The sequence below is a fragment of the Mesocricetus auratus genome, unplaced genomic scaffold (genome assembly GCF_017639785.1).
Source record: "Mesocricetus auratus isolate SY011 unplaced genomic scaffold, BCM_Maur_2.0 Super-Scaffold_100676, whole genome shotgun sequence".
NCBI classification, from domain to species: domain Eukaryota; kingdom Metazoa; phylum Chordata; class Mammalia; order Rodentia; family Cricetidae; genus Mesocricetus; species Mesocricetus auratus.
Genome location: NW_024429266.1, coordinates 23,109,910 through 23,254,088, shown reverse-complemented (window position 1 = coordinate 23,254,088; position 144,179 = coordinate 23,109,910). Strand labels below are relative to the sequence as shown.

General features: G+C 39.3%; 1 long non-coding RNA gene across 2 annotated transcripts; it reads right to left on the bottom strand.

The window, feature by feature from the left end:
• Nucleotides 1-42,454: 42,454 nt before the first annotated feature.
• LOC121136859 lies at nt 42,455-127,137 on the bottom strand. 2 transcript variants are annotated; one of them, XR_005874022.1, is made up of 3 exons: nt 127,064-127,137; nt 125,669-125,797; nt 42,455-44,195 (listed from the first exon to the last, which is right to left on the bottom strand). It is a non-coding gene; the product is annotated as an uncharacterized LOC121136859 (long non-coding RNA). The 2 variants fall into 2 exon arrangements; XR_005874023.1 differs by lacking the exon at nt 42,455-44,195 and adding an exon at nt 108,972-109,071.
• Between the last annotated feature and the right edge of the window lie 17,042 nt (nt 127,138-144,179).

Sequence of the window (144,179 nt, the reverse complement as noted above, 5' to 3'; positions counted from 1 at the left end):
TGCAAAATTAAGGTTTGTGATTCATGATTAGTATAAGAAATTATATATGATGCATTATTTAAAGTAGTTTAGAGTTATAATGTTTGGATGGGTTCTAAAGAAATCTAGATATAAGCACAGAATGACAGGAACAGTTTGTTTGGGAGTTGACACCATTAAATTATTGTTATAGCTGAGCAAGGAAGAGGCTCACAATTTGTGAGCTTCTTTAAAACAAGTCAGTACACAGTAGAAAACAAAACGTGATCACTGCCATTTGGGCCTTGCTGCTCCTTTCTGGCAATACATTCCCAATGTCTAAGGAATAGTTAGTGTCTTCTTTGGCAAAGGCAGAAATTGATAGTCAAAATCTTACTCCCTCAGTTTTGTCACTATTAGTAGATGCAAGGTAAACATTGACATTTTAATAAAAATCAACCACAATAAAGCAAAGAAAGGATTGTAATAACAAACTAGATTTTAGCCTCCTTTAGCACTTTGAGTCTAAGTTCTCTAAAGAGACTGGAATTTGGGAGAGACCGGTGGATCAGAGTGTGTTTTGTGAGTGTGTGTGTGTGTGTGTGTGTGTGTGTGTGTGTGTGTGTATTTCTATGCCTGTGGGGAGAATGTGCCTGCATGTGTGTGTACACATGGATGTAGGAGGTTGACATTAAAATGTCTTCTTTGGTTGCTGTAACCTTAATTTTTCAAGACAAGGTCTTTCACTGAACAAAGAGCTCAAAGTTAGGCTAGATTGTTTGGTTAGGATACTCCTGTGTCTAATGATAATTCTTCCCTAAGGATACTCCTGTCTCTGCATCCATACCTATGGGACTACATTCAGGTACGACCATACTTGGCTATTTTATGTGGGTTCTGGGGACCAAACTTACGCCAGACAGAGATTCTGGTTCATGAACAGGTTCAGGATTCATGAGAAAGATTTACCAGGGTCTCTTTGGTACATGAATTTGAAACATCTGTACCTTATTCATAGAGGACTACAGATGCTACCTGGACCTTCATTTACACACGCAGTTCTGACAGCTTTTGGCCAGTTGATAAGAATAAGCATCAGTAAAATTCTAATTTAATCCCATCCTGAAGACCTGGCATTAGGGGTGGCTCAAAAAATGTTGAATGAATAAATCAAATCATGCAGTGAACTGGGAGTGGAAGTCAAGATTGAGGAGATCTGCAGCTCTGGTTTACCAGACACACCATTCCCAGCACAGCCAGAGTTGCTGAATGAGCAATGCCTAGTGTTCAGGGTTATAACTCATTATTGCATGTGGTTCTGCACTTGAGGTTGGATTGGCTTTGACCATGAACTTCCCATGAGGCACATCCTGTCCCGAGGGAATAATCATACTCCGAGATCAGAATGGAGTCATTTCTCTTGAGCTTGGTTCTTGTCTTGAACTGGAGAAGGTCAATTGACTGTTGAAAGTTTGATTTGGCACAAGCAGCACAGCCTTATGCACATATGAACATAATGAAGGGTAGTGACAGATTTCATAAATCCAGGAGGAAATTTCTCTGAAACTCACAACTGTCAAAGGGCTGTGTGGCTTGTCTCCTGACATCTTAGCAGTTAGAAAGCTAGTGGAGGAAATAATTCTACAGCAATTTATAATCTTTCCTGCCATGGTCATTCTTTACTGAATCACTATGCTTTGGAGGTACTCTTGTTTTATATGACCAATGACAAGAACTCCTGACTCCGTATGCCAGAAAAAAAAAAAAGGCAGAACTGAGAACGGGAAACTAAGAAGGAAGTCAGGTTCCCATGTGAAGGAATCATGTCAGCTGTGTACCTACTCTTTTCCCAAGAGCTTTTCAGGTGACCATTGTTGGTATGTCTTGCTTAATAATGAGACAAGCTATTTCAAAATTCTGTGGCTCACTAGGTACTCATTCCCATTAACTTACTTAACCATAAAGAAAGCGCATCTACCACATGGAAAGATTTTGAACATGGAAAATCTCCACTTCTAATAATCAAATTCCATAATTAGAAATTTATTCCTTTTGGCCTAAAGCATTCCAGTGTGTTTAAAAGGGGTTCCCCTGGGAGAAGTGACTCATTAAGCTTAGGAAGTCATGAGTGTGGACCAGTTTAATGACCTTTTCTTGGAGAATTTGGGAGGAAGAGAGAAAGATGAGATGGGGAGCAGCATTTCAAATGCATGTCACTCCTTTTAACATTGAAAAATGTTACTCCTGTGATCCTTGCTTTAATATTTTTGATGGGGAAATATAAAATCAAGAATATTAGATACTTCAGTTGCACTTGACTGTTGATGAGGGATTTTTGGAGGTTAAATTTGATGTGTCTGCCTCCCACATATTATCTCTTTTCTTTGGAAGAAACTTAGAGTTTGGGGTGGCAACTTCAAAGGTAGGAGCTAGGAGGAGTCTACAGTATGCAAGAGGGAAGGATGGAGAAGGGGTGGTCACTCAGCCTGTGTGGCAGGCTCTCTAAACCCTTTCCTAGTTTCCTAGGATTATTTTATTTGAACCTTCTATGCAGAGATAGATAGTATATAGTGTCTTAACTCACACACTGTGTATAGAGGAATATTTGCCTCTCCATACAGCCTTCTGTGATTGGTGGATTGCTTTCTTTCTTATTCCCATGTATGGAAGATAACTCAGAGTAACTGTACATCCACACTTACTGTGATTATTTCAGCAGAGAAAGACAAGAAAGTGGGGTCCTGCAGGAAGTGAATGTTCTAGCACCTGGAGAAGAGGATGGTCCTCAGATCTGGACTTTATCATAATGCCTGAATTTAGAATATTTGAACCCCTCCATTTTGGGTGAATTTTTCCCTTACAAGGGAGTTTTTACCATGTCTTTACAAAGGTTTATCACTCTCCTGTATCTGACTATGGGATATAAAAGCACTCTATAATTTCCTCACAGATATTGTGAGACCAGGAGAGAGGGAGTGTCCAGGTCATTCAACTCCAGTTCTTTCCCTAAAGGATGAGCAAGAGTTTCTGACTCCCTTTGCCCGAATGCAAGGATGTGTCCCTGGGTTAAGACAGAAAGGATCTAACATATGCTAACCAAGAAGAAATACACTAATTGGAAAACAGAGGTAATAGCTTTGAGTGAGGTCAGCCCATAGCAAGTGCAGCATCCAGTAAGAAGCATCCTTCTTGGAACTGTATTTCTATAGAATAAGAAATAAGAGAGGAAGGAAAGGACCGCTCCATCACTAGAGTATTGCCATAAAACCTGTATTGTGTTGGGGTAGTCAGGAAGAGAAAAGGAGGAGAAAGGTGGCTGAAGTACAATACAAAAGGAAACCCAGTGCTCAAGAGTGTCCCAGACCCTCCATCTCCACCTGTAATGAGTCAGCTTTTGTTAGGTTGGCTTTTGAGTACTAAGCAGTCAGTTCATCCCCATTGGTTTGTAATGAGGCTGAGAGGCTCACAAAGCCTCGAGCAAGCCAGGATCCCTTACAAATGAACTCTTCTGCTAAGAGAGCTGGCAGATAGCATCTGTGGAGGGGATGTGTTGGAAAGTACTCAATGTCCCCACTGTGAGACTTACACTGGGCAAGAGAGAATGGGGCCAGGGCTTCATTAGGCTGATAAAAACAGACAAGCCAACTTTTCATTAGAGGGATGCACAAATCCCCACTCCTTGGCTTTCCTCTTTTACATTATAAAAGCATCATTGGGTCCAAACTTTTGAGGACTCATTATTCCACACAAACACTAGGCTTAGAGGTAGGGAAGGAAGTGCAGTGTGAACCAGGAGAGTGGGAACTGAGACTCGTATGAGCTTCTCAAAGCACAAAGGCTTCTTACTCTCCCAAAAGTTAGATTCACACATTACCAACTTTCATCTTTTCCATTATTGTGAAAAGAGGAACTTGCACTTTTGGCTTTTCTCAGTAAGAGACCATTTGTTCAGAGGGTTATTATTCAGGACTATGGTACATCATATTTCATTATGAAATCAAATCTAATATTTATAAAATTCTACTACAGACTTAATTCTGAGGGTTAGGTTTTTCTTGTGGTGACACTCATGTGGATTGGATTAAACTCAACCAATTTCAGTTTTGCTTTACTTTTTATGTATCTGTCTCTCTCATTACAGGGTCCCAGGACCATGTGTAGCCTAGGCCAACCTGGAAATTACCAAGTAACCAATGGATAATCTTGAACTACTGGTCCTCCTGCCTCTTCCTCCCAAATGCTGAAATTGCAAGGGCAGGCCACTACAGCACACCCAGCTTTAATCTCAACTCATCACACCCAAAGTCATTCCCCATCACAACACCTGTAATGTGCTTCTGTCTGCAGACTAAGATTTCTTAGTGTTATCTCCCACATCCCTTCGTATATAATATAACAAAACATTTCATGCTAGAGTTTTTAAGGTGTCTCTACTTTACAATATACATAGTTATGACCTCCAATGTTGCCTTCAGACTAACAATAAAGAGAGTAATAATAATAATAATAATAATAACAACAACCAATAAGAATATTTTTCACTGTGCTGGTGTCAATTTCTGCAAGGTAAACCTCTTTTAAATGAGGCAAATTAAAACCAGCTGTGTTAGAGAGAAATTTAGGGCTGTGGATCTTATAATCTCTGCTTTGGCAAGTAAGTTTTAACTAAATTAAGTAATTTGTGCTTATGAAAGAATATTTTTATTTGCTGTTTTAAAATTGGATCTCAGGAAATGCCCGGTAGTCATGAAAATCTCAAATATTGGTTATTCTTTACTTATTCTCTCCCTGTTGCTTCATGGAGACAGTGTAGACTGGGCATGGGTAAACTGGCATTGCCCACAGCCTCCCACCTCATCGCAGACAGAAGCAATTCTGAACCTGGGTGTTCCGATGTCCTCATTCACTCCCCCATGTACTCTGAACTAGCTACTTAGTACTAATGCTATCTGCCCCAAGTGGGAAGCTCTTTGCCTGGATGCAGTGAGGGAAGAGGAGAGGCATTGGCTTTTCTCTCATGTGTTACAAATAACACTTAATTGAATTTTGAGTTTGAATTTTATTTTATCGTGTGTATATGTACGTGTCCTTGTTTGGCTGCATGTGTACATTCACATTCATGTGCACATATGCATTTTTGTGGAGGCCAGAGGGTAGCCATTTAACTTTATTTTTTTGAGTCACATTCTGTCTGTGACTTGAAGTGTCCCAGGTGGGTTGATATGACTGGCATTCCCAAAGACTAACACGTCTCCACTTTCCCAGTGCTGGGATTACAAGTATGTACCACCATGCCTGGCTTGCTTATGTGGATTTTGGGATAGGATTCAGGTTGTGCTTTTCCAACTGAGCTATCTTTGTAGTTCTATATTTTCTTCCCTTCATGTTTTGCTTTAAAAAAACACTTTTATTTATGCTGTATGTGTGCATGCATGCTCATGCTCATGCACACGCCATCTTCCTCATGCCACTGCACACATGTTGTGGTCCAAAGAAAATTTGTGAGTCAGTTCTGTCCTTTTAACACATGGGTCCTAGGAAATGAATTAAAGTCACCAATCTCAACAGTAAGTGTCTTCACCCACTGAACCATCATCTCCCTGGCACTGCTTTTGTTGGGAGACCAGGGAGTTATAGTTTCAGATAGGCCAGGCTAGCCTTGAACTCACTAGATAGCCAAGAATGATCTCACACTCCTGACCCTCTTGCCTCTACCGCCCAGGTTCTGAAATTACTGGAATAGACAACTTAACCCAACAACAATGAGTCTGAGCTGTGTGAACACTTAACTGGCTCTTGTTCTGGGCAGTCAAGATGATTATGATAGCTGTGATACTGCTGTTAAGGGGAGCCATCTGCCACATGCCTCTCTTCTCTCAGTAGTGGAAATGTTTGGCTTAAATTTGGCAGAGACTGGGGAGATAAGAGTGGCTCTGACTTTACAGGCAAAATGGTCAGGTCCAGGTCATGTGACCCATCGAAAAGAAGCTCTTAGTGCCATCTCAGGACATTTTTTCGAGGTGGGTACTGACATCAATGGAGTCCAGTATTGGAAAACATGAGTTATATAGTTCTCCAAACTGACATGACAAGACAGTTATGCTTTTCTTTAGGAATGTCTGAGTTTACTAGACAAAGGTCCGATTCTACTTCTGCGAGTGTGACATTTGGGACACTGCCAGGTATGTACAAAAATTGGCATGTCTGATGAAGGGAAGAACCTAGCTGTCTTTCTCAACCTATGTAAATATCTGTGCCAGGTGATTGGCTCTTTAGTTTTCTCATGGCTGTAACTGTCATAAAATCAGCACGTAAGATACAAAGTTGACTTCAGGGCTGAACACGGGACCAAGTCAGTGGGAAGCTACAGCTTTCCATCGTGCACCAGGAGGCACAACAGCAAGCTGCTTGATCTGAACCTTACTTTCCTTTTTCAATCAAGAGTTAACATATTTCTCATTCATGTAACTGGCACTAAGTGGCCTGGGTTATTTTGTTCCTTTTAGTGATAAATCTAATTGGGTCTCAGTCCTAAAAGCCACCTCTGGCTTGGCGCTTTTCCCAAGAGAGATGGAACATAGTATGGAGGTCAAGCATAGGGTGATGGGCGGAGGAACTGCAGATGATACCTTCAGCTCTGATACTTTAATCACTTGTGGCCTCACTGAGAAAGGAGACAAAACCAGCAGTAATCTAGTGCCCAGGAAAATCAATCAAGTACTGACGGTGTGATCAACAAGTGTCGGGAGAGATCTCACATTCCCGTAGCACTGACTGTGCCCGTTTGGACGCAGTCACACGTACGTGGGGGAAGGCAGATATGAAGAGCAAGGAAGGAGGGGTGACTTTCTCTCTTGGGGTTCAGGTCGATGTCGGAGACCAGCAGAGTGCTGACCTCAGTTCTTGGCTTCTCATGTAAGTGATTTCTCCCTAAAAAAATAACATACGAAATCCTTAGCCAGTGTATGGTATCTTTCTCATCATCTGGTGTCAGAACTCGGAGAAGCAAGTTCACCCAGACTCCCACACTGGAGCTCGGTGAGGCAAGTGCTCACTGCTGCAGCCACTGTGGCTCCAGCCCCACCACAGTCCCTGCCCACCACCACAAATCGCTGCTGTAACTGCCAGCCCCAGCCATGTCCCAGGAGTACCTACTGGTTTACCAGGGGGTTTCCAACTCAGCCCTCTTCTCCCAATCAGCAGGGCTCAGGTGCAGCCCCGCTCAGCTGCCTACTGGGGGAGCAGCTCCCTTGTTCTCGGGCAGCTTCCAGGTTTTATTGCTGCCAGCCACCTCAGAGCCACTGCAGAACTGCTTGAAAGGAGCCCATTCTTGCAGCTGCTGGAGAGCTGCTGTGGAACTGCCTCAAAAATCAACACACCACCGTCCTAGTCCAACAAGCCTCAGATTGGACCCCACGGAGATTGTGGAACGAGCGCCCCTCAACAGCCACCAAGCATTGTAGCTTCCCCTGGAGCAGGAAGCTGCAAGGGGCACCTCTCTCAGGGTTGCTGTCTGTGTGAGGAACCGGCCCTCTTACGTGGACTCTGGCTCCACTGCCCTAATGTGATTCCTGCTTCTGCCCTACTACTCTGATTCCTGCTTCTGCACTGCTGTGATTCCTGCTTCGACCCGCTGAAACTAACATCCTGAAAACTGTTTCACTTTCCTACCCGCCCATAAGGTTCTGCAGAACTCTCTTACCCGCAGGCTATTTTTCTCTTCCTCTAATATTTCAACTCGCTAACATTCTGTAAAAGCTGCTTAGAATTTTTCAGATTTTACCTGAAGATACAGAGCTTTCCCGATGGAGCAATGTTTGGCAGTACACCTGCATCACCTGCTGGCCAAACATATTTACTGCAAGTAAAAATCTTCATCGCAACCTAAGAATTACTGGCGTTTAAGCTGATGATAAGATTACCTGCTCTATAACACGACAGGTAATCTAATGATGCAGAACGTTAGGGATCTCGTTGATTATTTCATAAATGAAATCCTGTGAGAGAATTATGACATGTCCCAAATATATTTGTGTCTAATGCTAACAATTAGCTTCATAATACATATAATATCATGGAATAGAAGCCTTAATAACAGGGTGAAAATCAGGGAAATTGTGCAAATTATTGGGAAATTAGAGTCAAAAATTCAAAATCTTGAGGTCAATGGGGAAATGTCTAACAAAGTAGAAAACTTAGAACTTAAAAATAGCCAACTACAAGTTCTATGACTAATGCCCTAATGACCAAAATAATATCCATGCAGGAGGACATTATCAGGCTGAGAAACAACTGGTTCCATATCTGATGACTTGATTAACACAACTCAAAGACTGGAACATCAGGTTGGTAAACTTACTGAAACAATTCATTCCATGTGTGAGGATAGTGATGCATTTTCAGATAGAACACTGTTCCTAGAAGGCAACTTACATGCCATTCAGATAATATCTAAGGATGAGATTATTAAATGCTTGGAATCGCATTATAAAAGATGAATCCAAGAAACTGACAGACTCTATGAAGTCCTTAGGAACTTTTTTGACCCAGGAAGTTCAAGCACTCAGAGAAACAATGGAAAATAAGATGCGGGTTTTAGATGATCTCCAATCCGATTCATCAGAATCAAAAGTACTAGCAACAAGTCATAACATGTTTACCTACACTTCTCAGACACCAGGAAGAAATTCCTAATGTTGTTATGCAATGTCCTATGGTCTTCCAGTATCTATGACTGAAAATCCAGCAACAAAGAAGCATCTAAAAAGTTTTGTTACTTACTAGTGGGAACCAATGCAGATGAAGAACCAGAAGGGGATAAAACAAGCCTTTGTTTCTTATGGTATTCACTCCTTTTATGTCAGGGAGTTACTGAATTCTTGGACAAGCATAAATAGGGTGGCCCAAAAGGATTGGAGTCGATTGATCTCAGTGGTGCTAGAAAATTTGTCTCAAATACAATGGAGAGCTTTATGGAGGGAAGAAGAAAAGGCCCTCGAGCTTCAATGCCTAAAGAAAGAAAATGAAGCTCCCCAAGGTAAGATTCTTTGTGAGGATGCTTATGCTGACCCAAATGTTCAGGCCGCACATGATGAACACATCTTATCTTTATGCTGTATAGCAGTTCTAAATGCTTTGAATAAGGGTTCATGAACAAGGAGAGAAAATAGAACCCTATACCAAGGTGGTACACGGTCCAAGAATAAGGTTCAGTGAATTTTTAGAAAGAATGTCCAGAGCAGTAGAATTACAGGTAACTGACTTGGATTCTAGGCGAATACTTATGGAATCTCTAGCTTGTGAGAATGTAAATCCACAATGCAAAAAGGTAATTTGGCTATTAAAATCAGATCAGCACCTCTGGATGAATGGCTCTTGGATACACCTAATATTGAGTAAAAAGATCTAGATAAAGAAGCTTGGGTAGGAGAGGCAATTTCTAAAGGTTTAAAGAGGCACCAAGATGCCAAATGACATAATCATGAGGATATAGAAACTTGGGCTGGGGAAGCAATCTCTAGAGGTTTAAAAAGATATCAAAATACCAGATGTTTTTACTATGGTAAAATATGGTGTCTGAGAAGAAATTGTAGGTAAAGGATTCCTAGAGATAATGTTCCTCCTGGGAATGGTTAAAAAAAGAAGGCCTCAGTCTTCTGGATTATGTAGCAGATGTAGCAAAAGTTGACACTGGACTAAAGAATGTAGGTTGACCACAGACAATCAAGGTAACCCCTTAAAATCAGGAAACTTCTTAAGGGGGCCACTCGAAGGCCCCCATGTCAAAAGTGGTCCAGTCATTCCCAGTCACTGTGGAAGACAATCTCTCTCAGGACGATTAGAAAATCTACTCCCTATTGTAAAGAACAATAACACTCTGGATGATAGATTAGCTGATGAAGATGAACTTATCGTATACAGAATCACAGACCCAAATTACCAGTTAAAATAAATAATAAGATCATTATTGGCCTTGTGGACACAGACACTGATATCACCATCATAATGCAAAAATCTTCTAGATGGCCCCTACAAAAAGTAAACATTCATTCTTAGGGTTTGGAACCCTATCTCAAGTAAGCAAAGAACAAGATGGATTGACTGTGTAGGGTCAGAAGGACAAAGAGGAAGACTGAGGCCATTTGTCACAGATATTGCTATAAATCTCTGAGGTCATGATATATTGTAACAATGGAATACCCAGATAAACATTCCTCCTGTATCAGATATGAATCATAAACATCCTCTTAGTGGCAGAAAAATTATTGAAAGGCAGTACAGAAAACAGACTCCACACAATCAGGCTGTACAGAAACAGGATGCGAGTGCCAAATCTACAGAGGAACCAAAAGTCCTATCCTTAAAATGGCTGACAGATGAATCTGTATGTGTAGGGCAATGGCCTATGACCTCTGAGAAGCTAGAGACTTTAGAAAAACTGGTGGTTCAGAAATAGTTAAATGCTGGACATATCAAAGAATCTACCAGTACGTGGAATTCTTCTGTATTTGTTATCATAAACAAGACTATTAAATGGAGGATGCTTACTGATCTGAGAGCCATCAATAAAGTAATTCAGCCTATGGACTCCCTACAGCGTGGGTTGCCATTACCTTCTCTGATACCTAAAGGATGGCCAATTGTAGTAATTGGTCTAAAAGATTACTTCTTCACAATACCTTTTCAAGCAAAAACATTTGCCTTTACAGTGCCTAACTATAACAATTCTCAACCAGCTGGGAGATTTCATTGGAATGTTTTGCCACAGGGAATGTTAAATAGTCCTACTTTGTGCCAATATTCTGTGAAAAAAACTATAGAAATAATTCACAATTTCCACAATCCATAATTTACCATTATATGGATGACATACTGCTGGCTGATTCTAAAGAAGGAACATTGGAAAAGATGTTTGAGGCAGTAAAGGAAATTTTAACTTGCTGGGGATTACAGATTGCCCCTGAAAAATACAAAGGGGAGATTTTATTAATTATTTAGGTTACAAAATGAATCTACAAAAAATTAGACCGCAAAATGTACAGACCAGGAGAGGTCGTTACTAGACTCTTAATGATCTTCAAAAACTACTAGGAGAGATTTCTCAATTACAGACAATTATTGGAGTAGAAGGGCATGATTTAAAACACCTAAAAATGGCCCTAAAAGGAGACTAGAACTTACGTATTCCAGGAATATTGTCAGCTGAGGCTGAAAATGAATGAGACTGAGAAGAAAGGAGAATACTAGAACTACATGTGGACCATGTGGATCCAAAACTAGACTGTACTCTGGTTATTTTGCCATCTACAGAATACCCCTCAGGGATTTTCATGCAGAGGGTAGATATCATATTAGAATGGATACTTCTGTCACATAAACAGAATAAAAAAACTAAGAGATACATAGAAAAGATTTCTGATTTGATTTTAAGGGGTATATTAAGGTTTTATCAACTAACTGGAAGGGACCCAACAGAAATTATTATACCTTTAACTAATGAAGAAATTTCTTCCTTATGGAAGGATAATGAATATTGGCAAAGGGCTTGCAGTAACTTTTGGGAAATGATTAGTAACAATTATCCTAAAACAGAGAGAATCAAATTCATAAAGAAAACAATTTAGATCCTTCCACGTATTATAAAATAAATGCCAGTCTCTGGAGTTCCTACATTCTACATTGATGCAAACAAATCAGGAAAATCAGGTTAAAATCAGGAAATATAAGTAGTTCAAATCCCCCTACAACTCTGTACAAAAGGCAGAGTTGTATGAGTTGTATACCTCATGGTACTTATGGATTTTACAGAGCCTCGAAATGTAGTTACTGACTCTAAAATTGCAGAGAGGGTTGTTTTACACATTGAGACCGCTGAATTTATTCCTGATGATATGAAATTAACCTCATTGTTTATACAATTACAGGAAATCATCATAAATAGACTTCACCCTATATATATTACACACATCAGAACCCATACAGGTCTGCCAGGCCCTCTAGCACAAGGTAATGAGATTAATCGTTTATTAATAGGAAGTGTGTTAGAAGCTTCAGAATTTCATTAAAAAACTATATTAATAGCAAAGGCTTAAAGGATTTTTCTATCATTGGCAACAAGCCAAGGAAATAGTATGAAACTGTCCCACCTGTCTGTTCTATAATCAAACTCCATTACCAGGAGGCAGTAATCCCAAAGGTATTCACAGAAATGAAACTTGGCATGTGGATGTGTTTCACTTTCCAGAGATTGTAAGGTTAAAATATGTGTACCATACCATAAACACATTTTCAAGGTTCCAATGGATAACTGCTCTTAGCTCTGAAAAGGCTGATTCTGCTATCATGTGATAGCAGGGCCTCTTAGAGGTCATGACCATTATGGGTATACCTGCATAAATAAAAACTAATGGAGTATATGTCTCCATCAAATTGGAACTGTGTTTCAAATATTATAACACAAAACACATAACTGGTATACCATACAATCCCACAGGACAATCACCAGTTGAGAGATATAACCACACTTTTAAAAAATGCTCCATACCCAGCCAGGTGGAACAAAGACCTCCAAACATAGATTACATAATGCTTTATTAATATTAAAGCTTCTTAATGCTAATGAGAAAGGACAAACAGCAGCAAAATGACACTGGCCTACAGAAAAAAACTTCTGAACTAAATAAGCTGGTGTATTTCAAGGATGTAATGACCTCAGTTTGGAAACCAGGATATATGTTATGTTGGGGAAGGGGTTTCACCTTGGTTTCCACAGGAGGTGAAAAGTTTGAGTCCATCAAAATTGATCAAGATTCAATCCGAACAGGAGAAAACTTGGGAGGAGGAAAATAACATCTCATCCACAAAGTCATATTCCATGAGGTACATACAGACCTCACAAAGGAAAGGGAAGTGTTTTGTTCTTGTATTAGCAGGAAAACCCATCTCCAACAGTGAGAAGATACTGAATATGCAGATACCTAATGAAGAGAAGATGGCTAGCCAAAAGATCCATCAAACAGAAAAGAATCTGATATTTGATATCAATGTCTAATTCTCTTAACTTTTGTCCTTATGAAATATATTTCTCTTTACTTACTAATATGGTATTGATCTCTATCCACTTGAACTAACACTGGCTTTGGAGTTGGATTTAGCTCTCCTCTAAATCCAAGCACGTTGTTAAAATAAAATTCAGAGATTTTGTATTGTATCAAGGAGCCAATTGATGTAAGACAGAACAAAACAAAATCTAGGGACTGTCATCTGGTTATACTCGGTTCTTTCTCTGAAGTCTAATTTCCCTCATATTTACTATCTTCCTTACTTTTACTTTTACTGGTATGCATACATATAAGCTTGAAATTTCCTTGTTGATATTAACATTTGAGTTTTCCACAGAGAACAAAGAATTTCCTAACAGCAATCTTCAACACTTCTGAAAGAAAATGGGCCCCACTTCATTGATTCCACCTACTATGACTTGATGCGTCTGAACTGACAAGAACCACCCTGAAACCAGTTTTGGACTACATTGTTCTACACACCTCCAGACTAATTAACTGATGTGGTACATCTTCTACATTCTGGCCAGATCCTCAGACAAGAGCTTCAATCAATATTAGAACATCAGTCAAGAACTTCAATCAAGCATCTCCCACCAGAGACTGAGTACAAATGTTGTAGCTAGTCCACTTGAGACTTTCACTACACTAACATTTTCTTCCTACTGGATCCCAGGAGGTTATCATCGTCCCATTTCAACAGAAAGTAATTTTGAGAATACTATACCCCTTTCCCAATTGTTAATATTACAGGATGATTTTCACCTGTTAGGGTTAGTTTTCAGTTATTTAGGATTGGGATTGGAAAGAGGTGTTCAGATTTGAGCATCTCTTTCAGATAAGTTTAGGGTTTAGCTGGGATAGATATGCTTAAAATAGGATACAGGTAGATTATAATTTGTTTATCACCTTCTGTGTATATATGCACTATATATGTTTGAGACAATTTAGGTTTGTTTCAAGTCTAAATCTTTTCTTTAGACTAAAAGGGGAATTGTAGAAAGAGATCTCACATACCCCCAGCACTGACCATGCCCAAAAGGGTGTGGTCACAGGTACATGGAGGAAGGCAGAGACAAAGAGCAAGGAAGGAGGGGTCACGTTATCTCTTGGGGTTCCAGTCAAGGTTGGAGACCAGCAGAGTGCTGACCTCAGTTCTTGGCTTCTCATATAAGTGATTTCTCCCTAATAAAATAACGCACAACATCCCTATCCTGTGTATGTTAATCTTCCTCATCAAGCAAGCATCAGCAAAATCTAGGCAAACTCTAGTCTAGAGTTCCTGATTCAATTCCTGTATAACTCCAGGTTTCTCAGATATCAATATGATATACATAAAACTCTTATTCTCACCTAGAGAACCAAGCTTCCTGTATAATTCTGATGCTTGCACCATATGTGAATTGGCTAGTTTCAATACCTGGAGGAAGCCATTTGGGTGAATGGTTCATCTCACAGGCTGCTTTAAATTCTGACAATGGGTTGAAAAACCAGGAAAAGCATCCAAAGCAGTGAAGATTTAGCTGAGAAGAGTCTGATGGCTCTCCAATATCCAGGGAGCATGAACATTGGTCACGGCAGAGTTATACAGTCAGATGGCTCCTCAATGTCCAGCTAACAGGAACACTGCCCATGGTGGAGTTGTAAGTATTTCATCCAAGTATGTCATGAAGAGGCATCTCAGATGCTACAATACACTTTCCAACCAGATGTTCTGTCCTCTGGTACCATGATTATGCCTGTGAGATCTCTTCCTACAATTCCCCTTTTAGTCTAAAGAAAAGAGAGACACAACATGAAGGGTTGCTGAACCTGCAACTCATTATAAAGCCAAAGAAGAACATTTATATGAATTGCATGGGTTTGGTGTTCCCTTATCAACAGAAAGCCACTCCCTGATTCTCATGACCTAAAGACTTTCTATGAACATTGAGAGAGTGAAGATGTGAAAAGAAGAAAAGTAACTCAGTAAATAGAGATTAGAAGAGGGTTTCAGAAAGATGATTCTTTCTTCAGATGTCCTTGGAGATTTCCAATTTGGTAGTGGGGCCAGGAGAGTTTGAAAGGTGAATAAGTAGTAAGGCCCAGAGACAGTTATTTTAAGAAGGCAATGGATGAAAAAAAACTAAACAGTGGATGGAGGTGACAGGATTAAGGTGGTATATTATTTATGATTTATTAAAGCTTGCCTGAGGGTACAGAAATCAAAACTAGCTACAAGTCATAGAGGTCAGGCAATGGTGATGCACATTTTTAAATCCCAGCAGCCATACTAGTATATCAGAGCTAGGCAGTGGTGGCACACCTTTAATCCCAGGACTACACAAGAAGGAAGAGTAACATAGCTCTCACCTTTGATAGTAGCACTTGGGATCAAACACCTTTAATCCCAGCACTAGGGAAGTCAAGACAGGAGTGAATTGGCTGGGTTGGAAAGGAATACAAGACAGGAAGAAACAGGAACTCAGAGCTTTTGCCTCTGAGGATTCATGAAGACAGGACATCTCTTTTAGCCTATAGTAGAGGTAAGAGCTAGTGACTGGCTGCTTTGCTTCTAGGATCTTCAGCCTGAACCCCAATATCAGCCTCTGGATTTTTTTGTGTTACATAGGATTATGGTTTGAGTAGCTTACCTACATTCAGGGGACACCAAGCTGATGATGTTAAGAGGTGAGGACTTGAAAAGGCAATAGGCTAGGAGAGTTCCTCCCTTATGGTTGGGATTAAGAATTTTACAATAAAAGATTTCATGCTGTGTTAAAACAAAGCCATTGCTTTATTTATATATGAAGAATCAATGAGAATAATGGGAAAGCTTTTAGAATCACTTTTGCAAAAGATAAACAAGGTGATTTTTCACAGGGAAAAGAGTACTCTGCTGTGTGTGTATGCTCATGTATATTCAGGTACATGTGTAGGTATGTACATGTATATGCAGAAGCCAGACAGATCTTCAGTTGTTGTCCATCTCTTTTTTTCTTTGCTGTAAAGGAAAGAAAAAACAGGGATCTCCGTGGATCTGTGTGCCTCATTCTGCCTGTGGGATAGTTCCACCTAAAAGTGTATCCAATGCTCATCTCAACAACTCAGCTGTAAGAGAATGAAGAGCAAAAATGAGTACTGTCATCTAGTAGGTATTCTATCAACAGTGGCTAATTTTGTTTTAAAAATAAAACCAAAACATGAAACAAAACAAAACACTGAACTATTACTCAACTGTGTATAGTACATTTACCTCTTCCCATCCTCTCTGCAGAGGAGCTCAAACATATCAAATGCTCTGAAAAATCCCCATGCATAGTACCTGTGGCATTGAGAAGATTCTCCCTAGAATTCTTAACCTGAAAGAGAAGGATGCCTTCTTGATACATAGTCTCTCCTCAAAGAGAAATGTCATCATCATTAGTATGCATTAATTTGGTCATTGTCAATGAGAGGTAGGATCAATAGGTCCTCCTTGAATAAAGGCCCATCATGCCAGAGCATAAGTATAGCTGTGTACATAAAGGGGGATTGGAACTCCCACTCGACTTTTGGGTATGCTGTCACTGGTCTCTTAAACAGGAGAAATAAAGTATCTGAATATTGCTAGAAGACATTTAAAGAGGACTTTGAACTGAGTATCCTCCTGGATATACAAACAGAAAAAAACAAAAAAACAGAATAATTTTTGCCCCATATTGAAACTACCATGGACTTGTAGATCAATATTTTTCCTAAAAATAAAATTTAGTTAAGATTATAAAATAGGGATTTAGCCTGCAATACAATACATTAGGCAAAACACAACAATTAGTAGCAGAGGCAGATCCCAAGTGCCAGTCAATCAGAAAACCTCCCCAAATATGACATGGACCATGGAGTTGTATAGTACTCCTGGTTTTAAGGGAATCTTTTCCCCCTAGAAACTTCAGATGCTCCTTCTAGGATTGGATTCTGCAGTTCTGTGATTGATAGCATTCTTACCAAGTTCCATTTGCACTTTTCAAAACACACTAGAATACCCTCCTGTCACACTAGGGAAAAGAGCTTTGAACTCAGTGGCAGTGCCTCCTGTAAGCAAAAAGTATCAGTTACTGGCAGGACAATCCTACAGGCTTCATTGTTGCCACCAAGGGCACTGTTCCCGAGCTGTCTGGCTTCTTCCCAGCCTCAGCACAGATTAGCTTGAGGAACCCGAGATGACTGTCTAAAGGGACAGATTGAGAGGTCTGGGCTAGTGCAGACAGTAGCTTTGCCAGAAGGACTGGGTTGAGATGTAGGAGAAGGGCCAGTAGGGAGGTGCTGAGAGTCCTAGACTGTCAGTCAGGCATCTTATAATCAACCAAACTGTGAGCAGTACCAGAGAGCTTTTGAGTCCCTTCATTGAAGTAATAAATATGCCACTACACCATGAAATGGCCTCTGGGTGGCTATATAATGCTCAATTATTGATTAATCTTCAGTAATGAATGAATCTGAACACAAGTGCTGCTAAGCAGGATTGTGATAGCCAGTGCTCCATGAGGGAAGAGAGGAAGCAGACAGGCCTGCTCCCAAGGCAACAGACCCTGCTTTGGCTCCTGTTTCCCAAGGATGGGTTAGCCAAACCCCCTAATCAAAATGCTCCCATGGGGTTGACAGTGACCGTGGCTGACACTATAGTTCCAAGATTAGAAGACAAAATAAGGCAGGTGATAAAATAAGGCAAGAGACAGAAGGCAAGCAATCAGTAAAACCATGGAGAATGACAGGAGGGAGATATTTGGTTCACCATTTACTGACCCTCTATTTACCAGGAATTGAGTTTTCAATGGTGAGTAAGAAATTGTCATGTCTTTCAGTTGCTCAGTTAGTAGGATAATAGAAAATTTCAATTTGATGTCCAACACAATTATACTCAACCCTGCCTATAAAATTCTGGAAAAACACGATTAGGACCAGAGAGGACTCAACAACAATCTCCAAGTTCAAAAGGGCCCCAAGATGGAAAGTGACAATAAGAACAATAACAAAGGTTTTCCTTGAATTGGGAGGGGTGAGCACTAATATAATCTCATCTCTTCCTGGGACAGTGCAGTCACTGTGGGATTTCATCAAAGGCATACCTACAGGCACTGTCCCTTTATTACTGTCTGCTGGGGCGCCATGCAGCTCTTCAACCTTCATGGCTTTTAGTTTCCTCATCTGTTTAATGAATATTATGATGCCTTCTTGTATGCTGTTGACAATGGTAGAGATGTTTGTTTAGAAAGTTCTCTTAGAAGTCTCTTGGAAACAGTCAAAATATCATTTATTAATTTGGTAATTACAGTGATTCTTCTCTTTGGTGGTATCAGTTTTAATCCTTTTATTACATGACAACCACATTCAACAACCTTCCACATCTATTCATAGTCACAGGGAATTATGACAAAGGATAATAAAGGATTCCCCACCTGCAGAGAGATACAAATTAGTGTCTTGGGTAAGACAAGGAATTTTGCCTTAGCTGGTGTGGGATTAAAGTCAACCCCTGTCATTGATCAGCTATGTGAGCTTGGGAAGCTTCTTAACTTTTGTGGCCAGAATGCTACCTCCATTGGATGATCATGATGATCAGAAGAAGACAACCCTTTTCTCATGATTGTCATGAAAACTAAGCTGTATATTACCTATAAAGCACTTAGCATAGCACCTGTACTGTGAAATGTCAAGGGCTAAAATAAAATTTGCAATATTATTTTTCAGAGAAGTTACAGTAAATCCCATTGTGGCAAAATATTCAATTCCCTAATTGAAAGACAGTCATCATGGCTTCAATTGCTCCCACAGATTCTTTGCTTAGCTCCTGACCCAAGCCCCATCTTTCACTGAAGAGCTCATCATAGTGTAAAGGGGATTTTCCTTAACCTCCAACCTGTAAATAGCCTGAGAATCTTATAATATCAACAGCACCTGTCACCTTGTGCATTTTTTCCACTTCCAACGCAGAATTAAAATAAACATGGCAAAAACATGATATCAAGATTCTATGCTTTCCTTGGTAGAAGTCAAAGAAAAGACGACACTCCTGTGGCGTTTGTAATTTAGTAGGAGATATTGTCTCCATAAATAACTTGGATATAAAGATCATTACTAGCTACTCCAGTGTGCTCAAAGCGGAGCTGTGGGAAGGTAGAAGAGGGGGTGAGAATGCTCATCTAGGTAACAAGGTGGTTTTTCGAGAAGGATGTGACATTAGAGATGTGCTTTAAGGAATAAGTTGGAATTTGAATAGGTGAGAAACTGAGCAAGATTTCTTTACATAGGGTAAATAGCTTCTTTAAAAGCATGAAGTCATAAGGACATAAGAAGTATTTTAGAAACTATGTTTGCCATATATATACATACATACATACATACACACACACACACACACACACACTCGGATTCTATCACGGGCTGGTCTTGAACTTCTGACAATCCTTCTAGGTCTGCCTCCCACGCCCATTTGTATTTATACTTTTTCATATATGATGCTGACTTCATCAATTTTTAATTTGTGTCTGAATCCTAGTCTCAGTCCCAGGACATGTAAAACAGGTGTGTTACTAAAGCTCTGACTCACAGGAAGTGAGTCATAGAGACTTTTTTCTCTTTCTCCATTGGAAGCCATTTTGCAGATGATGTCAGCTAGGGTGCAAGGCTAGACCTTGAGAAAGACAGTTCCTAACCATGTCTGTGAAAGAATTAAGACAGGTTTTCATGCAATCTTGGGATAGATAGTATCCAAATTAAATTTGTAAAAGGAAAAATCAAAACAAAATCTAAAAAGAACAAAAGAGAAAGAAGCCAACAGCACACAATCCAGTAAAAGGAATCACTTCCCTTACTCAGTATGAAGTCTGAAAAAGCATCTGGGGATACTTTGTCATGGGAGGGAGAGGGCAGAATGAGCTGGGGATAGCACTATTTTCCAGGTCTTAGGTGGGCTCCCCCACAAAAGAGAAATCACCAAGAAATAGCCTTTTCCGTTTCCCGACCCTACCTCCCTCACCCACCATTGAATGCTTGAGGGGAAAGAAATAAACAGTCAGATGGAGTTCAAACAAAAAAAAAACCCTGGAAACCAGATTCTCTGAGGGAAAAACACAATCAGCAGCCCTGCAGGCTGTACGAGAAACCTAGACAGCAGAAATGCTAAAAGCCAGGGAGCGAGGCTCTTGCAAAAGGAAATTAGATATGAGCTGCCAGGTGACACAGCAGCCGAAAGGTCAGCGCTATTTTGGGCTGAACATGAAGAGGCTTCAGGCATCTCAGGACAAAAAAACAAGTACAAACTATAGAATGTTCTGAGAGAGGCAGCCACATTGATTAGAGAGTGGCTGTTGGCTTTGGGGAGAAAGATGAAAGGCCAGAGACAGGCAGGAGAAGCTAGGGATCCTGGTGCCCATTTTCCATCAACAGCACTTTGTGGTGACAAAGGAATCAGCGCTGTGTTTATTTCTCATCTCACCCATAATTGTTCTTTCTTTGTAAAATGTATTCATTTACCTTACACTCATTTATTGATCAACACACCTGTGCCTCTTACTGTGCTGCAGCCTCCATCCTTGCAAGACTTCCTGGCTAAGACTTAATAGGCAATGGTCAGGAAATTTCCAACCTGAGGGATAAATACTCAATAGGTCACAGGAATCCAAGAAAAGGAACCTCTGGGCTTTGGGGAAACAGGCAAGACTTAAGGAGAACATGTCTCATATTATGCACAAGAAATTAATAGCTTTTAACAAAGTTGAACAGTTCTGATAGGGGACAACATTCCTAGTTCAGAGAGCAGGGTGTTTAAATATTCAGATTAATGTGTCTGGCCCCATTAGGCTAAAGCATTGAGGCCCTAGACCATTCAAGGAAGGAAGTTGTGGAGAACAGGTCACAAAAGGGAGTCAACCATTTCCTCAGGTTAGACCATACATGTGGTCAGGATACTTAACAACAAACATCCTTGGAAGTCTGAAATGAACAGAGGCATTGTGGGAGAGAGCAGACATTGGCTGACTGGATATTGTAGTTTATGTTGGGGGAAGTTATGTAGTCTCTGAGCTCAGGTAGCTGAAAAATTGATAACTGAACATTTGTTGACATTCTGTCATGCCCCAGGTGCAAAACTCATCTTGAATGAGAAAAAGTCCTCCAAAGCTTTCCATTATGATATCAATGAGCCAGTTGTGTAAACTGTTAATTAAGGAAATAAATAGTATATCAGCTAATACAAAATCAGCCTGTGGAGAAAGAGGGTACGACAGAGGAAGTCTCTACTCTAGATACTCAAGGTAAAACAAGCCTTCCCACACCTCAGTTACCTGGAAACAACTACTTCAATATTTCTCTCCTGAGGTTCTGTGGTTAGACTCCTCCTGGTGTGATTCTTACCTGCTGGCTTTCATGCAGTTTCTAGGTGACAGCAGTTGCAGCTGGACAGGGTCATCTAGGACAACCAGACAGGTTTCTCTCCTTTTCCTGTGTATGCTGCCTCACAGGACTGGCACAGACTGAGGCAGTGTGGTCATCTGCCTCTCTCCACTTGCTCCACATGTCATCTTCATGATCTTCTTGTACTTTCTCAGAAAACCATAGTCTTGGGTTGTCAAATTCTGCATGGAATTTGACCTTGATCTAAAGACCCGTTCTAAGAAAGAATGATTGTAGAGGCTGAGGGAGAAGTCAGGTTTCTTATGATTGGACCTAGGAAGCCATGTAATGCCACTTCCATCACATTCTAAAGGACAGAATTGAAGTCCTGGGAACAAACTGCTGGGGCCTAAACACCGAGAGGCACAAATCAATGGGGCCAGGAGGAGGTTGAAAGACAAGCTACTGTGGTTCTGTGTTAAGAATAAGGATGGACAAGGATAAGAGTTCATTTTAGAGACTGTCAAGGAAGACACCTTACTGATAAAGTGGTGTTTAAATGGAACCTTACCTCCAAGGGTGAGCTCAAGTTAACATGTGCATCTTCAGTCCACAAGACTTGGGTTTGACCTGTGGCAGTCCCATTTTCCACCCATGTGCCTTGTGGGTAAGACTTCACAGATTACTGATAACAATAAAATCATACATTAAATGCTAATATCCCAGCGTGTAAAGAAAAGGGATTGTTATTAATAACCAAAATGAGGACAGTGGAACCATACAAAATTAAAAACAGAAGGTATGCTAATGATACAATGAGTGGACAAGATTGCCATGTTAGTGATGTGTAGAGAGACATAGAGTGGGAGTCTAGAGACTGGGTCTCATAGATTCTGCACCTATCACAAATTGTGCTTCTTAAACTATGTTTATAGACAAATATCTGGCCAGATACAAGTATGGCATGATTAGAGAGCACAAGAAGACTGCCTTATCCCCAAATGTCATCTTCTCTGATATGCCCAAGGGCCTCCTGCTCCATCATTAGTAGATCATTCCTCTCAGCGAAGGTATCTTTTCTCCTGAGATTACCTATCACAATGAAAATATTCTGGAAGAGGTAATACATTAAGATAGCATCAATTACTAACACTGTAGTGTGCCCTTGAGATTACTTTTCAACTGTAATAGTCAAGTTATTTCAGGTTACCCAGTGGTTAAAAACATTCCCACAATCTTAGTTTCCTTTTTAATACAACAAAATTTACTCACTCATACATAGCCCCCTATGTGTCTGGGCAACTCTCCAGGGCAGCTGTCTTCCATGTGTTGGCTCAGCACTCCAGGCTGCTTTGATCTTCTGACACCTCTGAATCAACACGTGTTCCCATGATCTTCACAGCAGGAGAAGAAAAGCCTAGTAAGTTCTACACCAGCAATTAAAGGTTCTGACAAGGAAGTGCTGTGCATCCCTTCAGGCCTCATTTCATTGGCTGAAACAAGTCATCAGGTCACCTCTAGCTTCAAAGAAAGCAGGAAATAGTAAGCCTTTCAAATGTCCAACAGAGAAACTAGATATTGACTAAACATAATAGCTAGTTTATAGACTTAAAAAGGAAATAAACTAGGTCTCACTTGAAAGACATTTGACAGTGTTAATAGAGAGGAGATCTTATTGCAGGCCAAAGGGTCAGGTAGACTTGACGGGTCTTCATGAAGGGTTGGTTGTAGAACATCCACTCGAACGTGCAGGACAGCAAAATCTGCAAATCTTCAGATTTTGATCTTTTGTGTTATTTTAATTTTTACTTAAATTTCTATGGCTGTTTTACCTGCGTGTATGTCTGTGCACCACACATATGCCTGGTGCCTGTACAGGTCAGAAGAAGATATCAAGTCCTCTAGAAGTGCAGTTACATTTGGTTGTGAGTGCTGGGAAGTGAACCTGGGTCCTCTGGAAAAACAGCCAGTGCTCTGAATTGTTGAGCCATCTTTCAAATCTCAGGTTTCTTATTTTGAAAAGGTAGTAGGATTGACAAATAACTTATGCATACTAACCCTCGGTTATTTATTCCTAATATAATGCAAAATTACATAAATAGTTGCTGTGCTCTATTGTTTGAGGAATAATAACAAGAAGTTTCTGTTTTGGGTTGGGATAGCCATCTGTCTTAGTCAGCTTCTTATTACAGTGATGAAATGCCTGGGAAACCAACTGAAAAGAGGAGAGATGTATTCTGGCTCATGGTTTCAGAGGTTTAAATTCATACTTGGTTTAAGCACAAGTTTTGGGGCTATGGTAAAGCACAACACTGTGGCTCTGGGAGCCTGAGGTAGAGGAGGCTGTTCACTTTATACAAGTCAGGAAGCAATGGTGGGGTGGGGCTGGTGACAAGATATTATTCTAAGGGAATGTCCCCAAAGTCCCACTTCCTCCAAATAGGGCTCACTTTCTGCAGGTTCACCACCTCTCAGATTCAGATATAGGTTACCAATTAATTAATCCATTGATAACATTAGCATTGGCTAATAACATTACCATTCACTTCTCAACACCGTGGGACTGGGGACTAAGGTTGCCTACACTTAAATCCTTGAAGGGCATTGTAAATCCAAACAATTTTATCACAAAGGACCAAGGTGCACACATGCGCAGGCACACGTGCGCACATACACACACACACACACACACACACACACACACACACCCTCACATATATATGTTTAGAGAGAGAGAGAGAGAGAGAGAGAGAGAGGGTGATACTACCTTCTACAATGACAGAAAATGTCCAAGTAGAATGGAGCCTTAGTGGAGAAATGGAAGAGCACATTCCCGGGTCAAGATTTCACCCTTCCAAATGACACTGAGTCATTTGTCTTTGCATAATACATTGGGGGAACATCCATAATCAGAAATCCAATGGTCTTACCGTAATATTTTTTCAGTGGTCCACACATGGAGACAGTGAGAGGATAGGAATTTCTGTACATGTCAAAAGAACAGGGGGATTGAAATGAAGAAGGAGAAGCAGGGATTCAAACAAAGAGGCAAGCTGGCTAAAAAGCAAACACAAATACCAATAACAACAACAAGAACAAAATCCAGAAAGTTAATCTGACCCCTAGGGTCCTGGATGAAGACGATGAGCTGGTGCTTTGCAGAGGGAAACACTCTGGGAAGGGAGCAGCAAGGCAAGCCTCATGATCTCAACAGGAACCACACTGGGAATACTAGACGATCCTAAATAAGGGAGGTGCTTTCCCCTCCCTGCAGTACTCATGTGAACCTGTCTCTGGACCCATCATCAGCTCTGAGGCTACCGTGCCTTTCTGTTCAGACTCCTGCCATCATTCAACTTTTTGCTTTAACTGATGGTGAGTCATATGAGAAAAAAAACAACCATGATCATTTATTTCAGCTTTTGAATCTTGAACAGTTTTAAATATACAAACAAGTTGAAGAGATAGCAAGAAGTTCTACTCTAGCTGTTTGCTTTATTATTTTTCATTTGTTACCATTAATGAACTATTATTATTGTTGTCTTTTAGGGTTATTGTCAATTTATTATTGTTTATTAGTAACGTATGGCAACATTTCAAGCATAGCTGTATATGGCCTAGAGGTAACTGACGGCCACAGCCTGTATTTAGAAGTATAATGAAAGGGGTTGTGAAACAGCTAGATTTTATATGCAAAGATGAGAGCTTTCAACCTTAGCTCAGGTGGCAAATGATTACCACACAATCAGATGCACAAAACCCTCCAGGGACAAAACATGAATTCAGTCACATACTGTGGTAGTTTGAAAAGAAATGGCCCCCATAGACCCATGGGGAATGACACTATTTTGAGGTGTGGCTTGTTGGAGGAAATATGTCTCAGTTTTTTCCTGCTGTCTGAGGATCAAGATATAAAACTCCCAGTTCCTTCTCCAGCACCATGTTTGCCTGCATTCTGCCTCCATGGTCTCTGCCATGATGACAATGAACTAAACCTCTGAAACTGTAAGCCACCCCAAGGTAAATGTTTTCCTTTATAAGAACTGCCATGGTCATGGTGAATCTTCATAGTAATAGAAACCTTAACTGTGCGTGTGTGTGTGTGTGTGTGTGTGTGTGTGTGTCTGTCTGTCTGTCTGTGTGTGTGTAAACAAAATCATCACAGTGTACTATCTACGTAATGCCAGCTCTCTCTCTCTCTCTCTCTCTCTCTCTCTCTCTCTCTCTCTTTCTCTTTCTCTCTCTCTCTCTCATTCTCTCTCTTTGTGTATGTTTGTGTGCTTGTGTGTCTCTGTAGCTGCTACTGGAGTTCCTAAAACAACTGGTGGAACATAGTATGTGGTTAGGGAAGTTCACTGGACTCTAGATTGTAGTTGGGCAGGACATGGATAAGGGAAAAGGAATGATTCCAAAAATATTGGGAGTCAGTATTTTTCCTTAGGACCACCATTTCAAGGAAAGGATGCTGGGAGATTAGCAGTTGATGGTCAGAAAGGCAACAGAGCATTTCTAGAATAAAAACAGTGGAGACAGGAGCTGGTCTACCTCGTGCTGAGGCTGAGTTCTCACCAGTGACTCAACCTATGTCTCAAAAGACAACATTTCTTTCTGATTTGAAGCCTTAAATTCACCTGCTCCTGATTTCTAACTCACCTGGCTTGTGGGTACAAGCTAGAAGATCCCTCTTTAAATGTCAATCTGTGATTTCTAGTTTTTAGTCATGTTCAAGGCTTCCATTTCATTAGTGGAAAAATATGAGAGCCCTCCAGTGGCCACAAAGAAAACCTATAAATTTATACAACACCTAATTTATCACTTCTAAGGAAAACCGTTACATCTGTACAGCATTGCTAAATAAATAAATAAATATGATATTAATAAAAGCTACTTCCATATTTCACAATGAGAATTCAGTGTCAAATAAGGTGTAACTTTTATTATCATTCCAATGACTCTCAAATAACCTAAATAATTCTTACCCTTGCTAGACAGAGACACAGTATTGAAAAAAAGTTGGAGCTAAAATGTTGCAGCATATATAGAAGAAAAAGCCCTTGGGTATGTCTTCTTCAACAGAAACTTGTTATGTAACAGTGCAATAACAACCAGGATATGTTAACATTCATTGTGGTCAAGTAGAGTCACAGAACTTACATGAAGAATATTGGCTCTTCTCTTTGAAGACATAAATCTGGAGCCATGAGAATGGCTTCTAAATCCTAATAGGGAATTCTTTAGATCTATGGCTATCCTGGTTCTTTTCCCTCCCACTAGCTTATCTATGCTGCACACTTTCTCTTATCCATGCTAATGGAGGGATCAGTAGTGCAGATAATTGAAAGGTTGTGTGCCAACAAACTGCTTTGTGGTTGCTGCCAAAAACTCCCCAGTGTGGCATAGTTAATGAAAAGTCAGGCAATGGTGGCTCCCTTTGCACAGCAGCCCAGCATAATCATAATAGCTATTATTTATTGAGCCCACACTATGTATCAGAGTAAGTATTTTAAATGCAATTATCTCATCACATCCTCACCTATGACCCACCAAAATTGGTATAATTTTCTCTCACTTATGGATGAGAAAACTGAGGCTCAGAAGGTCAAGTGCCTTCTAATAGGCACTCTATTCATTTAGGTGGAAAATTGTGTTTGGATAGAGTTAATTCACACATGCAGCTGTTTTGCTATGCCACCTTCAAACATCACAGCACATCCATTCCCTGATGAGGTATCTTTTCTTCAAATATGGGATTTGAGAGCACTAGTCTTACTTCTCATAAAGTATATTTCAGGTTATACATCACCTGTGATATTGCTGGATTTGTATTTACCCTAAAAATGTTCAGTTCATCACTGGGTAAGGGACTTGGCATTTTATGATCAATGGATATATGTAAATTTTTAATTTAATGAGAACTGTGGATTTAAAACAGCTGCTTTTTGTGAATCATTTCCTCCCCTTGGTTTTGGTGCTCCATTCTATCCTGATTCTTCTTACAGGCAACTCCAGGTTTCTTTGCTTGTAGTCTCCTCCTCCAGAATTCCTTTAACAGTGTTGCCCTTCATTTGACTTCAAACTTTAACAAGAGCCCAGCGATGTCAACAGCTTTTGTCTCTAGTCCCACACCATTGCCCTGCTTCCAATTTTCAAACCAAGAGCTGGTTATCTTTTTTATTTGAATATCACCTTCAATACAAACTAACCAATTTTGGGTGTCCTGAATAGGTTATTAAGAAAATTATGTTCTCTTGGATCCCAGACCAACAGCTAGGAGGCCAGCATGGGACTGATCCAGACCCCCTGAATGTGAGAATCAGTGAGGAGGCCTGGGCAACCTATGGGGCCCTGGGCAGTGGATCAGTGTTTATCCCTGGCATACAAACAGACGTCGTGCATCCATAACACAAAGAGGGATACTCTCTCAGCCTGGACTCTTATGGGATTGCCTGGACCTTACCCTGAGTGAAATGACAGACTCTAGATATCCCCTATGTGGAAGGAAATGGCAATAGGGTGGGAGGCTGGGGGGGGGGATCGTAAGAGGGTGCGGCAGGAGGGGAGGGAGAGGGAACTGGGATTGACATGTAAAACAAGCTATTTAAAATTAAAATAATAAAAATATAAAAAGCAAAAAAAAAGAAAATTATGTTACTTCTCAAAGTGTGTGTGGTATTCACATGGGACTTACCATCATTGTAATCATTAACAGGGTGAGTAAATATTTAATCCAAGTCCCCAAGGCAAAGCTATCAAAACCTTTGTCTGTAACTTTATAGTATGTCACAGTGTATAAGGTGTATTTTAGGGAAAAGTTGATCCCAGTGCCTGTCTCCACTTTGAGCCACCTGGAATGAAGGATAGTGAAATGCTGTTCTATGTTTATTGTTATCAAACACAGTCTCTTACCACATTGGGGATGGGGAATGATGAGAGAGTAAATCTTCTGGAGTTTGTGTCATTGGAATATCTTATCACAGATTATATTTTGGACAGTCAGGAATAACTTACTTGATCTTGAGCCCATCCAAATGACCAATGAGGAAGTAGGTAAAAGTGCCATTCCTGAAATCATGGAGCATTGAGAATAAAACATATGTAGTTGTGTAATTCACTAACCACTATAAGTGCTTTAAAATATGCTTTGTATCTTTCAAATTTGTCATAGGCAGATTTTTCTTTGAGCCACCAGCTCACAAACTAGCAAGTATACAGAGAATTATTAGTTATGAAAGATCATTCTTAGGTTAGCCTTGTCCCACTAGCTTCTTTAACTTAAATTAACCTGCTTATAGTAATCTAGGTTTTACCATGTGGCTTTTAACCTATGTTTCATTTTCTGTATCCAAACTCCCTCATCTGCATGGCATCTCCTGTACATCTCAATTATCTCTCCTATCTTGCTATTGGTCATTCAGCTATTTGTTTGACCAATCACAGCAATACTTCTTCACAGTGTACAAATATTCCACAGCGATTTTTCTATATATACTTTCATTGACCAAAACTAGAATCAGAGATTAGTAGATTCTAAGTGGGAAATCATCCATATTCCCAGAGAAAGGAGCTTATGTAACCAAAATAATATATTTTTATTTTAATTTTGTGTATATGTGCATGTCTATGTTGGTACATATAAATGTACATGCTCTTGTAGACCACATTGGAACCTCTAGTGCTGGAATTACAGGTGGTTGTTGAGTTTTCTGATGTGGTTAAGTTGCACCTTCTATAAGAGTGTTTGTACTCTTAACCCCTTAACCACCTTTCCATCCCCAACAACTAAAATAACTCCATGCCTGGCTAGTAAATACAGAATTTTAATTTTCAAGGACTTAAGTAGATTGAGAGGGGGCAAAACACAGGACTTTGTAATTCCTCTAGCTAACTCATTAGTGCATAATAAAGATGTATATACTTATAAGTGAATGTTCACAATTGTTTTCTGATCTATATGGACTTTATAATTCATAATGGTGAAGAAGAAAAATGCAATGGAATCCCTGAAACACATTATCACCTCACCAGTATAGTAAAAAAAATGGGCAATTCACTCTTTAGACAAAATTAAGATTATGCCATCCTTGAAATGTCAAAATTGTAGGAGTATGGTCCTTAGCATAGAACCATTTGACTCATTTGTTGAATCCTCTAAATCCAGAAAAATCATAAGCAGAAGTAAATCATTGCTAGTTACCATAACCTTAATTAATAGCATCATTACTCCAATAGCAATTACTATTCTGATGATTATATCTTTACTCAAATTGATAATTGGTATCTTTACAATCTGACCAATGTATTCTTTTCCATGCACTCCTTGCTGCTTATGTTTCCATAGAGATGACATCTAACCATGTAGAGCATGTCCATTGTCTTATCTAGAACTTTCCCTAGTAGCTAATGAACTTGCATTGGCTGCATTCACTATTTGCTAAGAAGCTAGAGAGTTAATACCCCAGAGATAATCCACAAATGATAGGGATAAGGTACTGTAACGTAGTGTTTCTACTTCTCATTCTTCAAAGGGACAATTCTGGAAGACATTCTATATATTCCTTAAGTTCCCATGAAAACATGTCTCTGCTACTCAGAGATGTGTCTTTAAATGACCTTTTCTTTATTGCTTCAATCTAAATAAGCTACCCCAAAATAAGTTGAGAACATAAATTGATGCAGATCCAGTTTTGGGTATAACATAAAAGATAAAAATGTTTATTTATGCTGTCATAATTTTGATCAAAATATTTCTGGCTGATATAGTCTCATTCCATTGATTCCTACAACACCTTCCCATCCTGACATATATTTTCAGTTTCAATTTCTATGTATAACTATCCTTACTGGGTATATGTTAGTTTAAGTTTGAGAGAGAAAGACTTTGATTGACTTATCTCATCATTGCACACCAAGGCAATCCATAACCTGGATATAGACTGACTGGCCTTCTGGGAAAAGTGTATTACTGGATGAATTAACTGTGTCCAGAAAAGTGGCGGGTGTATGGTGATAAACACAAGGCTGCTATTTCAGCAAGGGAGTGAGTGAGACTCTTTTCCATATGAGGAGTAGTGAGTCTAGCTATACTCCTGAGAGAGTGGAACTGCATTGCCCTTCCCAGCCCCCACACACTCATTTCCATCCTTTCACCTTCATGTGCATGAAAACAAAGCTATCACTATGCTTATTACATTTTGATGGGCATGCAAAGGCTCTTCTGTAACAAACCACTCCCATATTATGTTTGCTACTTGTCTTGTTATCACAACTTACTTGTCTTGTTATCACAACATAGCTTGATCCCACATAAAAAAAGAAAAGAAAGCCTAAAGGAGTAAAGGATTATAATTCCAGGAGATTCCATTCCATCATAGCATTGGAAGCTATGTTTGTTACTTGTCTTGTTGTCACAACATACCTTGATCCCACATAAAAAAAGAAAAGAAAGCCTAAAGGAGTAAAGGATTATAATTCCAGGAGATTCTATTTCATCATAGCATGGCAAGCATGATGGCTAGAGGAAGAAAGTGACTACATGCACTGTATATGCAGTAAGGAGGAGAGAGCAAAGAATGCTCCCATGTACTCCAGTACCCAAGTCCAAGGAGGTTGATCTTCCTACCTTGAGTAAGATTCAAGATAATCTCCACAATGATGGCCAGGGCAGAGCTAATCTGGATAATCCCTCCCTCCCCAGGTATGCTTAGAGACTGCTCTAGATTATTTAAGATCCTATCAAATTGACAGTCAAGATTAATGTGCTGGCTAGTCTTATGTTAATTGACACACAAACTAGAGTTATCTGAAAGGAGGGAATCTCAATTGAGAAAATGTTTTCATAAGATCTGGCTTTAACGTATTTTCTTAATTAGTGATTGATGGGGGAGGGCCCAGTCCCTTGTGGGTTAGTCCATCGCTAGAATGGTGGTCTTGCTATTCTCTAAGAAATCGGGTTGAAGCCAAGCGTTGGTTGAGCATGCCTTTAATCCCAGCACTTGGGAGGCAGAGGCAGACAGATCTCTGTGAGTTCGAGCCTGGTCTACCTAGTGAGTTCCAAGACAGCCTCCAAAGCTACAGAGAAACCCTGTCTTGAAAAACCAAAAATAATAATAATAATAATAATAATAATAATAATAATTATAAGGTTGAGCAAGCCAAGGGAAGCAGTCCAATAAGTAGCACCCCTTCTTGGCCTCTGCATCAGCTCCTGCCTCCAGGTTCCTTAGCCTTTGATAATGAATAATGGTATAGAGATGTAAGCTAAATAAACGTTTTTATCCAGAACTTGCATTTTGGTCACAGTATTTCATCACAGCAACAAAAACCCTAGTTAAGACAACTAACATTCTTTTCATTACATTTTTAGAAGTCGTTTGTGGTAAGTTTTCACTTTAATCATTGTTTTACTCAGTTCAAGAATGTACTATAGAATATTTTGGCTATGCAACAACTGTAAAGGGAAACCTTTTCTTTGAGAGAAGCCTTCCCTCCAGCCTGGTTCCAGAGCCGCATGAGTCCCAAATAAACACACAGGAGACTATATTAATTATGAAGCTGTTGGCCTTGCTTGTTTCTTACCTGCTAGCTCTGACTTAAGTAATTATCCCATAATTGATTATCTAAGTACGTCTCTTACCGGAGACCTTTCCGGGCTTCCTACCCCATGGCGTTACATCTTGACTCCCTGTGTTTCTCCTTCCCAGAGTTCTCCTGGACTCCTAGTCCCACCTATCTTGGTTCCCTATTGGCCTAACAGTGCTTTATTGACATATACATAGGACTTCCCCCATCAACCAACTCTAAATCACTAAATTTACTATTTAAGGACATAAATAAGCTATAATCTAGAATACATGATTTTTAGGGATACACCTATGTCTTCTGCTCATTTAAATACTTGCTAGATAATTGGCTCAGCTGGGTGGTTCACAGCTTTAATCCCAGCACTGAAGCAGAGGTAAGATTTTTTCATGAGAGGTAATTCCCATGAAAAGTTAGGAAAGGAGAAGCTGGGTTTCAAGTCATGCCATAAGCTACGGAAATAGATGTGGCCACTGTACTCCACTGCCATTTTACCAGGCTGTCTTAACTACTAGGCATAGTGCCATGGTTAGGTATTTCTTTTAATTCCAAGGGGCCAGAGAGTCATATTTCCATTTTAACCTCATTTTTTTCTCCCTTTTTGGGGGAAATGTCATGGAATTTGGACCTATTTTTATCTTAAAACAATTGTCTCTGTGTCTGAGTGTTGGTCATTCAATGTCCCTGCCCTTTAACTGGAGTAATTGGTTTAAATGAAGTTATTCTAATCCTCACGGAAAAAAAAATATTTGCTGGAGTCCCAGCAGGACCCTACACAGATAGTAGATATTGGACACATTTAATTTATGCAGTGATCCTTGGATCTTTCTTCTGTCATCCTTTTATACACTATGGAAATCTTCAATTTAAGTAAACAACAATTTCCTAATTGATAAAATAATTCAACAAAGTAAGGTTTGTGATATAAAAAATATCCTGTCGAGACGTATTAATAGAAACTTGGTGAGAAAAAAAGCAGATTGCATGGCAACATGCACTATGCTGAGGGAAAAATAATTATAGAGTTAATCTACTCAACTAAAAGACTAATGCACATTGTCCTTTAATCAATGATATTAATCCCTGTGTAAATAAGCTATTAATATAGACAAAATAAATCCAAAAATAAGTGCTGTTAGAAACAAAATCATTTAACTGAATAGCATTCACTGACTTTTACTTACTATAATTTTTTTCAAGTCTCAAATTTAAAAATAAAGAATATAAAATTGGCTTTATATGCAACTAAAGTTAAAGTCTAGTAAGTGAACATCATCAAAACTAAGCTGTTGAATTCCAGTAGTAAAGATGATCATAATTCTAATTTGAATTATATTCAGGTAGAGAAATTGGTTGCGAGGAGCCAATTTCTTGGAGAATTTCTGATGACCCTTATTCTATTGGGAAAACACAGATTCTTACACTTTTGTTGAAGGAATTTGTCATAAGTTGTTTTCTGATGCTGTGATAAAACACTCTGGCCCAAAATCAACTTAGCGAAGAAAGAGCTAAATTCAGAGTACACTTGCAGGTCACGAATGATCACTGAAGGAAGTCAAGGTGTGAACTCAAGGCAGTAGAAAAGCAGGGACCATGAAGGAGGTGCTTAGTGGCTTGCTTACAGGCTGAAACTCAGTTACCTTTCTTACATAGCCCAGGTCTACCAGTCCAGGAATCTAACAGTTCAAGTGAGCTGACCTTGTTGATCATCAGTCAACACAATGACTCAGACACCAATCTAATTGACTCAATTCTTTAATTGAGGTTCCTCTTTTCAGGCTGTGTCAAGTTGGCCATGACAATGGCCTAAAACAGACATGAATTCAAATCACAGAGGAAAAAGAAGTTTCTCTATAATATATGCAGTTCTTGGAAATGAGAGATTTGTGGGTACCACCCTAAACCATTCAGGAAGGGGGTTCAAGCTGTGCCTTTCCAAATACTATCCTGTATTTCAATCCCTAACATTTCTTTTATCCCTGCTCCTTTTTTAAACTGTGTCCTCATTCACTGTAGAACTGAACACTGTAAGATTTCAGTCTACAGAACTGTGATTGACTAGAGAAGGGAATCAATGAATGACTGTTAAATAAATAGCTCACGAGTAAAGAAATACAAGAAAGTGAATGCCTGAATAATCAAAAGATAAAAGGGTGATCTACCCTAAAAATACATTTATACTTCCTAAGCCTTCTCAAGACAGACCTTGGCTGCTGGTGATCAGAAACTGCCATCAGAGGCAAATGTAATGACCATCTCTCTTCCGGAACATTGTGTAGCAAGGTTCAGGAAAAGGCATTGCGATGAGAGTGAGATTAAGCAGTTTGATAACATCAGTCTCCGATCACCATTTCTCATAGTGGACTAAATGATGAATGTGGGCCTGTCAAGCATCTATCGAAATTCCGGGAGCACCTGTCTTCTGGCTTCCAGGGTAGCTCTCTTCTTGCTCTGAGCAGGAGAAAAGAAAGTGCATTTCAAAGTTTAACTTTATCTCAGCCGTGCCAGAGACAGATTGGTTTTCTTTGTTTCTTGGACTCTTTACTAGGTGGTTGCTTTAACATTATTTTTCTCTTTTCCTCTTGGATACCTGCAAATGGGTTGGAGTGTTGTTTGACTCATTCATTAACATGCACATGAATAGAATAAAGAGAAAAGCACTGGAGATTTTTCAGACAGTTTTGTGAGACCAAGCAACTACTTTTCACTCCAAGCAACATCAAACTGTGAGCCCAGGGATCCAGCAAGACTCGTGGGGCATCTGAACAAGGTATAGTTAGCTCCATTAAACATTCAAAAGTGATTAGTTACTCATCAGTGTTCAGTGTATGGCCAATAAAAGTGTGTACTTCTTAGAAATATCACAATCTGCTGCTGAGCTCTGTAATCAAATCTGCGTCTTACGAGCTGACATTTGATAACCAGCTCTAAAAACATTCCTTTCTAAGGGAAAAGAGGTATGAAAATTTGCTTCCCCATCCTGTATTTTATATTTCTTAGAACTGTCATCCCACATCCCTCCAAATCTGCCCAGCTTTCCTTATATGACTCCCAAATTAAATCTCTTGTGATTGTACCTCTATGGGGGAGAAGCCATCCTCAGTGATTGGCAAGTCTCCTGTAGATATTCAACAAGTATCTGAGTTACGGTGATAGATAAAGATTGGCTCAGTAATGGAAAATTGGTGACCACTAAGAAAAATATGATCATAGGTTATGTTTTGGTTGACATATATTATGTCATATAGTGTTTTAAATTTTAACCAGTTGTGAATATCTAACTCCTGAGAAACTGAAACTACTAATCAGTATTTCTAGGTATCTTTAAAAAATCTACCAATGATCTAACCTAGTTTGGGCTCTATATTCTGCAATGCTACACTAACAAATAAGATATGCTCACAGGTGCAACAGTAGCATGACTGTTCCAGTGACAACCAACCATGCCCTGTTTACACCTGACTCCTGCTCCATAGAAGGGAATTCATGTCTGGTACTGTAGACATGGGTAAAAACCAATTGCGAGGGAAGTCACAGGTTACAAGGGGAACCTAATAGCAATGTTTTGTTAGTGGGCATGCCATTAGAAAGACTTCAAAAGGCCTATGCTTACAGCCATATACCACTGCCATTCTCAGCCTTTATCAAGGGATGACAATCAGTGAGAGAAACCTATTGAAGTTATGAGAAAGAGGGATTCTTGAGTACTTAGCCTTAAATGGGACAACTATTTTACCCACTCTTTGTTGAAGGGGACATTGCTGAAGAGGTGATAGGAAGACAAGAGTCATAATATACAAATGATTACTATAAGATGGATTGACATGGCTACTTCAGTAAATAACACACAGTATCTGTGACCACTTACACAAGACAATAAATCATGATAACACAAGGAAGAAGGATATCATCAGGAGTAGGACAGGGATACAAAGAGGTAGTGGGAGTGTGCCCAAGTTCAGTTCCAGTGAGTTTCAAGTCCCAAAGAGAAGGTATGGAGTTGAGGGAAGGAGACGAACAAAATCTGAGGGTGAAACAGGATGGCTGTTGCTTTATTGAAAAGGGTATATATCTTTTATACTCTATAATTGCCCAAAGGGTTAAATGGGAATGAGAGAAAGGAGGCTTGTGATCAGGGACAGGGCTTCTGAGGAAGCTAGCATTGACCTTGACAATTTAATAGGCACCAAAGCCATATGTTAATGAAAGGCCAACAAGTTCCTCTTGACAGACATAAGGAGAATGGCTCCCTTTGTAGCAAGCAGAAACGTTCTTCAAGTCCGAGGAAGTAGGAGCTTTTGTTTAAATGCCTGGCCTTGGAAAAAGGACTTTCTCCAGGGGAATCAGACACTCCTTTATAGAATATTTCAGTTTTTTTGTGTAGCTTAGTTTATCCAAATAGTTAAAGCTTAAAGTGAGCAAAGATGAAGAAGCTACACAAATATTACTGTGAACCTGAATAGATATTAGGAATTTATAAGTCTTGCTTATCAAATATACCTTATTTATCAAACAAGTCTTATTTATCAAATATGCCTTATCTATCAAGCGTATGCTGCTTATATAAATTTTCTAGCAGCTTGGTGTTAACTTATGGGGAGTCGGCAAAGTTTTCATGTTTTATGATTCCAAGGAGGCTGGGATTTTTTTTCCAAAGAATTATCTTGTTTAAAGATGCTGCCGTTGTACACACACTCATCCTCCACTAAAGCCCACACAAAATTTCCCAAAGGAAAAGGCATAAGGGAACTCCCATAACGTGTAGTGAGAATCATTAAAAATGAAAGTAAAAGGGTGCTGGAGAATTGTGATTTGCAATGTCAAGATGCTGTAGCAGTGTCAAGTAGCAATGCTTGCCATGTGGTCCATGCCAGGGGTGACTATAATCACAACATACGGAATACAAATAAACTCTCAAAAGAAATAAAACACAACAACAAAAACAAAACAGCTAATTCTTTCCCACTAGGCCAGCCTTTCTGAATATCAGAGACCACCTGGCAATCAGTAGCCACTCCTTTACACAAAGCATGTACTTTGTGGTTCCCCGAATCCCTCAAATTTAATACTGATTTTGCAAAGTAAAGGTCAATGTCAAATTCCATTTCTTGAGTACCACCTACATGTGGCTTTGCCACCTGGAATTTGAGGTATTAGGCCCACAAAGTTTCCAGTAGATAATAGTCACCATCCTTGATGTTTAAGAATTATTTATACTTACCAAATTGGATCAGCATACAGTATTTACTAATTTCTTTCTTCTAAGTTACAGGTCTCTTAACTTCTTGAAAGGTGTGAAATCATTATAATTATGTCCATTCTTACCTGATAGCATATCATCTTGAGTAGGTAGAATAATTTTCTGAGAGTATACAAGACATCATCAAGTTGCCCAGGCCAAGGATATTTATATGAGATCTCAACTCTATAACCATGGTAATAGAAGTTGTACCTCCAAGAATGAGAACTGAATACACTTTTGTCTTACAGATTCCTTGTTACCATACTATGGCTGAAGCAAGCCTGCAGTAATATACAGCAGCTGCAATTTTAGCTCCATTAACATATCAATATTAGCCTTTGACCTTAATTCAGAATAAACTGAACTTTCTAATTGATCACACCTCTTACTGTAACTATTTAGATTTTAAATTGAATCCCATCGTTATGTGTTAGAATACTAAGGGCTTCCTGTGTCAGGTCGTCCACTTCCTTTCTTTTATAGATGCTAAGACTAAAACTTAAATAAATGAGATTTCGTACTGTCATAAAGACAATGTTAGAGTTGATATGAAATTATGAAAGTCTATGTTACAGAGTATCTGCATGTTTCTATGAGTTTTCTAAAATCACCTGTAGCATAATTCATAATGAATACTGTTTTGTGTTGTTCTTTTAATGAATGGGCTTTAGTCTGTAGTTCTATAGAGGTTCAAATTATTTAAATGCAGCTAATTTATTTTGCACCATCTATGTTCATTTACATAGTTTGAACTAAGTTCATGTCAAAGAACAGATAAAATACCATGAAAAGTAGAAAGAGTACCTTGAGGACAAGGAAGATTAAGGTCTCATATCAACTTCCCTTTGAAATATAGAGTAGACTACACAAATGATCATGCCATTATCATTTGGGGTAGAAGCAGCAGAATCCAGAGGCAGAAAATTTGAGATTGTGGACACTATCCCACTTACTGGAAGGGTAAGGTTAGGAGTTATACTTGAGGAATATTTTCCAAGATATCAGATGCAATGTGAATATGGAAATATAAGCAATGGGTCTACCTTAACATGAGGGATGTAAGATGAATCCATCCATATATATACTTGGAAGAAAAATGTCTCCACATTGATCAGCACAGCTTGCATAAAGCTTGGGTGATTCTTCAGCAGGAGGATGTGGGGAGCTAACTGAGTTAATAAATGAGTTAGGTACATTAAATACCTTTTCCCCATAATGGTAAAGAGGAGTCCCATTGGCAGTCTGAGGGGCCTGTGATAGTGGGATATGTTATACATCTCCAGTGCCATTATGCAGCATGCATTGGGCTTCGGATGGTTTGTGAGAAAAATGAAGAAACATTTTCTAAGATTCCCAGGAAAAGGTTAACTGAAGAATACATTATTTTCTTGGAGCTCTATCCAAGTAGTCAAGGCTTCATCTTCAAACTCTCATCTGGTGGGATGTGAAGTGCTAAGTGATGAAACCAAAGCAGCTGATAGGTGATAAGAAGTATGTTGACACAGACAGGGGTGTCACTTCTAAGAGGTAAGAGAGTTGAAAGCCAATAAATGAGAGGTTTTGGATTTATTAATCGCACTCCCAATTATCATTCTGGGGCCACAAGCCTAACATTGGGTCCTATCAGCTGAGGCACATTAATGGGTAACATACCTTCACTCTTCTCAGGATCATCTCAGGACCTAAGTTAATCCTAAAAGGCACTAATGAATGTCACTGGGAAAGTTTGGAGATGCTAGAGATGGTGCAAATTGATGCTATGATTTAATATTTGATTTTAAATTAAATAAAAAATTTTAAAAGATACTCATAAAATAGTATTGTTAATTATGTATGGTTGAAATAATTCGAAGAAAGTGAAAATCCAAATTAAACATCATCTCATATATTTCTTTCTTAACAGAAGCCCCACATTACAGTAATTTAATGTTTTTCACTTGTATGATGCATCTGCTACATATGTGACACCCCTATTTCTGAATGCATTAGTAAATTACATCAAACATTTCATCTAGTACTATTCATCTTTCATTTTAACATATATATGTTATATAGTTAATGTAGGAAAATAATATTTTTAAAAATCACTTTATCAGCATTGGGACTTTTCATTATAATTTGAAGGCATTAGAAATAAGAACAGAAAATGAAAGCACACTTAAATTCTGAATTAGAATTTTGCTCATTAGAAACAAGTAGAGTCTATTGATCTTCCATGGTTTCTTTGCACTCGGTTTCAGACTTAATATTGTTGTGGCCACTTCTTTCTTTGAACTTAAAATATATAAGAAGATGGTTTAATTTTAGTTTTGCTAAGAGATGCATTCTTCCCCTCAATGCAAAGAACCACATCTTAATCATCTGCAGAAGATTAGCTACTCTCAATTTGGACATGGGTAATACTCAGAGAGGAAGAAAGGGTGACTACTATGCTTCTGAAATATTAATAGAAAAATGTTTGTGGGGCTGAAGAGATGATGGGTCATTGGACAACAGTTCTCTGCTCTTGCAGAAGACCTGAGTTCAGTTCCTCACACCAACATCACTCATCTCACAGCAACCATCTAATTCCACCCCTGAGGAATTCAAGATTCTCTTCTGGCTTCTGTGGGAACCTGCACATACACACACATAAATAAAATCAATGAAAATAAAACTTTTAAAAGTTATTTTATTATCCACATAGTTTATAGCTTACACAGTGTTTCCACATTCACTTTCTCATGTCTTTGCCACCAAATTCAGGTGGACTAGATTAACAGATGGTTGGAGGGAAGATATGGAAAGGATGGGAGAAGGTATGGAGCCTAGGGCCAGCTGGAAGACACTGAGCAACTAAGTAACTCTTAAGGAAAGTTATGATGGAGATTAAGCTGGATTTTTCCCTCTATAGAGTTGACACATTTACAAAGTAGTTTTGCTGTCTTGTGGAAGTCCCTGAACATCAGTTCAATTCATTTCAACACGTACTCATTGAACACAACCACTTGTCCTGTCATGAATGGAGCACCATGGGTGGCATAAAAAGCATATTACACAGTTCACAAATACAAAGGAGTCTACATTCATGCAGAGGGAGAGGGATGTGGTGGCAATATACACAAAGCAATTGGAGATACATATAGACATGATATATAACTAAGGTTTAACATGAGCCACCATAATAAGTGAAAGGAATGACAAATGTGCTACGGATTGAGATAAAGGGAGAACTTGTATTCATGGAAGTTTTGAGTGAAGCTTTTGTGGAGATAGTAGGGTTGAAGATGAATAAGAAAGGGTTACATCATTGACACTTCTAACTATGTAGTACAGCCTTGTACCCACATCCATATCTTCAATGAATTTCAGGGAGCCAGGCATCCAGATTCAACTTGAATACTTCCATAGAGTGAAGGTATTGCCAGTAAGATAGACATCTAGCTATGCTACAGGGTTAGATCTGATCTTGCACCAAATTCAGCATCATTGCTTTCCCTTGCTTTGGCCCTTGCTATGTTCTGTATCTGGGGGGTCATTAAGAACTATCTTGTCTCATCTCTCATGAGTGTTTATTGAGATCTGGTTTCTTTCTCCAAGCCTTCTCCTTTCTTTCTGAACACTCCCATTTCTTCTTCCAGCTACCAGTTTCATAGTTTTGATGTGGTTCAGGTCAAGAAGGAAGAAGGTTTGAGGCCTTTCTCTGGTTGCTGTAACCTTACAATACAAGTCTGTGAGAGCACAGGAGTTAGTGACTTCCTCAGATCAAGTTAAATTTTTCTCATGTATACCCACTCCCTTTCTGTGGTTTCCTACTGTCTTAAGAAATGACCAACAGTCAGGAGTGACAGTATGTGCACTTGACTCAAATGTATTACCCCATGCCAGAATCTACAAGTCCTTCCACTTCCGAAAAGCAGGGCCCTTTGGTATAAATTGATTCCTTGTATACAACTACAGTCCTTATAGAAAGGCACAACTATTCTAGGGTCACTAGATGTAGAACATTAGAACATGTATCCATATATATAGGAATCTGAAGACTTAGACATGGCCTGCTCTTACTCTGTTTACAGACATTGAGAAATATAAATGGGACTTTATTCTAGAAATTGTAAAGAATCTGCCTCATGTGGGCTGGCCAATGTCTCTCAGTTTCTCCAATGTCTCCTAAAGTTATGATTAATTCTATTCTGATACAAAGATAAAAAAATGACCTCTAAAATCTCCAGAGATTGATCCCTCAGAGGCTAATGACATATCACTCTCTAAATTCTTTATAGAAGCCAGCTTAGATGATGGACTAGCTGCTGTTTTTCAGATTGCTTCTAAAAAACGAATTTAAAAGTTCTCTCTCTCTCTCTCTCTCTCCCTCTCTCTCTCTCTCTCTCTCTCTCTCTCTCTCTCTCTCTCTCTGTGTGTGTGTGTGTGTGTGTGTGTGTTATAAAGATCAAACCCAGGACTTTGTGCATGCTAGGTAAGACATCTATCACTGAGACACATCCCTAGACCTTTAGAGCGCACAGCTAAGTAACTACCAGCATTGAACCAGCAGGGTAGAGGGTGAATATCTGGGTAAGTTCTCTCACTACAAAAATGAGTCATTGAGTTAAAATGTCAGAATGACTGGATACCTGATCATCTTTATCCTCAGCAAACATTGTTACCCACCAGACGTGAGTTAGCATCAACACAACAATAAAATTACAAAAATAAAACTATTTGGAATCTGGTCAAAGTTTTAAATCAATGATATGAAAGTAATTGTGTAGATACATTAAAACATCCTAAGGACATATGTGTGACCAGTGATGAAGACTATGTTTGGTTTAAAAAGCATATTAAGAGCTTGTTCTGCATTGAAAATTCTGAAAAATTGAAAATTTATTTGTTAGAATTCATGTTTGGTTTTCCTGGGGGGGAGGGAGAATTCCCATCATGCATTAGTCTCATAATAAATTATAGAAGTTATATTTTCTTGTGATTCTTCCTTCTAGTTTGATATGCCACAATATCTCTTAAAATCAAAACAGTGATCCAAGTCAATCAATTTAAGGATGAGAATTTAAGAAATAATAATTAATAAATGAATTAATAATACGTGTTCCTTAAAAGTCTGGGAGTTAGTATACTGGTAATAAATGAAAGCAGCATCCTATTTACAATTTTTTTTGTTTTTTGTTTTTTTCGAAACAGGGTTTCTCTGTGGCTTTGGAGGCTGTCCTGGAACTAGCTCTTGTAGACCAGGCTGGTCTCGAACTTACAGAGATCTGCCTGCCTCTGCCTCACGAGTGCTGGGATTAAAGGCATGTACCACCACCGCCTGGCTCAAAATTATTTTATTAGGGAAATTTCTAAGGATGCAGACAATTAGAGCATAATCACCTAGATCAAAGGAAGTTCCTGTTTGTTTGCTTCACAAGAAACAGAGATGTTCTCTATATGCTGTTTGTCTTGTTTTGTTTTGGTTTTTGGTTTTGGTTTTTTTTTTGGTCCACAGAAATTGCTCCAGTCTCCTCTAAGAAAATTGATTAGGAAGTCTTTCATTTCTTTAGACAGAAAAGTGAAAAATGGTTAACTGGACAATAAACCCAACCAAGCACAATACTGGGATCACTTTGTGGTATCTTGATCATGATATAGCTTAGGCTGAAACCTAGACTTCTTGTGTAATTTGGACAGTAAAACAAAAGAAAGTATTCTCTATCCAGCCGGACATTATCTAATAATTCTTTGGGTATTCATCACAGGGGGAGATGCTGGAGACATAGTTACAAAATGACAGGCAAAGTCCTTACCACCACAATAACAATTTCGAAGAGAGGCATAAATCATAAAAGCAAACATAGAACTTGATGAGTGATCAAGAAGTAAATTCTAAAAGATGCTAGGTGAAGAAGCCATTTATTGACTTAAGAAAAATAGTATATGAAGCTTTTGGGCTTTTGGAAATTTCCAGAATGTTTGGCTTTGTGTGGAACAGATTTTTCTCTTCCTGGATTTCCTTGTGGGATTCTCAGAGTTATGGGAATTACTGTGATTTTGCCTCCATTGATTTCTCATAATGTTCATTGTCTGCTCCACTTCCTGGGAGCTTGCAGATTCTGTACACTTAACCAGCACGGATACCTGAATGATATTCCCCTAAATGGAGCCCATTATTCCTAATTACAAATGATAACCATGAATGTGAAAGCTGTAGTTGGTATACAGTAACTACAGCACTCCAACAGTTATGACGCAAATGAGACAGGAGCTTATGGTCTCCACTCTCTTAAAAGTTCTAAAGGCAAATGATTTGGAGTTAATACAAAAAATATCCAAATAATTAATGGTGGGATTCTTTCTATCAGTTGAGTGTTCAGCAGGATTTTGTCCTCATCATCATATGGTTTAGAATGTCTGTCTCAGCTCCACCAGTTGCAGGAGCAGCATGAAAGAAAGATCATCTTTGCCGAGTGAGCCAACTGAATTAATCCTCTTTAAAGACATTCTTCTCAAGCCTTTAAAATGGGTTCATTCTCTTCCTCCAGGTGCAAGGGAGAGCAGATGCTCAATAGGATGTTGTATCTCAGCATCGTATTTGAAGAGGACTAGACAAGTGGCAGATCCAGTCCCAGCAACCTTATCAATGCGGTTTCCATTTCATTCCACATTATCTTGTAAGACTCTGTAATTTTATAAGTTCATGGACAGACAGTACACAGAGAAGCAGAGGGAGGCTGCAGGCAGGTACTGTCACAGGAGTTTGCATACAAAAATACCCCCTTCTTTATGCATTTATATCCAAGGGCATACTACGACCTACAAAGTACAAGGTTCCTGAGAGAAAGAGATCTCCTACGCTCTTTTTTCCTTGCTCACTCCTGTCTTGCAAGTAGGAGCCATCTTGAAAAATCTACTGTTTGGTGTTTTTTTTCAGAGCCAGGAAGAACTGGACGCAGCATCCTCAGATGAGCCATGCTGTTCAACAGTCTTTCTTTAGCCTCCTTCCCTCTCAGTTGTCTTCCCCAGGTTTACTCCATCTGCACAGAAGGTTACAATCAGGACCAATAAATCCATGCTTATTCATTACCAACCCCAGGATTAGCTGCTTCCTGCTGCTACAATAATTCATCTATTGAGGCAAAACCAACTGAAGAAAAGAACAAAAGATAGTCGATCCTATCTGCTTCCACAATTCCAAAGTGTAATGGTGGGGTCTATGAGAAGGAGGAAATAGACAGAACTTGCTTTATAAGCAACATTATAAATCATAGTTATATCACAGTTGTCTTCTGAGACCAGTGATCTTGTGGTCTAAGAGAAAGGGGGGGGGCGATAAAGAGAGAGACACTGACAATCACGCTATTTAGAAACACTAAAATCAAACTCATTTGCAAGTGACTTTTCCCCAGCATTTTCTCACAGCAGATACTTTTAAATTCTGGCTATTGTTTACTCTGATTGGTCACACCAAGCAAAAATGCTCTAATAACTTTTCCCAGAAACAATCAGAGACTAGATTTACTCATGACAACATGAGTTCAGTTCATGCTCATTGTCCAGAGGAAAAGCAAAACTAAATAATGCAGATACATACATTCATACCCATGGCTTCTCTTATCAAGCACTTCTTCCAGTAACATATACAGACACACTGGATCCTGCACCAAAACATAGAAAGGTAAAACCTGAAACTCCACAGTGCAAAAGTTAGGATTCTCTTCAAGCTACTCTAACCTTCCCTGGGTCTCTGGCTTAACTCTTTAGTCTAAGCAGGAGATAGTTCACTGGCACAAAGTTAGCAATTCCTTCTCTCTTTTTATCTTCATGTTTCTGTCTTTTTCTTCCTCTCTTGTGGTATACTAACGCTAGTTCTATCCTGTGATACCATGCATTTGCCATGTCTTAGGATGGCTGTCGAGTCTTAAATGAGATACACCATATAAAGTGCTCAATACAGGCACAGCACTAGTTTGTATTAAAGTAAATAAAACATTATTTTGAAGGAAAGCTTATTTGTGACACTATTGCTACTGTTTTTTAAATCACACTGTTTAGGTATCAGTTTTTTCTGATAGAGTAGCACAGTAAGTGGCAGTGTGCAGGGAGGTGGATGACTATGGTCGAACACCTCATCTCCAGAGTGTTGTGCTATTTGGGAAAGCTGTAGAACCCTTAGAAAGTGAAGCCCAGTCGGAAGAAATGGATCACCAGGTTGTGGGGCTTAATGCTTTTCAGCTCAGCCTGTATCCTGTTCATTCTTTGCTTCCTGACAGCTGAAGCAAAGTGACCAGCTGTCATCACTCAGTGTTTGCTCCTGTCCTCCCCCTCATGGTGAACTATACCCCTCAAACTGTAAGTCAGAATAAAGCCTTTCTCCCATAAGTTGCTTTTGTCTTAGCATTTTAACAACTCAATAAATTTGTTCTTCTACTCAAGCTTTCTGAACACAACCCTTTGTGTGTTCTAGACTCCAGATTTTCTCCAAGAGTAGTGCTCACCCTGTACTAGAGCTGCCAGTTACACAAGTGAAATGGTGTGCTGTAGAAAGTCCAGGAGGAAATCTCTAACACATGGTACAGTATTCATAACATCCTCCAAGGAATAAAGTTTCATTGTGTTTTTAAAAATCCTCACTTGCTCAGTGTTCTCCATTTTCATATTTATAAGGACAAATGAATCATTCACTTTTCAATCATTGCAGAAATTTTTAATGGCATACAATCATTTTGCTGATATATACTCAGAGTTCAAAAATAACTCAATCCCTGCCCTCACCAATTCTCCTAGACAAAACGAAAGAAAATGAACAAACTCCTATCAATGCTATGAAGTCCATGCTATAATTTTTTTTGTTTTTGTTTTTTTCGAGACTGGGTTTCTCTGTGGCTTTGGAAGCTGTCCTGGAACTCACTTTGTAGACCAGGCTGGCCTCGAACTCACAGAGATCCACCTGCCTCTGCCTCCAGAGTGATGGGATTAAAGGCATGCGCCACCAACGCCCGGCTCATGCTATAATTTAAGAGTTGGCAATAGGATGAATGGGAAGATGCTTGCCAATGCTCACAAAATGAGACATTTTTAAATGTCACTTTTTAGTGTAAAATTTCATTTTTCCCCATTATCTATTTTTGTTAATTTCTTATATTAACATGCAAAATATTGTTTGACTATGACATTTTTCAAACATAATTTGTCTTTACTGACCTTCCTCCTTCCTCTTCTCCCTCATCTCCCTGTCCCCCTTTGTTCCCAAGCACTCCTAGTAGTCTTCTTCCCACTTTCATGTTACATGTGTCCTGCTATATCCCTCTGCTTCCTCAACATTCTTGTTCCTCTTTTTGTGGTCCCCTTTCTAGTTTCATAATCGATGTTTATGATCATACACACATATACACATGCATGTAATCATCAAAAAACTAGGACGTACATGTGAGGCAGAGGTATGATTTTGAGGTAGTTTGCTTATCATAATAATTCCCACACCCACTCCAAATTTAATAATCTCATAATTTTTTACAGGTGAGTAAGATCTCAGTGAGCATATGCATCACATTTTTGTTACCATTCTTAGTCTAGGTCCCAAACAATAGAGGACTTCACCATTGACTGTGTTCTCTAGGCCAGTGGTCTAGCCCTTTTTGAGAACAACTTTGTGGCCTAGTGAATCACTTTGTATGACTATCTTCTGTGTACATAAAGATAACAGGTGCCAGACCCAGACACAGCCAATCTCAAACTCCTGGAAATATGAGATTCCACATCCACTCACTAATAAGTTCATTCCTCACTCCTGGAGTACAGATGGTAGACTGCCAGAAAGCAGTAGACTAGTTGAATAATACCCATGATCCAGCTAGACATTATTATTATTTTAAAGCAATCAGTGCTGCCCGAAACCTGAAGAACCCCATGGAAGTTGGAAATGAACAATGATCCATGAAATGTTCCTGGTTGCTCTTCATGGAGGCCAAGTTCACATCAGATTGGGTTGTGGCATCTACCTTTGCTCTATCAGATCAACTCAGAGAGAACGAGAAAGAAGTGACTAAGACTATGGTTACCTGGTTTGCTAGAGCTTCACTCAGAGCAATGCCTGTAGCCCTGGTTTCAGTGGTACACTTTTTTTCCTCAATTTATTTTGGAAGAAAAAAGTATGCATAGATAGTAAAATAATGGTATATTCATTTAAATGTTCCTTTTCATAGCCTGTTAGCTTAGGTAACGGTGTGTCACCACAAATCCCTTTTCAGACTAATGAGTACAGAAATATTTGCAAATACTGCTTACTGTTTTACTGATTCTGAACCTCCCCGTACTTATTTTTTGTGAGGCTTTGCCTTATACAATTTCCAGTTCCTATGTTCACTGCTCAAAGATCACCTCACCTTCCTGAATCACCTACTCCATGCTTAAGAGAAAATGTGATTTTTTTTTTGTCCTAAGGGTTATGCTGTGGTTTAAAAAAGATTGACCGTCATAGGCTCATGTATTTGAATGCTTAGGGATTGGCATTAAGAGGTGTGGCCTTTTTGGTGTAGGCGTTGCCTTGTTGGAGGTAGTGTGTCACTGGTTGTGGGCTTTGGTGTTTCAGAAGCTCAAATCAAGCTCAGTGCCTCACACTGTTAATCCAAATGTAGAACTCTCAGCTACCTCTCCAGCACCATGTCTCCCTGTGTGCTGCCAAGCTTCCCACGTGACAATAATGGACTGAACGTCTGAACTGTAAGCCAGTCACAGTTAAATGTTTTTCTTTATAAGAGTTGCTGTAGTCATGGTGTCTTTCCAGGATGTTAATGAAGAATGATGTCTTCACCAAGTTCACTCAGTTTGTCATGTTCTTTTTAGGATAATACACACATTCACATACAACATGTACACATCATAACTGAACACCTAGCACATAACATGCATACACATATAGTACACACATATGCACAACACAGACACACTATATATACATAAACACACACAGAAAACATAACACACACACACAACATGCATATATATACCACAACAGAACACACACACTCACACGTACACTCCATATATAACACACTCAAAATGTACACATAGAGAAGCATTTCATTCTGTTCTTACTATGGTTGAGGTTGTGTGTGTTTACTCATTGGTTTCACACGGCTTATCTGACAAGGTTCAAGTTATTTTAAGTGTCTGGTAATAGTATCTTGATATCTGTAGTATAAACAGAGGGTGAGAAAGAGTTATCAAAATGTGATGTGCTATGCTGAAAACCAACTCCCCCTTCCTAGACTGCAGAAATAATACAACAAGCACTACCAATTCAAACCCAGAGCATAATCTTGCAGAATGTGAAAAAGTTCAATTAAGCCCAGTTACTTTTTCTTTTCTCATTAACACCTTCTCCATAGTTTTCATGGTTTCTACAAGTCAGTATGGATCATGCTTCACCTAAAATAGCATAGAACATATCAATACTGAGATGTGTGGGAAACTGAAATCACCTTCACCTCCTTGGGTAAAGTTCAAGAATGACTCTTTATGATAATGAGTCAGAATCCTAATTTAGTTGAGTACTCACTCAACAAACATTGAGGGCCTTCTCTGGTCAGTGGGAATTAGAGGAGTTTCTGGTTTCCCACAAAACCTGTTTATATGAGAAATTAGAAGCAAACATTTGGTTGATTTATCATATTTACAGATTTGTTTTATTTTCTTTTTTTTTTTGCTATCTTGTTTTATTTATTTATTTTTTTCCGTTAGTTTTTTTTATTTTAAATAGCTTGTTTTACATGTCAATCCCAGTTCCCTCTCCCTCCCCTCCTCCCGCACTCCCCTTCCACCCTCCCTCCCACCCTATTGCCACATACTTCCACATAGGGGATGTCTAGAGTCTATCATTTTACTCTTGGTAGGGTCAAGGCACTCCCCTAAGAGTCCAGGCTGAGAGAGCATCTCTCTTTGTGCTATAGGCACATGAAGACAGATTGTATACCAGGAATAGACACTGATCCACAGCTCAGAGCCCCATAGGTTGTCCAGGCCTTCTCACTGACACTCACATTTGGGGGGGTCCAGATCAGTCCCATTCTGGCCTCCCCACTGTCGGTCTGGGGTCTAAGAGCACTCCCCTGTTCAGATCAGCTGTCTCTGCTGGTTTTGCCAGCCCATTCTTTGCCAATTTGCTCATCATTCCTCTCTCTCTGTCACTGGGTTCCTTGGGTTCAGTTCAGTGCTTAGATGTGTGTTTGCTTCTGCTTCCATCAGTCCCAGGATGAAGGCTCCCGGATAGTTAGAGACATCAAGTTCATTAAACAAGTCTATTCTTAATATGCTAAACTTAGATCACATATATTAACTTAACATCTGTCTTGGGAGCTCCATTTTAATATTGAAAATTCAAGATCTGCTGGGTTGAATCTCACTATCACAATACTAAAGGTGTAACAATAATTCCCATAGAAAGGACCCCTGTGCTGTTCAATTTGCCATATGGACAGAGACACCCACTTTACCCAAGGAGCTGTCTAGGGAGTTGAGCATATGTTACTGTTTCTCAATCTAGAAAACTACTGACTCTGAGGAAGAGATGAATAGTCTATATAATTCTCAGGGCTGGGCATAAAGGAAAAGAAGTGGGAGATGGGGGCAGTATAGAGTGAGACTCCATCCAGTTTATCTTTGTATGGGGTACATCATCATAAGGTCCTCAAGAGGCAAAAGATCATCTTTGGATAAAGAAATTCAGTTATTAATGGCATGGACAGAAAGACAACAGCATGTCAGGGTCTCTGAAGTGAGTTCAGCCAATGCTATAGAGAGACGAACAACACAACGGAATTTGGGGAGAGTGCAGGCCCATGTGGTACAGTGGGGGTTCTCATATCACAGATTCCAAAGGAAGAGACAGGTTCCATGTCATGTGGGTGATGAGTTCAAAGTATGGGCCTGCAGGGAGGCTGTCCCTGATTCCTGAGTGGTTGGAGGCAAGGGAAGGAATCCCAGTGAAGGATTGTGTGAATGAAGGCTGTAGAAAAGAAGGGACACACTTAGTTAAGTTGTACCCATTGTAGGGGTGGGGGAATTGTCACCACCTCTTGACTTCTGTTGTTGTTCCAGAGTCTGGCAGCCTGAGATCAATAAACTTCCTTAACATAAATGAGTTGAGCACCTATCACTCTTCTGGGGTCTTGGCACCAAGAAAGTCTCTTAAGGGGTTAAGGACAGATGTGGAACTTGACATTTCCATTACTGTGTGTAAGAAAGAGTTTATTTCTGGTGGGTGTGGTGTGATTAGTGGCCTGTCTTGGTTCTAGCAATCACTATCTATTGAGTACCAATTAAGAACTGGTCTTCCCTAAAAACACTTAGACACTGTTAGCTGTCATTTGAAAGACATGGAATTTTTGAAATTCTTGAAAGAATCGGTTCTACCATTCTACTCTGATATAAGCCATTGACAGTAGTAACAAGATTCCTAAAGACACATAACCTGGGTAAAGATATACATCAAGTCTCAGTGGTATTAGTGGTAAAAAAAATCAAACAAACAAAACCTTGCAAACACGGGGTTGAGCTCCAAAGATTTACATTTCCTGGTGTCTATGTCTTTGTTAATCCCTTCCCTGAGTACTGGAGAAGACCCCTAGGACTTCTAACTAAGGATTAGTACAGTACATCACAAACACATTGGCATGACTTCCCCATGGCTACTTTGTGACTTGTACTGGGGAGACCCTTGTATGAAGGACTTGGTGAGCTTCTAAGATGTGAAGGTGCTCTCCAGAAAATAACTGCCAAGTCAAAGTCCTTAGAGAGTCTGAGGATTCCTAGAAAGTACAAGGTCAAGGGTTTTGTTTCTGGCACTGGGATGGATGGATGGATGGATGGATGGATGGATGGATGGATGGATGGATGAAGAGTCTGTAGCAATGCCAGCACAAGAATAACTCCTACCAACATGACTGAGAATGAAATTTCCTTCTTCTTTGATAAGCACACAGACCAGAACAGATTCTGTGCCTTTGGTAGTTACGAGGCCACCAGCAGATTCAGCTGTGTGATTCCAGGCTCCTAAACCACAGCACACTGTGAAATGATAAATGTGTTACTGTAAGTCTCTAAGCTTGCCGTAATTTCACTATACAGCAATGGAAAATCATTACAAGCTAGAGTAAGGCCTGGGGCCAGAGGCTTTTCAGATTTCATATATTCTTTTTAAGTTTGGGAATAATGACTTAGATTTTACCAGTTGAAGAATCTTTCTCTAAAATTCTAAAATTCAAAATGCTCCCAAATCTCAATGTCAAGTCAATTCAGATTTTGTGTATTGCAGATTTGGGGTCCTTGCATTTGGGTTGATCAAGCTATGCCACAGACTTCCTTCTACTCATTACTTTCTTCTCTCTTGGATCAGTCCTTGCATCTCTCAGCAATCCACTTCTTCCCATGCCTCACAGCCTCACCTCTCAGTGTTCCTCCATTGTGCTCATCTTCTGTTGTGCTAGCTCCAGCCCTCCCACCCCCCACCGCCCTGCCACTCACCATTTTCCTGGGTACTGGACTGCATATTTGAAAAACTGACCGGTTCCCATCCCTTTTTGCAGTAGTTTCACTGCAACTGGAATGAATTGCTGTGATCTACTACCTTAAACCACATAAACATCTTATCTCAAAGTTGTAAGATCAGGAGTTCAAAACTGGTTGTGTAGAACTAACATAAAGGTTCTAGTGGAGCTCTCTTGCAGCTTTAGAGAAGAGTCTGTGTCCCAGCTTCGGTAGAATATTTGAACTCCCTGGTTTATGGCCTCATTCTTTGCACAAGGATGAACTGTATCCTAGAATACTGCATCTACCACTCTTTTGTACTTTAAATGCCTTTTGTGGTTACATGAAACCTGCCACGTATTCCAAAATAACTTTCTTAGCCACATGAACTGAGGTAATCTTAATTCCATCTGATATTTAAAATTCCTATTATTTGGCAAGCATGTAATGCCTGAGAAGTAAAATGTAGACATCTTTGTTGAGGCAGAGAAAATTTAGTGGATAAATATACTTGCCCTCAAGTCTAGCAACCTCAGTTTAAGTCCCTGAACTGACTCTTGTAAATTGTCCTCTTACTTTCAAAGGGCTGCTGCTATTGCTGCTGCTGCTGCTACTACCACTACTACTACCATTACTACTACTACTACTACTACTCTCTCTCTCTCTCTCTCTCTCTCTCTCTCTCTCTCACACACACACACACACACACACCACAAAGAAGTAATAAATGAAAATTATCTTTGTGTGGATATTATTTTTTTAGCCTACCACAGTTTGTGAAAAATGTTTTAGAGACAGCCATTGAGGTTTTGTGACACTAATCATTGATAATTATTTCTTGAAATAATTAATATGCCTAAGAGACCTGACACCTTAAAGAGACTTCTATAAAATACATAGAACTTCCATCAATAATAACCCCCTAAAAGGCAAAGGATTTTCTAACACCAGGGCAAAACCAGAAAAGAGAGACACTTTATGCAAGAAGGCATTTAATGGCTCATAAATCACATCAGAAAAACAACTGCTTACTCTGCCCACTTGTAAAAATATTTCCCGTTTCGGTCTTCATGGTCCACATCAGTATTATTCTATTGTCATAATAAATAGGTTAGTGGTTGTGGGGTCCAATGATGAGGTAGTTAAAAGGAAAAACTAGAAGGTTCCCCACAGAGCTGGCATAATGACTGCACTACCCTAGGGGAAGGCAAAGCAGGGCACTCTCTCTGCTAGTGGGGACATTCAAGCAGCAGTCAGGTTCAGGGGCTCAGTTCTGTGACTCCCCAGAGTGTACCAATTATCGCACTGGGAGTTTCGAATTTTCCAGCGAATCTTCAAACAAAATTAATTTGAACGGCTTTAATTAGCCTTAATTATATTATTCCTATTATTATATGTGCTTCTCGGAGGTTGATGAGAAAATACTTTCAGGAAATCCACTCAAGAGGCAAAGGAAGAATACAAGAATTCAAAACTACTTGGAGATGAATTGCCTTTGCACCTTCCTATTTATGATTCTGAGATGAAAAACACATCAGTTATCAACTACAAGGGAGTGGCCTGTTCTCAGATAGTGCCCAGAACCAAAGCAAGACTGGGATAATTTGCCTTTAAGATGTCTGTTGTTTCCTACCCAACACACAGTGAAGGAAGAAACACACACACACACACAAAGTATAATGTTTTCTTTGTTTTTTGTTTCTTTTTTGAATCCATGTTTTCCTGATCTTCCAATTCATAGTTCTGAGAACTGTCTTTAGGTCTCCGTTTCAACTCCTCTCTCCCTTCTTCTTCTTCTTCTTTTTAAATCTGGCCATGGTTGTCAAGAGGAAATTAATCTTTTGCAGCCAAATGAAATTTGGGCTTCCCAGCACTGGCCACTAATGAAAAATGCATTAATGGCAAGCATCAGAGAAACCCCTGGCTCTCAGTACCAGAGGGTACATTTAAATAATTCTATGAATATAGATCAATAAAACTAATTTACTTATAGCCTTTGTGTGCAGGATTCAACTCTGAATAAAAGTAATTTGTATTACAATGTTTTGTATTAATTTGAGGTATCTATTGTTTTACATATTAAATTAATCTTGGTCATGAGAAAGGACTTCATATATGATATTAAAATATGATAGGTTTGGGATTTGATATTAGTAATGCTGTGATTTTGTAATTCAGCCTGGTTTGCCTGGATGTCATTTAAATAGCTTGGAGAGGCCCCAAAGGGCCAGCTCTGAGATGCTAGGGTTAAATGGGAGAGAGTGCAGAAGGCTTTAATATTCAAGTACACAGCATATCAGCTGCAGTAGTCAAAGCTCTCCTGGGACCTGGGGAGGCTTGGAGTAACAGCCTGCTGAGGAGTGGTGTGGAAATGGCATTCAAGAGAGCCTGAGATCCCAGAACATCAGTGGTGGCTACAGAATGTGAATACCCTGACTCAGACGCTGGCACCAGGAAGTTACTTCCTGATTCCGCAGAGGTAATTATTTATTCATCAGTCCCATACTCAATGCCTTCTCTTTACTCGGTGCAGAGATACCAAGGTTAATATATGGCAGGGGAACTTAAAACAAACAAGCAAATCACCAGTCAACTGCACTCAACAGGCTAAGTCCTGAGTCAGGAATAAAAACAGAGTTTCAAAAGGCATTTATAAGCCCTAGCGGCTCAATGTCTTCTGAACTTAGTTGGCCATGGAGTCATTAGACAAAAGACTATATCGATATCATTCTAAACTCTATTCTAATACATCACAGTTGTAAAACAATTACATCATTAACCAAATGGCAACAATGAAAGATAATAATTCAATCCAACTCTATCCATTGCCAGAGAAAAAAAGAAGTGTCTTTAGATGGTCAATTCCTCCAGCATCCCTCAAAAGCAGTTTTCTGTAAGCATTCACAGAACAACCCGTGTTTGTAGGCCACAGGCTGTGGGACCTGCCTCAGTGGGCGTTTACCATATCTGGGAAATAAAATAGAAACTAGAATTCCTTGAGGAGCAATGACAGCTCTAATACTTTTGGTACTTTGGGGGTTTGTATCTGAAAGCATGTAAGGACTGTTGTCAGTTAACACAGGTAACTTCCATATCAATGAAATCCTCTGCTCTCCTCTGATTCAGTTATAATGATAATTAGAAGAGAGATTAGCTTAGTAAGGTTAAGTATTTCATGTACATAAAATATTTTAAAGATTATTTTTGCGAGGAGCTGTAGAGATGTCTTGATAGTTAAGAGCATTTGTTGCTCCTCAAGAGAACCTGAGTTATGTTCTCAGTACCTCATGGCTGCTTACAACTACCTCAGCGAGAGCTCTGGAGGATCTGAACTCCTCATCTGACCTCCACAGATAACTGCATATATGTCACACACACACACACACACACACACACACACACACACAGAGAGAGAGAGAGAGAGAGAGAGAGAGAGAGAGAGAGAGAGAGAGAGAGAGAGATACACATAGTTTTAAGACTTGCTTTTGCCAAGGAAACACTACCAAAAGAATGTTAATAAGTATCGGTTTCCCATAGTGTCTTTCCTTATTCTTCCTTTTTATGGCTCAACACAGGCAGTCTGACTCCCCGGTATTTTCAACAGACCTTACAATCACCAGAAACACACACTTCTTTCGTGGTGAACTGATAAGATATAAAAACCTAGAGTGGGTTCTCCAAAATTATTAGGATGTTTATGAGCATGACTGTGTGTATGTGTATGCGGTATATATACATGTTGGAATGTGCATGCATATATATATATATATATATATGGATGGATAATAGCTATCCTGATAAGTCACTCTCTGCCTTATCTCTTGAGCTGGGTCCTTACCTGGAGCTAGACAAATGACCTGCGGTCTCTAGAAAACCTTCTGACTATTTATTTCACAGCACTGTGGTTAAAGGCATGCAAGCCACTCTCAGATTTTCATATGTATGCTGGTGTACTGGGCTCCATGACTCTAAGGTAGATGATGGCACTCTCTATCCCTATGCCTCTGAGCTTACAGTGCGTCCAGTAAGAAAGAGACAAAAGAAGTGGGGTGGTGGCAGGGGAAGTGAACATCTGATCCTCTGAGGTATGCCAGGAATCTACCCTTAATGATACCAGCTATCAACCTGACTTTGCCAGGGTTTTGAGGAATGTACATGAGTTTTCCTGGTAGAATAAGTGCACCCTTAAGTAGTATGAGAAAAGCACCCTTCCTCAAGGAGTCGAGAGGCTTAAAATGAAAAGGTAGACAAAGCTGCTTTTCATCATAATCTCTGAACTTGTTTGGTTTATCACACACAGCTAAGAAATAATGTCAGCCAGTAGATCAGCATTGATTACAATGGCTATTTCTCCCCTAGTTCCAATTCCTTGGCAGTTCTAATGCTCTAATCTTTCCACAAATCACAAAGTTGGTAACAAAGACCTGCGGTACCATTGTATCTGCAAATACTACTCCAAGGAAAGCATCCTCTACATCACCAACTTGAGAAGTGATGTATGCATCTCAAATTATAGCAAACACACACACAGTCAGCTTTTGAGGCAAAGCCATTAACAATGGCATTTTGTGTAATCCTTCTCCTTATGATGATCATCAACATTATCTTTTCTATTTTAGCACTTTTCCACCATGATGAATAATAGTATTGTCCCACATATAGAAGGGGCCTTCCACATTTTAAATCATTTTCACTATCTGACCATACACTACTTTGTATTTATCTTTGATCAGCTTTACTCCTTTTGCTGCACATCTGCATAAGAGTGATTGTCACAATCAATATTAAGGTATCTTGAACTCTCCTTTGCTGATGCCATTAGTTCAAAACTTTTCAATTTAGCCTCAGGCATATTTTTTGTATAAGGACAGAAAGTAGCCACATTCTTTACCAAATATCCCAAGAGTATTTTCTAGGTTAGTTAATAATATTCTTCCCCTTTGAAACCTCTTAAGCGAGATGTCATAATATACATTGCTCTCAGCACCAGTGTCTTCCATGCTTCATCTAATACGTCACTAAGCTGGGTTAAAATGTTCAACATGTCCCCTAATCTAAAGTCCCAAAGTCCACATTCTGCCAAAAAGCAGCATGGTATTTCATTCACAGCAATACCCCACTCCTGGAGCCAACTTATGGCTTGTCAGTGCTCTATTGCTGTAAAGAGAGGCCATGACCACAGAAACTCTTATAAAGGAAAGCATTTAACTGGGACTTGCTTATAGTTTCAGAGGTTTAGTTCATTCTCATCATGTCAGGGAGCATGTTGGCACACAGGCAGATGTGTTACCTTAAGAAATAGATGAGAGGTGTCCATCAGTGTCTGCATGCAGCAGAAAGAGAGAAGTAGCTGATAATTCTACATCCAGATCTACAGGCATCAGGAAAAGAAAGACTCTGGGATTGGAAGGGTTTTTTGAAACATCAAAACCCACCCCCAATGACACACTTCTTCCTACAATACTGTACCTCCTAATCCTTTCAAATAGTGCCACTCCCTAGGCATTAAAATATGTGGGCCTATAGGGACCATCCTTTTTTATCAGACATGGGTTTTTTCCTCAATATATGTTTTTATTTAAATTAGAAACATGAAAGCTTCACATGTCAATCCCAGCACCCCTCCAGCCCCCCACCCTGTCCCCAAAACCATAACTACATACTGAATATTCAAATTTTCTTTTAGAATAAAATTAATATTATTAGTATATGGATGGGAAAGCCAGGTCTAAGAAAGGAGAATTATCAAACGATACAGAAAAACAAGTTTCTGGAGGTGAAAAGTCCCTCCCTACCCTGCTTTCTCAATTTCTGATCCTAAATTATCTGGATCCTACAATTGTGCCTCTTTAAATAGAGCCACACAGGATGCCATATCCAGGCAAAGAACCTAATCACAATAGCCTCTCAGGGGCTCTAATCCTGAAAAGAGAAGAGCTCTGTGGGTTCTCTGAGAGACTTTGGAGAATAAGATTAGCACCTTCCTAGAATCTTTTAAGAGATCACCACCATGTAATCAAGGGCTGCACCTTGAATTTGAAAGACAGAGGAATCATAAAAGGATAAATAAACATCAGATAATCAATCTAATTATCTCTTGACTATTCAACCAGATATGACTTCACATGCCTCTCTACTACCAGTCACATAACACTGAGTTACTTAATCATTTATTTTTGAAAAAGTGAGGTTATGCCTTCAATGGCCTCTAAAACCAAATGGAAGAAACTTGGTAAAAACTGAGACTCATTCTCATTGTTGCTCCAAGTGAGATGCACTACTTCAACAGCTCTGTTAAGTTGTAATTTGCATGTCATTTCCTTCACATATTTCTGTTTTCAAAATTTTTAGTGCAGTAGAGTCTCTTCCACCTTTGCCATAATCTATTGTTGAACATTTTAATCATCAAATAAGCTGCATATGTCTTAGTCCTTTCTCTATTGTCCACTTCACCCAGGTACTGAACAACACTAATCTGTATTATTTCCTGTGTATTTGTCTACTCTTGGCATTTCATGTTAATAGAATCCCATAATGTGTATATTTTTGTGAATGGTTTCTTTCACTTATGACAAATACATTTATCTTCTGTATATTGTAGGACTACTGATAATTTTTAGTTAATCTCCTATCCTGCCAATTTGCTGAAGGTGTTTATCAGCTGTAGGAGTTCCCTGGAAGAGTTTTTCTGGTCACTTATGTAAACTATCATATCATCTGCAAATAGTGAAAGTTTGACTTCTTCCTTTCCAATTTGTATCCCCTTGATGTCCTTTTGTTCTCTTATAGCTGTAGCTAGAATTTCAAGTACAATATTGAAGAGACATGGAGAGAGTGGACAGCCTTGTCTTGTTCCTGATTTTAATGGAATAGAGTTGTGTTTCTCTCCATTTAGATTGATACTGGCTGTAGGTTTACTATATATGGCTTTTATTATGTTTAGGTATGTTCCTGTTATCCCTGATCTCTACAAAACCTTTATCATGAATGAGTTGGATTTTGTCACAGGCTTTCTCAGCATCTAGTGAGATGACCACGTGATTTTTGTTTCTCAGCTTGTTTATATTGTGGATTACACTGGTGGATTTTCATATGTTGAACCATCCCTGCATCCCTGGGATGAAGCCTGCTTGATCATGGTGGATAATTTCTTTGACGTGTTCTTGGATTCGACTTGCTAGTATTTTATTAAGTATTTTTGCATCAATATTCATGAGATATATTGGTCTATAGCTCTTTTTCTTAGTTGTGTCTTTGTGTGGCTTGAGCCCCAAAGTAATTGTATTTTTGGAAAAAGAATTTGGCAATGAACCTTCTCCTATTGCGTAGAATTCTTTGAGGAGAATTTGTACTAGGTGTTATTGAATTCTGGTCAAATTCTGCACTGAAAACATCTGGCCCTGGGCTTTTGTTGTTGTTGTTGTTATGAGACTTTTAATGACTGCTTCTATTTCTTTATGGGTTGTAGGTCTATTTAAATTGCTTATTTGTTCTTGATTTAATTTCAATAAGATATCTATCCAGAAAGTTGTCCATTTCCTTTAAATTTCTGTTTTGTGAAGTACAGGTTTTCAAAGTATGACCTGAAGACTATCTGGATTTCCTCAGTTTCTGTTGTTATGTCCCCTTTGCATTTCTGATTTTGTTATGATGCATGTTCTCTCTCTGCCTTTTGGTTAGTTTGGATAAAGGTTTGTCTATTGTTTTGATTTTCTCGAAGAACCAACTCTTTGTTACGTTGATTCTTTGTACTGTTTTCTTTGTTTATACTTTATTGATTTCAGCCCTCAATTTGAATATTTCCTGGCATCTAGTGCTCCAGGGTGAGTTTGTTTCTTTTTGTTCTAGAGCTTTTGGTTGCACACTAATTCTTTAGTGTGACTATTCTCCAGTTTCTTCATGTGGGCACTTAGTGCTATGAACTTTCCTCTTAGTACTGCTTCCAAAGGGTCCCATAATTTGGGTAAGTTGTGTCTTCATTCTCATTGAATTCTAGGAAGTCTTAATAATTTATTTTATTTCTTCCTTGACCCAGGAATTGTGAAACTGAGCATTGTTCAATTTCCATGAAGTTGCAGGGTTTCTGCAATTTGTGTTGTTGAATTCTCACTTTACAGCATGTTTTTCTTATAGCCTACAGGGGGTTATTCCAATTTTTTTTTGTATCTGTTGAGGTTTCCTATGTTGCGGACTATGTGGTTGATTTTAGAGAAGGTTCCATGTGACACTGAGGAGAAGGTATATTCTTTTGTATTAGGATGGAATTTTCTATAGATGCCTGTTAAACCCAATTTGGTCATAACTTCTGTTAGTTCTTTTGTTTCTTCATTAAGTTTTTGTCTGGTGGTCCTGTCTAGTGGTGAGAGTGGAGTGTTTATGTATGAGGTTTTATGTGTGATTTGAGCTTTATTAATGGTTCTTTTATGAGTTTGTATTCATTTTTATTTGGGGCATAGATGTTCAGAATTTAGACGTGATCCTGATTAATTTTTTCCTGTGATGATATGAAATGCCTTTTTTTCATCTCTTTTGATAGGTTTTTAGCTTGAAGTCTAATTTGTTAAATATTAGGATAGCTACACCAGATTGTTTCTTGGGTCCATTTGATTGGAAATTCTTTTCCCAACCCTTTACTCTGAGGCAATGCCTGTCTTTGAAATTGGGGTGTGTTTCTTGTATTCAGCAAGGACAGATTCAGTCATTGTATCCATTCTGTTAGTCTGTTTCTTTATATAGGTGAGTTAAGACTATTAATATTTAGGGATATTAAGGACCATTGAGTGTTAATTCTTGTTTGTTTTTGATTTGCTGTTGATAGTGGTATTGTGTGGATTTACCCCACTTTTTCTTTTGACTTTTGGTAAAGTGGGATTATTGTCTATGTTTTTGTGAGTGTAGTTAATTTCCTTAGGTTGGAGTTTTCCTTCCAGTACTTTCTGTAGGGCTGGATTAATGGATCTGTATTGTTTAAATCTGGTTTTGTCGTGGAATATATAATTTTCTTCTTCTATACTGATTGAAACTTTGCAGGGTATAGTAGTTTGGGCTGGCATCTGTGGTCTCTTAGCGTTTGTAGAATATCTACCTAGGACCTTCTGACTTTCAGAGTTTCTATGAGGAAGTCAGGTGTAATTATGATAGGTTTGCCTTTCTATGTTACTTGGCCTTTTTCCTTTGTGCTCTTAATATTCTGTTTTTATTCTGTATATTTGGTGTTTTGATTATTATCTGGGGATGGGACATTTTTTGTGGTCTGCTCTATTTTGTCTTCTGTAAACTTCTTGTACTTTCATTGGCATGTCTTTCTTTAGTTTGGGAAAGTATTCTTCTATGATTTTGTTGAGTATGTTTTCTGCACCTTTGAGTTGGATTTCTTCATTCTCTTCTATACTTATTGTTCTTAGGTTTGACCTTTTTACAGTGTCCCATAATTCCTAGATATTATGTGTTAGGGATTTTCTGGACTTAAGATTTTCTTTGGTTGATAAATCTATTTCTCCTAGTGTATCTTCGGTGCCTGAAATTCTCTCTTCCATCTCTTAAATTCTGTTGGTTTTGCTTGAATCTGCTTTCCTGAATGTTTACCCAGCTTTTCTAATTCCAGCATTCCCTCAGACTGTGCTATTTTTATTGTCCCTAATTCAGCTTCCAAACATTGCACTGTTTGAATTATTTCTTACAATTTCTAATTTGTCTTTTCCTCCATTTCTTGAATTTATTTTGTTTGTTTCTTCCATTTCTCTAGAGGATTTTCTCATTTCCTCTTTTAGAGTCTCTATCATCTTCATTAAGCTGTTTTTAAGGTTGTTCTCTTTTGTTTCATCTGTGTTGGGATGTTCAGGTCTTGCTGGTGTAGAGTCCCTAGACTCTGGTGGCATCATCTTGGTTTTTCTGTTGTTGAATGTGTTCTTATATTGTTGTCTTCCCATCCCTTCTTCCAGTGGGTACAGGTGGGTCTCTTCCTCTCCTGGTGTGTACAGGTCCAAGGTTCTCTTCCAATGGGTGCAATCAGGTCCAGTACTCTGATGGGTCTCACAGTTGGTGTAGACAAGTCTGAGATACTGCCTATCCCTATCAGTGGAGGTAGGAATAGCACTGAGATGTCAGCAGACTCAGGATGGCTTGATCCTCTGTGGGTGAGTTAACTGCCTGTAGTCCCTAGGCCAGGAGATCCCAACGACAGCAAGCAAAAGTCAAGCCTGCAACCAATACATGTTTTCTAAAGATGAATTCTAATTGTCTGGTTACTTCTTACACCCATGGTTTATTTTAAAATTTATTTCTGTAACTAGACATCTCCTATATTAATTATATTCCTAACATTTATTCTAACTTCCAGTTTTTATTTTATTTAAATTTTAATTTTTGTTTTACCATACTTAGGATGAATTCTTTAGAAATCCAAAGAAGAGCCGGGCGGTGGTGGCGCACGCCTTTAATCCCAGCACTCAGGAGGCAGAGGCAGGCGGATCTCTGTGAGTTTGAGGCCAGGCTGGACTGAAGCCTCCAAAATAATACAGAGAAACCCTGTCTCGTAAAAACCAAAAAAAAATCCAAAGAAGTGTTATGTCTCATAATACTATTCTTTAGTGACAAGTGTTCTACATGAATTAGAAAAAATATACATTCCTCTTGCTAAGTGAAATATTCTGTAAGAGTTGACTGTCTCGATTATTTAGAAGTATTATTTGTGTACGTTGTCTACATTTTATGAAGGAGAATAAATGAAGTTTAGTAATTGTGTCTGAATATATTATACCCATTCTATCAAACACTGAGAGATTACTGTGCCTCAACTATATAATGGTAGGTTTGTTCCTTTTTTTTTCAGCTCTAAAAACTCATGTCATGAAATCCAGTAATTAGTTGTGAACATTTCTGACTACACTAATGACACATTGATCATTTACTGATATGTAGCATCCTTATGCCCATTCCTTGTTAGCAAGTCTACCCTATGTGATGTAAAGTGAACCCTATCTTCTTGTGGATTACACATTCCTTAGTATCCTACCCTTATGCCTTGCATGTGTTCACATGTTTAAATTAGGACTTATACTGACATTTATCTACATGTTATTTTTAAAACAACTTGACCTTTTCTTTGCATTTCATATGTTTAGTTGGCAGGCATAAATTTGTCATCATTATCAATGTAGTTTATTTAAACTCTAAACTATTGTTACTTATTCCTCCTTGTCTTTTTCAGAAGAATTAGATAAATTTTATGAATTACTATTTATACTATTGACTTCAGTCTTACTTCTTTTTTGTCATTAATGTGACTATTCTATGGCTATAGTAAACATCTGGGATTCATTGTAGTATATCTCCAAGTAAATAGCACCATTTTGTATATAATATAACGTAGTCAGACATACATACTTTAAAAAACTCCTGTCATCACATACATTCTACAGTTAACCTTAATAATATAAATCTCCAATATCAATATTTTAAACATTTAATTACTTTTTAAGTGATTAAAATAAATTGAGAAGTTCTTCTACATTTATCACAATATTTACCATATCAAGTGCTGCTAATTTCTTTCTTTGGAAATTAATGTAGATATTTTCCTTCCACCTAAAGAATTGGTTCTGGACTGGGAAGATGGCTCAAGAGGACCTGAATTGAATACCTAGGACCCACATGGCCAAAGGAGAGACTGACCAGAGATTCTTTTTTTTTTTTTTTAACTTCCAACTTCCACATAGATATAGTGGAATGTAAAAGTAACCTTTTTTTAAACATTTTCAGAGGTATATATTTGCTAGTGATGGATTTTTTTTCTTCTCTTTGTCTTATAAATCATCATATTACTCTATTGGGGAATTTTTTCTCTGTATATCCGACACTGAATATTTTTCTCTTAAAATTCTTTAAAGTCCATGGTTTGTCTTTCATAGTTCTCAGCAGGAAATAAAATTCTTACCAACATACATATGGATTTGCATATACATATGGGTCTTTTTCTACTGTTCCTTTTACTCATTATATTACCATTTCATTTTTCTTTCCATCCTGAATGTTCATATCACTTATTGTGTATGAAATTTAAATAAAAACATTCCATATTTGCCAAGGTTTGGTATATGGGAGTTTTCAATTTCACCCAATTTGTAAACGTTTGGCTCTTATTTATTCTTTGAGTGTTAGTTTCAGTTGTTAATTTTACATTATGATGAATCACCTGGGATGAGAGGTTCATTGAGGGACTGACTTGTGATCATGTGTGTGAAGAAGTATATTGATAACGCTAATTGAGGTGGGTGATTTGCCCAGTGCCAGTCAGTTTGAATTTCTAGCCACCTTTCCCCACCACCAATCTGTCTCTAGACTACTGGCTTCTGAACCCTTCTATTGTGTGCTTTGATGGGAGAACTCTAAACAGAACCTGGGAAACCACAAGATTTCTTTCACATTTCCCAGAAGCAGTAGTTCTGCATTGGGTGGCACCATTCCCTAGAAAGGGGATTGTGAACATTGTAAGAATATAGAAAGGGAACTGAGCACTGACAAACATGCATTCTTTGTTTTCTGTTTCTTGGCTGTGGGTGCAGTGACCACCTATCCCAAATGTCTGCTCCTGCTGTGACTTCTCTGAAATGATGGACTGTAACCTGAAGGTATGAGTAATTTTGTCATAGTATTTTATCACAGCAACAGAAAAGGAATCTGAAAATTATTCATTTTTTTCTGTCCTTCTTTTCTTGTTGCCTTCAGAGTTTCAATTGCACTTGATTTTTGGTATTGTTACACAGTCAGTAGGCTATGGTCAGGAATTTTTAGTTTTGTTCTCTTTTAGCCTTTATTGGAGAGTATTTTTTCTGTTTTTGTCTTAATTCTTTAGCAATTACTGTCATGGTATTAACTTATATCCACTGTATTTTAACTTAAATTTTGAATTTTTTCCATCTGATATTTTTCATTTAGACCATTTTTTAAATTTTCTATTTTATGTGTGCCATGTTATAGTCAATTTGATTTTACTCCTTTGCTGTTAATTACAATATTTTTCTCAGTGTTGAGTCTATTTACACTGAATGATTATCCTCTTGCAAGAGCACATTTTTCTGCTCATATGCATACCTGATGATTCTTATTTGTGTGTCAGAAACTTTCCATTTTATGTTGCTAGTTAGTCATTCATAGTTTCAGAGCATATTTTAGAAGGCAGTTTTTTCTTATTAATAATTTGATCCCTTTTTACTTTTGATTTGTTGGGAAAAATCAAATGGATTCTTTAGTCTAGGGTTAGTGACCACTGACAACACATCATTGTTGTGAAATTCTTCCAAACGGCCCATGCTTTCCAAGATCTTTCTATAGTTAAAAATATTAATTACTTCCAGCTCTCCAAGTTCTAAGGACTCATCCACACAATCTCTTTGCTATACAAAATACAATCTCTTTGACTATACAAAAACAACCAATATAAAAGGATTATCTCCATCTCCCATCAAGGTTACACAGATTACTCCCAAATCAATGAATAAACAGTATCCCTCTCCAGATTGCTGGACCTCTCTATATAAATTACTTTTTCTCTGCTGCTCTGGTTGAAAATTCTAGCCATCTTTCCCATACATCAGTCTCTACTTTTTTCAATTAAGTGAGGCCACTAGACTCTATTTGAGTTACCCTGTTCTTTGCTATAAGGTAAAAACTACCAGCAAAATTTGGAACAGAACAGGCCACTGTTCACTCATTTTATATTTCCCAGGGACCCTAGCTCTCTATTGTCTGTTGTTCAGTGAGTGAGAATCATTGTTTTGAGTGTATTATGTAGTTGTCTTGCTACCTGGAAAGACAGACACAAACTCTAGCAATACATTAAAACTGAATGTGAAGTTCCACATTTTTTTCTCTTAGTGGTCTTAAGCAATGTTATTCACCACTATGGTGCTCAGTTTCTACTTTTATAAATGATAGTAATAATAAGTCATGAAGCCCAGAGTTCAAACTCCTGCACCCACTTTAGCAACCAATAATTCTAAAATGAAGAAACAGAAGTTGGAGGACTACTAATGCTTCAGGACAGGTAGTCTAACTCAATCAGTGAGCTTTAGATTAAGGTAGAGACCCTGTTTCCAAAAAAAACTAAAGGGCAGACTGATTAAGGAAGATAACCAGTGTTGATATCTGACCTCTGATCTCTGCACACACATGCATATATGCATGTGTACTCCCAAACATGCATATACACACATGAATCTTTTTTGTTTTGATTTTTTGAGACAATGTTTTTTTGTGTAGTGTTGGCTGTCCTAGAGCTCGCTCTGTAGACCAGGCTGGTCTCAAACTCAAAAGATCTGCCTGCCTCTGCCTCCTAAGTGCTAGGCACACATGAATCTTTTAGTAACCATTGCTTATAAATTTTCTGTAGTAAAAGATACAGAAGTCATTTAAAAGCATAACTACTTTTGTTGCAAAACAGAATTTGAATATTTGTTGGAACACCTAAAATATTTATAACCCTTTATTGTTGCATGTCAACTATTGTTTATATGTGTCTTTCTATGCAGCTAGACATGAGCTTCCACTGGACTGGGAAGTGTCAAACTCATCATAAGTGTATCACTCTACCTTCAGCTACTGAGTCAATGCCTAACACATATTAAGAGAAATTTTAAAATTTTATTTTGACAAAAAGGATCAAAGAGGCTGTTTATTCATCTACATTTTCTTTTTCTGTTTACATTTTATCATCATCATCCTTAAAGACTTAGAATTTGATCTTCAAGAAGATACTATGGAACAGTTTGAAATTTATACATTGCTTTTGACAAAGGCTCACCCCATCATTTTCTAACAGCCTCTAAGTGATTGGCTGCTTATCTTTGATTTCTGAAGCCCATTTTTCTCCTTCTCCAATGCAAAGAATGTGTAAGGAAACGACAGAGGACTAAGAAGAACATATTCAAAAATCTATGTCACTTAGATACCAGAAGGCTTCATGCCTAAAGAGTCATGTCAAATTTGACTCTCTTCCCTGTGGGAAGCAAGAGGTCTGGTCACCTCTGCCAACCTAACACAAGAGCCCCATCAATGCCCAAATATCAGGCAGTTAAACCTCTGTTTGTGGTTTCTTGGTTATGGTCAAAAGTGAATCATGTGCTTAGGATTGTAGGAGGTCTTACTCCACCATTAATGTGAGAATGTCTCCTATACATCCACCAACAGCTTTTTGTTATCCTATAAAATTGATACCTTATTGATAAGCAAACTCTTCTGGAGCCATTGCCATGGCTTCTGGAGGGGCAGCTGGTATTTGCTTTTTTCTCTCTGACCATGAATCATTTAACTAGAACTTTCCAGAAAGAAATAACTACTTAATAATTGTGCTGCAGATACAGAAACTTACTTCGTCTGTGGCTTTGAGAACCAGGTTGCTTGTGAGTCATACAAACCCATTAGTGTGACAGAAAACCTTCTAGAATGTGAAAAAATTCTCCTGTTTTCTTACAGTCTGGTGCCAAATTCAAATAGTTATGGTTTGAGTTTGATTAGAACTTATTTGGAGTTAATGGAAATGCAAGAATCTGAATCTATTGTCTTAAACTGTTATGGTTGGCTGCCACACTTCCTTTGAGTTGAACTGTGATTCTTTGTTATGATGTGATAACCTAGAGTAACATGTGAGAATGAAACTCATGTCACAGCTTATTGGAGAACAATAGTGAATCCAGACATGTTCTCTGTCCTTGTGTCATCCTCACCAGGTCAACGGAAGACCTTGCTACAAATATAGATTCAGTCTTTCTAATTTCAATAAGACTGTCAAAAGCCATCTTCCTTCTGCTTCAGATTTTCAATGTCTACATTTTCTTTCTGCCCTCTCTCTGTTATTTTCCCTACTATATCAACAAAATCTGTCTATATAACATATTAATGAATGACTTGATTATCCTTCTAACCCATTCTTCTGTACAGATGAATCCCCCTACCTAAAGAGTAGGGTCTCCAATGAATCTTTTCAACATTAACAAGTAGGAAGTTGAGAACACAGGATTTTCTCCCTTCTCCTAAGATACCTCCTAACAAAGATGCTCATTGAACATCATCCAGCATAGAACTCTCTTCCAACACACACAAAAGTCAAACAAATTTGGGTTATTGCAGGGCAGTGCAGTCAGGAGGGAACAGCTGCATATCCTTCCTTTACCTGAGCAGACTTCCCAGCTCAGTAACAGTGCCTTTCTGCCTCATGTCTCTCCTTGTTTTGTTTTGTTTTCCTGTTTGCATGATGACTGTTTTGTCCCTTCTTTGACCTGTTTTCTGGAATAAATGAACTAAAGACTAGGATGGCTGCTTCCTGTGAGCCTGTCAGCATCACAAGAGGAGAAGAGTGATCTTTGATTTCCTCCTCCACTTCCATTATTCACTTCTCTTGAATTCCTGGCCCCCTCTAACTCTCCAGAGGCTGTCTTTCCCTCCATTGTCAATTCCTCAATGTAGCCTCCCTCTTCCCAGCCTGTTTTCTTTCTCATTAAGCCCCTCTTGTTTCAGGAAGTTTCTGATGGCAGTTGGAGAAGTGAATTGTGCTCCCTGACAAGTATGCAAAAGCATTCTATGATATAGTGGATCTGGAAGCCCCTAGAGGAGATTTACTGTTCTGTTTTAAGGTTGCTCTCCAGGTTGAAACTGGCTGACAAGGTCTCAGCCAACATAGGATTTATTCCTACATATTAAATTATTTTTTAATTAGTCCAATGTCCAAGTCATTTCTAAACCAAAGAAATGTAAAACAAGTATGTTCCCTAAGTCAAAAGAAAACAGGCCTTGCTTTGAGTAAGTTGTCAAGTTTATACAAAACTTTTTGCAGCCTCCAAGTTATTAAGCACTTCCATACATCAGCTTAAGCATCAAGAAGGCAGATTCAGCATGGTCCTTCACAAATTAATTCCTGTTGCTCCCCATCTTCTCAGCCTATGCCTAAAGACTGACTTTAATCCCCCCTTTCCCTTTCTGTTTTGTTTTTAAGGCAGACATGACATGAAGTACATGTAGAAATCTTTGGGAGGAGGGCAGAAACGGGGCCTTTTTAGTCAATCTTTCCATGTCCCTGGTTGAGTGAATATACAAGTTTGGGAGAGGTGGAAGGAGGGTGTGGGCACTTGCCAGATTGTGGGGAGGAGGTATCATCGCCGGCGCGTGTGCACACACAGACAGACACACACACACAAACCCCAGATGGCAACTAGATGAGGGAGCGAAGCCAACAACAGCAGGAGTTATTTTGGGACTGAAACTAGGAATCTTCATATGGCTAAGATTTTTCATCCGGAATGTTGCTTTACATATGACAGGCTCCTCAGCAGGGTGGAAGCCAATCCATTGATCAAGTCAGATTCACTTCATAGATCCCTATACTTTGGAACTAAAAGGGGACAAATCTCTTATAACAGGCCTGAGATACTGGGGATTCCATAAAACAGATCCTGTCACCATTTCAAAACCTGCTTTGTTCAACAGAGGTGTGCATGTAACAGTCAAAGCATTGAACAGAACAAAGTCATAAGACAGCTTTTGCTTGCCTATTAGCTGTGTCAGTTATGGGATACTGCTAGGGAGAAGAAAACTGGGGTCTGATCTGCTTTTCAGTTAGCTTGAAATTTTTCAGACACCAAATGCATTATGGTCTGGTCAGCAGATTCATGGCTTCAGCCTGTTTAAACACAGGGAGTAGGGGAAGTACAAGCAGCACCAACTGAATACCCAAACCGCACTGGGAAGATGGGAGTTCATTCATGCCATCATGTTTATAGCAATGATAGTAATATCACTCACATGTAAAACACACAGGAACACTACTACCACCCCCATTTACCAGTTCTATCTACTCAATCAACCAGTAAATTTCTGTCTTTAAAGAAATAAATGGTTGTCTATTTCATTTTACATGCATGGTGTTTTATGTTTTGTGGGTGTATGTATGTGCATCATGTGTGTGATGCCTGTGGAGGCCAGAAGAGGCAATAAATTGTTTGTAACTAAAGTTACAGACAGTTGTGAACTACCATGTTAGTGCTGGGAATAGAACCTGGGTCTTCTACAATAGTAAAAAGTGCTCTGAACCCCTGAACTATCTTTCAGTCCCAGCCAATAAACAGTAAAGGCCACTATGAGAAGGGATTCTGGGAGTTCTGGGGTAACTAATTTTTATTTTTCTAGTACTGGAGGTTGATTGAACAGGGTATCATACAGGTTAGGAAACTGCTCTCCCACTAATCTGCATCCCCAACCTACTTCTTACATATTATTTCATTTTTGAAGAAAGAGTCTCACATCATGCTCAAGTGGGGTTTGAATTTCTAGTTCTCTCTCTGCCTGGCCTCTAAGGATGCTGGGATTACAAACCTAAAACACTTTTATCTCATTTTTAGGGCTTTAATCTCACTTTTAGTATCATTATTTGTCTGAAATAGGGCAAAGATTTTTTTCTCCCACATTGTTGTTTGAAAAACTTTCTGCTTCTGTAACCAATAATAGTAATAATAATAATAATAATATATTTCTCTCTTGTGAACAGCAAAATGCCACCAAATTAATGTGCCAAGGTCTGTGTCAGGTATTGGACATATGAACATGATGAAGACACTAGCCACTGATCTTGAGGAGTGCATGGTTTAGAGATGAAGGCAAGGACAATAAATGATAATCCATGGTACTGTGCTTACTAGATGCATACCTGTGATGCTGTGAGAACACAGGAGAGAGGGTGAAGACTCTGTGTGTGGGATACAGTAACACTTCCTGTACAGTTTCCCATCCTAAATCAAGGCTGGAACCAGGGCTTATACAATCACATTGCCCTTGCCTTTAAGGTAGTTTTGGAATGGACATAGCTTTGCAAAACTTCTGAAACAACTGCTACACATACACCTATTGTTGTCTTGAGTTGATGTACCTTCTTCTGAGAATTACTCTCCCCCTTCCCCGCTGTCTTTGAATGTAGAATTTGATCTCCTTTTCAAATCAGGGTTCCTATGAATGAGAACAAAACATAATAGTCTAACCACCCAAACTGGAACTTGTCAGATACAGATATGGATAGATGAACAGACCCTCTTGAACAGAAATGTAAGTACAAGCCCATGTTCTGATAATTGGTGCTCTCCAGTTTTTGAAGGAAGTCAATAAAGAGCTCAGTAGCACGAAAGACAAGGAGGCTGTGGAAAAGAGATTTCATAATGTGCCACAACCCTCGTTTTTTGCTATATGTGAAGCCTGCCATGCCCTTCTCCTTCCCTCTGTGTGATCGTGAAGCCAAACTATTTCACTTTCTGTCTCAGTTAACTTATGCATCTATTTGCCGCTTGTGTTGAAGAGTCCAGGCAATGCAGGTGGGTAACAGAGGCAGCAACAAGTTTTCTCTCCACAATAAAGTCTATTAAGACGTGCATGCACAAATCTCCTAAAGGAAAACTGAGTTCTGTTTTCACACTTCAGTTATTGGTGTTAATGATTCCTTTTCCAGACACTATTCCTGCTGGCTACAATAGAGTACTCTGTTAGGAGAGCATTGTGATCCAGCAAGGATAGATGACAAATCACCCTTTTGGATCTTTGGTGGTTTTTTTTCTCCAGGTTTTTTTCTTTTTTTTAATTCAATTTAGAAACAATCTTGTTTTACGTATCAAAGTTCCCTCTCCCTCCCATTGTCCCCTGGCCCCACAGATCCCCTATCCCATCCCCTTTCTGCTCTCCAAGGAGGGTGAGGCATTCCATGAGGATCTTCAAAGTCTGTCACATCATTTGGAGAAGGGCCTAGGCACTACTCAGTGGGAAAAAAAAACAATGGAATCTTAAAACTTGCAGGAAAATGGAGGGAACTAGAAGGTACCCTCTTGGATCTTAAGCACATGCTATTACCAAAATTTTGGATAAAGATTGATTTTGACCCCCATTCTCTAGATATGCTTCTACTCTAGATGTGGAAATTTATAGTAATGTCTGTTGACTGGACACTGAGGCAAGTTGGCTGGGAATGTGGGGAACTGTTTACCAAAACTTTGAGTGGAATCTATCCATAGCTAATTTTATCATTCTCCTACTGTGTTTTACTTATATTATCTCTCAGCTGTGGCAAATTCCTCATATGTAGCCAACAAATGGGAAGATGAGGGCTCAAAGGTACAGTTCATCATGGCCCAGAAGGAACAGTAGCAGGAGTTTGAGGTAACTGGTTTCATGGTGTCCACAGTCAGGATGTGGGGAGTAATGAAAGCTAATGTTCAGCTGGCTTTCTCCTTACCATGCAGTCAGGCTCTGACTCATGGAAACCTGCCACCCATGGTTACAGTGAGGCTTCCCAACTCAATTAACCTAACCTAGAGAATACATCACAGCTGTGCCCTGAAGCTTGTCTCCTGGTGAGTTTAGATCCTGCCAAGTTGTCAATCAAGGTGAGATATTCCTCAATCCAATCCTCATCACAGTTGGTAGCGTCACAATATAATAATTTTCACATGAAGAAAAGCAGGTTTTACAGGGAATACCTTCTTCCTCAGGCTCATGCACATCTCATACGTCTAGCCAGCTCAACTATACATCTCATTACTTCTGCACATCTTCATGCGTGTTCCCTTGTTAGCACCCTCAGAATGCTTTGGCGAGTCCAGTTCAATGTCATCTTATCTGGCACACCTGCCTTCATTCTTCTCCTGTGATCCATATTTCACCTGGCTGTCAGAATGATTTGTCAGAAGTGCAAATTCAGTCCTGTTACTTTTGTCTTCCTAGTTGTCCAGGAATGTTGGGTCACCAAGGGGACCTGAGCATGGCAGCCTGGCTGTGCTCCATCTGAGAGATACTGCCTTGGTCACAACTACCCTCCTCTGTTTCATGACTCACCACTGCCCATCTCCCTGTCTACTGCAGCTCTTGTAATCTTCTTAAAGACCCCTTCCTCTTACTCATTTTTCCCCTGGAACCTTTTGTTCTTTGGGCTGGGATGAGGATATCCAGAGTGACTAATCATGAACAAGAACAAAAATAGTAATATGTGAAAATAAAACAAGTTCCGCATTGTGGCATTGTGTTGTTTCTTTAATGATGACTCCTTCCCCTCCTCCTGCTTGGCATCAAACCCTCAAAGGAAGTTTTATGACATCTGGGGTGTGTTATAGCTGGGTCAAATGGTAACAGAAGGATTCTTGGTAGATTTCCAAATGCTGTGTGGATGGGACCTGGAAAGTCACAACTTGCCATCACTTATGTCTTAGCCATTTTCCTGGTAATAGACTCACACATCTTCCCCTCAGACCACCTTTCAACTCATCTGGGAAGGAAAAGGGAGATGCTGCCCATGTGTGAAGCCCATCCTGACAATGCAATTGCCTGCCTCCAAGGAGAGCTTGTTTTTTTTTCTCCCCAAGCAATTACTTAAATGGCGTTTTGGCCCCTTTTTCTCTGAAGCAGGACATAACCTTTATTGACATTGTGGCTGCTGCCACATCTGTTATGCTGACAGAAAGAAGGAGCTGGCCAATCCTTATGATGGATTTGGTGTTGTCAAGCCTTCAGCACAATTTGTCATGGGGCAAAAGTAAGCCTGTTGCCAGTGGAAGGTTCTTCAATCCTTGCAAGGAGGAGGACCACATTCCTCTTTCTCCTATCATGAGCATCTCAGTGTCAGCTCCAGAGTGAGACAGAGAGAGATTCAGACCCCATCTCATAAAGGGACTGTCAGACATTGCTAAAAGAAGTGCAACAATTCCCCACATTCTCATAAAAAAATATGTCTCTTACCTGGAACCAGACCCGCGATTCTGTCACAGATGCACTTTTGAAAAGCAAGAAAAAATAAAGAACCTTGGCAAAAGCAATGGATGGAAAAGACCATGGGTGGAGGCACACGTCAGTCTGAAGATGTGTTGCTAGGCTTGCCCTGGAAAGCCGTTCATTGTGTGCATTTTGTGAACTAAGCTGCATCTATATCCACAGCCAAGGCCCTCTCCAACCCAGTGCAGAGGACTTTGTGATTTAGCAATATTAACAGGACTTGGCATTTAAAAAAGGGCCTGTAGTTAGACCATAGTAATCTGAGGTCCTCTGGAGGCAATAAAATACCGAGGCGATGCTATCTCATAGACTTGGGGTATGTCATTCCCTTGAAAGACAAGGAGACAGTTGATTTAGTGTTTCCAGTTAGGTCACAGAAAAGTCAGTGGCGGCTGCTTCCAGCTGAGTTCAGAGTCTGAATATTTATGGAATCAATCTGAAATCCAGATAACCACAATAATATAAATCCATTAACTCCTTTACAAGTAAAGCTTTTTTGGCTGTTAATGCCTTGATTGCTAAGTTATTACAGGATAGAACTCTCTCTCTCTCTCTCTCTCTCTCTCTCTCTCTCTCTCTCTCTCTCTCTCTCTCTCTCTGTATATCCTCAACTTGTGGTTTCAGGCTTCTCTAATATGACTGAGGCAGCTTCCCAGGATAATGAGTTGAGACAGAAACATCAATGCTGGGAGTGATGTCTCCTTCCAGTCACCAATTGTTGAAAAGCTGTGATCTTGATTATCCATCTCAGGTTTCCAGTGCTGATATTCGGGGTTTCTACCATTTACACAGAACCTGGTTTACCCACTCATTACACCTGCAGTTCACTGATTTATGTGGTTTTTCCGCAGTGACGAATTGTTCATCATATAATAATCATACCTCATCCATTCTCAGCCACCTAGAAAGCAGACAGTTGGCGTGTCCAGTGATTTGACAAAGCAAAAAACAACAAAAAAACATGTATATGATAGGTGACACTCACCACTCATGGGATTTTGTGTGAGCCTCACAAAGGCTCTATAAGATGTGATTTCACAGCCATAGTAAGAATGGCTTGCACATTTTAACCAAACAGACTTGGATTAGGAAAAAAATCACCAAAGTACTCATGATTGGCAGCCCTCGGTCTAGGATTGATAGTCCTTGCTACATAGTTGACAGTCCTTAATCTGGGACAACTTCAGTTTGGCCTCCTTGGAAGATTGTGCCAGAGAGAGAAAGAGGAGGAGGTAGTACAATGACTATCCCAACTTCTTCAAAATGTGCCAAAGCAAATGGCCAAGAAGACCAGACAGAAGCCATCATATCACCCTATCTCAAAATAGACTTCAAAGCTCTAGTAGCCCAAACAGCATAGCTGTGGCAGAGTCTGATGCACAGACCAATAGAATGGCAAAGGATACTCAAGAGGAAACCATGTATTCAAATCCAACTGACTCAATAGAAGTACTAGAGATTATCATTGGAAAACACTGCTTTGTTCAGCAAATGGCTGAGAAGATTGAAACTTGATCCTCCTTCTTCACAATGCATAAAAATCAATTCAAAATGGATCACCGGCCCAAATATAAAACCTGGAACTCTGAAACTGTTAGAAAAGTAAAAGTATAAGGGGAGCAATTCACATTAGCATAGACAGTGATTTTTTTTTGGATGATGCCAAAAATGCAAAATGAAAAGACCAAAGGAGTTGTAACAACCAAGAATCTTCTCCTCTATGGAGTAAAAGATCAACAAACTAATTTATATTAGCTGTTCATCTGACAACGAAGTCATATTAATAATCTATTTACTTAAAAAACCAGTGTTACAAATATTCCAAATAAAAAGGGTAAAGTATGAAAAATAAAGTTCTAGCTCATTTATCCTCTGAGAACTACAAGTCAAATCAAAGTGATATCATCTCATCCTGGTTATATAACTTTCATTCAAATGCTTAAAAATAAGTGTTGACAATCATATGAAAGTAAGGGAACTCTCATAGATGGATGGATGAAATATAAATTAGTACAGTCACAATGGAAAACAAGACAGAGGTTCCTCAAGAAATTACAAATAAGTTAATCTCAATTGCCAACTTGATGAAATCCAGAATCACTTCAGAGATGTTAGTAGATGATTATTTTCATCATGTTAAGTGGGGTAGGAAGACCCATCCCCTGTGAGTGACACCATTCCCTGAAATTTGATCCTAATACTGGACTGTAAGGAAAGAGTGAGTTGAATCTAAGCATTCATCGCCTTTGCCTTTCTGTTTCTGCTACTTCAAACTTTTATCACTTCTCTGCCATGATGGACTGTACCCTCAAATCGTGAACTGAAATCAACCCTTTCTCCTTCATGTTGCTTTTGTCAGGGAATCTTATCACAGCAACAGGAAAACAAAACCATTCTGTGGTCATCCAAATTCTAGATATATGTGCAAAGGAAATGCTATCAGTGTGTCAAAAGAAAACCTTCAGTTCAGACTGATCACTTCACTATTCTCAATGCTATGATATGAAGTGTAAGTTACAGTATATGCTCATAAAGCAAAGAAAGTATAGAGTATGTTGTATTTGTACAATGGTGTATTATTTAGTCATAAAAGAGTGGCACCTCATCAATTAGAGCAAAATGGATGGATCTGGATGATACTTATTAAGTGAGATAAGTCAAGTGCATACAAATTTTGCATGTGGATATTATTTAAAGACATGGCTCAGCATTTAAGAGGGGTTAACAGGACTTGGAAGAATGAGGGAATAGTGGGAGGTTAGACAACGGGTAACCAAACACAGTCAAGATAGAAGTAATAAATTATTGTCTTCTAAAGAGCACTGAGGTGACTATAGTTCACAAAAACATATTTTACATTTCATGAATATCTAAAGGGAACAAACTCAAAGGCTCTAAACATGTTGTAATGATGAGACGATAGGAGCAATAATTACATTGATTTGATCCATATGTGCTGTATGCATATATTGAGATGTTGTAACTCCTAGATTTGGAAAATTATTGCATGCTAATAATTTCTTTAATATTTAAGCCAATATAAATGTTAACAACCCAAATTTGAGCAATGGCTGTCCAATCCATATGTTGAATATCATGTCAATGAAAATAAAATATAAAAAAAGAAATACTTGGGGGGGCAACTGATACTCTACTACTGTTTTGTGAATGCTAGCAAAACAAGTGGAATTTGTGGGTCAAGCAAGCCTCTGTTATTCCCCATAGCAGTGATGAATAGGCTGCTAGTATTTGCACTGAACCTTAAAGCATCAGCTCCCATGTGGGGATGTAAAGAGGCCAGTTGGTGGGCAAGCAGACATGAGATGTCTCGCAGAAGAGATGCTAAGCTAAGGAAGGCAGGCTCAGTCCTTCATCAGCCTGCCTGACTCTTAACCAGTGGACACCTTGTCCCTAGTACACAAGATAGCACAGAAGCCTAACTGTCACTCTGCTGTAGGAAGTGTTGCCTTTTCCCTTAAAGGTTATTTGCTCTGCAGCCATGAGAAGACATTCTTGACACAGATGCTGTTGCTATCTTCTGGAAAGACGTGGAGAAGAGTGATGCCCACAGAGAAGGATTTTTTTGGTTCTAAGTTAGGGAAAAGGAAAAATGGAGCTTACCAGAAGGAAGTTTAACAGTTCCAACTTTGTGACCAGTTTTTGAATAAAGAGCAACATCCTTGCATTGTTATGAGTTTGATTATTTCATGAGACTATAATATTTATACTTAATCATGGGTTTCATGATGACATTTTCAGACATTTATATGATTAATTTTGAGCATATTCAACCCCATTTAACTTCTCTTGTTATCTCTCTACTACTACTGAGCCCCTTTTGTTTATTAATTGTTTTATGTGTTCATTTATTTATTTATGACACAATGAGTTTCTTACAGAGCATGACCATGGCATAGTATATGGCGAAGAATATGTCTTTTCATTTCCCAGTGACAATTAACTGCTTAGAAATCCTCAAAGTGGTAGGTACTTGGATCTCCCCCCTCCCCCATGATGGAACATTCATGGTCTTGTGCAGATATGCTTGGCTGGTTCAAATGTGCAAGAATAAAGGCCCTGTAAACTTGGAAGACAGCTTTCCATACCGTGAAATGCCTCCCTCCAAATTTTACCTTCTTGTGACTTCCCTTTTGTAATATCTCCTGATCCTTGGAGAATGGTATAGATGTCCTGTTCTGGACTAACTGTTCCCTCTTACCCTTTTTCTGGTTTTCCATCTGATTTACATTGATGTGACTCAATTATTGTGTACATTACAGACTATTGCATGCAAGCTACAAAACAAATGAATCATAGCAGACATTGGTACAGTAGTGACAACAATAACAGCAATGAGGAATTTACTTTTCGGGCTGTATAGGTCTCATCAGATGAACTCATGCAGGTCATTTTTAAAAATAAAGTTGATGGACCGACAGCCTCCAAAACAATACAGAGAAACCCTGTCTCGTAAAAAACCCAAAAAATAAAAAATAAAAATAAAGTTGAAATGTTATAGGTTCAAACAATTGAACACTCACAAGCTGCTTGGCTTGTGATACATGGATGCCTTGGGTACACTGGTCCTCAAGCTCAAAAGAGAAACACTAACCCACCAAAAGAGCAACAGTGGCAAGCGAAACACTGAGTTCCTTGTCCATAGTGGTACATGTGTTTAGTAGTCTACCTGGGGTCAGAGCTCAGGATGCCTGAGACTGCCTCTGAACCACTACACCACTGTGTTTCCCCAGATCTGAAGCTACTCCCTTGGAAGCTGTTTGAGACTCCACTGAAGAACAGAAGGAAGAGAGGCAGACTCTTGAGGCTGTTTACCCACTACGGGGTGATTTTCACCAGTTTGGGTACAGTAGAGATCAGTGAAAATAATCAGCATCAGTTTCCCCACCTCAATCCCCTCCCACACCCACACCACATTTGCCTCAAGAAATAGAGCTTTTAAGTTTAGCATCTGCTCATATGGCTGCTGGTTTCCTGTCTCTTCCCTGATCTGTTCATTTTTATGAAAAGCAAATTTCAGAACTAAAGGACTGTTTGGGCTGATATGTTACTCCCTGCTCTTAGAGCCAGGAGACCTTTTCAGCACTTATTTGAAATCTCAATTTGCTTTTCAAGCAGTTAGTATGTCTTACTAAAGTCACCACTAAATGAGTCCAAGCTAAATAAATCAGTGAAGTATCAGTTACATAACCATTCCAAAGAATGTTATGTCAGAATCCAAATACCTTGTTTTGCAAGCCTTCTGTCTGGAAAAGTGTCGAAAGCATTTCTCCAATCCTAAGTGGTTTTGTAGCCCTCATTCACTAATAAAAATAATAAATGACTATAAAACTCTAATTCACCTTTTATTTTCCACAATAATATGTCACTCAAAGAAATGCCAAACCACGCCCATCCCTGAGAATGCAAGAGCAAGAGGCAGCAGTCTGTGACAGATCAATGCATTGAACAATTGCCAAAGATGTATTAGTGGTGACAGTGTTCCCAGCTTGAGTACAAAGACTGTAGGATTTCCCATAAGACACCACTCCTTCTGAGGTAGTCAGCTAGACTAACTCCATGTAAGTCTTCTGAAAGAGAGATTTATTGCAGTTCCAATGACAATATGAGTCAAGGTAAGCCCACATGAAGGCTACCTGGAGCAGTGGTCAGTCGTTGACACTGTTTGTTAATTCAGATGACTCAATTTTAAAATAAATCACTGAGCCTCTATTTTACAGTAGACACAACACAGTGATACTAACTTCATTAAAGCTCTTGTTTCTCAGTTAATCTGCCCTCTGCCTCCTCATCCAGCATATCCTTACCTCCAAATAAGTAAAACACCGCAATGTCTTGAATAGCTTCTATTTCATTATCAGTAAAAGGCAGGGTCTGATGGAGGTCCTTCTGCCACTGAACACATGCTCTTAAGGGGGATTCTGTGTCCCTGGGACCTTCCTCCTGTTATTTTTGTCCTAGGACTTCTCAGGTTAGTAATTTTCCCTGCCACCCACTTTGGGCACAATGTGCTGCCTCATTCCTGGACCAGAGCAATTGGTTATTGGCTGAACCTCCCAAACCATAAGGAGAGAACACTGCTCTGTAAGTTCCTCATCTCAGGTAATATATTCAGGTGATGGAAAGCTCACTAATGCACTAGCTCTACCCTCTGCGTCTGAGACTGTTCAGATTTGAGGACCAGAAATTCTGTGTCCATTTGGACTTTTCAGAGTTTATCATAGAGGTAGTATGTCGCAAGGAAACTTGGCCACCTTATGTCCATCACGTCGTCTAGCCTCATCTCACGTTTGTGTCTCTGTTTTTACAGGAGCTATGAAAGTGAAATAATACAGCACAGATGGTATACAAGGGTGCTAGAGTTCTTAATTGTCAGCAGAGGATATGGGAGAACGCTAGATATCTGTAAAGCACAAACCCTCTGTCAAGGATTTCCAGGTAGTAAATTTTCCTCTAAACTGTCACATAATTTCAGGTTCATCTCATTTTTAAAACCTGTTCTCCTCTGTCTCCTCTGTCTCTCTCTGTCTCTGTCTCCATCTCCGTCTCCGTCTCTCTCTCTCTCTCTCTCTCTCTCTCTCTCTCTCTCTCTCTCTCTCTCTCTCTCTCTCTCTCTCTCTCTCTCTCTGCAAAGTTTGGTGGCATGGTATTCTTATGTATACCAGCTGACCTGCAACGTCCAATTGCTTTTCTCCCACAGCCAAATTCTGCTGTTAATAGTCATGAACCATCATAACCATAAAAGCAATATCCATTCAGTATAAACCACTGGATGTTGCTTTTGTTTTGCTTTTTTTACAGTGTGTGTGTGGGGGTGATTGAATCCAGCACCTTGTGTATGCTAGACAAGTGCTCTGCCACCTACAGCTCTCAATTTAATTCTCTTTTTAGCACGTGCCAATAAGCATAGAGAAGCAAAAATGCTTTAGCTGAGGCCTTACTGTCTGTCTGATCCTCCAATGGTCTATGGTGTACCAGCCTGGCCTAATCCACACACCACTTCCTGATGCAAACATCTTTAGCTCTTTGTGATAGAGAAGGGAAGCTATTCTCTTCTTGCTGGCACAATGCTATACTACTAAGGAAGCATAGGTTGGAGGTTATATAGGGAGTCTATGCTTGTCAAAACAGAATAGAAGGCCATTTATGCAGGATTTTGTGTCTCATAAATCACAAGCTTCCATACTTGAAATTGTGAAGTCAAAATGCTCAGCCAGAATTGAGAGATGGTCACTTTGCCTTTGGCGGCATGATACCAGAGTCATTTACAGAGCAGGTACCAATAGCCCTGCCGACTGCATGTCATGTCATTCATCATGTGAAACTAAACCAACAAGGCATGAAGAGATGGTGCGGAAACTCTTGTCAGAGGGTCAGACTACTTCATCAAGGAGGCTGGACAGTGTTTAGGATAGTGGACCAACGTAATGGGCCATTTGGGGCAGTCTTTTCAGCGGTGTTTTTCTATATATTAGGCAAAGAAAGTCCAGAAAGTATTCTACCTTCACTTTGTTCACCAAACAATGTTTGAGAAAGTCCTTCATCAATGAAACTTTACTAGTAACTCTCTACTTGCTTCTCACAGTCATTCTCAATGTTTTCCCTATTTTTAACTACACAAGTGAATCACCTGGACAAGTTTAGAAGTGGTACTACTTTCAAATGTTTTTTTAGTATGACCATTGAGCCTATCTATGATAGGTTATCTCAATACCATGCAGTATGCCATGTACAGTCCTTCAAGCAGGGACAAAGACACAGATATGACCATTGCTTCTGTTACATTAGAGCTTTAAAGTTAGAAGTAACTTTCAGAGTAAGCACTTCAATTCTCATCACCCAACTTCACTTAACAGAGGAGAAATGATGAAAGTCAAAAAGAAATTATGTGTGCTAAAATGACACAGTCCATTAGCAGTAAAAAGCTGAGCTAGGACTAGAGTTCAGTGTTCTTTTGTTTTGTTTTGTTTTTGTTTTTGAGTTTAGTGTTCTTATAACAGCATCATTAGGGTCCAATGACACTAAAGTGAGTAAATGAAGCTTCAAAATACAGCAACTCGCATTTTGGTTCACATGTATGGTGGTTTAAAGGGGAAATGTACTCTATAGACTCAGACATTTAGATGCTAGGTCACCAGATACTGGAGCAGTTGAGGAAGGTTAAGGGCTGCCAGGGGAAGTACATCACTGAGAATCCATAGCCTCACCCTTCTTCCATTTAGTTCTCTGATTCATGCTTGTGATTAAAGATGTGGTCTCTCAGAATCCTGTTCCTATCCTCATGTCTGCTGCTTGCTGCCATGATTCCTGCCACAGGGCACTCTGAAACACAGTTAGAAGTTCATTTATACATGCATACATACGTACTTACATGCATACATGCAGTGAATTCGACATGTTGTAAGTTCATTGTAATTAGCTATCATTGTAATTAAATGAAGTTTCAACCTCCACTTAACAGATGAGGACACTGAATGATGAGGCAGATAAGGTGAGCAACGCCATACAACTACTACTTGCTTACAAGTGCCCTAGTTACAGAGCCCAAAGAGCCAGTGAGCCTAACCCCATCTCCTGCACTGTGCTCTTAACTGTGATCATAACTTGTAGCTAATTTCCTCTAAGACATTCCTGATTATTCAGTGGAAAGGAAGTGAGCTGATTGGATTTAACAGGGTTGTGTTTGTAGCCTCTGTACAGTAAGCTTGTCCTACCTCCCAGATTGGTTGGAATCGAGTCAAGGAAAACAAGGTTATGAATATACATGGAATCCACATATTTCCAATATTGATAAGGACAGTGAGTTCTATTTAGATAGTTTAGTATAGATAAAAGAAATAGCTAAAATAAGGAAGGGCTCTTCTATTTATCTGGATATGTTGGAAATAGTTCTAAATAATAACATATTCTAAATACTCTCAATCTCTGGTCAAAGAGCAGGGTGTACAGGCAAGAGGCAGAGCATTTCCAAACAAGCATGAGGTCTGTGTTCACTCTCCCACACCACAAAACAGAACACAACACCAGAACCTTCAAGATGATCAACTTTTTTCTATTTTTTAATTTTTATTTCATTTTACATTCCAACCACAGTCCTCCCTCCCACACTTCCCCTTTTATCTCCCCCCTAACCATCCCCAGTCCACTCTTCTTCAAGGGCTCCCATGAGGAGTCAACATAATCTGATATAATAGGTTGGGACAGGGCCTGCATCACCTCTCCCATGCATTAAGACTGAGAATGGTATCCCACCATAGGGAATGGACTCCAACAAGCAAGCTCATGTACTGGGATTATATTGTGATGGTCCCCTACTGTCATTGAGCATGGCATCCTACCCTAAGGAATGGACTCCAACAAGCTAGCTCATGTACAAAGTTTGTATTATGGTCCTATTGCCAGGGGCCCCTCTGATAGTTCAAGATTCATAACTGTCTCCCACATATAGAGGGCCTATTTCTGTTCCCTGAAGTCTCCACAATTGTGGGTCTAGAGTTCACGGGTTTCAATTGTCTCTTGAATTCAGTTGTCTCTGTCGATTTCTCTATCGTGATCTGGACCTTACTTGCTCATAGACATAAATCCTCTCTCTTTCTCTTTCTCTTTCTCTTTCTCTCTCTCTCTCTCTCTCTCTCTCTCTCTCTCTCTCTCTCTCTCTCTCTCTCTCTCTTTCTCTCTCTCTCTCTCTCTCTCTCTCTCTCTCTGATTAACTTTTACTCAGATATACTGGGTGCCTTCATCTACCGAGAGGAACTCACCCTCCAAAATGATCATCCACATGGACAGATCCTTCATTGATTACAGAGTCTGATTTGGTTTGAATGGTGCCTCCCAAATTTCTGTAGTGGAAACTTACACTCAGCAGTGTTTAGAGATGTTCAGGTCATCAAGGCTCTACCTTCATGAGTGGATCAAATATCTTGTCCCTTTTTCCCCTACACAACAGGATATTACACCATGAAGACAGTTACGGAAACAGCACCATAAGCAGTGGGCTTCCTAGCCTTAGAACTGTGAAGAAAATGTTTATCTATGCACTTACCCAATCCCTGCTAGTCTGCTCTCATAATATGGAACAGAATAAGACAGATTGATCAAAGTAATCAACATCAAGAAAATGGGAGCTAGCCTTCTTAGTATTGTAAAGAGAGTTATTTATATTTATAAAAAGAGAGATAATAACCTCCATAGTGTTGGGTTGGAACTGGAGATGAAATTGTAGAATAATAAACATGGATGAAAATATGTATATAAATGAATGCACACAGGCACACATCATACACATTTAGTATTCTAGGATTGCCATGCAACTTATCACAATCTGGCTGAAAATAACAAAAAATATTTTCTTTACTGATGTGGCAAGAAATCCCAAACCAAGAAGGCATCAATAGATCCTTCTTGATGCTTTGAACAAAACAATAGATTGTATACTGCTCATAGACACAGGTGGAAACCAGCAATCTTGGACCCAGGTTGGATTTTTCTAAAGCTTGTGGCTGTGTGGCTTTAGTGGTTGCCTGTCTTCAGATGGCCTTGTCTGTGTGACTATGCTTCTCTCTCTCTCTCTCTCTCTCTCTCTCTCTCTCTCTCTCTCTCTCTCTCTCTCTCTCTCTCTCTCTCTCTCTCTCTCTCTCCTTTCTCCTATAAACATGCCAGTCTTTGGATTTATAATGCAACCTAACCCAATATGACCTCATTTAATGTAATTGCATCTACAAAGCTACAAAGACATTCTTTTCAAGTAGAGTCACATTCTGAGGTGTGGAGGAACACTGGCTTTGGGGAAGTACTATTCAGTCTGCTGTGCACATGTTCTAGGACTACTCATTAATCATAAAAGCTCTTAGCAAAAACTAAGCACTTAGCACATTCAGATCTGAGGTTTTGGTTTTGATTTCTAATTACTATTACTCAGTTAAAAAATATGCCAAGATACACTGGGTAGGAGAAAAGGCTGATTCTAAGACCAGGTCTTAGGAATAGCTAGGTGAGATTTCTTGAATGAGAAAGCAAGATAATATTCAAAAAATGATTGACAAAAGGAAAAGATAGCAAAATTAGTTTGAGGAAGTTTATACTTGACAAGTTTGGGATTATAAGAACAGAAAACTAAATAATTCTATTAATAAATTAAAATATCTCAAGTAGTAGAGAAAACCATGGCTTCCTACGTACATACACATGTAGAGTTACGTGTGTGTGTGCGTGCATGTAGAGGTATTTGAAATTCTTTTCTAGAAAACGTTGTTATATTGTATCAATCGATTGTAGCTAATGAACTGTCCTATTACTGACTCAAATTGTTTGCACTTCCTTTATTAAATATCCTTCCCAGATCCTGTCTAGAAAGAACTTTGCCAAACTTTACTGACACATTGGGAGTAAATAAGAGTAACAGGAGAAGGACCACCTCAGGGTGTTAAATCCTCTGAAAAATGTGTTGGAGAAAGAATGATTGAGAGTAAAGTTATTTTATTGGTTATTTTCTTATTTTTGTAATATAAGACCCAGCTAAAGCAAGCTAAGAGAGAAAGGTCTTATTTGGCTGTGGTTTGAGAAGGTACAGTTTTTCATGCTAGGGAACACATAGGGAAGTTCATGGCACTGGTGAGATGTATTTGGTACTCTGTCAAGTTGCACAGACCAGGAAGTAAAGGAAGAGAATGTTGTTGTACAGCTGGCTTTCTCCAAACTCCCTCCTTTGTGTTTGTGTTGTGTGTGCTTGTGTGCACATGTTGTTGGGGTGAGGGGGCTTACATCTTTATCTCTCCATCTTAGTTTTTGAAACAGGATAACTCACTGAACCCAGAGCTCATCAGTCTATACTGTCTATTCTGTGAGCTTTGGAACCCACATGTTTCTGCCTTCGGTCATTGGAATGACAAAATGATACAACTATTTATGCTAGTGCTGCAGATTCAACCTCAGATCTTCACACTGTTCGACAGGCCCTTTATCCACCGAATAAACTGGTGAATATCCTCAATGTGCAAAAGAAGAGTGTAAGACAGTCAGCCTAAAAGCCAATACTACTGGTATTTAGATGTTGACCAGAAAATAGGTGTTGCAACAGAAATGGCAGCTTCTCTGATTTTACAGAGGATAACACAGAGGATGAATGACATATGGTAGATATTTCTGAACATTAGAAACACACTGAACTTTTTATGCCAGTATTGATGCCACAGCTGCTGCCAAGTCAAGGATCAGCACCTGGTTACCATGGCAACTTCTAACAACAATGGCATGCATTTTGCAAAAATTACAATGGAAGCCTTATGTGGGTGCTGAGTAGAAGACCATAAACATCTATTTCTTTTGAATGCAGGGCCTCACTATGTAACCAGGATGTCCAGGATACTCTTGCTTCAGCCTCTGCATGTTGATGTTACAAGCCCTGTGTCCATTATACTCACATGTTACAATCGTTCTCAAGTTTGACTTTTCCAAAGTTTGATATTTCTGAACAATAAAGAGTTCAGAAACGTCAGACCTGGTGTTGGAACAATGGCTCTGCAATTGGGAGTCCTTACTGCTCTTCCAGAAAACCAGGGTTTAGGTCCTAGCACCCACACAGCGGCTCACAGATGTCTATAACTCTGGTCCCCAGAGATTCTAGACCTTCTTCTGGCCTCTGTGCCTACTAGGCATGCATGCGGTATACAAACAAACACACCAACAAAACATTCACACACATAAAAAAAGATAAATATTAAAATTAAAAAGGTCATCCACACCTTCAACAGATGTCCAAAATCAGTGCCAAAATTTTGCTTGTGAACCTTCCTTTTAGTGAATTTATCAAAGTGCAGTCTCTTCAGCGGGACATACCATGGTTTTAACAGAACTCATAAATATTGGGTTTTCAGTGTTGCCTATGTATTTCTGGTTACAGTAAAGGAAAGCAAGAGTCGGGATCCAGTGAAAAAAGAGTGACAAGAAGACTGTGGGTGGAAGCAGAGCTGAAGTCTCCAGCTGTCCTATGGTATTTTCCACTCCTGCCAATCACCTGCATGTCCTCAGACAAAAACACTTAGGCCTTAACTTGGCAATCTCTGTAAAGTACTTCGAGTAAGCTGACTGCCTCTGACATCCTTTTCTCCTGAGCTTCCTTTTGGCTTTGAGACTTGAGGTTTACGAATCTGTAATGACATCTTCTAGAGCCCTCAGTGCGGCACAAAGAATATTCCTGATGATAACTGTTGGTGTCCTTTGAGAATGTCATTTTACTTTTCTGTCTTTCACTTTCCTGATTTCCTTTATTTTGTCATAGCAGATAGATAGGCTGTATCAGTGGGTTTGTAGCCAAGAATGTTCATTATCCTAACAAACTCTTAGCTGAAAGCTAATTGTTAACATTTTAAGAGTTAGCTGTATAGTGAAGGGGGAAGTTAAAACTTGAAGCTCCTTGGCTCAAGTCTGCTAGATGGAGCTGATTTTTCCAGGGGAGGAACGAGTTAAGCGCTTTAAGTTTGTTATAATAGAGCTGTTGTGAATACAGATTTTACATATAGTATTTTATGAGATAAACCAAGACACTTGAATTCAGCCTTGGTCTTCAGAAGACATTTTTCACAAGTCAAAAATTGATAATCCTTCCAAACCTAGTCCCGGAAGATTTTTTTCAGAAAGAAAAGAAAACATACAAACAAAAAACACTTGTTGAATTCCAGGACACATATCCTCTTTCTCTAGGATAACCTAAGGGTTCTCTGAGATTTCTCCATGACCCAAATCTGCTCCACCTCAGGGAGAGGGACAACTCTCTCTGTTAAATAAACCTTGGTTCTCAAGATTTATGACTACATACTCCTGGGCCTCCCAGTCAAGGCACAAGTAAGACACAGGGTTACTATGTGAATTATCAACAATTCAGCAATGAAAGAATCACAGGTTTGGTCTTGAAGTAAAAATGTCTTGGAAGATCCAAGGGAACATGGCAGGGGAAGTGTTTCTAACTTTGGTTGTAACTATCACTCCACAGCAATCTAAACCCTAATCCCACTCTTCCGAGTGAATGACATCGCAACCCCTGGCCTGTCTTTTGCTCTCTTCTGAAGCCTCTGCATTTGAGAATGGCAGGGGTAATGGCTCCCTCCAGATGGAGTTAAGAGGATCCAGAGATTAAGAAGATAAAAATCAGTAAAGCAAAAGTTTCTTAATAAAAGGGTGTTGCAAGAATCTCAAATTCTATCACGACCCACGAAAGGATTTGCGCTAAAAGGTTCTTGGGGGAATTATTGGGACTCAGTGTGTGTACTAAAGGAGGGGGTGAGGGCTCAGCCATCTTGTTGATATATATGTTTTATTGTTATCAAGTCAGCATTGCAGGATGAAGAGCCAGACAACCTTCCTTGAATTAATGACTGAGTCGTTCATCCAGTACTTACATGGTGACAGAGGAATGTTAAGTGCTTTTTAACAGTCTGTAAGCACATTAGAGCTTTCACATCATGATCCCTTTGTCTGTTATCAAATCCCTAGTAAATAAGGACAGCATTGGAGTTAAGTAAGAAAAAAATCCTACTGAACTCCTTCTTTTAGTTCCCTTCTAGGTGTTCTAACACTCAATTGCAAAAGAGCTGGTGGGTAATCAGAGGTGTGAGGTGAATGTGAAGGGAGTCTTAGTTCTACTGCCCATAATCAGCTCTGAATAGTTCTTGGAATTTTGCCTTGTTTCAGAAAGCATTCTATAGAGGACTAGGAGTTCTACAGCCTCTGCTCCTGTGCTGGCCATGGAGATGTGCCCTCACAGGGCACAATTCACTTAGTGATTGATGAACTTGGAATTTTTGCTTAATTGGGGTGGAGGAATTAGCCAGAGATAACAGAGATAGAGAGACCCATGCCTACCCTTACTCAAAACTATGTATTGTACAATGAAGAGTCATAAATTCATGCAAATTGGCATTCAGAAAGTTCAATAGAAGTCGGACTCCTAGAGGATTTACCAGTTTTCACATTTCTCACAAAGTCCTCACATCCTCCAGGGCAACAGAATCGATAGAGTTGATAGAAGCACACTCCAGTTCCCTAAACAATGGAATTGAGTAAACATTTTATTGGCTTTCTTTTTAATGACTTTGGCATCCTGTTAACCCACTCTTCCACACACAGACAGTACAGTAATCACAGCTGCCCACAGTAGGCCTGTGGTGCCTAACAATGTCGTTTAAAAGTTTGCTAAATTCCAAAGAGCTATTACCTCACTTTGAGCTCACTAACGGTTTTAAATGCGTTGCATATCTTATGCAGGGCGAGCAAACCCCCTTGAAATCTGTCTGCCACCTATGTTTGTAAGTAATGTTTTCTTGAGTGTGTCTCTACTGTTCACATATGTGTTTGTCTATGGCAGGTTTTGCATTCTGGTGGCAGAACTAAGTAGCTGTGGGGGAAAAATGTGCCTGCTCAAATATGCATGAACGACTGGTCGTTTTCTGAAAAAGTTTTGCTGTGGTGAACTATATTAGCCTGGGGAATAACATGCCTTGATTGATCTATGTAGTCAGCAATGAGGCTTCAAAACCTACTTATCTACCTGGTCAGGGCTCACTGTGACCATTTCATCTACAAATCCAGTATTGTTGCATCAACATCTGGAAATTAAGCAATGACAAGAGTTTTCATACCATGGGAATCACCAGACACTACCAAAGAGATTTTTTTACTATGAACTGGTTAGATAACTACCAGAACACTACTATTGGTAATCCTGTTTACTCAAAGTTCAACTTCAATGAAATAATCGACACCCCGGCCCCTGGTAGGGGTGGATCTTAGTATAAACATGGATTCAAGCTTAAGGAACATGACTGGATTTTAAGGTTCTGAATTTTATTAAGTATAAACTAATTTCATTTAATATAAAAATCAAAGAAAATACAAAGTAAAATAAACTTTTAAGCACAGCACTGTAGACATTAGGATAGAAATGTTAAGGCTTTTCTTCTATTGTTTTTATATAATTTCATTTAAATCATGAAAATATGCCTTTTATAACATTTGTAATTTTGTTTTAATTCACCCTAATTAAATTAACTAAGTCTTTCATGATCTATTAGAGAGGCCCCAGTAGAAATCACTGAAAATATATCTATATTCAAAATTCCTGAAGATTTCATTGGGGTAACTTCTAGAGTCTAATGTCATTAAAGCCCAAGATTTATGGTTAATTATGTGTTTTTGTTTTTCTGAACCTACCTCAATCATTCATTCAGTAACAAACACAAAATGAGATCATTACATGTCAGACACTTTCCTAAGAATTAGGGATGGAACAATGAAAAGAATTATATGGAAGAAATATTGCTGCTACCTTAGAGATTTCACTTGCTACACAGAGGTTAGGAGTTGTGCAGAGCAGTATAATGACTTCATAATGCAATTCTCTTCAACAGAATGGAAATTAGCTGAGTACCTACTGCATGCCAGACTCTCTGAAACACACACACGCACACACACACACACTTACCCCCAAAGTATCATGTTTAATTGCGCTAGCACCAGCACCAATGACTCAATGGGGGAAAACTTAATAAAGTCAGCATGTTTTGGTTGGAAACCCTGGTTATAATCACATCCAGAGTAAGTCAGCTAAAGGCAAAAGGGGAATACATTATAAGAAAGAAAGTGTGTCTGAAAGAAAATGCAACTTCAAAAATATCGCTGGCTATCAAAGAAAATAGTCCACCCAGGGACCCCACCTGTCAGAGTCCTCTCATTGCATTCTGTTCTCCTTTCCTGTTTCAGTTCTGCCTTTCATGGGGAAGCTCTGTGTGCTTTTTGCTTCTGCCAATGTTGAACACAATTGATAGAGATATTTACAATTTCCTGTTTAGTATTCAAAGGAAGACTGTGATTGTTATCATGACAAACCCAATGTCAAGGAGTTGTGAGCAGGGCAAGCATCCACATATGCCTCTGTGGAAAGAAGGAAGAATGGTATAATTCTAGGAGGATATTCACAACTTGCCTGCTTTTCTCTGGTCATCAATGCTCCTGGTGGTTGAGTTTGTCATCCCCTGATGCTATCTTTCTACCCTACTATATTCAGAAGACAGTTCCTCACCTCGACTTTCATGGCTCAGGGACTAACCTAAGTGATGACTAAGAGTGAGAAATAATGGACACACAGACATACAGAAAACTGGCATCAGGTAGACTGTATGTTCTGCTGCAGTCTCAGTAATAGCAACCAGGAAACTGATGGCATGTGTTCTACATGTTCGAACCACAGAGGTGAACTCATTGCACAGTTGAATAAGGAGGTGGGTTTAGCTAATCACAATAGAAGGTTGAGAAGCAGTCTCAGGCTATAAAAATCCAGGAGAAGCAAGCTGATAGACATTTCCTATACACACTGTCAATTCTGCACATGGGCCAGGGAAAACATTTGCCACCTCCCTGAGCCTGACTCTAGGAAGCCTTCACCATTGGGTCTGAGGCATTGCAGTCCTTGACATGGCCACACTCATGTCAACAACATACATTCACTCAGAACTTCCCCTTTTCTTACACATTCACTCAGGACTTCCTCCACTTCCCGCAGATCCTGGGTAATATTTAGCAAGCATTCTGTCTTGTCCTTTATCTGCAGCACAATAGAAGAAGGAATGTGCACTCCAATTCAATAGAAACCCTTTGTCAGCTTTGAGATCGGAGTTTTGGGGCTCAAGCTCTTCCTAGACACTCACCAACACAATAACTTGACCAAATTGCTCTACTTCTGCGAGCAAATGTGTTTCTCAATCTATCAGAAACGGAGGTGGGGCTGGAGAGATGGCTCAGTAAGTGCAGAGCATGTATTATAAGTTTGAGGGCCAGAGTTCAATTTCCAGACCCCAGTACAAAGCTTGGTGTGCCTTACTTGTAATTCCAGTACTGGGAGAGAGAGACAGGTGGGTCTGCCCAACCTATGATAAACGATAAGCACCATATCCTAGAAAAGGCAGTGTTTCCAAATCTAAGGTGAAGGCTCCTTTAGAACAACATCCAAAGTTGATCTCTGAACACCATATGCACACACACACCCATGGGTGGGGGGAAGAGGGAGAGGATGGGGCAGAGTCAGAGAGAAAACAGAAAAGGAAGATAGGTTTATCATACAGCTACATAACCTCTTAAAACCTCTAGAAGTTACCCTGATGAAATCTTCACACATCTATTGAAACAAAACTTACAAACTCTTGAAAAAAATACATATGAAAATGATTTGGCTATCCCCAGAGAGTGACTATAAGCAAGCATTCTGAAGATACATTGCAGAGAAGAAATATGGTGAAGGGCTGCTATGATTTCCATAACCTGTCTCATTGTGTGACCACAAAGTGTGCAATGCCAGACATCTACAATCCAAAAAGACTGACAACCAGAAATCTTTCTTATCTGAAGAACCAGGGTCCAGGGCTTAGAACTACATGCTTTCATGTTAATTCTGAAGTCTAGGAGAGAAAGGATGGTTCTGGTAGTTTGATACACTTTATGTGTAATACTTATCTCTGAGACTAACAGAGTAGATGGATGCCTCCAGTATATTTGTAAAAGATGAAAGAATGAGGACAGTCACCACCACCAATTTTGTGCCTCCTGCTGAGAGCATGCACCTTAAAATTGCTTGATAATATATAGCATTTCCTGGGAGGAAAGAAGTTCATGATTTGTGCCTGAACAACTGCATTTCCTACATACTCCATTCCTTCCTTTCTACTTCACAAGTAGAAGGGATCTCTAAGAACCATCTTGCAAATCCAGCCTGAACTTTTCTGGTCAACAATGCTGAGCCGTTGCTTCACATTTGATTTTCAATCCTCTCAGGATAACTTTTCAAAACAGAAGCAAAGGCAAGAATTACACATTTACAAATCACCACCCAGCTATAGATATCCTTATTAAACTCCTTGCTCAGCTTTAACCTTCCCCTAAGGCATTTCAACTCCCTCACACCACGTTCTATTATGCCCTGTTATTGTAATTGCCCACCGAGGAAAGAAAAAAGTTCATAGAATTTCCCCCTAATATAATCACAATGAATACCCATGGAGAGAAGATGCAAGCTATCGCCGAGCAGCTGCAGCTCACACAGAACAACATGGGGTGGGGAAATGCCAAGAAGAGCCAGTTTTAGGAAATGAATGACAAACCCACAAATAATCATTTCAGGGTAATCACGGCTCAGGGGCTGCTCAGCACAATTGTTGGCGTGCCTGTCTGGGAAGATGTGATTACAGGACTACAAAGTCCCTGCAGCTGGCCTCAAAATGACTTGGAATCTCTTTGCAGAAAACTGGCAAACTACTACAAGCTCCTAAGCCCTAGGTAAACAAGAACAGAAAGAATAGATTTCTTTTGCATTTAGATGCTTGTGGAAGCCAACAAGCCACACTGCAATGGCCAAAGCTCAGAGAAGGGCCCGCAGTGTTCAGAAAAGTTCCTGTGCCTGAAACTCAAATACATCTGGAGGAGAAAAAGGGTGGGGCCTCCTTGGAGTAAAAAGAGGTGGGGCCTTCTTGAACTCTTGCATTTAAAAGTCCCATGTCTTGATGAACTTGATTGCTGCTGGAGCCAGAATCATTCTGGAATTTAATCCATGTGTGAATAAACTGGATTGCTATGTTAAATGAAGGAACACTTGACCTGGGAAGAGTAGCTGCCTTGTGAGAACAATTGAACATTTAGACAGGAAGGGTGGTGCGTGGCTGCAGCAGACATGCAGATTGTTTCTGAGATGTTTAGATCCGCATTCTTATTCTAAGCCTAATTAAAGGTATGCTCTGGCTACAGAACCTGTGATTCTACATTTAAATAAACACTCAAGGGGACACAGAAACTTAGAAAGTCTCACAGGTCCATTTCCAAGTTTCCATAAAGTTCTTCAAATGCAGGGGAAGGGGATCTGCTTAGTCCGGTGTTGGTGGCACATGCCTTTAATCTCAGCACTCAGGAGGCAGAGGCAGGTGGATCTCTGTGAGTTTGAAGCCAGCCTGTCTACAGGGAGAGTCTAGGACAACATCCAAAGCAATACAGAGAAATCTTGTCTCAAACAAACAAACAAACAAACAAAAAGGTCCAAATATTGTATAAAGACTGAACATTTCCATGGTTATCAGATTAGTGCCCTTTGAAGGGTGTGGGGTTTGGATGACTATCTCCAGGCTGAATTTCAGTCTTTCTCTCCATCATTCAGAATCACAACAAATCCCCAACAAACCAACACTAAAAATGTCATTAAGTATTAATGTCACCAGGGAATATTTCAGAGTGCCTAACTCTGCCTTCCTACAGTTGGCTAGGTAGGTCCCCAGCAGGCAACCCATCCTATTTCTAAGCCATCCTGACAAGAACAGGCAATATATAAGAAGCCTCACAATCTTATCAGATGCCTCGGGAATGTTTTGCAAATGTGCTGGTCAGCTTTTGTCAACTTGACATAAAGCTCCACATATCCTGGAAGAGGGAATCAAAATTGAGACAAAGTGTCTATATAATTGCCCTAAGGCAAGTCTGCAAGCATTTTTTGGTCGTGATTCATGATTGATGTGAGCGGTCAAGCTCACTGGAGACAGTACCACCCTTGGGCAGGTCATCCTGGGTGTATAAGAAAGCAGGCTGATCGAGCCATGGAGCACAAGCTAATGAACAGCACTCTTCCATAACCTCTGCTTCAGATCCTGCCTCCAGGATCCTACCGTAAGGTCTTGCCCTGACTTCATTCAATGGTGGACTATGATATGCACACATAGGATGAAATAAATCCTTTCCTCCATAACTTGATTTTCTTTTGTTTTGGTTATGGTGTTTTAGCACAGTCCTAACAATGGCATCTATACCAATAAGGGTAATATAGGAAAGTATAAATGATCTTTGATTGACAAGGAGTCACACTATGATAAATCTGTTAGAAATGGAGTTTTCCAATCTAAGTCCACTTGGTTCAGCTAATATAAACATTATAATGGAGCAATAAAGTATACTTCACAGTATCTCTAGTCTGTCCTCATGATTAAATATGTGGTTTACTGCCATGCCCAGCAACACAAAACTACATCATATCACATATTGCTTGAAAAAGATCAAGTTAAAAGTATGATTTTTACAGACTGCTTTCACAGAAGTTTAACAGTCTAGAAATTGTTACAGACTACCTGTAGATTTTGAAAACAACAGCCATATTTTCTACCTCCATTTTTTCTTTCTTGTATATGGGCTTCATTTAGACTTATTTTATACTTAAAAAATAGTAAGATGGAATTTTCATTGTTTTTTGTGTTTTTTTTTTATTAAAGTAATTCTGGGCTCCATGTTGCCACCTCTTGAAAGAAGATAATGGTAGCCATTATTACAATCTTTCAATAATCCCATAATATGCAAACATTCAGAACAGCTTGCAAGGCATAGAATATCAGTCCAAATTGGTGAGCACTGAGATTTCTGGGGTCTGTGTCTGCACAGGTTATTTATTTCAGTCTTTGTGTTTCTTCTGATAACACTGGGTAATGAGATACTTCTCTGAAGCTAGGAGCCCTCTTGTCTTAGATAGAGATTCTTTATTTGACTCACGATCCCTCTGTGGTGGTAACCAGGCATCCTTGGCTTTATAACTTCCAACAGTCTGTTGTCACAGAAGCCACAATTGGTCCTCTTTGTAGTCCCATAATAAAAGTGTGTATAAAGGGAACTAAGCCTGAATGTTGAAATACTGGCTACTGTTAGTACTGTTATATACCAGTCTTTTACCTCTGGCCCAAGTATCTCATATCTTATACTAGAATCCCTGAAATTATACTTCTCACTTGCTAACAAGTTGGGTACATTCTCTAGTCCTGTACAGTTCTTAGCGCTCTTATACCCTGTCATCTGGGTGGGACCTTGCTTCTCAACCCAATAGCAACATTTGCTCCAAAAATATCTGACTTATCCAAATCCACCCCCACCCATATTCTGTATGCCCTCCCCACAGTCTCCTCAGAGGCCAAAGCTAAGGGCCCTTGTATCCTGTCCCAAGTCTTGATGTCATTGGGCCTTAGGTTTTGCTGTCCTTTCCACATCTTGTCACTGAGGGTCTAGCAGACAATTACCTGAGCCAAAATAAATCTTGAAGAAAGTCTTATGAAGATGAAATTTATAAATAATGATTATATCATTTCATAGCTCTTAAATGTACCCCCTAAAATGCCAAAGACCTAAGGTGACTATTTTATCCATCGTGAGGTAGTGGGTGATGGGATATTATGATGGGGTGGTGGTATAAAGATGCACTTATTTGACCAAATCCAAGCTCTCCATTCTCCTTTCTATTTTCATGTTTACTTCCAGGTCCCTGCACTCTTTAGCTCCATATTTTATAATCCAAAGGGCTCATTGCACAAAACTCTAACTGTTCCATGAAAGGGGTTGTAACTATATTCTATGGCTCAGGAAATTTCCCAGCCTTAATCTCCTTCCCTCCACCCAACTGAAACACTTTAAGTGTGCCTCACAGGTTTTCATAACCCAGTTTCTTAGATACACCTACGCATACAAGTGTATAGTCATGCATGTGTATGTATGTCTTAATGGATGCATATATTTCATGAAAAAGAATACATTAGTACATCCATATGAATTCAATAATATAAAATACATCCATGTAAGAAACCCCTGCTCATGGGAAGAGTATTACATAAGTATTCAGGATTAGCTGAATGATTCTCTAGAATTTCATACATAAACTATTGTCAACTGGTTTTTCTTTTCTTTCTATTTTTCTTTCTTTTTTCTTGCAATTGTGTGCTTGGGATCTATGTCTATGTGCATTGAGCATGCATTTGTGTGCATTTGTATGTGCATAAGGAGGCCTGAGACTTATATCAGGAGTCTTCCTCAGTTGGCCTCCTCCTTATCGATTGAGGAAAGGTTTCTTAATTGATCCCAGAGCACTCATACAGAATTGGAATTGCAGATAGTTCACCATATCCACCCAGCATTTGGAAGCAGAACCATGGTCCTCATGCTCATACAGTGAGATCTTTGCCCACTGAGCCATCCCAGCCCTTCCGTCAGGCTTTGAACCATCACCTTCCCATTTTCTTTTACTTAGACTTTCACTTTATCATCTCTATGATCCAAAATAATATATGATTTTCCTTTTATGGACCAGACTTTACATGAAATTATACATAAACATTATTTTATCACATTTCCTTGAAAGTTTTATGGTCGTTTTCTTTTTTTTTTTTCTGTTATTGGTACACATGAATAGATTCCATTCCCCTTTGTTTGGCAGAGTTTACTCCCTCCTTAACATTTTTATGTCATCGATTCTACTGTCTCATGTCTGTTTTTTGTCTCAGACTCGTTTTTCTTGTCACTCCTAGTGTTATGTTCTCTAGTTCTAGGGATAGTTCCTCTGCCTCTTGTTCATGTTTTCTCTCTCTCTGCCTCCTCTCTACCTCCCTCCCTCCCTCTCTCTCTCTCTTTCTAAAATAAGGTGGAGACCTTCACATTTACTCTGAAAGTTGAGAAGGCCTTAGGTATCTATGGGCTCTGCCACCCAAGGAGGAATCATGGATGCAGTTTGTGTCGCATGTGTTTGTGTGTGTACATGTGTGTCCATATATAGTAGTGGAGAGAAAAGGAAAGGTTAATAATACATGCCATTCTTCCAGTTTCCCCACTTCCTCACAGCAGGGCATACAGAGCCAAATAGAGCAGGGATGTTGCACATAAGGCTTTGACTCAACCTGGTATATTAGCCCAAGTAAAGCAAAACAAACAAACAAGCACACAGACAAAAAGAGGTAATATGGTCATCATGTAAAACAGAAAAAGAAAAGGCAGATGCAATGAAAGTTATGAAAGAATTGAGAGCTACTCTGATCTATATAAAATATCTAGATTATCTCCTACTACTGAATTTGGGTTGGAGTAGAGATACTGAACTGGACAGAAAGGAATAGTTTCCCACATTTTTACAGAAGTCTTGATTTTTTTCTTCAATCCCTCTGTGATATACCTTCACTTTATTTGCCTGCTTTCTTTTACACAATGCTGGAGTGTGTGTTTGTGTGTGTGTGTGTGTGTACATATATGCTCCTATATAGGACAAGTGTATGTGTGAGTTAAAACACATGTAATGTGTGCATGGATGCCAGAGGTTGCCATTATGTGTCTTCTATTGATCTCGACAATAATTCTTTTTGAGACAGAGTGTCTCACAGTATCTGAAACTCAGTGATTGATTAGACTGGCTGAACAACAAACCTTCTGGAACCCTCCCATGTTCACCTCTCATTAGTGGAATCACAGGTAGAGACATCCACTTACCTTTTACGGTGATGGGACTCTGAACGCAGACCCTGATGAAAGCATTTTGCCCCCTGAGCCATCACTCCAGACCCCCTTTTCTCTTTACCTGTGTCTAGAGTTGCAGGTTATTTACAATAAGCTGAGTAGACTTTGTAGAAATAAGTTGAACTGATCTAATTGGTGTTTGTGCTACAAGATTTTTTATTATAGGATTTGTTTTGCAGCAAATTCTGAAACAGGCAGTGGCAATTTGGGTTTGGACAATATGAAAAGAAGTTTGGTTATTCTGTGAATTTTTGAAAATATATGAATGATTATATTAAAATATTCTTTAAACTCTAAAACATGGAGCTGGCTTATCTCCACTACAATGTTCAGGATGGCTGGCACTTCTGAGGCTGGATTCCCTTTCAAAGTGTCAAGTGTGACCTTTACTAGGTTTAATTCAATTCAATTTAATCCTGCAAAATTCATTGAAGCCAGCTTTTGCCAGGCTAGTGCACTAAAAGACCTTAAAGAACATATCATTTAGCATTAAGATCAGTTTTGAACATTAAGAAAAAAAATCCAAACTCAAAAAGCCATTATTCTCAGGGCTGCCTCCTCACACACAGTTTCTACATCTGACCTTTGTAAGCATCAAAACTGACAGTATGCCAGAGACAGAGAGAGGGACAAAGGGAGACAAGCAGAATAAGAAGTAATGGAAAAAGAAAACCAACTGTTCTAGTTCCATTGCTGTTGCTATGTGAAAAATGGGTTTATTTGGCTTACAGTTCCAAGTTCCAGTCTATTATTTAAGAGAAGTTAAGGCAGGAACTCTGCAGCTGATCACATCATTTACATATTCAAGAGTGCAGAGATAAGAAACTCAAAGCTTAGATAGCTTTCTCCTCTCTTAGATAATTTAGGAAAACCTACCTAAGGAATGGCACTACCCACAATGGGCTGGGTCTTCCTACTTTAATTATCAATCAAGACAACTGCCACACACACACACCCAAGGCCAAACTGACCTAGATAATTCCCCATTAACATTTTTCCCAGGTGATTCTAAGCTGTCTCAAGTTCACAATTAAAACTAATAAACACAACAACCAATTCAAACAAGAGAACAAGAGACATGGTAATGACTCAGGAACCACACTGGTGAACACTGAGTGCCATCTTCCATTTCTAAACATGTATCAGAATGCCAGGTACCCCATGTCTCTGAACTTCATTGTTCTAAGAGTCAAGTTAAGGAGAACATTATGGAAAGTCCTTTCATCTCTCCAAACTTTTTATATGAAACTGTTTTAGGATCATGTCAGGTGCCCTTCATTTTTGTAAGATCCCCATCATCTAAAAATATCCCTCTTCAGAGGACATCGTGAGACATCGGGAGATATGGCAGCATCTTATAATAGACGAAGGAAAGAACCCACCTGGTACAAGCTTGTGACTTGTGCTTATCCTGTCTTGGTTTGGTGAACTGTGGCAAAGTAAAACAGGCATGATAAAGAGAAATGCAAAGTGAAGACCAAATCATGAACACCTTTGCACACCTGACTTCCTCTGAACTTGATGTACCTTCTTCACAGTTACTGACATGATGCTCCATGATCAGTTTAGTGCCTACAGGTAGAGTAGCTGTCACCATTTATGCGAATTATTTATACACCCTCTGCCAATTGTGTGGCCATGTTTGTGTCTTCCCTTTATGTACTGCACAAAATGTCAGACAGGCTAACCTTAGCCCTACCTAAAGACATGGTTTGACCCTAGCCAGTAAACTCCCAAGGCTCACTCAGAGACTGAACACTGCATAACACTGGGCTACTAAGCACTGCATTGCAGATAGAATTGATCCCTGGAAAAGTCTGTCTGCTCACTCATATTGCAGAGGATTCTGATAGGCTACATGCTGTATCTTCCAAGCATTAGCAGGGTTCCTTTCAGCCAGCTGCCATGATCTGCCTAAGTGGGAAACGATAAAAGATGAAGTCATTAGAATCCAAAGAAAGTCACTTCTAGTATCTCATCCTGAAAAAAATGACAAGTTTTCAAAGATGACAAGCTCTCTTGCAATCAAGCCTCACCTTCAGCTATGTGTAACCTTAGGTGAGACCTCATCCCCACAAACATGAAGAAAGAATGGCATTGCATCATTACATAGATTTCATGGGTGTGGAGTGTGCACACAATATTTCTTCAATAAATATCAGTGAGCGTTATGTTCTTCATCTCAAAAATCAAACAAACAAACAAACAAACAAACAAAACCCCAGAACATTAAAATCTCTCTTAGGACATCATGAGGGCATCTAAATAACTATTTAAACATTCTAAATCTTTGTTTTTGTTTGTTTTTCCTATATCTGACATGTCATAATCTCTCAGTACATGATTACTGAATGAATACCTTCTTGTGAAGACAAGGTTTGAACTTTACTAAATTCTGTTTTTTTTTTTTACTATGTCTTTTTTTTCCTCCTTCAGGCTCTTTTCAACGGTTTGAAATTTCTCTTCTCTGCTTCTCAAAAAGAATCTTATTTTCTGGTGTGACTGCTTTTCTAATTCTTCCCCAAGACATCTTTAGCTTTTTTTGTCAGTATGGTTGCTTTTCTGAGCCCAGATCCATCCTTTCCTTTCTCTATTCATTCTCCTCAGGCATGGTTTCTCTGTAGAGCCATGGAACTGCATTTCCTGATAAGATTTTCTTAGATGTCTTTATTTACTGAAGTGAGTTGGGGCTAAGACGGATTTGGAGGCTGCAGTAGAAATCAAGTTGCTCCATGATTAAGTAACCACTAACCATTAAATTAATATTCCACCTGCAGTCATTTTGGGTATCAGAATATTCTCACTATAATTTTGTTATGAAACCTTCACCCACTGATTTGTAGACCTACAAAGGAGACATCTTAAGTTGAAATAATTTTTGTTTTAAACATTTATGAAAAGAGACGTGACAGCTACCACAAACACCTATGTCCCCACATACCCTAAGATCTAGCCTACTGAACTTCTTAGGTCATGTCTCAAGTGGCTAGCTAAACACTTTATTGATTTCTTAGGTGCCTTTGCATCCTATATTTTGTTAACAGATGTGTAGTTGAGATTTAACTTAATCAATTACTCCACTAACATGATTCCTTCTTTGCTAACAGCTGAACATATAGAAGACTGCAGAAAAATGTCACTGGTATATTCAAACACATCAAAAGTGGAATTCATGGACCAATTATTCAATAACTAAAATTTCCCACATCACAATGAGATGGAAACATAGGTGAGATGCAGAATCTTACTGAAAATGTTCAGGATGTAAAAAAAAAAGCATGCTTTGATTATTAACTAAAGTCGAAAAGGCAAAACTATAGTGTTAGATATTGGACATTGGGTGAAAGTTTTAGACTGAAAAGTGCTCAACCTAGTTCTCATCTAATAACATGTACAAAACACAAAAGAATGAGGAAAGGGACATAATATCACAATATCATGCCCTATGTCCCTTAAAAACCAACTAAAATGTCACTCTAGGAATCTATTACCTGTCCTGGGAAGTTCCAGCTTTAAGATTTGACTGTCTGGAAGTACTAACAATATTTTATAGCATTCTATATAAGACTAAGGACACATCATAACACTAAACACACAAAAAGTAAAAATAAAAAGGAAGAGTAGAGCTAAGGAAGATCATAGTGAGCCTGATCCAGAAGCCTCCTTGACCAATGTAGTCTCTATGCCATCCTCCACTGTGAAAACAAGCAAAGAACTTTCTACTGGCTAGGATTTTAGATATCACATTATATAGGAAACACTTTTTTCATCCTTGCAATGCATTTAGTTCATGTGAATTGCATTTTTCCAACTGCATATATCATCTATCAAAAATGTGATGAATTAGGTGTCAGTCAAAATCAAAAGTTAAAGACAATATAATTGGAAAAATGAAAAGATATTATAACACCGTTTGCTGTAAATTTCACTAATCTTTTTCTAATATATAAACATACTCCACAGCATCTAGTAATCACTCATTTCCAGTTACAAACATTTCAAATATGTTAAACTTATCTTTTAACTTTTCTTTCATATTGATGAAGCAAAAAATGTGACTTCTCATTTAGTTTCTGGCATATTTTCCTCACTTGTGTCATTTGATGTTTAATAACTATTAGTAGCCAGGTCTCTTACATGCACTATTAACAGAGCTTGTAAATAGTCATCATGAATATCATTAAATATATCTATATGTTTGTTTCTGGAACTGGTAAAACACAAGAACAAAATTAAGTTCTCTGATGACTACTGATAATCAACTATTCTAGGTGTAAAATTAAATCATATGAGGAACTACTAGAGTTTACTTATATAAAATGTAATGATTTTAATTTTAATCTTAATAACAAGAAAAGCCATAAGTCGACAGAAATTATATCTTTCCCTCATAGCACAAGCTAAGCTAATCAGAAGTGGGTGGGCACTGAAGATAATGACACCAACAGCCAAAACCAACCTGTGTCAATACCTGGTCACAACTCAGATTCTACCCACTAAACATCTACTTGAAGATTCCTTTTACAGAAAAAAATATGGTGTATTTTAGTCTCTAGTCATACTAGAAGTTTGGCATAGTACCAATAAATCATGAGCAATAAAGATAAGCATGAGAAAAATTGCATTATTAAAACAATAGCAATCAGCAGAACAAATGTAGTTATGAACAAGATAGTCAATGTCTCAAACAGACTATTTAGAGTAACTACAAAGAGTGTATCAAAGACTTTAGTAGAAAGGTTGACAGCATATATAAGCAGATGAGAGGTTTCTATATAAAAGAGGTACTTGTAGAAAAATTCAAATGTCAACACAACACATTTAAAAAGATGATAACCTATTTAGATAATGACTTTAACATGATAATTGAATCTTTTTATTTGAATAGTTTCAATAAATGAAATAAAAATGTGGAATGATACAAACATGGTTACAAAAGATGAAATAATAAAAAGTTTGAAAAAGAGATAAAAATAAGGCTGTGAAATAGCATTAGTCTAATATGTGTTTGAAATGAGTCCTGGAAGAATAAAATGAATGAGGTTAAAGAAATCTTTGAAATAATGAAGTTCAAGTATTTTCCAAAATTATTGAAAGGTATTCAAGTGAAGATGGAAAAATCTCAGGGACTATTAAACAAAATAAACATGGAAGCAGAGGGGTGAGGCTGTAGATCACTGTATTCAAAATATTAAAATCTGAAAGTTAGGAAATACCTTGAATAAAGGCAGATACTACCCCCACCAACATAAAACACACTAAATGCAGAGGAACAGAGAAAAGAGTTACATCTCAGAGATTATGCCACCTAGACAGCTGTTGGGGAAGTCCTGTTATTTGCCTGTGCATTTGTCAATAAAGTACTGTCTGGCCAATAGAAAACCTAGATAGGAGGGACTAGGAGTCGAGGAGGATTCTGGGAAGGGGAAACACAAGAGAGTCGACATGTGACGCCATAGGGGTAGGAAGCCGGGAACTATTCTCCGGTAAGAGACATACTTAGATTAACAATTATGGGGTAATTACTTAAGGCAGAGATAGCCAGTTAGAAACAAGCAAGGCCAACAGCTTCATAATGAATATAGCCTCCTGTGTGTTTATTTGGGACTGATGCGGCTCTAGAACCAGGCTGGCGCGGCAGAGCCCAGGTGACTGGCGGGGGATAAACCAAAGCGGCTAGCAAGGAAAAAGCTTCACTTAACAGACAGCAATGTGATGAAATATTCACAAGGCTGAAGGAAAAAGTCTGTCAAAAAAGAGTGTTACACTCAATGAAAGCAGTATCCCAACATATACAGGAATAGAGATGCTTTCCTAAGACAAAGATGATTACACAAGGCAAACTAGAGAATGTATAGAGCTGAATGAAGAAGGAAATTCAAACCAAACTATATAAGACACAACTAAAGTGGGATTTTAGCAAGTGCTTGTGGGGATGTGAAGGGACTAGAATACCTGTGTATTGTTAAATCGAATCCACTACAGCAGGCTTTTATAAAATAAAGATTATTTATCATTTAAATCAGCATTTCTATCCAACAATATTTATCAAGGTAAAATAAAACATAGAGACACAATAATATTACTTAAAGATCATAGAAGTTAAAATTAAAACAAATTTTCAGCTGGAGATGATAGCTTTACATGTAAAGTATTTTCTATATTTATACATTTTACATGTTTAGAAGTATATGTCAGTTATATACCAATACAACATATATATATATAGTATTCATCATTACATATGCATATATTTTCATATATACCTATGCATATAAAATGAATACTGTATGTCCATTTCATTTACATGTATACCTATAAAGTAGAAGAATATGCAACAATAAAATGGAATAGGATTTTTGGAATATAACAATGTGGGTGATTAATAAATACTATATGAAGAATACTGGATTTAAATGTGATATACTATGTACTTTTGTTTATATAACACTTTTGAAAAGGTAAGGCAAATATATGAGGGATAAATAAAAAGCTTACCTTTGGTTCCTAGGAGTTAGGAGAAGGGGGAGTGGACAACTCAGACAAACAGAAAATCAGGGAGTCCATTTTTTGCATGTATTGAGCACTTCTGCATGAAAAGTCAATGTGATTTTACATGCATTATCTGCAATCATATATATATATATATATATATATATATATATCTTTTACCATCTGTGAATCTATTTATACATACATTGATCTGTGGTCGAAGTTTTTCTAAATGAATTTCCAGGAGAGTAATAGGTTCATGCTTCTTCTCAATTCTGTTCTAACTCTTTCCAATTAACAAAGTATGAGAGTGGGTGGTCATGATCTCCTTTTCTTCCTTTTTGACTATTGTGTTCTCTTTCTTTCCCTGGACATTGATGTCTTTCCTGAAGGTTCTGTCACACTAAATTTAGTCTCAAACACTGGAAAGGGGACCGTAAATAAGGAAGTGGATATCAAGTCCTGTCTTCCCATAATTATAAAGCAACTATTTGTAACTCTACTGATGTTTGCTTCCTTGTCCTGTTATTTTAAGAATAACAGAAAGGGATGCCATTTTAGAAAAAAAATGAACACAAATAAGACAGAAAGATCATGAGTCTGTCAATGAGATGAAATTAGACAAAATTTAGTCTACACACATTTATTTCATTAGTATAGAATAAAACTTTTCAAAGTATCTCTACTACCAAAGTAAGGCATCTGGAGAGATAGTGCAAGTTCATATTACATTAACAAATTCTACCACTGCGTCTGATGCACATAAAAGTTATCAACTACTTTCATCATGCAAATGAGAAAGTTGAAAAAAACAAAATAAGGAAATGGTCTCCAAGGGTCATATGGGTAGTTAACAATACCCCAGGAGCTTGACCATGGAATTTTGTTTTGATATGTTTGGCAACTAATTTTCTCTGTAGAAACAAAACAGATCCCCCCTTTGATAAAAAAAAAACAACTGAATGGTGAAATATGGGGTCCATATAATGCCAACTGATTTAAATTAATTTTAATGAAGATTTATTGAGTATCTATTAGTCATACATTTCAGCGTGGGCTTCACTGATGAAGAATAAAGACGTGCTATGCAACAACTCAGCTAGGGGGAACCTTTTAACTTGTGAATACATATAAAGTTTAATTTCTCTCTTATTACTTATTCTTTATTATTAATAATAGCTAAGAACTTATGAAGTCTTATTACATGTAAATCTCTCCTATGTAATTAGGGTATGGAAACTATTTCCTAGGAATTACTTTGCCTAATCTCCACAACAACCCTAGGAGGCACTATTATCATTGTTCTCATTTTGTAAATGAGAAAAGAGACTTCAAAAGATTAAGAAAATTGCTTAAGACTCAAGAGCTATAAAATACTAAACTAGAACAAAGGTATAAACCACAATCAATCTGATTTCAGGGACTCTCAGTCCTAATAATTATACTATATATTTGAAACTGATGTCTAATTATCTAATGCTATCTATAGCATATGGGGCGCTATTATCAATGGTTAAACATTCAACACATACTCAATAGATTAGATAGATAGATGGATAGATACATAGATAGATAGATAGATAGATAGATAGATAGATAGATAGATAGACAGATAAGTAACAAGTGACATGATTGAGTAGTTTGTTGGAAGGGATAATAACTTATTTGGATATTTGTCTTCAACAATCTGAGGACTCAGGAAAACAAATGAGAAAACAAGTAAGACTTATGTAAGGGTGAGTGACAAGAAAACCTTCCTAGAAGGAGCTATGAAAATTGTCAGAATTAGTGAACTAGAAGCCTTTATGCAGCACAACCACAACATAGGAATGTGACTAAGAACAGTGGTGGGCTGTTGCATTCCAGTCACATCCTCACCTCTTGTGGTCTGCACTGGCACTGTCAAACTGCTTAACAGTTGAGGAGCTGTTCCGACATCTCCCAGTTACCTTGGCTGCAAAGTTACTCAGCTCAGTTTGCCATATATTTGTTATCAGGTGACACAGACAGTTCCCCTTTATCTTCTTTCGTATGTACCCGCCAGTGATAAGAACTGGCAAACCATTGTCTTCATCCCCTCCTGTGTCTTACTATCTTTTCTAGTCAAATTAGAGACAAATGTAGAAGATACCTCCCACATGCCTTGTCCTGCTACTGTCTTCTTATAGTAGCAGGGTTGTTTCTGGGAAGGTAGCTCAACTTGAGACACATGCCTTACCATCTATTTCAGGGGTCAATTTCCACATAGCAAGATGGCATATGTCATTTAGTGCCATATGGTGAAGAATCACCATACTAGGATTGTCCTTCTTGAAAATCTGCGTAAAGATGGATCAGACTCAGTTGCATGTCATATCACCAATACCAGGGGCTGAGGCTGCTCCACCCAAATTCATCATGGTTTCTATTGTGCCCCTACCCCGGTGCAGTGTTGTTACATAACTTTTCTTCAGGAGAGGCACACAAAAGCCTATTCATTTTACAAAGAATGAGACAGAACAAAGGAAGTCAACTTGATGAAATAATGCGTTCAGTTGTGAGAACATGAATAAAGAATTAATGACTGTTAGACATCTGCATCAACTGAAGGGCCCTACCACCAGTATGGACAACAAGTCATAAATACTGTATAAAGGAACCCCACTTCAAGTCACCCACCCCAAGCCTAATTCCCTGGCAATTCCAACAAGATCACATGCAGCAGAGAAGTTCTTGTGCTGGTAGGAGAGTGGGGAAGGCAAGAGAGTGAATAGCTAAACACCAGGGGAGGATCTGATGACACTCCTTCCTTCTGGGAGGGAATGTTAATAGATGTGATACTGTAAGGTTCTTATATGAATGATAACAGTTGTTATGATTTCATAGTGGCAATAGCTGTGTCATCCTTGAAGGACAGAGGTCCATTGTGCTTAGCAATATTGCAAACTGATTAAACCCATTGGGCATCTGTAGAAAATCCTAACCACTGATAGTATAGACACTTCTGATGCACACCATGAAACTATCTCAGACTCTGTACTGTAACAAGAGAAATTTTAAATTATTAAATTACATGAAGTACATTAAAATTATATAAGATTGAGTCTCTGACTGGGGAAGAAATTTGTAACACGATTAATATAAACCCAGCGACAGATATTGGGGTTCAAGCTGAAGACGAGAAAAGCAAAGCAGTCAAGCCAGCAGCCCTTACTCTACCAAGCTGAAATGAAGATCCTGTCTCCATGAATTTTCAGAGACAGTGCCCTCCTTGAATTCTCAGAGGCAAATGCTCCAAGTTCCTGTCTCCTCCCACCTTATATTCCATTCTCCACCCAGCCATAGCACTCCTGTCTCTGCCTCCCTAATGATGGGATTAAAGGTGTTTGATTCCCAGTGCTGGGATTAAAGGCATGAATTCTGCTACTCCTGTGTCCTGGGATTATGTGCCTCCACCTCCTGACTTCTGAGGATAACTAGTATGGCTGCTGGAATTAAAGGTGTGTATGACCACTGCCTGGCCTTATGGCTGTGGCTAACTTTACTTTTTGATCTCCCGTGACTTTATTGAATCATAAACAATATATCACCACAAAAATATTCGTAAAATGATGATAAACAGTCATTTGGGAAATTCACAAATACGAAGAAGTAAACAGCATAATCCTGCTACCAAGATGAGGGTTTCTCTTTGTTTCTGATCTTCCCAGAGGAAGGAATTCAGCAAGACATTAACAGTTTGAGCAGAATTTTATTTAACAAGGTGAAGTCTATGCTCTAAACCGAGACTGGAGTCAGTGGTCCAGGAAGGGTGGTGTATAACACGATTAGTACTGCACTGCGGATTTTTTACGACCGTGTGAGGTAGATAGCATATTCACAGCATGAGTGGATCCACTTTCTCTCCCAAACCACTGAGGAACAGATCTTCATTTTATGGTGTAGTATTCAAAATAAAGGCAATAAAATATTTTGAGAGTGTTTCCAAAATTGTCTTCTACCTGACATAAAGTGGAGATATACAGAATATTTCATCTTTGCTCCATGTGTCCATGCTGTCTTACCACATGTGTGTGATGAGAATCACCATGCTTAAATGACTACCATTGGCTTTGTTGTGATGAGAATGTTCAGCTGTTGTTTGTCTGTGGCTCTCCTCCTATCAGACAATAAGGGACATGCAGCAGAGTAACAAGCATACAGAAATTATTCACTAAACTGTGTGTAAGCTAGGCCACGTGCCTCATTTCTGATCTTGGTTCAGACTCTAGGATAAGTCTTAGGGCTTCTGAGAATTTAGGCATGAGTGTACATCACTTTGTTATTCTGATTGACCTGTGTTGCCCAGAGCTAACTCAATTCACTATTTCTCATTCCTGAACCAAGTGTGGAGGGCTGAGTGACACTTCCTGGAGTAAAAAAAATGTGTGTTCTCCTTTAAACTTTGAATTTTTCTTGTTACTGGTGAAGGAAAATTTTAATTGCCTTTCAGATTTGTTCTTCTAATATGAATTCTCATCTTTTATTATCCTGTATTTTAGAAAATGGGGAACCTCATAGCCCTTATTTATTTCTTTCTAGACCATGTCATTTAGCACTTAAATTTGGCAAACCACAGATGTAAATGATGAATTAAAGCTAAAGGAAAAAAAGGAGCTGGGTGCTTACCGACAGTACTTCTCAGATGTTTGGTGGAACTAAACAGATGTAGAAACTGACAGGCACTCCAGGGCATGTCATGTTCTTCAAACAGGAACCAAGGAAGAATAGTCTCTTCATCTGCAAAATGGGATTAATAATGTTTGCCACATGTCATCTCCCAAAGTGTTGAAAGGGGAGAGACACTCATTCAAGGCAACTTCTCAGTATTGTTTAGAAGTTTAGAAGACAGGCAGCTCATTAATGTGACACTACTTTTTTTGTGGCAAAACATTGAAATTCCAACTTCCCTGAAGGAGTGAGATCTTACTTCCAGAAAGGATGCCTTTGAGAAATAAAGAACAGAAAAAATACCAATCCCTGAGTAATAATGTTGTGTCTGCTTGAGCCAATGAAGACCAAAGAATGAAAATGCAGCTGGTAGGAAATTTGCAACTGGGGAAGTACTGGCAGACATCTGGGTGCACCTATTCTGGAAACTTCTCTCCATTTCTAATCGTGCTATAAGGAGATAAGACTGAGTGCTTCCTATAACATCTTTCATCATCAGAGAGTTATGTGCAAAAGTTATCCTTGGTCTTAGGATATAAAATAGCACCATTCAGACATCGGTGAAGCCAAAGTCTCCTCTGCATGAGGAAGTGATTCCATGTAACAATGACATAGTGTGCTCTAAATTCAAGTTTTCTGAGCTCAAGTGCTGATGTTCAGTCACCATTACCTCATGTTATCATTTTGTTATCTCTTGCCTGTGACGTCTTATGGTGTTTAACCCACATAGCAAGCAGCTAATGGGTGTCTGGCATTACCTCAGTAGCCTCCCACAAAGGGTTCAGTATGAAGGCTGCCACAAGGGAGCATCTACTTTCTTTCTATGGAGTTAGAACACTTCTGGATCAAGGGAAGAGGAAGGTTTACCTAATTTTATATTCCAGCAATTAATAATAGTAAATGAATAGATGAAGAGACCGGAATCTTGAGTTTCTAAGTTCTTTCTCATCAACTAAAGAACAGAGATCAAATCACTTCAAGATCCTTGTCGCCTTTTAACAACAACAACAACAACAAAAATGCTGAATTCTACTTTTCTCCATAAGTTCTGTGGCATGCATAAAGTAGGAGAAGGTCAAAGAAAACATGAGATGGACATGTGAGCCCTCACATAGATAAGGAGTGGTTACCTTTGAAACCTCCACCCTTAGTCCGAAAGATAATTAGTTATTCTCAAGTATGGCCAGTTTTAATACAAGTAGGAAAGGTAGGGGGAAGTCCTTTGATTAATATGTTGTAGTGTCATCTTGTTCTACCAGTGGACTTGGAATGGTGGCTATATCTTAGGGCATGGCTTCACTTGTGCGGCCATGAGCACTTATAAAGAAGAGGAGGGGCTGACTGGAGCTTTCTCTTGGGTTGTGGCCAGAGCATCCTGAATATGCAGTCTCTGCCTTTCAGGATGATTTCTTTTCTCCCTAGAACCTGAGGGGTTCTATGAAATTCCCCTCGTCACAGTAACATTTCCCAGAGTTATGCCACAACAATGCAAAACAGAAATGGAGACCAGTTTATCTAAAGAGACACTGCTACTACATTCCACAGAGTTGGGGTCAATAGGGGGAAAAGAGGAACTGCACAGAAACTACTTATCATTGTTAGCATCTCTTGAATAGGAAGTAGTAAATTCAATATTCAATTTGTCAGCAGGTGAAAGTAGCAAAACAAGAAAAAAGGAGACATAACACACTTGGCTGACGACTTAGCTGAAACCTGTAAAGATCTGGGATATATAACCCTAGAATGTCACAATTATATCTCTATGCTGTTTTGGAGTTGTTGCATGTTTAATTCCATATAAATATTTCCATTTTACACAATACAAATACATGTGCATGTTTGTTGTTGTAACTCAAATATTGTCATTGAATCATCAAATTCTAAGAGCGAATCAGGAAGACCAGATTTGACTTACTCTTAAGACATCAGAAGTATTAATCCACTGTGTTAAAGTATAATACTGGGAAAGCTGAATACATCAATTAACTAAGGCAAGATTTTGGTAAATGTAAAGAACTTTCCAGTTAATTTATAACACAGTGGGAGAGCTTGTCTTATGAAATAATGTATTCTTCGGGATATGGAAGTGTTTAAACAGTCTCAGAATAGCTATTTGTCAGAGTTGGTGCTAAGGGGGGCATTCATTGGGAAGACTATTCTAATAATTAAGAAATATTTATTGAGTTCTAACTAAGAGAATGATAAATATGCTTTGTGTTTTCAGCTCCAATCAATGTGTAGAAGTTTCCTGGGGCACTATGGAAAGGGCAACTATTATATAAAGACAGAGTGGATTGGTTATGTCTGCCACAAAAGCAGGAACAAAAGGACCAAATGTACTGGTTTCCAGGCAGTTAGACACTCAGGATATGGGGACAGACAAAAAAGGGATGATCCCTGCTTTTATGAAACACAGAAAAATCAGTGTCCTTCTGTTAATTTATACTAATGATATCTCTAGACTTACATGTGAACAAATTTATCCTAATATCTCCCACTAAGCCCACATATGAGAAATTTTGAAGTCCCCAGTGTGAAATAAATGAATAAGAACACCTGTTATTATCATATAAAAATTAAGTGGAATAGCCAGTACCTTTATGATATCATTTACTTCCTAAATGTCAATGAAGATCCTGTTGCATGAGGCCCGACAGAGAGGAATGATTCTATGAGAATGCCCCCAGGTCCTGGAACCTTTTTCATTATCAGTGAGTTAGTAACAAGCAACTCAGAGAATTTTGCTTTAAAAAATCACGGAATGAGTATCAATGATGTATTTCACACCAGGCAGTGGTGGCGCACGCCTTTAATCCCAGCATTCAGGAGCAGAAGCAGGTGGATCCCTGTGAGTTCGAGGCCAGCCTGGACTACAGAGCGAGTTCCAGGACAGCCCCCGAAACAATACAGAGAAACCCTGTCTCCAAAGACGCAATAAATAAATAAATGAATAAATAAATAAATAAATAAAATAAAAAACATAGTATTTTTCACATAATGAATAGCTAAATATTAACTATTTCTCATTTTACTTTAATAAAAGTACCGTGCTATCTGTATATACTTAGAAGACATACTCGCTTGCTCACCAAATCCTCCCTCCGTCATATCTTGTTATCTAGATGCCCATCCACTTCCATGATGCTTGGGGGAAAATGCTTCCGAGAAAAACTGCTACCAGCTCAAAGATAAATTTTAATAGCCCAAGTGAAACGCACTAATTCCATTCTTTATGGTTTAAATGTGGATGTGTGCTTCAGTTTAGCAGTCTCCCCCTCTCCATCTCCTAGCTCTTCTTTCTTCATTCCTTGCTCCCTTTTCTTTCCTCTTCATCACCGTGCTAGGGCATCAGTTCTGTTCCCTCTGCTGAATATGATGCTGAAGCAGCTCTGGAATGAACATGAGCACCGTGGCAATAGGGGCAGATACTTGCATGACAGAAAGATCATGTACACATGCTGATATTGATGATCATGTTAAAACCACTTGTTAGCCAGATTTGCATAAGAACAAGAAAAAAAATCCACAGTGCTGTCAGTAAAGTAAAAATCTCCTATTCAATCCTGACTATCACATTACTGCATGGAAGGTGCTTACACAAAGGTCATGATTTGTAAGCAGTAAATCTCAACATGCTAGAAATCTAAAAATGATAGTTCAATGTATTTTTCAGCTCACTTCTCCTTAAAAAAAAGCTAGAAAGTGACTGCAGAGCTGGCTCGGCTTTTAGGAGCACTGGCTGTTCTTCTGGTGGACCCGGGTTTGATTCTCACCATCCATCTGTATCTATTAACCATTTGTAACTCTAGTCCCAAGGCATCTACCTACCTTTTCTGTCCTCCAGGAGCACTGCATGCCTGAAGTGTGCAGATATACACGCAAGCAAAAGCACCTCAAGCACACAAAATAAAAATTCAATTAATCTTTTATTTAAAAATTAGTTTAAAAACCAGTTAAAGTAACTCTTCTTATGAAATGGTATTCTTAGTCCTACTCTGAGGTGCTAACATTGTCATATTACATTTTAGAGATTATAGTGGCATTGCTTTAACAACTTAGTATATTCCATTTACTAGGTCTGTGGACTCATGGATAAGAAGACTATGTCTCTCCTCCTGGTTCTTCCCCAAGGCCCTCCAATTCTAGAAAGTATAGTTGGCCTCAATGGCAAGAGGCAATAAGAAATGTTTTAAACAACCTTAAAAGCATTCTGGCTTGCGTTCTTTCACGATTATGGGTGCCCATCTAGCAGCATGGGAGCAGCTGACAGATGAAACTCAATGTGACCAAGCCCAACCTCACCTGCGCTCTTAAGTCAGCACCTGGCTAACTGTCCCCCACTGGAACTGACTTACCTTCATGGGGGCCTTAGCCTTCCTGTCTTTTCGAGACCCACCCTTGTTGTTTGTTATGGGCTATGAAGTTCAGTACTTCAGAATGTGACTCTGCTTAAATAAAGGGTTTTTACAGGGACGGTTAAGTTACAATGAAGTCATATGGGTGGGTCCTTAGACAATTCGACTGATACATTTTTGAGAAGAGAGTAAGACACACAGAGAAGATTGGAGACAGAGTTGAGCATCCATCAGCCTGGAAGAGTCCTCAGAGCAACTAACTTTGAGGAAATCCTGAGCTCAGACATTTTTTCTCTGTGTGTATGTATGTGTGCATGTATGTGTATACATGTGTGTAGGGGTGCCCACCCTCCTTTGTGGGCTTGGTTAAGGACTAGAGGTCAACACTGTGTCCTACTCCATTGTTCCTCACATTATTTTAAGACATGAAATTTATCTCCTTGAACCTGGGGTAGGCTGTTTCAGGTAGACAGTCTAGACATCAAGATCCTAGTACCTTCCTGCTTCTGCAACCCAAAACTGGAGTTACAAGCGTTTGAAGCCATGCCTGCCATTTATATCATGTTTGGAATAAAGAACAGATCCTCATGCTTGTGAATCAGGCCTTTTATCCACTGAGCCATTTCCACAACCCCGAGTTCCAACTTTTAACCTCCAAAACACTCACAAAATCAGTGTGTTGTGCAAGTGATCCATCCACCTTCTGGTGGTTTTCAGTGTTAGTTCCAGAAAAGTAGTCCAGTGTCACTTGCTCTGATAGGCCATTGTGAGTAAACATGCACATGTGCATGTAGAGGCCAGGGCTTGACATGTGCTTTCTTGAATATCTCTCTACTTTAGTTAAAAGGTTTTTAATAATATTTTAAATTATTTATGTTGTATACATGGCAAGTAGGGAGAAGAAGATTGACACATGCCACAGTACCAATGCCAAGGTCAGAGGACAACTTGTGGGTATCAGTATCTCCTTCCACCATATATATGAGTTTGGGTTCAGATTGCCATTCTGGTAGCATGTGCCTTTTACCTGCTGTGTCATCTGGCCTTGGAAGCTCACCACCTAATGCTTGAGATAGATTCACTGGAGAATTGGAGCGCACCAACTGGGCAAAACTAGCTAGGCCAGCAAACCAAAGGATCCTCCTGTCTTTGCCTCCTCAGAGTTTGGAATAACAGGCACACAACTCTGTCCTCAGTGTTTTAATGTAGAGTTGGGGGGTGGGTCCAAACTCGGGTCCTTGTGCCTGCCAACGTAAACACTTTACCAACTGAGCCATTTCTCCAACCCTAGCGCTTACCACATTTGCTGGCTGCTCTCGCAGCTTCTAAATCACAGGCAAATCCTAGCACTTTAACCTAGAGATATTTTCTGTCTCTGCCTAATCTAGCCTAGCACTGCAGTGAAGGACCACACTAGACGTTGCATAATCCCCTTTGCTCTCCAATGCTCAGCTCCTGAGGGTCAGGATTCCCAGCCTGTTTGTGCTTGTCTCATCAACATTCCTGTTCATACCCTCTCAGGTCTTTTCCATTTTGGAGGCTTTCCTCTCCACTGCCAATATCAAGGATAAAACAGTCTTGCTCTTCTATTTCTCCAGCACTTGTTGCAGTGACTTGTGGAAAATGCACTCCAGTCATGCCGATTAAAAAATGAATAGTGATGAATGAATGAATGAATGAATGAATGAATGAACAAACGAGTAAGTGAATGGGTCTAAAGCAATATGCAGCTCAGAGAGACAGCATAGCATAAAGCTCCAACAGGGCATTTGATAAATACACCCAGGAACTGACTAGCGAGCAGAAGAACTCCGTAAAGATAACAAATGGCATCGCTTTTCCTGGCTAGATTGATGATACGTATTACCACGGCTATTTCTCTCCTACAACATTTTTCATTATAGGGAATATTAATGAGTTAACACGGACCCTATCTCTGTCTATCTCCTTTCTCATTTTAACAAGTAATTCTGATGTTAATTGACAAATCTCTGGGTTCATAATAACCCGACCACTATGAAAATAACAGAGTGGTAGAACTTTTAAAATTGTTTGTGAGGTGAGGGCTCCATAGCTCAGGGGTTAGAGCACTGGTCTTGTAAAATTGTTTGTGAAGAAATAATTGTTAGAAATACTTGTTAAAATATGAAAGCATACCAATGATGAATGAATGATTTCCATCTAAGATTAGGAAGGGTTTCTAGGTTCCTGGTTACAGCTTTTTTAGCCTACTCATATTTATTTAGCCACAAAAACATACAGTATACTGCTTGAGTGATCTGTGAGGACAGCAACACTAGAAACTTTTTTATCTAAAGACACCTATAACTTGCCCTTGTTGGAAATTTAAATGTAAAATAAAAGTATAACATTATGAATGTCAAGTGAACTGTACATAATTTAACATTTAATTTCAGAAACAGTATCAGTCTAGAAAGATAAATTCTAAAATAACACTATAGTTATTAGACGGCCAGATTCTAAATAGTTGTCCATGTCTTCTTTATAATCTGTTGTATTATGTGAGTTCTTACATTCATATGTGTAAAACTTTGGTTTAACTAAAAATAAGGATTTTTAAATACCAAATAAAGAATATGAACACTCAGGCATCAGAGAAAAAAAGCTGGACAGCAAGATGCTAGAAAAACATTGCAGAGGTTGGATGTGAGCTGGGCTTTGACTAAGGCACAGAATCAGGGCAGGTGACCTGTGAATGGTTGAGGACATTCACAGCTACCTACTAACATCACTACTGAGTTGACACAGCAGAGTCTCACACTGGCCCCCTACAAAATACAAGTAACCACTCAAGAAATATTGACACTGGTTTCCTGAAAACTGTCCTGCTGACCTCTGGCTTTGTTCTCAACCCTTTGGTCTTGTCTCCTACTTGTGATTGCTGGCCAAGTTTTCTTATTTGGCTTCTGGCCCTTTATTCACATCATATAGAAAACCATCCCAGACCCCAGGTCTCCTTCCTAGCACCAACTGGATAAATTCTCATCAACTCTCAGGTAGGGTAAGTTTCATTCAGACTGTGTTTATAAGGTATAAGTTGTATTTAGGAGTCAGCATTCAGAATCCAGAAGCAGGATTCCCATAGGGAAATAGAAGACAAATAGCCTTACTATTAAAAGTCTGAAAGACCAGTGTGTCAGTTTTCTGATGCTGCTGCAGCAAATGATTGCAAACCTAAGAAACAGAAACAGTACAAAATTCCTAAAATAGGTACCAGGTCTGATGTAAGCAGACTAAAATTAAGATATTAGGAAGCCCGTGTTTCTTCTGGAGGGTCTAAAGGTGACCATTTCCTTCCTTTCCTGCTCCAGAAAGTGGTTCATACTTCTTGTCTCAAGGAAGACCAACATCTTCACAGTCAACAATGCACACCACTTTCACAAAATTTGTTTCTTCCATCACTTCTCACTCTTAAAGACTTCTGTCATTAAAAGTGACCTTCTGAAGCAACCATCGTAAGGTCATCTAATTAACAATCTGAATTCTGTCTATTATCTTGTTAGTTGGGAAAAATATTTTGAGTTTTTAATGATTAGCTATTATAAAGGGAAACTAAGGTAAATAAAATACAGTTGACTCCTTATCATTACAAATCCAAGTGTTGCACCTGTGTGGTTAGTTCTGAATTGTGTCAGTGGGAGACCCATAGTTGCTTTTATAAGCTTTATTTTAATAAACGGAAATAGAATTTCTGACCTGTAAATGTAGCGAACTGCACATGAGTAAGATGCATTAAACCAACAAATTACTGGATGGATCCAGTATCCTTTGTTTTTCTTTCTTTTTTTTTAATTTCTGAAGCTCAGAAACTCTATTCACAGAATGTACTTGCCTTCGTAGCAGATGGTAGTGAATGAGACTCAACCTATCTCAATTGTTTCTCATGCTATTTCTCTCCATCTTCCTCTGACTTTCTCCCCTCCACCCAAATTAATTTCAGACAGGTCTTTGTGCTTTGGCTGACATTCAAAACTGTCACCTCCATGCACACATTAACTCCAAGGCCTCTGTCATCGCTCACATTAAAATTCTCTCGCTGGTAGTCAGCACAGCTTGATTCAGCCAGCTAAGGGGCTGGCTCTAAGCAAGATGCAGTGACAGCAGGCTTCATGTGTGACAACCCTGGTCAATTGGACACCCTCCTTAGAACCAGTTGCAGCTCTTGCTGACCCAAGTAGGAAGGTTATTCTTCTGAGTGATTCTCTCCTTTTCCCATGAGAGAGAAAGGCCAGGGGTTATCAAGCAGAGTCTGTGAATATTTTTATGGTGAATGACCACAACAGGAAGATCAATTAATAAATTCCACTGTCTAGTAGGTATGACACTCTCATTGTGAAAGAGCCATTTGTAGACTGAAAACTCACTCTTTAAATATACAGACACAGTGCTGGAATATGCTTTCAGCCATTTTAGCATCCTGACATGGGAAATAATTTTGATATTTACAGGGAAGTTCTTTCTCTGTTTGTAAGTGATAATCAGGGGGAAAAGAATGGCTTGCTAGGGGTTACACTGTTGATCACATCAAAGCTACTTTCCTTCCACCTTCCATGGCTTCTATTCCTCACATGATACCCCATTGAGACAGGCTAGATAGATAGGACAATTATGTGTGATTGGGGGAAAGCATTAAGGATAGTGAGGATTTAAACATTTAATCATTTATCCAACTTTTTAGACAGTATGTAAACCATTTTTTAAATGATACAAGCAAATGCATCTACTTCAACATTTGCAATCTCTGGTTTCCAATCCCAAGAAAATGCACATCACACCTGAAATGCCCTCCTTGTGTTCTTCCTCTTAATCTAATTTACATAATAAACATGAAAACTGTTTACATGTTTTAGAAGTCAAAATTCCATAAATGTACTCAATTTCCCATCTAGCCTTATCTTATAACACTGTGGCCCCTGCCTTCTATTGCTAATCAAAGTCCTTGACTGCTCAGCCATAAAAGCTATAGTCTTTAGTGACTTCATAAGAGACAATTTTGGAAGTTTTCTGGGAGCAGGAAACATATTTTATTTGTCATCAAAGTGGCAGTTCCTATCATGAGCAGTCCTTTACATGTTTTATAGTATCTTAAATGGAAACATCCAAGGGCTACTGATTCTTTGGACAAAAACATCTCTTTTTTAATTGACTGAAGTTTTCTTAAGTGTCTATTATAACCAAGACATCACAATGCCCTCAGGTAATGGAGTGGCAGAAAAAGACCTCAGACTTGTGCTTGGTGACAGCAGAAGTGGAAATGGGTTTTGTTCTGTCAAGATTGAGTCTAAATTTAGGATGAGACACTGGAGAACTCATACCTGCTTCCTTATAATTTGGGCTGACTTAACTATTAGAAAGACTTAAGCCTTTGTGAACATCAGATAATCCATGAAGAGGCACTATACAATCCCATCCCCAATAAAGATTTCCAGTATTGTCTCTAGATGGCTTTTAATTTAATTTATTTTATTTTAATTCTCATAAAAATGCTGCCAGAGAGAGAGAGAGAGAGAGAGAGAGAGAGAGAGAGAGAGAGAGAGAGAGAGAGAGAGAAGATTGAGAAGATTGGGGCAAAGAATAAGACACTGGAAATCAAAACTGGGAAGGAGAGAGAGAGAGAGAGAGAGAGAGAGAGAGAGAGAGAGAGAGAGAGAGAGAGAGAGAGAGAGAGAGAAATCATCAAGGTCAAGTTAAAGGACTGTGGTCCACAGTATGATCTCTTCCAGACAGTGCTGGGTTTCTACCACTCAGCACCACTATGATTATTCCTGGGCTCCCTAAGGCCATATGAAACCTGTGTGTCAGCAAGAGCCTGGCCAAACACACATGTAAGTAGTGAAAACAAGATTTAGGGGAAATTCCAGGAGAAGACCAATGAAGCAGGAGAAGATTTAGGTGGCCCCTTCCCACCAATGCAGAGAAATGCTTCTCGTTTGTGATCATAGCAGCTAGGATCTACAGTGAATCCACAGGAAAACAGCATGTGGGTGACCTCATCTGCCCCTTTAGACATCCTGGATATAACATTAATTCCAGATTTGCCTGACTGCTTTGAAAGTCAACATTTCTTGGGACAACCTAGGTGGTTTGTCCAACTCTGGCATCAATAGGGAACATACTTCTTTGGAAAGCACTAAATCCTATGACAAAAGATTAAGATTAAAAACACCTCTCACAGAGAGACAGGAAAGAGTAACTGGAAACACAAAGGCCATCTTCCAGACCACTCCTTTCTTCATCACATAATTTCTAAAAAGAAACCATCCTTTGGTGTATGAGAAATCACAGTTGTCTTACGTGGATAAAGTATAAGAGGGCAGACAAATTCATAACACTACCTATGTTTGTTCTGTCTCTCTGTCTCTCTGTCTCTCTGTCTCTCTGTATCTCTGTCTCTCTCTCTCTCTCTCTCTCTCTCTCTCTCTGTTCATCTCTTCCTGCTCTTCTTCCTTGTCATCTTCCTCTTATCCCCATCCTTTCCCCACCCTTACACCATCTTTGTTCTGAAATTCATCCAAGGTCTGCCTATAAAAAGAGTAGTTGAAATTAAATAAGACAGGTCAACAATTTGCACAAAACTACTTCTTTGGTCAGATACCAATGATGATCTCTGTGTCTATAAAGAGAGACAAACTCAAGCCTATAATGTCCACATTTCATATTTATAGGTATCACCAGAGGAACTTATCACAAGGCTTCTGATTCAATATATCTGTGAAGAGTAAAGGACTGTCCAATTGAAGCAATCTCCCTGATGATACTGGCACTGCTAACCACAGGACCACACAGACCAGCAATGTCCCACATGACCTGTGTGCTTACTACAAACATTCTAGTCTCCAGAGTCATGTCAATTGTTTTGCCACAGTCATGTTGCTTGAATAAAGGTATATATGAATTGAATATGATATGAAGCTGACATTTTACTAAATTGAGTCTAAAGGAAAAAGCTAGTCTTTTATCATCTTTCTGTTATAGCAACAGCTTTGTGCCATGTGGTTAGCCAAGATGATATAATATTTGGATAAGTAGATTATTAAAATTAAATGGTGGAGGAGAAACATACTACAAAATAGAGCAATGTTTTGTTTGTGAATATTAAAGACTCTTCCATAAGAGAGAGCCTTGCTCATTTTGGGGGAAACATACATATTGGGGTTTATTTTTGATAGTCTTTTACATAGTTCAATCAACTTCTCTGCCATAGGGACTTCCCATGATTATGATTCGGGGTCTTCATATGCCAGTAGGTTTCATTTACAAGGATGACAAGGCCAGTTAGTTCCAAATAGCTGCTTCGAACAAATACATAAGCAGCAACAACCACCAAAAAAAACCTTAAATTCATCTATTCAAAGGAAAGCCAAAGCCCCCACCCATACACCCCTACTTTTTCATAAAACAGAATTGTCCTGACAGGGCTTTCCTGTTCTTTCGAGTCAATAGTCTCAAATGGCTTAAAAATAGATGATCGCTTTACATTTATCATTTGAACAAACATGGGAAATACAGAAACAATCCTCAAGGAATTCCCGGTGTAACTTTCCCATCCCTACAGTTAGTAATGTGATTCTTAGGGAATGGCAGATTCTATAAATGAACACACTAGTCACATCTTGGCATCTGGCCTCCTGAAACACTGTGTCATTTGAGGACAATCTCACTTGGAGGACACACTCATGATTTCAGAAACTCTCCTAAAAAGCCCAGAGATCCTGGGAGCTCAGTGAAACTCTCCCTTCTGGGTGCATAGAATATGTTTGACACCACTAGGACTATATTCTATACTTACACCCCATTTCTTCTTGGTCACAGCTGTACACTTGGGAGAGATCATCTCCTGGGGACTAAGGGATAAATGAGTTTTCACAAAGGAATTATGGAGAATGACACTTGTTAGTCTCTTGTCCTGTTGGTTCAACAGAACCCTTGATTAAATAAACTTAGGGAGAGAAGAGTTTTTTCATAGTCCCATAGGATATAGTCCATCACAGGAAAAACACAGCTGCAGAGTGGTAGGGATGGGTCCAATTCATCTGGAGTCCTTAAGAGAGCAATGAATGCCTGTGTTCAGCTCGTCTTTCCTTTTGCTCTAGTCTAAGTCTCCAGCCCATGAACTCTTGCCACCCAGAATTAAGGACAGTCTTCACATCTTAATCAACCTACTCTAAATAGTCCCTCACAAGTATGCCCAGAGATTTGTTTCCATGGTAATTCTACATCTCATCGAGTTTCAAGTCCAGATTTAACTATGGCACCACTAAACTAGACAATTTGGAGATGTGTGTTGTAATTTGGGGTAGAAGACTAATTATCATTGGGGCATTGAACAATTTATGTAGTCTGCCAAGCAACCCTCAATTTCCTTATCTGTTAAGTAGAAGATTTCATGGGATTCCTAGGGACCATTCTAGCATTGGCGCTCCAAAAGGAAAAACAGTAACAATACACAATGACTTCATGGTAACCCCAGAGAAGGTGCTACTGTGTAAGTATGCAGGCTTCAGCACATGTGCACTGTGGTCTATTAGAACAGTTAAACTGGGAGAAGCAAAACCAAAGACTCATAATGGGTAGAAACTGGGATGGGAAGTCGGAAGAAAGAGGTTTGCACTCAGCAGTTACTTGCGAACCATCCCTTTATCCTCAAGCAACCAAAGACTCTATGTCTCTGCCATCCCCACACTCAGAAGCTGACAGTGAGAAGGAGACTCTTTTGCCTTTGTGCAATTTAGATTCTCCCAGGAGAGACAAGTAACAAATAAACAAAAGGGAAAGACAAACGATAATTGAAGATTGTTATAAATGTCAGCGAGGAAATAAATGAGGGATGCAACCTCCTAGGAGAAGGACTTTTCCAAGGGAAGAAAAGAAGTCAGATTCATTAGAAGACCCCAATCGAGGGGAAAGCACATGCTGTGAAGTTCCAGGGAAGTAAGATGATGGTCTAAGAAGGGCTCAGCAGACACAAGGGGGAATCACTTCAGGGTTCTAGGAAGGAACAAGATCTTAAACACCATTTAAGCCAATGCCCACAGCCTCTGTGCAGACAATGTAGAAAGGAGACAATCACTGTGAACTCCTGGGATGCCGCTCTTTGGTATTTTACAATCACTTAGAACCAACGAGGTCGTAATTTTTGTGTATGTATTTTCCTGTATTTGTTCCAGACAGTGAGTAAGGGCAGTTCTAAGAAGAAAGCTGTATTTTGGAAACAAGCCCTCTCACAGTTTGCTTGTCCCACATCCCCAAAAGAAATACTCTGTTTGTTCTCTGACCAAGACCTGAAGTCAGCCTCTTGTCCAGGACTGAAGATTCCACTGAGAAGAAATGACATCCCTAAACTAGTGTTTAGGCCTGACTCAGTGGACTCCTTGAAAAATCCACTTCTGGTCTTGCATGGAATTCCTAGTGATAAGAAGGCATCTGCCATTTCAGTTAATAAAAGAATTGGTTTTGTTTTGTTAAATGTCTTTTCATTTGAAAGCTCTGATTCATTTTCAATCCATACTGGTAAACTGTATAAGTTTTTCTGTTTTATTTTTCATGGTGTAGCTATTGGCATCTCGGCACTCTATTAATAGGTGGTTTTACCCTAAGTCTCTGGAAATACTACTATTACTATTTACCACATTATAACGTTCTGTTTCTACATTTTCTTTTATTCCATTGCTCAGTCCATTCCTGTTCTGTGGTTTCTACTTTGAAGTAGGAGAATATGCCTCAATACTAAGTGGGCTAGCATGTTATTTCAACTTCTTCACAACACTGTCAATACGTGCACACAAACACACGTGCGCACGTGCGCGCACGCGTGTGTGTGTGTGTGTAGTTTCCTGTTCTTGTGATAAATTACTAACTGCTTATGACAAAAGCAAGTTAGGAAAAGAACCATTTTCAGGGGTACAGTCCATCTTAAGGAGGAAGCCAAGGTATTGGGAGCTTGAAGCAATTTATCATGTTAAATCTGTATTGGGAAACAGAGACCAATGAATACCTGTTACGGCTCAGCCACTTTCACCACTTACACAGGCCAAGATCCCAGGTAAGGAGTTTTGCCACCCACAGCACCAGAGACACCCCATCTCCATTAATCCAATTAATACAATCAAAGGTAATCCCTAGCAAACACAGCCAGAAGCCCAGAAGCCAATCTCCAAAATCAGTTCTACAGAATCTGTCACATTGTCAATTAACACTCATCCTCCCAGTAAGCATCCTAAAGAATGTAAGCTGATATACCATTGTGCTTTTGACTGAGATCTCTCCTCTGAGAGTAAATGGCTTGGTGTTAGATGACTTCTAGAACTGCCCTAAGAAGTCTGGATCTGATTGCCCTTGGGGAACTGGGCAAGAAGGATGCAACTAATCACTTTTTCCAACTCATCCATAGTAACTGTCAGTTTTTTTCTTTTTAATGGAATTATTTTGGCAAATAAATGATTTCTTGGAAAATCACTTACTTTCACATCAGTTAAACCTCCTGTGCTGCAATAGCTGTTGCCTTTTCAATTAGCCTGTCTGTGCTTGCTTCTCTCACTCTTGAATGCTAAATCAAACTTTCTTCTTAATTAGATTATCTAGAGATTATCTAATTTTTTCATTGTTTAAACAAATAGTTACATGATAATATGGTTCTTTTTCCTACTTTATTAGTTTTTGCTTTTGTTCTCAGTACTCTGACTCTTTCTCTTTATTAGCTACATTGTTCTGTGTCCCAAGTTGTGTGGTTAGATGTTAAATTCATCTACTGCCTTTCATTCTTATTGACATATGCATTTAGTGTGATACAGTTTGTTCTGGCTATTGCTTTAATTGCACATTAAATATAATGCATATCCCATTCATCGAATTGCCAGGTCTACAGGGTTTAATACTGATTTTTATGTTTGTATTTGAATCTGTATTTTTGCAAAATCAGAGTGTTTAAATTATTACCTTTTATTTAATTTAAACTACTTTTTATGATATACTCAACTTTTTTAACATGATATAGTATGTGGTGACTTCAGAATTGTTCATAAATGTCCAATGTGCATTAGAGAAGATTTAGGAAAGAAGTTGAAGTAGCATTAACAAGGTGTAAATAAATCTTATTTGGTGTCCTTCTTGTCCATACTTGTCCTTGTTCACAGCATCTCTCTCAAGCTGAGCCTCCCTGTCTGGTGAGTGAGTGAGTGTGTGTGTGTGTGTGTGTGTGTGTGTGTGTGTGTGTGTGTGTGTGTGTGCATTTGTTGTAGTTTCTGTTAGGAAGGCAGCTGATCTTCAGGATGCTTTATCTTATCTTTGCTGGGAGTTTGGGCCTTTGCCATTATAAAGGCTTCCTTTCTGTGTTATCTCTTTTGATCTTTGTCCCAACTGATCAGTTCCAAATATCTCTAGTTCCAGCTTCATTTCTTTTATGAACATTTGGCATATTTCGTTCTTTGTGCTCAGACTTTCTGCACTCACCCAGATTATGTATCTTGTGTGCACAGGGTTGGCTTTGCTTGCTGAGCTACTTTAAAACAATAATTATGTTTTAACACACGAGTTAAGTACAATTTCAGTCATTAATACAACTGATATGACTTATTTCAAATTATCAATTATATACTGTGTTTATTGTGTTTTAATTATGACTCATATTGTGTCATATTTTCTCTCTCCATCTCCCTTTACTCTCTCCTACCTTTTTGGTTTGTTAAAGTTGGTTTTGCTTGCTTTGGACATCTTTTTTTTTGTTAGAAAGGTTCACACTCATATTCTAGTTGTTATTTCAGACTGACACCTACCTGTAATATCAGAGTCTTATTTTTGTCTTAGTTTGAGTCTTCTGCCACAGCTGCCCCTGAAGTCTCTGACTCTCTCCTGACTCTCTTTTCATCTACAATAAGTTTCAGCCCCCAACTCTGTCATCACACACTTCTAGTTTCTTCTTTTCCCAATTACTGGGAAATTAAAGTTTGTAAAGTTCCTTGTCTTTATGTTGTTGAAAGGAGTGGTTTTATGTGCTAGCCTTGTTCATGGGCATATTTTTTTCAGATGTGTGGAGATTCTAATTTAGGCTGCTGCCATTATCCCATGGACCTGGAAGCTTCTCATAGACTTTTATGAGAATTAAATGAGCTAATCTGGTGAAAATAAAGATCGCTCATTACCCTTTGGTGGAAAGACTTTAGTAATTTGTTCTCTTGCATTTAAGGGATAGCATAGTTTTCTAACTACTATGTATTAACCCTTTTTTGTGAAGTATTTTTATCCCCTTTCACTAATTATCAGGTCTTTTGTTTTGATGCATATAAATCATGTACCTTGAGGTGCAGAAAATTGAGATAGACTTGAAGGGACAGCAGCATTCTTGTGGGCTTCACTGTGGAGAGCCGAAAGGGCTGAGGCATCTGGACATGTAGAATAGAAGGCACTAAGAACAATTGCTGACTCTGGAAAGAAGGAAAAATCAGTTGTTTGATTAACCATTGCTCTGATGCTTAGCTTTGTCCCATACAGTGGGTAAAGCTATGAGTGCTGTGGTTTTCAAATACCTAAGCAGGACTCATAGGGGCTCACAGAGAGTAAAAAGACAATCACAGAGCCTGCCTGGATCTGAGCTAGGCCCATACATTAAGATTGTGTAGCTTCGTATTCTTGTGGGACATCTAACAGTGTGAGTGGGGTGGTGTCCTTGACTCATTTGCCTAGGGCTTTAAGACCTTTTTCTTCTTACTGTGTTGCCTTGTCAAGCCTTGATATGAGGGTTTGTGTCAAGTCTTATTGTAACTTGTTATGCCATTTTCAGTTGATATCCCTGGGAGACCTGTTCCTTTTTGGGGGGAGGGGGCTGAATAGGAATGGAAGGAGGGGAATCTTTGATCAGGATGTAATGAGAAAAGAATTTTAAAAAATACCAAAACTGGGTCTGCTGTTTCATACACATAATTCTAACACTTGGGAGGCTGAGGCAGGAGGATTGATTATCATAATTTGAGAGCAACCTGGGCTGCATGTGAGCTCCAGCCTAGAGTGAACTGGAGAATAAGATCCTGTCTGAAAAAGAAAAGACAACAACTTAACACTCACCAAAGTCCTTTTTGAGCAATGTTCACATTTACCTTGTTAAATTCTCTGTGACTAAGGTGTTACATTTGGCCTCTAAAGAGCAATGATCTATGATAGACAGAGAATGAGCATAGTAAAGGTTTAAAAGTCTATATGAGATGATAAGTGCCAATCTACCACTACACTCCCAACCATCCAAGAACTTTGAATTGACAACATCTCCATCATAAATATGAGAGGAAAAATAAGATTCAGAAAGACTGAATGAAACTTCTGTAATAAAGTACATGATTGAAAGATATATAACTTTGACAAAGGACAGAAAAGTACATTCTTTGGGGTTCTTTGCTCAGATCTCAAGTACACACACACACACACACACACACCTCAAATGACCCAGATAGAAATACATAGATGCATTGTTGAAGAGGAAGTTTCTTATTGCAAGAACAGTCTAACATAACTCTCAGAGCTATTAGATTTGGTAGACCCTGTCTGGTACGGGGCAGTGTCTTCATTCTCAGGTGCTGTAGAGAATCACACTCAGCTAGAGAGAATCACTCTTATCTATAGAGAAACACACTCAGATGCTCCTGTTTTGTGTGATTTCATCAGCAAGGACTCTCCCTTCCTGAAAAAAGGAGCCCTACCTTTGCACAGCTATCTTCCAGCAGGAACCCCTTCTCAGAAGAGTTGGTAACTAATACTATCTCTGGGACCTGAGAGGGAGCTTGATGGAAAGTGCAGGAAGGGGGGTGACAAGGGACAGATTGCCTGTCATCTGATCAGGAGGCTAGTGCCCTAGTTTGCTTGAAGGAACAAAGACCTGGTCTGTGGAGCTGTCCTTGGAGCCAAAAAACCCCAGCAGGGTGTGAAGTGGTCTGGGAATGACCTAAAGCCAAATCTGTTAGAGAATGAGAGGCTTAGAAATATCAGAGCCACGGGGTGGGGAAGTGGCTCTAATGGAATTAGAGGATATTCTCAGCAGGACCTGGCTCTGGAGTATCCTCTCAGTTCCCCCAGGAGGCTCTTAATAAGGAGTTAAACCCTGTACTCACAACTGAGAAGTTGGGAAAAAAAACCAACGAACAGCAGAACATTTATGAGTAAGTTTCCCACTTGCATTCAGGAGCATGGCACCCCATCTGGAGAACTAATTGAGGAGGCCTGGAGGAAAACTGTGCCACTCTCTTTACAAAGACCAGAAACTGAGTCGTTCCTGTACGGTTCCTTCTCCACCTGCTATAAACAAAGACAGAGCCCTTGGGGGAAGAAACAGAATGGAAGCCAGATTCCACCAGTGCAGGTTTATAGGTTACAGCAAACTTGAAGAAGAGACATGTAAATTATCATCAATACCAAACTTCTCTACCTTGACTACCATTTTAAGCTACGAAGATATAACATAACTTGAGCCTGGGTTCTCCTCTGTGGAGCCTGGGTTCTCCTCTGTGGAGTCTAGATCATATTATTTACTCTATAAGGAGAGCTCTGAGCACAGAGATTTACCAATGATGACTCCAGACGGGAAGACATCCAGCCACTTATCAGAAATTGGATGGGCAGTTAGGCAAGATGGCATAAGGAGAGCAGACAGGGGAGAGGAGGGAACATATAGAAAGTCCTAAAAGAATGGCGACGAGGCCTCGGGAGCTCAATCTTTGAGCTTGAAGCCTTAGAGTCAGAATTTGAGGTTAGATCTGATAGCAACTGTGGTAGTAATAATTACCATTAGTTAAGAGCATGCTACAGACAAATCATCTTTCTATGATTTTATGTTTATCCCATCCAATACTTGAGATAACATTCGTGGACAAGTATTATGGTCTCATTTTAGAGATGAGAAAATTAAGACAATGGCAGGGGATGGAGTTCAGTTGGCACGGTGCTTATGTACCATATATGAAGCTCTGAGTTCAATTCTCTGCCTCACATAAACTCAGTATGTCTGTAATCCTAGAATCTAGAAGGTAGTTGTATGAAGACTAGATACATGAATGATGCCTCAAAAAAATTAGAAAGAAGGGAGTGGGGAGAGTTAGAGAGAGATTAGATTTCTCACTGAAGTTCACGCTGATAGGAAATTAAGGATCTGAGCTATAGAAGTCAACTTAAGCGAGGTATAAGAAAAACCAACTAGTGCGTGCATGCATGTGTTCATAGCATGACAGATACAGAGTTGTACATGTCGACATGAAGAAAGGGTAGGCTGAGGAAAGAAAGCAGAAGCTTATGAAAGAAAGGAGGAACTGCTTAGAGACCCAGGTGACCATCTCAGCAAGGAATGGTGGGGTCAGGGCACAGGCAGCCGAGAGGAGAATGCGGCAGTACTGGCAGTGGAAAAGACTGCATCCTGTGAGATGAGACTCCAAACCAGCAGGGCTCACCAGAGATGAAGGAACTTCGAGGGTGGTGGGGCTGTAAGCCTGAGGGATTGGGAACCTTTTAAAATGTTGCTGCTAAGCTTTCAATATAAAAAGGAGCCGGTTTCTTTCCAATGGTGTTATTCCAAGCTCCAAAGATAATTCGAGAAAAACAAACACTCAACTTCTTTCTACAGGCTAAAGGGTATATAAACCCCTTAGCAGGAAAGAAGGCACAAGCTGTCTGCTGCTTAACTCTGGTAATGTCCCTGTGCTGCTCTGACCTCCTGTAACACGATCTCACACAGGGAAGACATGCAGTGCTGATGGACAGGCATTAGGTCAGGATTAGGATACTATGAACCAGCGTTATGTCCTCTTGTGTGTGCAGACATGCCTTCATTTACACACTTTCCCAAAGTATTGAAGACAAGAAAAAACAGATTTTAGCGTAGTCACCAGTGGGCTGCATTCATTTTGTGCCTGCTTTCCAAGGAATGATATTCTTTTAAATTAAGCTAGAGACAATGTCAAAGAACCATAGTGACAATTTTGTATTCTTTAAGAGAAAAACTAAACAGTACAACCATTGAAAGGATGCTATGCAGTAATAAAATATTTTCCTGTTAAAAGAAATGTACCTTAAGTTAAATTTTTGAAAAATATCCAGTGATATAAACTATTAGAAAACAATACTTTCCCAAACATGCCCAGGGTCATCAAACACGGTTGAGAGAAGACTGAAGAAGCGTGATGGCTGGGTGCAATATGACATCGTGGATGGAACTCTACAACAAAAGTGGGACCAAGGAAAAGAGCAAACAAATACTGTGCAAACTTTCCCAGGTCTAAGGTTTAACGACTCATGTATGTCATAATACAATGACTGCTTTAAATGACATGCTTTTTTTTTTAATTTCACATGTCAGAATCTCGGAGATGTATTGCATAATGTGCTAAGTGCCTCTTTCTTTCTGTAATAATTCACTGCAGACAACCTCCTCCCCTGCTAGCCGAGTTATGCTGTAAGTAAGCACAAGCAAAACAGCGAACCCAAAGCATTTATTTACAAGAAAATGGCATTTATACAACTTATTAAAGTTGGGTTCCTATGCTGAGTGAATCTGAACCATAGGGGATTGCCAATATCTGGTTGCTGCTTATATGTGAAATATGGTTCAATCTAGTGCACGTGAGGAATGAGTCAAGGCTGCTTTGCCGATGGGCAAGTCTCCAGTTTCCAGCTGGCTCCCCTGCCAGCCCAGGTTTACTGCAGGCCCCTAATAAGTAGCCACTCAGAGTGGTGAACTGTGTTTAAAAAAAGATTCCACAGGTTATGTTTTCACTGCCTTCTGTCTTCTTTCCCTATGGCACCTACAAGCCCTGCATAAGCAATTCCAACTCTGGCAGGACTGGAGAGACCAACGGGAGCGGGATTCCTTTGTACTGCCCAAGACCCAAAGTCTACACAGATCTGGGGAGGAGATTTTTATTGCTGCCTAGGAAAGTCTTTCTCCTCACTGGACCATCTAAGAATTACCTATTGTTTGGGGGGGGGGGGCGGAGGGCAGAACAAGGGTCTGGGATTTCCTAAGGGACCTGGGACCTGCAATCAAGACTGCAGAAACCTTAAGGAATGAGGGTCTGGAAAAGGTATTTGGTTTGTTAAAAGGGTCCCGCGCCCTGCGTTTGACCCGCATCGCAGAATCCTTAGTAATAAGGCAGTATTTTATCCTTGCTTCCTCTTTCCCTCCTCCCCCTTCCTTCCCCCTCCTTCCAATTCCTGACTTTTTTTTAACCCCCTAGAGTAGCAGCCATGGAGCATGGGGTGAGAAGTCGCTGGAAGGACAAGTTGACAGATAGGACTTGGGTCGCTGGGTCACCGCGAGGCGTCGTGATCTGGACTCAGACAGAGCGATTTCCTCGGTGATTTTAATCTTTTCGTCTGTTCACACGTCATGCCACCTGGACATAATGCAGAGAAATCTGGAGCTTAACAAAGTTTTCCCCTTGCCCCAAAGCTCACCCAGGGAAGAGTGGAGGAGAGAGGGAAAGAGAATTAACCCTTTCCCTGTCTTCTCCAGCCAGGACAGCAAACCTGGCCCCACCTTACAGACAATTCCAGGTCTTTGAGTAATGAGGGTCTTGTCTTTATAGAATCTGTAAATAATATAATTAGTTGCCACCTTTGCTTCCGTAGACACATGTAAGTGGTGGCTTTATCATTTTGGGGCTGAACTTCTGCCCAGGTTTTGATTGATTTTCAGCTCTCTTGTAAATTCTCAAAGAAAAAAAAAACATTTATTTGGGTGTTGGGGGTTGGGGCACAGAGAGAAAGGTCGCTGAGGAAGAGAAGAACTACTACTAAGGAAAAATATTACTATCGTCCCCATTGCTGTGACCAAACAGTTTCCTTGTCTGATTTCCCCCATAAGGTTCTGAGCTATTTCTGACCAAGAGTGTTAATGCTTAGAATTAGCAGATTTCAACAGAGTTGGTGCCAGCACTCCAGAAAAAAAAATGAATCCTCAGACTTTGTTGGAGCTGGATATGCAGTAAGAGCTAAGAGAGAGCTGGGTGGGTGGGGATGGTGGGGAACAGGGTGCTCCTTCAGCTCTCACCTGGGGACAGAGATAGAAAGAGAAAGGCAGTTGTGGAGATGCATGGAATCTGGGCATTTACAGGAAGAAGGCTGCATCTGGGACCATTAAGTGAAACAAGCTAGACTTGGAAAGAAAACCTCATCTTCTCTCTCCTATGCAGAATCCAGCTTCAGTTTTACAGAAACCTGTTTGCATATCTGCCTACATGTTGAGGGGGGTCTCAACGGAGGAGGGGGAACAAGAGAGATAGTGGGATATATGTAACAAGAAAGCAGAGGAGGGGTTATTTGGAAGATGATGTGGATGGCAATGTATATACATGGGGGGCCAGAGGGAAGAGAACAATGTCAGAAAATATGCTAGGGAGACCTGTTACTCTTCACAAAACATAACAAGGCGTTAAGTGGTGGGGCAACTCTTACCCATACCCCTGAGAACAGCTGTTGTGCTTCTGCTTCCACACCTGTTGACCTGTCCTGGTTATCTACTTGGATGTCAGTGCCGGCTATAAAATTCATAGAGAGAATATGTCTGTCCATCACATCTCCAATGTGTCTGAGTGATAGTGGGGTATTTTAAATATCCACTTATTTACTCAGCATGGTCTGAGTGCCTGGCATTTGCCAGGTACAGACCAGACAAAAAGGATAATATGAACAGTAAGTTAGCATCTGTATTGTCAAGTAGCTCCTATACTGGTATGGGAGATGGACAAGAAAAAAAAAAGAACAGTAAAAGTGTCCGTGATGCAATCCTGGTGTACAAGGTTCAAGACTAAGATGGAAGAGCCTATTCTACTAGAAAGAATAGGAATGAACAGAGGAGGCATTGCAGTGCATACTGGAAACCATGCAGGCCAGTAAAGAAAGCAGCACAGTGGCACCTGGTCAGAGGCAGCAGCCTCACCAAGCGTGAGAGGGGACAGACTGAAGAAGAAGGGGAATGGCTCACCAGAGCTTGCCATCACAGTGCACAGCCCCAGCAGGATTAGAAAGGGGTGACTTCTCCATGTTTCTGGCACCAGCGATGGAGGTCAATATGGAGAAAGTGAGAAAGAAAGGAGGCTATAGTAGACACCATGGTAGCCTGAATATGTTACCTAATCACAACTGCCAATTTAACCTTGTTGGCTCACATTATTTCCATTGCCTGGCTTTGAGTAGAAATAATGCTTTTCTTGCAGGCAATTGACATAACTGCATTTAATTAAGGTGGGAATTTGGAACTGTGGCTCAAGTGCTGGTACTGAAAGTCTTCTTCTATGTACCAGTGAGTCACCTCTGCATGGAGTACATCTGAATGTCCCTCTCCCGACATGAACAGCACGGGTCATGAGGTGTGACTGAGATCCCATCGCTAAAGGCTACTCAGCAATAGATAGTAAGCTAGGGCGGATCCACAAGCCCTTCCAGACCCAAAGTGTGGATGGTACTTTACCCCAGTGGTTCTCACCCCTCCTAATGCTGCAGCCCTTTAGTACAGTTTCTCAAGCTGTGGTGACCCCCGCCATAAAATTGTTTTCAGTACTACTTCATAACTGTAATTTTATTGTTATGAATTACAATGTAAACATTTTTGGAGATAGAGGTTTGTTGCAACCACAGGTTGAGAACCACTGCTTTAGTCCTTTAAGCTGACTTGGGACCCCTGACAGAAGGCTAACGAAAATTAAAAACACACACCAAATTGGAGCTATCAGACATGACTCATGAAAGCATTTCTCTGATGACATTGGCCAAGTGGTACAGCTCTGAGGAAAGCCATCAGCTACATCTGCAAGGAGCTTTCCAGAAAGACAGAAACTACAATTAGTCCCATAGTCGTGTGACTCCAGCTTGCACAGGTGGTAGCCCTAGGTCTTGGCCAAATTCCAGTATGGGTAATTCCATTCCTCTTCTCATTATTCTGGCTTCAGCTCCACTGGGAACATGGCCTTCTTTTCCTGCCCTACATTTAGAAGCTGCCACAGCTAGGAGAGAGACTACACTGACACTGAATGCAACTTCTTTTTCTGGCTTCTAATGTGACCGACTTCTAGGCCAAATTCCGGATAGCTTATTTTTAGAATTTACCCCTAGACCTTTCTTCACTAACCAGGTAAATTAGTGAATCGTAAACCATAATAATTGTGGAAATTGGTCTGTGGAGATTTCAAAAGCAGAGAGGGAATTGCTAGCATTGCAGGTAGACCACAGAGAACCGTGAAGTAATCAGGACACCATGAGGAGCATGGAAACTAAAGAATAATTCCAGGTCTAAAAAACCACATTATTTGAAAAGTGAAACACTGTGTAAACAAACACAATGCTTGTAGGTCCATTTTAGTCCCTAATAATTGAAATCTTAATTTTTACAGGCTAGAGTAAGTAAGTAAATGGGACTTTGAGGGATTGAGTCTATAGAGTGAGCTGAAGATCAGACTGCATAAGGAACTACCCTCAGCCTTGAACCAACCCTGAGCCTCTGTTCCAGGTTGCTTCCTCTTCTGCCTTTGAAAACTTGCATTATGAAACCATGGTTTCTCTGCTTTCCCAACAAGCTTCTCCATTATCTCATAGGACAAAGTCTGTCACTTATGTTCAATAGAACACCAAGACTTTGAATTCAGAGATCTGATACCTTGGGAGACAGCTTAGTGGCTAAGACCTTATCTTCAAGCATAGCATGAATTATATTCCCCTGTGCCCACATCAAGAAGCTGAATGTGGTGATATGCTTCTACTCTCTGTGCTGGGGAGGCAGAGATTCGCAACGGGCAGGGCTCCTTGTCTAGGCATCCTCGCTTCCTTGGCAAGCTCTGGGCTGAAGAAAGACTTTTCTCTAAAAGTAAGGTGACAGGCTGCTGAGGAATAACGCCCACTGTTGTCACCTGGAACCCACAGGGATTTGAGGGTGTGTGCACAGGCTCCCACACACATTAGGTCTGAGTCTGGTCCTGGATTATTCTTCATAAGTGGTAGATAAACCCTAGAAAGAAAACAACCTTTTGGTTAACAAACTGGAGCTTGCTAGCTTAATTAAATCTAAAACTTTTAATGGAATTCAAATTTAATTTTTTTTCAAAAAGAGAGTAGGTTAACTCCAGGAGGCCACTCTCTTGAGCATTAGAGTCACTACCTCCAGTTCTTACAATATTATGTTCTGTAACAGAGAGTCTTCCCACCCCAAACACAATGAATGAGGCAACCAACACCCAACTGAGAAGCTCAGGCTTCTAAAACTGGAGTTAGTTCTGATTAAAATCATTTTAGAAGTCGTGGCATATACCAAGTGTTTAAGAATGCTAGGCTTAGATATTTTGGGATTATAAGCATTCTCTGTCTGTAACTTAGATAATGGGCAAGGCTTAGTTTCCTAACGGGTAAAGTGGGAAAGTTAAAAAGTACTTCACTGGCAGGGTATTAAATAAGGGTCCATGACTGTAACTAGGATGTAGTCAAAGTTCAAGTGGCAACTAAGAATTCAGGTAGCCTCAGTGAGAAGGCGCTTCCTTGTCTGCCTAAGTCTTTGAGGACCTCTGGGTATATTTTATATGACTTCATCAATTCTGTCATGAGAAACGGCTTTCTTTGCTAGCTGTTTTGCCAACTCAAGAACCTTAACACTGGAAAGGTTGCTTTGACTAGCAAGTGCATTTCTTTGAAGTTAACAGTAGGGCTGTTAACACTGGTGGTCCCCCTGATTAAAACTGTATTAAATGAGAATAAAAGGCAAATAGACATAGGAAGTATGAATTCATTATGCACTCTGGGTTTTCAAAATATTTGTGTCCTAAATAAGTTACAGGTGAGAAAACCTCCTTGCCCACATTTTCCACAAAGGGAAAATTTTGAGTGACAGTTCTGTGTTCTTAATTCACCTTTTAGTGGAGTCCCCAAAGGACTTCTTGTTGGAGCATATAGAGACTTCTTACCAACATAGTGACACAATTGGAAGTGACAGAACTCAACCATGTGACTGGGAGGGAATAGGGATGAGGTCAAATAAAGAAGCAAAGTTTAGCTTTTGCATCAAGTCTTTTCCTAATTTCCAGAGTCTGCAACACTTCACTTACAAAAGTATTGGGCTCACATGGTGTTCAGCTAGAGAGTAAGTCACCTGTGCCTTTCAGTTTCAAAGGAAGTTCCTTGCTCAAGAGTTGTTCTCTGGTTGGGATCTGAGCCCAAATGAGAAGCACCCATCCTCTGATAGCCACACAGTCTATACCATTCTGTAATCTCAAGCACAACAACTCTGGCTAGAGGAGTCCCTGAGCATGGGTGAAAGAACTCTATAACTGGAACACTTTCCAGCTCAATGGCCTAATCTGATAACTAAAACAAAACTCAAGGAATTTGACTCAATTACTTAAAGTAGAAGTCAGCAAATTATGACTCACAAATCAAATTAAACCTGTTGCCTCTTTTGATAATTAGTTTTATTGGAAAGTACCAATACTCACTCATTTACATATTATCTCTGGTTGTTTCATTCTACAAGAGCTAGTAGAGAAGCTGCAACAGACACCATGTGACATCAAAGCATAAAATACTTTCTGTCTCATAGTTGGGTCTTGACCCAAAGCCACTTAAATAGACAGCAAACCTGAGTCCCAGGAAGGTCTTCTTAATCCTGATCCGTGAATTTACTTGTTTCATCACATACCAACATACCAAACAAGCAAGGAAATGAAAACAATACAACATGCACAAACACTTGGGGCCCTGAAAAATAAGAGAGCTGACTAAACCTGCATGTTTCCATTGTTTTTATTGCTTCCATAACCAATACCAGAGGACTTCTCTAAAGCCGGCAGTCCTAAACTGAACTTTAACCAGGGTAGATAATTGGAGGCAAACTCTGTAGTTCATTCCTGTTCTCCATGGCCTTTGCATCTGCATGTTAGATAGCTGTCACTCTGCTCATCACATTTGCTGTTGTTATATGTTCTCTTTTTGTGCCTTTTGCAGAAAAGAAAACTAACCCAGTTTAAGGATCATTCAGCATCTTAATAAGTGCTTCATGAAGATTAAGTAGCAAGGGCATTTGAAGAACAAACCACAGCCAGCAAACTTCATAGTGTTTTGAAGTGTAATTTCAAATTAGCAGATGAAAGGAAGGCAAGCATTTTATATCTCTACCGTTTTGTAAAAACACTTGAGACAGGATCAGTCACAAAATGTAAGTGGCAAAGTTATTTTCCATCAGCCTTTGTCATTTCAAAAGGATTTCAAAATTTCCATCCAGACTGAAGGAAGAGAGATGGTAAAACACAAACAAAAGAGTTTGGGCATAGAGGTGGCACTTCTGTGGTTAGTAAATGATATCGGTTTTGACCTTGAGTGGGCACACTAAGGTCATGATCATCAAACACATGAAAAATGCTCAAATATATAATAAAATCTTATGGAAGGTCAAGTAAATAGGAAAGAGGAATTAAATAAAGGTGGATATATGGGCATAGTGACAGCAAACGACAATCCCTAGAGATAAATATGAAAGCCAAAAGCTAGTCACTGAAATAGCTCTTCCAATTTCAGACATCAAAACTAACTGAACTGCCAAAATATTGGACCGGAACTTCAAGTTTCCATAATGGGACATGGAAAATTCAGGGTCACTCATCCTGATCCCAACAATGAAGATGAAAAGTTGTGGGGCATGGCAGGCTTGAGGTTAAACAATAACAGACAACCATTCATTCATTTATGCATTCATTCATGCATGCAAACAATATTTGCACCAAATGCCTATTTTGTGTTAAATACTAAGGAACAGCAAACATGAATCCTGCCCTCATGGAGCTTCTTTTTCTCTATCTTTCTCCCCAACCCCCACGTATACTTCTTCTGGAGATGATTAACACTATGAAATAAAGAAAGCAAAAAAAAAAAGCAACATACAATAATCAAGGAGAGGGAACAAACATGCTATACTATGCTATATTTGATGGCAGATGAGGTTCTGAGAAATAGAATTTGATTGGAGAAAGGATGGTCAGGCAGGGACACAAAGGAGCAACAATCTTAAGGCAAGAGCATTCTTGACATTTGGTTGACATTTGGGGGACACAAGGAGGAATACAAAGGACATGAAGAAAGCCTGGGAGACAAGGTAGGCAGGCAGCAGCAAAAGACAAGAGTAGCCTGTAGGTTGTAAAAGAGTAGTTTGTGTTTCATCTTTAAGATGGGGAACTTTCTCTAAAAGACTCTGGTTGTCCTGGGAAGCTAAATAGAAAGATGGAGGCCAGTTGGGATGTTACTACAGTATTTCACTTTAGAGGCATAGTGGTCTAGAGAATGGTATATGCAAGCTGTAGTTGTGATGAAAATGGGTGGATTACAGAATTATTTGGAAATGTATCCCCCAGGGCATATCACTGGTGTGGATGTGGGAAAGAGAGGTAAACCAACTAGAGATCGAGACTTGCCTTGCAGGTTTTTGGTCTAGTGAGGATAAGCTACATTGTTCTTTACTGTATAAGAAAAACTGAGAAAGAATGGAAAAAAAGCAAACAAGAAAACCAAGAGTTCAGATTATCCCAGGTCCATAAGTAGCAAGATACCCACATCATGTTCCTTATTTTGGTGCATCCAGTCATTCTCCATCTTGGGTCCCTAACAGACCTCCAGGAACTGACTTTTATGCTGTGACAACCAGCAACAAGGACTACCATTGTATTCAATAAATTTGAAAAAGCATGGACAAGAAGCCACGGAGCCGAAACGCTCCCACCTCCACAGCTTACATGTCAAGGGTTCTATTCTTTGAAAACATTAGCTTAAAAAATTGCCAGCCAGTAGTTTGGTTTGGGTCATACTACATCAAAAAGCAGATGTGATGGGGCCAGTGTAGGGAGGAGGGGAGAAGAACAGGGGAAGATGGGGAAGATGTTAATTTGTGGGCTGCATTTAGAAGGGAGATTGATGAGTGGGTGGGAACCTATTGTTCTCTAATTCAGGCAAAAATAGCAAAAATAAATACTGTGAGACTGTGGCTTGTCACAATGAACAGGTCACCTTCTTCTGCTGGATCTTTGTTTTATCTGTTAAATGTAAATTATCATTTGAATAACTTTTTACACTTTGTATTTTCAGTATTTTTAGAGAGAGAGTCTAGGTTCTGGCCACGCCTACTCCTTTATCTCCTTTCAGGACACATTGCCCACCCCCACAAAGGTTTGTGCTGATGGGTGAGAAGGATCTCTTTCAAGACATTCAGTTAGGAAGCAAGCTATGGCACTGATGAGAATTAGAACTAAGAGAGTGAGATCAAATCTACCCTCATTTCCACACGAGTATTAAAACCTTTCTCTGGAACCCTGGAGTCCTGTGATTCTGTATTTGCCACACAGCCCTGCAATGTAGAAAGCTAGGAGCATCCCTAACCTCGTGCCACTGGACTCTAGCAATGATGCTTCTGCCCCCTCTAGCTGCTACAGCTAAAAACATCCCCAGAAATAGGCAAACGTCCCCCAGGGAACACAATTGTGACTGTGGCGAATCACTGATCTAAGATAAGCAGGGCCAAAAAGTTCTACTTTCTTGTATAAATGAAACTCCACCCTGGGCAGCATGCCCTCTGACACAGAAATGTACCCACAACAGAATCTGCCCCTGCCATATAATTCCTTCCACAGGATTATAGGAGACATGGTTTATTTTTACATTAGCATATCCAGCTGCTGTTCTGCTTTTGCCTAATATTTCAATCCAAATTCAGTAATTTGGCATAGATAACAGAAAGCCACTGTAAATACACAGTTCCTTAAGCCCTTTGGGGTTTTTTCCTGGCTTTTATTGTTGTTGCTTTGTTATTGTTTTTATTGTTGTTCTGTCTCTCTCTCTCTCTCTCTCTCTCTCTCTCTCTCTCTCTCTCTCTCTGTGTGTGTGTGTGTGTGTGTGTGTGTGTGTTTTCAAGTATACACCATGTAAACCACTTCTAGCTTGCAAGGAAAAGGGGTGAAATTAGCCAACCCCGATGCCATTACTTAAATTGGCCCATTAAAAATGAGCTGGGAGTGAAACACAGCTTTATTAAACAGATGAGATTGCATCAGAAATGATGAATCATGAAGTTTCTTTTCAGTATTACAATGGCATGCGACCTTTTAAACTTTAATCAGTCACCTCGGAGTCTGAACTGTCGTCAGGTGTACAGGCTTCTTGCTGATTGCATTAACATGAGGCAGCTGGGGAGCTGTTGGAGACAATTCTCCATAGAATATAGCAAGCATGGACCAGTGACATAGAGACAGCCCAAGGTCCGCCTGGAATGGGAATGTGGCTACTTCTGTCAGGGTCTAGACATGCCCAGAGAGAAATGTCTAGTGCCTCCACATTGTTTGGACTCCCAGGCCCTGAAGAAGGATCTATCACATAACAGAGGCCCCAAGTGTTTCCCCAGTAAGTCTCTGAGTTCAAAATATTGGAATAATCTGCTGCATTTGGACAGGGTTTCCAGTTCCAAAGAACATTCTTTAGCTTGGGTCACACAGGTAGTAAATGAAAGTCTTGGGCTCCAAACTTCCACTTTGGTTCCCAAACTATATTGTGCTATTGATGAAAGCACAGACTCCACTTCCGTGCTAACTGCAACCTTCCACAAGTCGTTTAAGCCCCCCCACACACATGTGTGGTCCTCATGGGCTATGTGTGGAGGACTGTTGAGATGATGAATGTAACTAGCTTAGCGTGATGGATGGTATGGTGTGAGCGCCCAACAAACATGATTTATAATTATTCATAGTGTCACAACAATGTCCTAAGGGACAGCATAGAGCTGGTATCTAGAATTCTCTAGCAGACCTGGAAGGCACTGTAACTTCTTTCAGGCCCCAATTAATCTATATTTATTGTTCTTTCTTTGTTGTAGTTATAAGGAAGCCAAATAAGGGAGTAGCAGTCAATTGTGATTCACCTCTTAGGTGAATCACCTACTAGGTGAACTAGGGGGGCTTGCCTTTGTGCTTGTGATCATTTAATGCCAGTTTACAATGGGGGCAAATTGTGGAGAATAACAGTTAGATATACAAGTAGCTATCATCCAATTAGGCCAAGTCTAATCCAATGATTCCTAAAATTCTCTCTCATTAGAATCCCCCTTTAAGCACTCTGGTTACATTCTAAGTCACTTTTTATCAGAGTTCCAAGGAAAGGACAAAGGAATCCCTACTGTTGGAGAGTTTCTGGGTAACTCTACCGTTCAGAGAAGTTTGGAGGTAGCTGTTTTGATTATTTCATGTGAGCCACAGGAGTCTACATATATCCCATGATACTGTATCCACTTGAACAGAGTATGACCACAGATCATCATGTATGTCACCCAAGAACTGACACAATCAACTAAGGTAGAACTAATAAGGTCTATAAATTAGTTATATTTTTGTGTGCTTTGGCTTTTAAGCCAGTTTATAGTTTCCAAATGATTAAAATGAGATAAGCCTGAATGTCAACTTAAACCATGGAGTTGAAGCATGCTAACATCCATCTCACATAGCCACAAAGGCAAGGGTTCTTTTCTTCATTTCTGTGTCCTGTCCTCTGTCTTTAGTGTCTAGGGTGTCTCAGATCATTCTTGATCTCTGTACTCCAGTCAGAGTAATTTTTCCATTTGGTCACTCTGTGACTCAATTTCCTCCTCTGTTATGTGGCAGCACTAACACCCAATATGCTTCCAAGAAGGAAGAAACTGCTTCATCTGAGAATGCACACCTGAGGAATACTAACTGCTACTGACTATAGTGACAAGGCTAGGGTTGACTTCCTCTCCCAAAGATTCAACAGGGAAAGAGATGCTATTCTACCCTTAGATCTTTGTGATTAATGTGGTGGCATGTGTGGAAAGGCTTTGTAAAATATAGGCTAGGGAGACCATTCACTAAGTAAAAGCACTGTATTCACGAGCTTGATGACTTGAGTTTTATATACAAGTCAGAGGCTGTGGCATAATTTTTTAATCCCAGCCTACCACCATGGGGAGATGGGCAGCAGGGACAAAATAGTCTCCTGAATCTCATAGGCTATCGAGCCGAGCTCACTTAACTACAATGAGACTCTGCCTCAATCAGGACACAAACACGGGTTCTTCATCCACAGGTTGTCTTCTGCCTCAATCAGGACACAAACACGGGTTCTTCATCCACAGGTTGTCTTCTGCCTCAATCAGGACACAAACACGGGTTCTTCATCCACAGGTTGTCTTCTGCCTCAATCAGGACACAAACACGGGTTCTTCATCCACAGGTTGTCTTCTGATGCTCACTGTGGCACTTGATCTCCTGCACCTACTTGCATGAGCACACATACATAGAAAGTTAAATAGGCATACATTCCTATACAGACGTGAACTAATTCAGGCAGGATGAAGTGAAACACTCAGTTCATACAAGACAAAATGCGCAGCACCTTTTCTTCAAAATGTGTCCTTCCCTTTCTCCTTCTTCTGTCACTCTCAAAATTTTAATATGGCCCTCCTCTCTATAAATAATGATAGTGGCATACTGACATCCAGATTTAAACACTGCAGCACAGCACCCTGTACAAGGAGAAGGCTGACATGGAGCTTCTATTTTTATGTGTTTAGTGATATATCCAAGTGTCACTCAACAACAACAGGAAAGGAGTGACTGAGCTGATATCGTACTCATCTCTGCACCCCTCCCCGCCTACCACTCAGACACATTCCTGACAAGTGCTGCCTGCCTCCACCTGCTCCCCACCTGTCAATATTTGAGTTTCAGAAAAAAATGTAGACTGAAGAGCATGACTTTCAATTTTCATTATGGTAAATGTAGATGGTCTGAATGATAATCTGTATTTAGTGCTTTGTAAGGCTTTGGGATTACATTGAAATGCTTTATTAAGTGATCTCTGCAAATAGGATTCCAGACCTTTAGTGATAGGAATCAAACTAGATTCTGGTAATGGATGGGGACCACTAGGGGAATGCAAGGGAGAGCCCGAGACTCTTGGATAAGAGCTTAGTCAGGACACAGGATCCAAATGCTCTGATTGCCAGGAAAAGTGTCCTGTGATGGTGCACTATACCTGAGCAAACCTGTGCTACTTGCCTCCCTATTCACACAACCACTCTGTATGCTGAACTGAGGCATATCCATCCTTTCTGATGATACAGGTCAAGAGCATCATCTATCAAATATCAGTGAATTACCAGTTCAAAATACTGTGAATTTGTCACATGGGAAAAGATCAGATTCCTCCCAGAAGACAGTGCTATCCAAACCCCAAATAAAGGCAGGAGAGGTGAAGGCATTCATCCACAATGCCTTATCTGAAGCTTGCTCCAAATACTAAATGTGATGTTCAGGTTTGCCTTTGAAATTTGATGGAAGCAGCTGGCTAGCAATCACAATGAAAGAGGGGGAGACTAGAAAACCATGTAATCACCAGTTTGGGCCCTTCCTTTGCAACTTTGAAATTATTAATATGTTGCTTTACTTGCACAGACTTGTTTCCTCATCTGTAATAGATTTGTGAATGCCTGAGAAGTACAAAATTATAAATTATATGTACAAGGTACTTGGAATACTAGTTCTTCATAATAATCTTATTATACCTAATACAAAACCCAGATGGATGCTAAATACAGTTTCAAGTACTTTTTGAAGTATGTCTAGTTGCATTAATGCCTCTAGATGCTTGTTTCTTTCAGCATTTTTACTCAGGAGATTGAATTCCACTCAGGTTAATAATACAGAGGCTGAGCCTGTTTCTGCTTGTTGTTTCAATCCTAAGGAAAAGGTACTGACACAGAGAGTGGCGTACCTAACCAGAAAGATTCTGATAGAGTATTTTGCCTCTCTGTGTCCTGCAGGTTGCTATACTGTGAATTACTCAGGGCTTGTGCTGGGCAATTGGGACTCCTGGACCAGTGATCCAGTGCACAGCTCCATCTCGAAGCCCAATCCCTCCCCATGCACAGAGGTTCAAGCACCAATCTTGCTCTGACTGCTTCCCTACAGTGATGATGCTGGTCAGGATGTCTCCAGGAGGGGGTCCTGGTGCTGGCAGAGTGCTGTAATCACAATACTATAGAACAATAGTGCTGACCTGGGTGGAGGTATCACAAGTCCTTTTCACCCAAGAGCATCTACACATCTGGGAGGGGTTCTAATTCTACATTCATTCAACCAGAAATCGGGAACAAAGAAAGAGCACCCACCAAGACAATGTAAATAATTTCTAAGTTCTTATCTGACTATTTAAGTCAAATCAAAACAAAGAAATATGTTTCTAGAGCCTTATATAATCTTAGCACTCTGTAATTTAAATTTTTATTTGCCTTATTTATATAATGTCCCTATCTGAAATTTATAAGTGAGGATATTGAATTTAGAGGCTATTAATTGGTTAAAACCAATATATTAGCAATACAGACTAGATTCAAACTGAACTCTCTATGACTCTGAAACTCTTCATGTAAAATTATTCTCATCATAATTACTGTGAAAAAATAGCATCTTACTACATAAGACTTTCTAATGTGTCTCTACTCTCTCCATGTTTTATACTCACATATTTATATTAAAGGTTGCTGTCCTATCTATAAAATCATCTTTATAATTTAACCAAACATGCAAAAAATAGTTCTTGTAAAAATAATTACACATGTTAATACAGTCAAAACCCAACACCAACTTCACACACTTAATTGAATATGAAGCAATCTGAACTAATATCAAGGAATGTTCAAAATGGAAAGTGGGAAGGATATAACATGATCCAACATAATAGTTACTCTATTTTCAAAATAAATTTTCAAATAATGCTATTAAACTGTCTCCTCATTTGGTTCATAGA